The sequence below is a fragment of the Ammospiza caudacuta genome, chromosome Z, assembly GCF_027887145.1.
Source record: "Ammospiza caudacuta isolate bAmmCau1 chromosome Z, bAmmCau1.pri, whole genome shotgun sequence".
Taxonomy (NCBI): Eukaryota; Metazoa; Chordata; class Aves; order Passeriformes; family Passerellidae; genus Ammospiza; species Ammospiza caudacuta.
The window spans coordinates 56,212,029-56,356,207 of NC_080632.1; the positions used below are offsets into that span (position 1 = coordinate 56,212,029).

The 144,179-nt window shown below is 38.6% G+C and overlaps 1 protein-coding gene across 3 annotated transcripts; it reads right to left on the bottom strand.

The window, feature by feature from the left end:
- Window positions 1-34,045: 34,045 nt before the first annotated feature.
- On the bottom strand, window positions 34,046-84,303 carry ST8SIA4 (ST8 alpha-N-acetyl-neuraminide alpha-2,8-sialyltransferase 4). Of its 3 annotated transcripts, XM_058823515.1 has the most exons (6): window positions 83,992-84,303; window positions 79,392-79,523; window positions 77,199-77,231; window positions 70,228-70,485; window positions 57,762-58,055; window positions 34,046-38,736 (listed from the first exon to the last, which is right to left on the bottom strand). In XM_058823515.1, the coding sequence occupies exons 1-6, from the start codon at window positions 84,102-84,104 to the stop codon at window positions 38,454-38,456; spliced, it is 1,113 nt and encodes a 370-aa protein (XP_058679498.1). In that variant the 5' UTR covers window positions 84,105-84,303; the 3' UTR covers window positions 34,046-38,453. The 3 variants fall into 3 exon arrangements, with proteins under 3 accessions (XP_058679498.1, XP_058679499.1, XP_058679500.1); XM_058823516.1 differs by lacking the exon at window positions 77,199-77,231; XM_058823517.1 differs by lacking the exons at window positions 77,199-77,231; window positions 79,392-79,523.
- Window positions 84,304-144,179: the final 59,876 nt, after the last annotated feature.

A 144,179-nucleotide genomic window follows, 5' to 3' on the forward strand; every position in this document is an offset into this window, starting at 1 on the left:
GTGGAGATCAGTTGTTGCCATGCTGCACCCCCTAAGAAACAAGCTTGTCCATTCCCAACTGCCCCATGCAAGGAAAACATGTGCATGCCTTCTTTTTTACCTGTCCTAGACAGCCCTGGCTGTTTGATGGTCACAATACAGGGGGTAAAAGGGAACTCTGGGGAGAACAGAGAACATCTAAACTACAATAACACAACTATAAATCACTAAAGCTTTTCTTAATATTCACACAATACTCATCTTTTAATTGCGAGAGCAAATCCTCTTATTATCCATCTATAACACGTGGGTGAGTGTTGTTTCCATCTTAACCCAACAACCCATCTCTTCCCAACACCTGAGAGTAAAAGGAGGAAAGAACCAAAATTTCAAACTCACCGCACTGGGGTAAAAAAACCCCAAATTCTCAGGGTGGTCTAGTGCAGATGCTTTCCAGGTGAAGAGGTCCCTGTTCAGTGTGTCATTTGTTGCAGCCTGAATTGCCGCTAATAAAGTCCAGGGTAAGGAAGCAAAAAAGGCCTTTGCATAGTATCCACAGATGTTTAATTCAGCCATGTGGTAAAATGTTCAGGGTCCAAGGCACACTCATGGGGAGCCTCCTCATTTCTCTGTCCCTAGGGGAAGGGGATGTTCCCCTGGTCTCGGGGCAGTACAAAAATCAGGGCCAATCAGGGAATAGGGAGGGAGTGGCTCTGGCACATCGGAACAGGGGAAGGAGACAATGGGGTGTTAACAGCTTTTTAAGGGAAGCTTCTTGTGTCTCCCTAACCAGGGGATGCCTCTTAGGGTCCCCACAACGCGTCACCAGTCTAATGTCAACCCATTCACTGTCATCCTTTGTGCCTGACCCATAGCTCATCCATGAGATGATGTGTTTATCCACCTGTGTGCTGGACAATTTGTCCAGGTCACTGTGAGAGACAATATCAAAGACTTTACTGACATTCAGGAAGATTACATCAGCTGCTTTCCCTTGATCAACAAGATCAGACACATTGTCATGAAAGAAAATAAAATTTGTATAACCTTGTGAACTGGTGCTGGCTGTGACTGATGACAATGTAATATCACTTCTTTCAAAGCTATTAAGATTTATTCAGTGTGAGTGAGATCAAGAGTAAGATTTTAGTGAATTCCCAAAGGACTCCCTTGTGACAGTGGTGACAGGGCTTCTTGGATGATGGAAGAGACGAGAATGTTGACTCCATGTTTTAGAAGGCTTGATTTATTTTTTTATGATATATATATATATAACATTATAACTACACTAAAAGAATAGAAGGAAAGGTTCATCTCGGAAAGCTAGCTAAGATAAGAATAGAAAGGAGTAATAACAAAGGCAGCTGGCTCAGACAGAGAGTGAGAGCCAGCTCTGCCGTGACTGGTCACTAAATCCAAACATCCTCAAGAGACCAATCACGGATCCACCTGTTGCATTCCACAGCAGCAGATAACCATTGTTTACATTTTGTTTCTGAGGCCTCAGCTTCTCAGAAGGGAAAAAAATCCTAAGAAAGGATTTTCACAAAAAGATGTCTACAACACTCCCTTGCCAAAATTATTTTCTAATAATTTTAATGTTATTATTCTATATTATCTTGAAGCCTCTGGCAAAATCTAAACTAATGTCACTTCTTATATATCATAAGCACAGCCACAATGCATATCATGTGTAGACCTAAAAGTTAAAGATCATTAAAATAAAATAATGTAAGAGTCTGCCATGTTCTTAGGTTTACTTTGATCATTCCCAAAGGTATTAAGCATCTAAGATCTTTCCCCCATCTAAAATTGTTGAAGTATCACAGCCCACATGTTCTTTCCATCCTGATATGCAATGAAATTTCTGGTTTCACTGGATAGCAAGGGAATTTTGGAACTTCAATATAAAACACATATACATAAGAAGGCAGAATACATTTCAGCCTGTTAATGCAGAGGAGTCTTGCCCAAGAAATAACAGATTTCAATAACTGGCCTGATAAGAGTCAGGATTCTTCTACTTCCTGATGACCCATGTAGAAGTTACAATCCAAAAATCACATTTGGAGTTGATTATAGACTACCATATGGACCTATAAACAAACTTGCAAGAGCAAGCATTACTATGAATCCTATGGTAAAGGCAGCCAGGAAACTTCTGTCCCTCCTTCCACAACTCTTTTGTTCTACTATAGGAAGCATTTGCATAAAAAACCAGAAATAATCAGAATTAAACTAGGAGGTAAAGCAAATGTTAGTCTTTCTTTAGGGTAGCTTCACAACATTGTTAGAAATGCAAGTATTTCCATCAATTTTCTGTGGCATTTTTTCCTTCCATCAATTTTTGACAGCAGGTTGGTTTTTTTTTGAGAGTGGGTAACACTCACATCATTATAATAAGGACACAAAGGACACAATAGCCATAAAAAATAAAAGCAGTTCTGTGTTATTTTAGTTGCAAATACCACATCCTTGTATAATCAGTAGTTTTGCAAATAACATTGCAAGCAAGACTCATTCTGAATAACAAAGTATTGTGAGGGCTTAAAGAAGAATGGAACAGGAGTAAAGCTGGGTGTATTTGTGTTTGTTAAGAGCACTGATCAGGGTCTCCACTAAGTCCCACGAACTACATTATCTTCTTTTCTATTTCTACGATGTCTGTGATTTTCATTTTTCTAATTCAAAGAATATCCTAACAAAACCCTCTGTGCCTGAACTTGATGTTTAGAACTTTCCTGGTGTGCTTCAAAAGTGAAATTACTTGACAAAAGTGAAATCACATTTGACAAAAATGTCAAATACAAAATTAAATAATATACACTGGCATCCAAAACAATCCACTTTGTGTCTACAAATTTTAGGTTCTTGGCTACTGTGACAGCAGTGAAAATTGTAACATTTAGAACATATTTTCTCCACTATGGTCAGAATAAGTTATAAAACAATTTATCCAAGGAGTACTTCTAATCTTCATAGTTTTTCCTAGATGCAAATAGTATAAATGTGACCTAAGATTGATTTAGTCTTTGGTTATTACTATACTGTATCACTGCAGTCAGAAAGACACAGCTTTAAAACCAGAGGACCAACAGCAAAGCGAGTTTTACTTGAAAAGGCCCTTAAAAAGAATTGTGACTACTTGGGCTCATTAAATCTTCTTTTTTACTGTCTTTCTTTTACATGAAAGCTTTTAAGATCCATTTATCTGAAAAATGAATTTTAATGCAATTAAAATAACCACCAGATATCGGGTTAAAGGGTAGATATAGATCTAATTGTGTCAGGAACCCACGCATTACTGAGGAAACCATGAGCTGCTGTAACAACGTCTAAATGTGGACAACACTGGAACTAGACTAGTGAAGAGATTTTTGCTTTTTTTTCTAGCAAAAAAAAAAGCAATAAAAAGCTTTTTTTTTCTTTTTTCTCAAGAAATACAATGGAGACATGATGTTAGCAGCTCACTGATCTACACAAAATGTCTCTTGAGGGTGGGGTGATACAGAAAGACATAAAATCATCTCGGTTTAGATTTCAGCTAATCATACATAGAAAAACACATATTGACAAGCATTCTATCCAATCTTATAAAACACACGTAATGGTAGTTAAAACAAAGACTGGTTCATAAGAGACAAAGAACAGAGCTCTATTCATGCTAACCTTCTAAAGATATACATTAAATAACTTTGTTGCCATCTTAAAGCTAATTCTACAGAGGCTTATTGTTATTTGTCACGTATGCTCTACTGCTTGGGAAACTTTTCTGCTTGCTTGGGAGACTTTTCTGCTGTATCTGCAATGCTAACAGAACTTCAGTCTGAGGCTTACATACCTTTTTTAAACCATTTTAACCATTTCCCAAAAACCCTCTAACTTTATGGATTCCAACAACCAGAACTACCAGGAAGGAATCCTTTTAAGGAATCCTTTTATTGTTTAAATTTTTGTTTCTTTAGCTCAAATGGAACAGATCGTCAAAGTCAAGGGGCACATGTAATTTAACTTTTTCATTTAAATTAATTATTCTTATGAAGAATAGAGCTGTCTGCAAGGCCCATTTTTTGTGCATTGAGAAATGCAAAGAGAAACAACAATGATGCCTCTTCTGTAAAAAAGATAACTCAAATAGCAAGATGAAGCATTTTGCTAGTGTTCAAACTGTCATTGTTTCAAAAATAGTACTTCTTCTATTTAGAATCTTCTGCTCATTTTCACTTTTTTGCTATTATCATATTAAAACCCCCTGTTGAAAGCGAAGGCAGACGACCCATCCTTGTTGATTAGCATCGACTCCAAATTTATTGATCCAAAGGCACGTTTTTATAACCGTGTTAATTAAGATCATACATATTGCAAAACTCAAGCTCACGATAGGCTACCAAGCAAACATTAACGCCTCCCTTTGTTTTCAATGCCTGTGGTTTTTTTATTGAAACCAAGATTTGTGTTCTCACCCTGATATGGAAAAGTTCTCAAAACCTCCAAGTCTGTTCCCAGACCAGCCAAGGACAGAATGTTTACCTGTTATGAGAAGACTGTCTGAGAATCCTGCTGTTTATAAAATGTGCCTGAGAACCTAGTTATTTACAGAAACGGGCTTGAGAACTGCTGCTTTACAGCTGCCTTTTACTTTTCCATCAGCTGTATATTTTCATGGCCTCTTTCTTTAAGCCATGTCTGAGCAAAATTCTCCAACAACCCCCAATACATAGAATGCAGAAATCAGAATGAATTAACAATCAGGTTCTGCTTCTGAGAAATATCATTTAGTTTCTTCCAGAGTTTCAATGTGTAAGAAGCATTTTCTATTTTGATAGCAGAAGCATCAGCTGTACTTTCAGTCATTCACAGTTCTTGGTTTTTCTCTGAGCTGAAAAATTCATATCCCATATATATGTATATTACTGTAGATAGATAGATATAGATACATATCAATGTAGGTTGACTTCTCAACTCCTTTCTTTCTTGATTTTTGATATTCTACCAGCTCTGTCATCCACAAAAAGGAAGGAAGGAGAGAGGCAGGCTTAGTGAGAAGCATAAAGATGGCAGACTTCATTCTAGGAGAATGTGGTTTCCAGCCTGGTGTTCTGTTCTCTTTGTCTGATGTACAGCGCCATGAAATGTTCCCAACTCTATGCTTTTGTTGTCCAGACAAAGTTGGTCAGCAATGCCTACTTTGGAATGGTGAGGTAAGAATAGAGCCTGAGGGAGCCTACAGTATAGAGAAGTGGTGCACTTTTCTCTAGTTGAGTAGTTACCTTGAATCATGCAGCATCTTTGATGCTCAGTTCCCTTCCTGGGGAGTGGGTCTGTAGGACCCAGCACACTGGAGCCATATAGACCTACAAGCCCCTGAGAAGATACCTGGAAGCAGTATGGTCTTCTTTGTAAGCAGATCTGTCTCATGAGGTGAAACAGAAGTCTTCTAATGCCTTTCAAGGAGAGCACAGTGTGGTTCCCTCTAGCTGTACCTTTAATTGGCAGAATGTTAAGTTACGTGACATAACCTCATCTGCACAAACAGAGGAGCATGGAGAAACAAAGCAGGTACAGAAGCCCAAGAGCACATTGTCTTACCATTTCTAGGTGCATCATAGAACTCATTAACATATCATCTTCCTGAATCCAGAAGAGTTCAGGGGCACAAATACAAATGGGAATCTAAGAACACAGAAAGGTCTCCCTGTTTTGGTCTTTCCCAGAGCTGTTCCAGGAGAGACTCAGGTGCTTTGTCCAGACATTAAATTCTTTATTGTCCAGACATTAAATTCTCTATTGTCCAGACATGAAACCCTTCAAGATTAATCAATTCCAGAATACCTTTCAGACTGCATGGTCACTGCCAAAGGGAAAAAGGACATATTACAGAATGTAGAACAGCATTGTGGGAAAAGTCTATCTATGGGATATATAGTGCAGGAACCACAGGAAAGGAAAGGGAATGGGTTTTAAATATTTAGGAGAAACAAGAGTGGGAAAATAAAGGAATAAATTTATGAAAAAGGGTCAGTAAAGTGTAAACCCTTGGCTGGGAAAAGTGTACTAGGAAATCTACTGTATCACAAGCATTTACATGTTGTTACGTCAAAGGTTCAAAAAAGCTTCAAAAAAGGGTTCAAAATAAGATAAAAGAATTTACAATATGCAACAAGTCTAATACATTATAAAGGATAAGCTAAATATACATTTTCCTCTAAAATGAGGGACACAGACTGTTGGTCTTGTGAGTTACTCTATGTCTTACAGCAGACGCTGTTTCTGTAATCCACTTCTTCCATTCACCACCTTGTGTAAATATGTGTCTTTTCTTTACAGAGTTAACTAAGATGGTTAACTGGTTGCCCCTGTCAGCCACTTAACCTTTTGATAAACTCCATTTTATGGATTGAACTCTGCATTTTGCATGAATAATGCAAAAATAAAGTAATAATTTCTAGTGCCTTCACTAAATTCCCTCTGTGTTTTCAGAAGTGGCTGTTCTGTACAGAAGAGAAGTTCTGTACAGCCTACATGCAAGAGATCAGGAAAGCTGACTCTGCAGCCTAAGAAACCAAGAAATATATACTAAAGATTGCTTAATCTTTAGTATATAGCAATGGCAAATTACAATGCTTGAGCTCATCTAACAGATTGCTGTTTCATAAAGCAATTGGTTTTTTACCAATGGTTTGTTAACCAATTGTTATTGGTTTAACTAATCCATGTAGTGTAATTTTATCCCTGATGTAATACATATGCAGCAGCAATAAAACTCATTAAATGTCCTCAGTCAAATAAAGGCATGCAAATTTACAACAGAAATGCAAGTAAGGGTGAATGGCATTTTTAATAATTCATAGCTTGGCTTTGTTGAATTTTGTTCTAATATTTAAAAGATAGTGGCCCTGCCAGATTCAGCAGAGTTGTTAGGCATAAGAAAGACTGATACTTTTTTTTTTAATTTTAAGATGCTACTCCATTTCCTTTCATGAATAAAAATGTCTTACTGCCCCTTTATGGGTTGCAGACCAAGCTCTGAAGTACATTTCAGGAGATTTTTATCATTTTGCTCAATTCGTTAATTATTAAACCCATAAAGATAAATTCAAAAGCAAGAACAAAATGCTCATAGCACTTATTATAGCATACTGCTATTCAATTTTAGACAGCATAAAACTGTTCATATTAGGAATGTTTATTGAGGATTTTGCAAGCCCTGTAAGCCCCACCAATCCCTCCCCCTCCAATTCCTCACCCCCCCCCCCCCCCCCCCAAAAGACATTTAAAGACTGAGTTTTGTGGTAACATAACTACTACCCAAGAAGGTAAATTTAATATTCTTGGGCATATTCTATATCTAGTGCTTCTTCTCTCATTATTGCTATTATATTAACCTCAATATAATGTCTTGGAGACATTACTTTTGCACTTCCACATACACATCTGGTAAATTTCTAAGTATATGCACTTGTTAAATCATAACGATTTGGAGACTACCACAAATATCTGTAATATTACAGAATAATCACTTTCCTCATACAACCGTCCTTCTGTAATTTCTTACTCTCATGACGAGAATGGCTTAGTTGGAGTTAACTTAAATTGTTTAGTTAAAGAACTTCAAATTGGTAGAAGGTCCTCTGAAAAGGCCAGACTGCCAAATAAGAAACACTATAGTGAGGGATTTGGAAGGAATTTAAGCTACACATAACTTTTTAAAAACAGACTTAAGCTTTCAGATCCTTCAAGTTTCAACTCAGAAGCCTTCACTTAGATAATGAAGACATTGAAAATAAGCAACATCTTTTATTTATCTAAATTTATCTTCCTGGATCTTAAATGTGTTTTATTGACAACAGTGTACACTAAATGCACATTTACTGGAAGTTCACATTTTTCTCAGGAGATTCACTTTATGTCTTCTAGAATCCATACATTTCCATGTCTTGAATGGCTATGAATGAGCATGTTTAAGATAAAAACAAAAAAGTTTTGTTTCAGAGCTAAAGACTGAGTTTAATTACACTGTTATCTGAACTGTCAAGAGTACATACAGAACATGATAGATAACTTTCAAGCCTTCAACTTTTCATAAGCTTTTAGCTGACAAATTCATCTGGAAGCTATTTAAAATATATAAAATCACAAAGCACACTTTATAAGTAACTTGTGCAATCAAGGTGCAAATTAAAAAGAGAAAGAGAGCTATAATATTGAAGTATTGCAGTAAATTGAGAAAGACAACAATGTACATTTGGAATCCAGACCAGCTTTCCAATGTACATTTGGAATCCAAGTCTTAGAAATGGAAAAAATCATTTAATACTTGTAAATGTTACAGCCTTTGTTATATATAGTAATAAAGATAGATCTGTATTTTTGTTGTTGTTCTACAGAAAATTGAGTATATTTCTGTGCATATAGCCTGAAATTCTAGTGAACTAACCAATATAACTGAAATGAAAAATGCTGTCTTTTAATATTGAAATCAAATCAGTATATCAACATATGAATAACAAATTGGAATGAGTGAACTCAATCAAATCCTGGAAAATTACAGGTTATGATGTTATCTGAGTTAGTATGACCCCTCTGAAACAGAAGGATGGAGCTTGTCATCAACATGAGACTGCAAATGTATGATTTTAGGCTATTGTTTTCCAAGCAACAGGTACAACTAACTCTTATGCTAACTAAATATTCCTTTTTGACATGAAATGTCTTGCAATCACTTTGACTTGATGTGGAAAAGTAATTTACACTGAGCAAGCGTGGATTATGGCTGTGTTAGTCTTTGTCAGAGTTAGTATGATGTTCAATGCAGAACAAAAAAAGTAAATTCAGAATATAATTCAGAAATGCTCTACCCCAAAGCAACAAGGAAGATCAACAACTGCCTGCCACTGCAATTAGGAGGGATCAGAAGCTGTTCTTTTGCATGCCATATAACACCACTTTTAGTTAGAATCTTCAGCTGTGATTATCCTTTGGCTTTGGGCTTGGTACAAGGAGAATTTCCCACTTTTTTCCCCTTTTTAGACTGTCAGGACAGTAAAGGCCTCCATTATGATGTAGATGCTGAAGGAAAACACATATTTTTGGTATTTATGATTATCTAATTTAACAGGTTGCCATTTTTCCCCCTTGGATACTTCCAGAGAATTCTTCAAAACACAGTTGTTTGCTCTGGATCTTAAATCCTATATGCATAATTCAATGATCTTATTTCTACTGTTTATTCTGATTATCTCTTGTTTCTATAAGTAAAAATTATTTCAATGATACTATGAGCAACACCTGGAAAGGAGATGTCATCACAGGCACAGCATTAAAATCATTATCCAATTCCTCTTTGTGATCCTGAACCTGCCTAATTTTGTCTCTTTGTTTTTATTTTTTCACTGAAGAAACAACTGATATTTTCTCTACACACACAATTAACTTTCTTCACAGTTTCTTTACATTTCCATTACCTAAACAAATTTAAAAGCAATCATAATCTGTTTTGTTTATTTTGAAGAGGCAGAAGTAATTTTCTTTATTTGATCAAATAAAACTAATACTTGGGAATATACATCTTACTTGTGAATTTATATTCCTTGCGTATCTGTTAAGTAATAAATTAAGAAACAGTTTGCTGGTTTTATTCTACCCAGAGAAAGCGCTTCTGCTGTATGTCAGCATTGTTATTGTAACACAATTTGCAAAGTAATATTCAAATATCCATTTCTGTGGAATAATTAGATTTTATTTTGCAAAACCGAATATGTGAAAATAAAAATGGGGTATTTTTAGAAGTTTTTAATTTAACTAGTTTCTACCATTCTTCTATGCATTTTTTTGTACAAATAACAGTTTAATTTCACAGTTTTAGTTAATATTTCTGAGTGCAAAGTGTGCATTCTACTTCTGCCATGACTTCAAGACTAGACCATAAACTGTAGTAATTTTTCTTCATTCTGATTAGTCAACATAAAATATATATTTTTATTTATGAAGAAAGACAGAGTTTCTGTGCTGGACCTTCCACTACTGATCTGATTAACATTTAGCCTTCTTTTCAAAGTGAAGTCATCCATGCTTCATTTTTCCCTTCTATATTTAGGAAGTAAAATCAAGCAACATCAAATACTATACTACTTTCAAAGATGATGAAGAATTCTCAATTAACCCAGTTTGTTAAATCAGTTTTAAATTTAGATTTAAAGATCAGTCTTACAAAGCAGGCAAATTTTCGGGCATCTTTGCAAGTGCAGACATGAACCCTATGGGAATTATGCTTCTGCTGCTACAGCTCTGCATATTTTTAAAGTTTTCTCAAGTTAAATAAGAGCAACTTTCATAAACTCAAGCCAAAAATAAGTAATCTCGCTCTCAGATAAGATGTGTTTTCAATATCAGTTGGAACTTTCAAATGCAAACTGTTGCATCATATGAAACTTCTCTTCCCTCACACTGGTGTTTCCACATAATTCAGATAAACACTGGTGCAGGAAGTGAAAGAAGGAGCAAGACTTTCATTTCTCTTATAGATCATGTGGACCGTCATTTGCAGTCTGATCTGAAATTGTTGACTTCTCCCTTTCATTATTTTTTCCTTCTCTTGGAGGAGAATCAAACAACAAAGAAGTGAAATGAGGTGAAGTCTGTCTGTGGGAAAGTACATATGGAGATTTTACCACAGCTGGGTAAATCAGCCCTTTTTCCAGGAAATCTCACAGTGCTGTGGTAATATACTCAGGCTGAAGGACTGCTCTGTTTTGAATAAAAATGTAGAGAGAAGTAGGCACTTAGCTGGCAAAAGGACATGCCTGCTAAAGTTAAAATAACTGCTTTAGTCATGATGAATGGTGCTGTAGACAATACACCCCTAATGAAGTATCTACTAACAGACAATATAATAAAATACTTCCTTTTTCATCTCAGTCTACACATAAAGGGATTCTCTACCCTTGATGATGAAAGGAAGATAAAACTTAGAGGGAAAAAATAATTTGATTAATTATCTGAGAACATATCAACATATAAGACAAAATAAAAAACTGTCACTGATTTATAAGTAATTAAAAAATCCTGTGAGGAATATATATGCATTTCACTAGGTTTTATGTATAAATATTTAATATATACACATTTATCGTGAAAAGATTAGTGCTTTATATGAGTTTCTATTGATCTACATATGTGTATGTTCTAAACCTATGAAACACAGTATGTGCAACTGCACATTCACAGTCAGTGAAGCGAGAAACTTTCCATGTTGGTTGGGAATTAGCAAAATATAGAACCTCTGAGGTAAAAATAGAAAAATATTGAAAAAGTGCTTTATATTGTAGAGAACTTTATCTGAAACAGACTAGCATCAGCAGGAAGTCAGCAGTTTCCTAGTATGTCATAATCCTGAGGTTAAAGAACATTTTAAAATATTTGCTGCCCTGCATGTGTTGACAGGGAATCCTGTCAGTCCCTTGTAGTTGGGCAGGAGAAAAAGCAGACCTTAGATATGTAGTCAAGAGTCACAAATAAATTAAGAAAGAGTAGGCCATCAAAGCACACAGAACCCCACTTACTCCCATCACTATTTGCCATTAATCATTGAAAAATAAACAGTTTGCACTTACAGAGAATGATCATCTTACAGTTCCCCAGAACTCCCCTTTTTTCCTTGGGATAGCAATGCTCCAGAGATCTGTCAAGTTAGATTTTATCTTAGTCCAGCTTAACTCTTTTGGGATCTATCCATTCCCTTCATAACCAAAACCAAGCTCTTAGGCAAGAGGGAGGATTGTAGAATATCATAATTCCAGTCTAGAAAGCCATTTTTCCTTATCACATTCCATCTTTTAAATTGCTTTATATCTAGGTTTTGAGGGCCTTTAAATTTGGAGAAATGGAACAGTCTTAGTTTAAAAGCTAACCTTTTTTGTTCAGGTACCTGTAGAAGTATTTGTTACAGTCCTAAATTCAGGTATGTACAACCAACAGCTGAGCTAACAAAGAATGATTATAGTATCTGGCCACTGAAAACAAGGACTTTTGGAGTGAAAAGTAAACCCTACTGTGTTTAAGTTTTCATTTGTGCTATCTGTTTTTTAAACATATTTGCTGCCTATCCATGTGTGAATAAAATGCAAGAGTTTGTGAAGAAGACTTATATGTAATTTGGTAAAAGTTATGCAATTTTTTATCATATTTCTTTTGACACAAAGTGAGACCAAGGTGATAATGACCTCTTTCTGTTTAGCTGCAGATGGGTGAAAAGGCTTTGGAGACGTAAGAGATAGTGTTTAGAAAGGTTATTAGTCCTGTGAGAGTGAATGTATTTCCTCTCTCACATGCACAGTTTGCAATGCTGTCATTCAGCATTGCAAATGACATTTGCAATGTCATTCATATGAAGAAAAGTTCTTTCCCTTTCATCGGTTTTGGCTTTTGCATACACAAAATCCACACTAAGTCTGAAGGGAAGTGGAGAGATTCATTCTGTTGTTATTGTGTGGCATGACCCCTGCTGTGTTTTTTCCCCATCCTTGGCCTCCTAGAAACTCAGTTTCTTCTGACATTATAATCAAACATGTTCAGTCTTAGACAACAGCGCACATTTGTCACTGATGCCAAATAGCCACTTTCCTTTGGATTGCCTATCAGTGAGATGTAGGATCTCTTTTCTTCCCAAATAGCTTGTTCCCTTTAATCTCACTTCATCTTTTTTCTTGGATCCCATTTTTCATTAGAATTCCTCAGTGGAAGTTAAATGATCTCAAGAGAAATCTGTAAAAATCAGTTAAAGTGAAGAGGTAGGAGCAAACATCAAGATTACCAGATGCTCCAACAAAGCAACTTCATCTTAGTACTCAGCTGAGAAAGTAATATACTTGGTTGCAGAGCTAAACTGGTCATAGACAAGCAAAAGAGAAGTACAATTTCTTTCTATTTCAGACACAACAGGTATTTTAAAATATCATAATCTAGTAGAAATTACTGTTCAAGACTTACTTATATTACTATTACTTCTTTATTGTTGTAGCTGTTAAGTAAATTGGATTGAAGAATGATTTAAAATTTTTATATACTCTTAAGTAAAGAACAAAAAAACCTGAACACTCTCAGTCACCCCTCTAAACCACAGCTTCTTGCCAGTAAGTTTTATTTAAAGAAAAAACAGACATACAAAAATTAAAATAGGTTAACACTGAAAGAAAAATTAAGCTAAGGAGATAGATTTTTAAGGGAAATAATCACAAGAATTTTACACAAAAGTATGAAATAAAAAAATAGATAAACAATCACAGACTCTTGAATGACATCACCTATATATCTAACTAGACAAGAATCAGTTATAACTTCTTTAACCTGATCATCAGTTAAACAAAAAGCTTATCAACAAGAAAATAACTTTCTCTAAATATTGGCAGAGTATTCTTTTCCATTCATGGCATTACCTGGATAAGAATTGTAGCCAAAGACATAAAATTTTAGAAGAATATGGAGTTTTACTTTGTTTCTTGCTGCTCACACTATTATCTAAATACAGTCTTGTTTACAGTTATCCGACAGAAGCAGAATTATTTGTTCTGACAAAAAGGGACTCTAAATCCAAACTATTTATTTTGTAAATACTATTTTTCTTAAACTTAGGATAAAAACCCAACTTAACTAGGTGAATTTTCCATTTCTTTACTTTTGAGTGAACTAGAGAGAAAAGGAAGTGGCTCTTTCCTCTCTAGGGGGTGCGAAGAGAGGCAGAACATGAAGGAAAAGTGGCTGGATAGAGAGGGTGTGAGAGAGAGGGGGAAATAAATTGAGAGGCAGTGCTACAGGAGAAAAGAGTGAAAGAAAGAGGGAGAGATGGAGATATAAAAGAAAGAATGGGAGTGCATAGAGAAAAAATGTGCATGAGGAAGAGAGGAGCACAAGAAGCAGTAATTTTCAATTTACTAGTAAAACTAAGGAAGATCTATGACATCCAATGAATAATAAAAAAAAATTCTGAAAGAAATGAAACATTTTCTTGCCATATGTTTTCTTATGTTTGACTTGGATTTCATCTTCATTTTTAAATCTCACTCAAACCCAAAACTTTTCCCCCTTTTAACATCACTTTCAATATACTTTTATACTTTTTTATATAATTTTCCCAAACATTATCTTAGCTCCAAAGTGTTATTAAGAAACCTGGTCAGAGAATAATGGATTTATACTTACAGTAGGGCAAAGCTATGATATCAGATGACTTCCAAAAATGCATTCCTACCAACAAGCAGATCAGGGGGTCTCACTGTGACAGATAACCAGCTTAATCTCTCTACCACATCTTCTGCTATGAAACTGCATAAATATATTTGGGTTCTGTTACTTCAGGCCCTGTGATCTAAGCATGAAAGCAGTATCTCTATAAAATATGTGTACGTAAGAATCACAGTATTATGCTATGATAAGAAAACTCAGAAATGTTATTGTAATTTGGAATACTGAAGCAGAAAAAGCCCCCGGAGACTCATAGACAAACTTCCACACCAGCCTCCATATATCACCTTCCAAGATTCAGTCTGCAAGAAGTGGTTCATTATATGCACCATGTTCACTAAACAAAATAATGTCTTGTGATTAAAATGAAAATTGTGTTTCAACAAGGTGACTTCTGTTGCAGCACTTCAGCTGAGCTATAGCTGCTGTCTTTGAAAGACTTCATTTTGTCTCATCACAGATGTTTCTCTGGGATGTTAACTGCAGACTCCAAGCAGAAAAAAATTCATTCCTGATGGTATCTTGCTGCAAACAGTGTAGAACAATATGAATGGAGGCCTGAAAATTGTGACCAACGTGGAATTTAAAGCTTTTGTCAGAACAACTGGACATCCTGCAAGTGAGCAACTGAGATGTGAAGGGTTATTGAGCACTTTCTGATGAGCTGTCACTAGCTCTGATCAAGTGATCCTAAATTAAATGCTCATTCAATAATTTTCATTCATGTGTGATTCACATACACTTTTCTAAAGGATTTGTCTGATCTCATCTTAAAACATTTACTTAGTTGCAAGCAAAAAGACATGCAAAATATCCTGAAAATTATAAAGAGATCATATTCTGGTTTAATCCAATCCTATGTTCAAACATGGTTAGTGAAAAATGAAAGTGACACTATTTCTCTACCATGTTCACCATCTTTCATCTTTGTAAATGGATGCACAGTCTCTTCTGGGAAGAAATCTACCCAAATACTACTGTGCTGCTGCTCTTTGAGTTGATACTGCACAGTAGCCTCTGAAGAGACCAGTATGCCAGAGACACTTGATGCTCAGGCAGTAAAACTCATTTTTCTGCCTTTGATTTTTCAACATTGCTTGAACTTCCTCTAGTTCATCCTACTGGCAGAAGAAAAGGGTGTGGTCTTCCAATAACAGCTATGACAGCACTCTTATCACTTGGATCTTGCATCATGCTGACCCAAACAAATTTGAAACCCAAAATATTACCCACATCAGATTAACCTTCCAATTAAAAAAAGAAATTTAAAAAAAATCAGCCAAATTTTCAGTCAGGAGGAATGGAAACTTTTGAAAAACATTGCTTAAGTATTTTCATTCAAGCAGTTAGAAGCATCAAATCCAGATGCATTTCTTCTGAGAAAATAGGAGTATTTTAAAACCTACAAGAATGCCTGTATGAATAAAGCTATGACACACTCACCTGCCAAACACCCTATTAACCTGAGGGTATTTAATGCCATGAGTATTTCCATATCCAGCACTTTTCAGAAGCTGTTAGCTCTCTCAGGTTAATAGTGCCAAATCCTCTTCCGATAAGTACATCCATCCATTTAAAAAGTAATTCACACTGTGGGTAGAGGGATCAAGAATTTTGCAAGAATTTGCCCACATCTTTGCATGCAACTAGCTCTAAACATTTTTACTTACAGGTCTCTGTTATGTTTGGCTGCTATCAGAAAAAAACCCCAAAACCCAAACAAACCAGGTGTTGGGTTTTCTATAGTGATTCCCAGTCAGTTCCCTGCAGACTGAGTGTACAGATTGTGCAGATTGTACAGAGAGTGCAGATTAAAGGATTTAGTTCTTTGTAGCTGTTGAGTGACTGACAGGTCTCTGAAAGCCACTTCAGCTCAGCTTAACTGAGCTCAAAGATTACTCTAATATTGCTGAGTATGGCTGCTCCATGAATCAGAGAATGCAGAGATGGACAAATACAACTATGTAGTTTGTCCCTTTTATCACACAAACTAAAGATACTAGAGCTGCAACTGTTCCATTTAATTATGTATGTTTGAAATTCACCGCCTTCCGAGAAACTGCATAAACATTCCTGCATGTTTTATTGAAAAATTGATTAAACACTTTTATAGTCTTTAATAGCTGAATAGCTTGGTAGAAAAAAAGATATTACATATTGATATAAGATAATGAATTAAGAAAATGCTGATATGAATGTTATCTTCTTTTTAGGGACAAAGCTTCTGGAAATACAATTTAAAAAAATTTAAATGACAGACTCCTTAAGTAACTTTTTTCCCTTTTTAAAAGATCTTCAGAATAAGAAAGTTACAATTTTAGAATTTAAATACTCAGAAAAATAAGAAGGATATAAAGAACATGACATATTGCAGTTCTTAAAACGAAAGTTTATTTTAAGCAGCTCTTGAGTAAGGACCTCCCTTTCCATTGGACTTGAAACATTTAAACATTTTAGCCAATTGGTTTTTCAATTTGCCTTTCTGAAAATAAGATACATTTTTTCTGTTTTACTTAAAATATGCCTAAAAAGCTAGAATGTATGTCTAAAACCCTAAAGCAGGTTATTTCTACGGCTCTAGGAATTACTTGCTACAACAGGAGGAAGCATGTAACATTCAACTACCTGCAGATGTTTTACTCTAAATACTTCTACAATGAACACTTCTGTATCATCAAGTGGTTCATATATCTATTGACAAGATTACAACTGTCCTAGAAGTTGGGCAGAAATGCAGGACTTTCATTTAAATGTCTAAAAATCAAAATATTCTCTACCCAAAACCAACTAGTTGCACCTACCTTCTGACAGTTCGAATCTACCACTGCTTAACAAACACAACACACACTGCTTAAGCAGCTCTGGAGATGCTTTGTCCTGCAGCTGAGCACATACTGGAACAATGTGTTAATGACAGCTTAAAATATTCAGACTGGTAATTTTTGGTATCTTTCTGAATGCTGAAAAATAAGAATGGTAAAGGTCTAGGGCAAATGAGGGCTTAAAGGTCCTCATTTGGATGCAGCATGTGATTTTTAGACATTTCGGTACATAAATTAAGAGTTACTTAGGTTCTCAAGACTGCCTCGTATCATGTCACAGTCTCACTATTAAAAGTCTCCCTTCTCCAAAGTGGCATTTTTCTGCTGATGAAATGTAGAGTTGGTGGTTCATTCTGGGTCCTGTGCTGTGACAGTATTCTTGTTTCTTTCTGCTATCATTGTTAAAAACAATAATGCCACCATCCCTTGAGCACATCATTTCCAAATATCAACCATCTTTACCCAGAGTTAATATATTTTGTATTGATTGTGTGTCATATGTTTCTTCACAAGATAATGTAATTCCTTGTGGGCAATGGGATCTTAGCATATGTCAATTTTATCATCAAATAAATGAATGCACATAAAATAAACGAGCGTATCTATTTCACATAAAGTCCTCTTTTTGGAGAATCTATTCTTCATCTACAGTTGGTTTGTACTGAAACTTTCATCAGACTTCTTCTGTGACACATTGCCTGAGAACGCAGACCTATGAAAGATTGTCTTGCCCATATTTTGAGCTAAATAGGAGTTTGCAGAAGATCAAAATATGTTTCATGAGAAAAGACACTCACTTTTTAAAAATTTTAAAGGTTTATTAAAAACCTTGACAAAATACAACCATGACTGAATAAGGAAAAAGGACAGCATGCGCTGGGATTTGGTGACACAGCAGCCACAAGCTCATTTACTGAATGGCTGCTCGACCTTTTATACCCCTGAGGCTTGCCTCAGCCAACCCTGGCCCCTCCCAAAGTCTGCCAGACAGCTCTTCTTTGCTGTTTATTGGTGGAGGCTACTTTCTTGCAATCTGATTGGAGATCAGGTGTTGTCACGCCATGCCTCCTAGTAATAAGTCTTCCCTCCTTCCAGATGCCCCATGCAAGAAGCACAGGTACATCCTTCTACATGTCCTGACAACCAAGGCTGTCTCTTGGCAACCATATGAAGGAGCAGGGTGGGGGGAAGAGAACTACTGGGGAGAACAAACAACATCCAAACAAAAAATCACAATAGCATAGCCACATATCAATAAAACTTATCTTAACACACACATTATATTCATCCCTTAACTGTGCGAGCCAATCATCTCATTACTCATCTATAATATCTTTAGTTCTGTTAGCATGTCAATGCAAAGTTAATGAATTCTCCTAAGAGACAGAAGATATTGGTGTAGCAATGGATTTAAGCTGCAATAAAAGATGTAATAAAATACGTTTAGGCTGGAATTTGGCTTGGATTCTGGGTACACAGGAAGTGGGCTGCAATTATGACATGCTTCAAGTGTCCTGTATTTCCAGACTGTGTATTAGGGCAGTTCATTCCTGTCATGAACCTTTTCCATATTACAAATTTAACCCCCTTGGTGCTGAAAGTTTTTAAGCACTGTAGAAAATCTTGTAAAATATCAATTCAGGATACCTTGTAGAAGTGAGACCTACCCATCATCATTATCTCATGGTATACAGGATCTGCTTAGAAAGTACCTAGGGGAGTAAGACAGATTTTCTATCACATTTATTTCCAATCAAACTGCCACAGAAATACAAATTTTCCTCAAGAATAAGAGCTTCTTTTCAGCTCAAAGGTCTTGTCTGTATTCTGGTAATATAAAGAGCTCAGCACATCATCTCCTGTTCTTCAAGTCAGTGTACAAAGATCCCACGCAGATCCTGCCTGTGCTGGCAAGGGTGGGAGCAGTGCTGATGGCTTACCTGGTTCTTTTGCAAACAATAATCTCCCAAAGTTAATTCTTTCTTCATAATGCCTTTTTCTCCAGACTCAGCTATCTAAGGCATACCTTAATCAACTCACACATTCATACAGCACTCCAAGCAGAAACTTTTTACCTCTTTAAACTAAGGAAGAAGTGACTCATTTCTGTAAAAAGTATAAAAAAGTTAAGGCAAAGGCTTTTGGGCTTTCAGACTCTGCTTTCTTTTTTTCTTTCTACTATATTTGGGAGGGTACTTTCTCTAGAAAGGTTTTGTTTTCCCACCTACTACAATTATTAATTTGTACTGTATGTCAGACTACTTAACCAGCCTCACAGCTAAAATGGCATCACTAATTTCCTGCTAACATTTGTCAGTCTTCAGTTCTGGCCACTGGTTCCCTTCAAAGACTTTTTTGGCACCTTTAACTCCTGTCACTTTTCCCATGCATGTATATGTATGAGATGTTACCATCTCTTAATTATTTCTGCATCCTGCTGTCTTTTTTTATTGGTAGAAAGCAGAAGTGCTTCCACATTTTTTTTGCTGTTTAACCTACACAGCATAAGAATCCAATCTAACTATCAGCTATCTCTAAATTGTAATTTCTGGCCTGCTGCAGGAAAGCCTTTAAAGTAAGAGGAGAGTCTGATTAGCAATTAGCAATGACCCAGAGGTGTCTTCTCAAGAACTCAGTTTTAATTCCGGAGGTTGATTAAGCCTAAATGGTATATTACATGGAAAAAATGAAAAGAAAAAAAAAAAAGTAATGTCTGACAACATGTGACAATGTAAGAAATAGATTAAAGAATAATCCACGTACTTTGTCAATGTTAGACACAGCATAGTGAAAGAAAGTGTTTTTCTCACTCTTTCCTTTCAATAGATCTGTGTGATATTATGAGTTCTAACTGGCATAAGCTTTCAAGGATCAGTAAACTGAAGGTTAAATGCTTATAAATGCTTATAAAATACATGTTTACAAGGATTCAGAAGTGATGAATCTCATTCTAACATTTTAAGATTCAAACAACTTGAGTGGCTCCAATAAAGTTAATGGCTTTATTGTGCTGCTACTCTGAAACAAACTCACCCAGATGATATTTCCCCAGAACTACTTAAAAAAGCCAGTCCTCTTTCACTTTCCTCTGCCCCCCCAAATCTATTCAGACCAAAACTTACCACCAGCAGTTACAAAAGTGGTCCTTGTCTTATCAATGAAAGGAGACTCAAGGTGCAATAGCAATAGCACCTGTCCCAGGTGCTGAAAGGGGACATGGGCACAACTGAGTGTACTTTACTTAGATGGCAAGAGCAGCAGCATCACACCCTTAACATCAGCTCTCTAAACTTTTTCTTTTCCCTCTTGCTGTGTTTATGGTCCATGTAATTTGTCCATCACAACATTACCACTCATCACTCTCCTGGACTAAGTTTCCCTTCATAAACTTATTTCTACCAGTGGTTTCAGTCATTATTTCAGAATTCCTTTTCTAAGGAAACAGAGGCTTTATTCTTCTACTAAAAGTGTTGTAAATATGTATAGCTACTAATGTCCCATGTCAAATATCACTGCTTGGTCACCATTCTGAGAAAGTAAGCTGGTCTCGTGCATAGACAAAACTAAATACATTTACCCAATGAGGTTCTTGCTCTGTTGTCTGTATAATACTCACCTATTTTCTATCTGGAGTCCTTTTTGCTTTAAATTGTGTCTCCATCCTAAGAGAAGGAGAAGAAAAGGCATTCAGAAGAGTTTTTTGTCAGTTGCATCATCAGCCACAGCAGTGACATCAACCATAGGCAAGGGAAAAATCCTTTGTTCTGATATTTACCCACATTATTAATGAGCTTGGTCTGAAGTCACACGTATTATGGATCATTCCTAATTTATAAGTTATTCAACATTCAAAAATAAGAGTTTTTGCCATTGTCAAATTAGAAGCTTGCTTTAAAACCTTAATGATCAACTTCATTGCATGAAGTGCTTTAAGCTACTTTGGGCGGTCAGAAACTTAACTCTACTTAATAAATTAAGTAATTACCTATCTATATTATTTATTTGCTCTGTTCTGTAAAATATTTACTACTTTGTCAGGGCAGCTCGAGAAGAATTGGCTTCAATTGGAACCTGTATTCTTCTCTTCAACAGCCAAGCAGAACAATGCCACTGCATCAGAGACTGTGTTCAGATATTCCTGCTATACTGTGTTCAGCCAGAGAGTAATAGAACCTCCTGTGAAGTCCAAAGACTGTGACAAATATAGCTGAATCATTTTTTGTAGATCTTTTACTAGTTCTTCCACATTGCCTGCCTGTTTGACCGTTCTTTTCAGGATTTTGGCCTGCAAAAAGGAAACTGTATATAACTATAACTAATGATGCATTTCTTACAGTTACTGACTTCCTGCCCCCAGGTTACACAGTTTTATTTCTATGTTCTCCTGCCTAGTGAGGTGGATAAGTGACCTAGTGAGGATGGAATGATTGCCTTGTGACAGAAGGTTCGCTGAGCACAGCTGTTTTCCCAGCTTAGAAATTTTCTGGCAATTGTTGGTAGGTATGCATTGGATATAAATCTTGTTCTATAACAATTACCAAAGAATATAGTGTTAAAAACGAGAGCATACTCCCAGTACTAAAGTGATTTCAGCATTTATTATGAGAAAAAGGAAGGCCTAAAGCATGGGGGCCCGCGGGCTGAGCAGGAGCATTCCAGTCAAGGATGCTGCAATGCCGGTGCTGGGTCTCTAGGGCTGTGATGTAGCGATGTCCCTGATGTCCCAGATAGAACAGCACAGGTTCAGTGAGTCAGAAGTCCCCTTTTTATCCTGTTTTTTTGTCTGTTAGGATTGGTTTCTTTTTGGATCCTTCATTTGCATGAAGATTTAAGGCGCTTGATTGGCCCATTACAGTTCTGTCCAGGCTGGATCGTTTTGCTTTGGGGTGGTGCACTTTGCTTAGATGTAATATGGTACGTTGAGTAACATATTTCTTACAACTACCCTTTTAAACCCCTTTTACCATAACCAAACTAACAGTACATGATTAACAATTATCAGCTATTTTACAAGTTTCTAACCTATTTTTAACAGCTAGCAAACAAAGAGAACACCTTCATTAAAACAGTACTGTATTTTCTTAAAAAAGAACCAAACAACAAAACAACCTACATGATGAAATAAGAGCACCATTGATGAAGTGAGAGGAGACGACCATCCGATTGATGAGCATTGAACTCCGATTTATTGATCCACCAGGCACATTTTAAAACAGTGTTAATTAAGTTCATACATATTGCAAAACCCAAGCTCATCATAGGTTACAGATTACACATTAACCCCTCCTTTTGTTTTCAATACCTGTGGTTTGTTATTGAAACCAAGATTTATTTTCTCACCCTGTTATGAACGGTTCTCAAGGCCTCCATGTTTGTCAACTTTTGCTTTCCCATACCAGCCAAGGACAGAATGTTTACCTGTTATGAAAAAACAGCCTGAGAACTCTGCTGTTTACAGAAATGTGCCTGAGAACTTTATTGTTTACAGAAACAGGCTTGAGAATTGCTGCTTTCAGCTGCCTTTTTACTTTTCCATCAGCTGTATATTTTCATGGCCTCTTTCTATGAGCCATTTTTGAACAAAGCTCTCCACACACCATGAGTACCATCTTAAAAATTTCCATTATAAATTTAAATTAACTGTTACTGTTGTTATAGCAGATTAGATCCCCTGCTTAGTGATCACCTTTAGATGTGCACTATATAAAAACAGAAGGATGTTTGCATTAACTCTTTGATGACTTCCAGTAGACTTTCATTACAGCAGTACGTGAACTGAAACTGAAATTACCAAAAATGAAATCTACCAAAACTATGAGGTATTCTAGTGTTGGGGTTTAGGACTTTTTCCTTTTTATTGTTTCTCTTAGGGAATTTTTTTCCCATTTTGTTGCTAAGAGACAATAACAACTGGATACTTAAGAAAAACAAAAGATGTTGCCACAGGCAGGGTGCAGCTGGCTATTCTCTTAGCTAGGGCCATGCAGGATCATACATTGTTCCTGGGTAGGTGTGGTCAAGAGCTGTCTCCTCGTGGTCTGGGTGACCAGCTCCCCCAGCTCACCTTGCCCTCAGGGCCGGAAGACAAGACATACACACGACCAGACGATGGAGGAGGGCTCTGAACACAGCTATAGGTCCAACAGGGTTTATTGCAGGAAGGTGGGAGGCTTCAGGTAAGGTGAGGGCAAGGAGAGGTTGAGGAACACAACCACTGCCAAAGGGAAGCCTGTGGCAGAGCCCAGAACAAGGGCGGGGCCAGGGTTTATAACTGGAGGAGGTAGGCGGGGCCAGGATACATGTATCCAATGGTAAGGGAAGTAAGGGGAGGAGTTGAGGTGGGGTGACAAGGGGTACAGCAATGAGAGAGGGTGTCAAGGGTGGTCCTATGAGGAAACCAAACCGGGAAAGGAAGAGTGGAGAACCTTCTAGAATCGGGGAGGGGGCCACAGTTGATTGACAGTCAGGCTGAAGTCTCCTCCCAGGGCACCTCTGCCCCTTCCCCCCTGTGGTCCCCTCCTACAGGGCAGTTTCTTGTGGAGGGGCAGAGATAGTGGGCAGAGATATTGTGAAAACTGGGCTGGGGAAAAGGGCTGGGTGCAGCTCTTTGTTCTCTTGCACTCTTGGCACTCGGAGGGGGAAAGGGGCAGCAGGTGCTGTGGGAAGAATCCTTCACTACCGTGGGATTCTGTCTCCTGCTGCCTTTCTTCTACCATGAGTGAAGCTGTGTTCATAAGAGTTGTTATGAGTAGAAAAGTTGCCCATTTTTTAAAAGGTTGCAGAGTTCACAGGTTGAGCCAGTTGTGCCAGGGTGGAGTTCTAACTGTTGTTGTAATCACCTGTTGTTAATAGTTTTTTGTTAACTACCTGTTGTTGATAGTTAGGAATTCCCCTTTTTGTCGAGTAACACCCTGCTGCTTCCTGGAGGATGACACCCCGGATGGTGAAGAGGAGGAGACATTGGGGTTGGTATGCAAATGAAGAAACCCCTCACCAAACCTAGCAAAAACCCCTGAAAACAATGAGCCAATACAGAATTAAGACATCGAAGTAATGTCTAGACATGAGGAACAGAATCCAGTGTCCGCTGAGACCCTTTTTACCTTTCACAAAAGACATCAGCTAGAAAGATGACCTCGAATGTCAAACCGTAAAAGGGGGAATCTCCTGGTGCTCTCATGAGGATGGAAGCCCCAGCTCTGCCTGCAGACCAGCAGACAAAGCTGCACTTCTCCTCCGTGCCACTCCTGGAAGCAGCGGCAGTGTGAACACGACCCATTGGTTCTTCTCACCCAAGCTGATTTTTAATAAAGGCATTGAAAAGGAGAAAGATGTTGATGTGGTTTGAGAGGAAGTATGTTTTCTGGGATATGCTGTGGTCACACTAATGGGGTTCAGATTTGGATATTGGCACCTGGTGTGGCCACTGGGGGCATTGGATACCCCTCTGACAACACAGAGGTTAAAAAGAAGATCACTCCCCTGGGAAGCTCTCTTGAGTTTCAGGTGGGAAAAGAGTTCGGATTTCTCCCCCTGTCCCGATCTATCTGCCAGCTGGCTGGGGGAGGGGAAAGCCATGTGGCCATGAGGTAGGCTGGGCCTTGGACAAAGATGGGAGGTAGGCCTGGCCCAAGGGTGGAAGAGAGAGAGACATCGGGAGCCATCGGGCACCCCTCCCCCCCCCCCCCCCCCCCCCCCCGGAGAGAGAGAGAGAGAGAGAGAGAGACAGAGAGAGAGACAGAGAGAGATGGTGACCTTGAAATTTGAGATCATGTGTTGGCAGCACAGCCCAGCCTGTGGAGAAGGGGGGGAGGTTTTGCAGGGAGAAGGTGTCCAGCTGCTTGTGGGAGCTTTTAACCCCTTTTTGGACAATGAAAACTTTACAGAACATTAACCTTTCCTAGAAGAGAGATAGAGTGGAAGATGAAGAAGGAAATGGGCAAGTGTGATGAAGGTCTTGGCCAGTGAGAGATGTTGGAAGAATAGAGAAGAATTTTAGGTGGGAAGAGATGATGGAGTGGCTTGCTGGACTCTTCTTATATAGCCATGGACAGAACTGTAATGGGTTAAAACTTTAAATTTGTTCATCAAAGCTGACAAAGCTATTCCAATAACACTGTTGCACCACCTCCATTTGTTTGCCAAATAAATTTCCAGACTTAAAAGGATAAGGAAGGCGAAACCAAAGACAATGGGTTTCACAAACATTTGTTTATCTGCTTAGTAAACTGTTCACATGGGTGATGGGCTTGCCATGATTGATAGCACAGTATTAGCTTATCCGCTCAGTAAACCTAAGATTCCAGGAACTCAGCAGATTGAGCCTAAAATTCCAGGAATCCAACAAACCTATCAAATAAGGAAAATACCGGTCTTCATCTTCAGACCTCCGGGAGGCGGACTATGACCACCTAGCAGCAGGAGAAGAATACGCAGAGTACTACCCTGAAAAGACACTCCAACCCAGAAGCAGGACTGTATAAAAACTCCATGAAATATCAGAAGAGTGTGGGCCGTTGGTGGAGCGGTGACTCTGCGGCCACACCCAGCGCTCCCAGGTGGGTGCAAGCCTTTTGTTGGTTTCACCCAGCGCTGACTTTGCCTATTATCGCTTGCTCTAACAATTAATAAATTCATTTTAAATTGGACTCACTAGTCGGATTGATTCCCCACTGCAACTAACCTATAACAGAACCATGTTTCCTGTGATACAGAGACTGCATCCAGGCGGAGGTGATGGCTCAGAACTAAGAGGGCTCAGTGCTGGTACCCCTTAGTCCACGGGGGTGAAATCTGGGGGAGACAGGTGTCCCAAAGTTGAGACTGTGGTCTTTTTGGAAAAGACAAAGCATCCTTAAAAGATGACCCTAGAAGCAGCTCTGGTCCATGTTCAGTGGTGAGAGCACTGGACATGAAAGGAAGAGGTCACTATGGCACAAGAAGGACTCCTCTCCTCTTGACAAATTGAGAATTGATTATCTACAGAGTGGTGATGGACCAAGAGTCGTTGATTTGGAGGATAGACATCTTGGAAATTTGGTAAGGGGAGGAGGAAAATGTATTTGTAAGGTTTTCATTTTCCCTATGTGTTTCTTTTTACTTGTAGTGTAGCTAATAAAGTTTTCTTTTCTTTATTTCTAAGTGGGAGCCTGCTTTGCTTATTCTTGGTCATATCTCACAGCACAAACCAGGGAGAGTGGCACTGGCATTGTGCCAGTGTCAAACCATGACAGATGTCCTGCCCTATTTATTTCAAGAGTGGCCTTTGCACTGGGACCTTATTAACACCCTACCTCACCAAAGGACCCTTCACATTCTGCTCAGGTGCCTCAGGGGAAACCCCGGGCTCCCCCAGCCCTTTCCCCCTTCCAGGGAGCCTCTCCCTGTCGTGTGTAGGAGCCAGGCTGCTGCTGCTAGTCTGCCCTGTACTTCAGCCACTGCACCGGGGCTTTTTTGTTTCACTGTAGCCCTTCACCCCCTGCCTGCCTATCACGGCTCCAGCTACAGCTGCAGAGTTTCTGATATGGCTCATCTACCGCTTCGGGACTTTGCTCCTCCCTGACATTACAGCTTCCTGCTTCCCTGCTACAGCTCCTTTTGCTATCCAGACGGGTACCACGGTCAGCTGCCCCTTGGGGTTCGTAAAGGAAGCTCCTTCTCCATCCCTTCTGCCAGCTGTGTCAGCCATTACCATGTGAGAGACATTTGAAACTCGCAGTACAGCGCCACCTGCAGCAGTGGGGGAATCACTGCACCCGTCCGGCCTAGCTGGGGAGCCGCCAGCGCCCCTGCCGGCTGTGAGCGGAACTGCACCAAGGGGGAAATTGCCTGACAGTCGACAGAAGGCTGTTGTTGGGTCTCTGATTTTTCTGTTTGTTGTTGCTGCTGCTGTTGTTGTTTGTTTGCCTTGTATACACACATATATATTCTAGTAAAGAATGGTTATTTCCTTTTTTCATATCTTTGCCTGAAAGTCCCTTAATTTTAAAGTTATAAAAATTTGGAGGAAAGGGGGTCATATTCTCCATTCCAAGAGAGGTTTCCTGCCTTCCTTGGCAGACACCTCTTTCAAACCAAGACAAGTAGTTAAGATAAAGTCAAGCAACTAAAAATAAATATACCTCATAGCTATTTCTATGCAAAATAATTTCAGATGCATATGCAAGTTCTACATGCTACTCAGATAAAGAGAGTGTAGATTTTTTCTTACCAATATTTAGAGAATCACTGGTGTCCAAACCAAAAATTTATCTTCTCCATATAACTGGTTTCAACAGCACATTGAATAAAATTCAGATCATTATATTTTTTCAGTGTAAGCAATTGCCTTCAAGCCAGTTTCCAGACATATTAGTCTATTTAGCTCTAAAAATTAAGCTCAAAGACATATGGATGTATATTTTAAATATATTTTCCATTAATTGAAATCTTGTCCAAAGTATGAAAATAAACAATATGCAAGTGTATCTGGAATCACTTACTTCATCATAGTTACCTAGAGATCTGCTCAAGACAGAAGCCATGTTAAAGCTATAAAATATAATCTGACCCAAGTCAGTCACAAGAATTTAAGAAAAAAAAAAATTCCTGGTTCCATGGTAACTTTCTTATTGTTCCTGTGAAGCAAGTTACTTTCCCTATCAGAATTACACATTATCTTTCCAAATGTTCATTACATGCTCCAGCAAGAAGCTACTGAAAATGAAAGGGGGAGAATATGGTCTGGATTACTACTCATCTGCCTTTATATCTCAACCAATACACCAGTGAGGGTGTTCAAATACTAGCAAGACCAGGAAATAGGGTTTATCTTATTGACAACATAAACAATTCTGTCCAGGCATCTTTCTTTCTATTTACAGTCACATACTTTTGTCTTTAGGTACAGCTAACTTCATCTTTGTTTTCTAAGGCAATAAACTTTAAATTAAACTGTCAGTCCATCCTAATAACTTAGCAAATGAGTTCTGCACAGGTCCATGAAGAAATTTAAGGGTCCAAAGCATTTTTTTGCATGAGGAAAATTTAATACTTTTTTTGTGTGAAAGAACTGGAACTGTTCATTCTGCAGAAGGCTCCTCAGGGAGCCACATTCTTCTCAGTAGTACACTTTGACAATGCAAGAGGGAAAAGGTGCAGATTAAAAACTGGAAATACCATATAAACAGAAGATAATGTTTTGGGGGTTTTTTTTGTTTTGTTTTGTTTTGGGGTTTTTTTGTTTGGTTTGTTTGGTTGGTTTTTTTTTACTGTGAGAGTGGTGAATAAAGGACCAGGCTGTCCAGGGAGGTTGTGGCAACTTCATCATTGGAGGCTTTTAAAACATAAAATGGTCCTGGGCAAACCGCTCTATCTGAATCAGCTCAAGCAGCAGGAGATTGACTTGATGATGTCAAAAGACCCCTTCCAAGTTAAATTATTCTCTGATTCCATATCCATTGATCAAATTCAGCCTTATTTGTTAGAAGAGTAGCTGACTTAGACATTTTAAATTCTTAGGAGATTTTGGAAATAAGTAAGGTACAAGGAAGAGAGAAAGAGAGAACTCAATTTCTACTTCTGCAAAACAGACAATTAGCATTCTGCACTCCCTCAGCAGCAACAGTCCCCTAAATGGGATTTAGATTTATTAGCATGGGCATATTAGTGCTTGCATGGCTGCCTGGCTTATGAGCTTCTCCTATCTTTGTGGAACAGGTCCTTCTTTCCCTTTCTACAACAGTGGATGCAGCAGGGATATGGGATCATTAGAAGAGAAAGCAGCTCAGTGAGAGAGCTCTAGAAGACACTGGAAGTGTAAAGATGGAAGGTGGAAAAGCAGTGATACAGCTGGTATGAGAGGAGCTGAGGTTTCTTCAGAACATAACTGTAAAATCAGGCTTTACACATTGACTTGCTTGATAAACAGTTAGAGCCATTGAATGTTGCTTGCATCACACAACCTTTTCTGTGTGCTGTAGAAGCAGAGCAAAAAGCTTACCATAATCCATTTCCCAGACAACTCCTTCATTCTTCTTAAAGAAGCAATTCATCCATGTGGAGCACCTTTCCACAATATCTGTTCTTCCTCCAGGTTGGTGCATTCCTACATAACACTGCCTCAGGCTTCGAAGACTCCCTCCACACACAGATTTAGGACTCAGCTTGCATTTGCTAATGTTTCAGCAGAAGGAAGATCAGAGAGCTTTGAGAACAAGTGGGCAGCCCTGGAGAGGAAAGGGTGAAACTCATGCAGCTGGAGATTCAGGAGAGATATTTGAAAGCATCTGTTTTTATTTTGCTACTTTTTTTTCTTTTTCTTGCTATTTTTATACTCTTATAATGTCGTTAACTTTCACTTTGCTCTTCTGCAGTCAGAGGATTATATGGAAAAACATGTGAATGTGCTGCTCAGACACTGTTCTTGAACATATAAGACCTGAAGTATTTTCTTGTTAGTGCAACTGGAAAAAGGATCTGAATGACCCAGAACAGCTATTGAGTCATGAAAATAAACCTGAGAAATGTGATACTGACTGGAGGCAGGTAAGTTGCCTAATTACTTTCTTTAATAGCAGCTGTCAATCTCTAAAAGGAAAAGAAGCTACTGAGAATAATATCCATGAGCTAATAAAGAAGCAAAAGTTCTAGGAATACTACCTGAACAGCACAGCTAATTCATCAAAAAGTTTTTTTTTAGGATGTACTTTTTGAGAAAAGATGCTTGCATTTGACCATCTCCTGCCATCCAGGGAAGTAGCCCATTTCATCACTTCTGCATTAGCAAAACATTTTGTGAGCATGAATCCACTTTATCATAACTTCAGAAGTTGACTGATTGCTTACTAATTTGAGGCAAGAAGACCTACTACAAAAATCCTACATCTCCTAAAAGTATTTTGGAGATATATATCACATAAGGATGGTGACTATTTGGAAGGGTTTGTTTCATGTACAGAACATATTCTCAGGCAGCCTTGGCTGACTGTCCATGCCCATTCTGCCACTGGAACTAATAACTTCTCCTGCTGTACATATGTCTGGGTCCTCATTCCTTGATAGTATCCTTGTGAGTCAACAGGGGTTTTTTTTTTGGCAGGGGCATTCCAGGAATGTCTTTTATTGTCCCTTAGATGGAGACTGTGCCTAAAGTCAGGAGTTGAATTTTTACTTCAGTATACTCATGATTATTCACTGTATGTTATTTACAGATTACCATAATTGCCACAGTATGTTGTCAATGAGTGGATTACGTTGCCTAAAGAATCACCATCAAACTTATTAGCAAAAGCAGATTTGATGCAAATAGGCAGAAAAGAGAGTTGGATGGCAAGGCTCACTCTTTTGCTTACAACATAGATGAAACATACAGAGGAAAATCAAGTGAGAAGCACCAAAAGAAGAACCATGGAAATATCCATATTGGCTTCTGATCTTGCAGCTGTTTGCTCAAAAACAATATAAGAGCACTGAGACTCAAACAACATCTCCTTCTTGTTCCTTTTTGTCATTTTATGTTTCTCATTACACTTCCCTTGGAATATATTTTAGTTTCCAGGAAAGAAGTATTCTTTTTGTTTGGGACCAAAGCCTCTGCAAGGGGAAACAGAATAAACTTAAACACAGAAGTTCCATCTCAGTATGAGGAAAAGCTTTAACTTTGAGGTTGATAGAGCATTGGAATGAACTGCACAGAGAGGCTGCAGAGGATCCATCTCTGGAGATATTCCAAAGTCACCTGATCATTGGGTGAACCTGTTCTGGCAGTGGGGTTGGACTAAGGGATCTTCAGAGGTCTCCTTCCAACCAGTTGTTCAGTGCTACTCTGGCGACCAGCTACATGTGCATTTGGCTAGATCTGTTACCACCTGAGCACCATAATGGGACAACTTAACCAGAAGTGGAAATTACCGGCTTTTTCATTACTCCTTCCGGGAGGACTCCTCTGAAAAGCAGTTTTTCATCTTATCAATCAGGTTCCTTAATGCAGCACTTGAATCTCATAGAAAATCTTTAAAGTTTTGCAGTAAAAAAAAGGGTGAAAACATCTCATTGATTTATGTCTTTATTTGGGGATATAAGGAACAAGCAGGAGATAAGGCATAAAATGAATACAGAAAGGAGAGGTTCACAAAGCCACTTGCAAAGTGGCAGAAGAAAGTAGGACTGAACAGTGCCAGTGTGAGCAGGTCCTCATTACAGTGCAGTAATTTTTCATGAATGCAATTACTTACTATCAATTATATGTGAGGGCCGGAGAACTGGCAAGGGAAAGCCTGCTGCAGTCCCCTGGAGGGCCAACACCTGAGCTACAACCCTTTGGTTATGGAGAGCAAGAAAATTGCCCTCAGAGCCCTTTGCAACTGTATGTTGATTTCCTCTACCCCACTGGCACTTCCACCTCACTCCACCCCTGTGCCCTCATCCCACTGGCCCTGGTATTTTGTCCCGCCCCTTGAGATCCCTGTATAAACCCCTGCTTTCCTTGCTCTGACTGGCTCTTATGTCACTGGACTCTTCGAGGAAGGAGCTGAATAAAGGTTCTCCTTGGAACCCCACACACAGACCCTGTCTCTCCTTCTATGACACCCAGATCACAGAAGAGCTGAAATCACTTGATGTGAGCACAGACCTGCCTGTGCTCCCAAAGTGGCTTTTTCAAGATGCTTCTTCGGGAATGTTGTGGCACTCTGGGCAACCACCCGGCATAAAAATTATATGCTTGTATTTTTGCTGTAGTAAGCACCCAAAAGACCAGTAAGAATGGATAGCAATTTAAAATAATCTAATTAATATTACAGAACCTTAAGCATAATTCAGCAAAATTTGGCCTCTTTTATGCCCACGTAATGAAAAAGAACACAGTCATAGGATTTTCAAAGACACATAAGCTCCAACAGTGTATGAAAACAGAAACTGCAATTACAGCATAGAAATATCCAACTCATTACAGAAAAAATTGGGGATATTTTCTAGTATCTCTAACCAGAATGGAGGTGTGTATTTCCTTTTGCAACATGTCTGGTAAAGGTTTAGAAATCTGTTATTTGTAGGGATGGATTTAATAGGCTTTAAATATACTGTATTGTACTTGCAGCATTATCTATGATTTCTATGTTCCTTCATACAATCACTGAGCAAATTTTTTTCCATTTTTTCCACTTTATCTAAAAATCTAAAGTGCATACAGAGTTTAAATCTAGATCTCACTGATCCAGTTTTGCTCTCCTGTGAATTGCTTCCAACATTTTTTAATAGAGTCTATTAGTGGGGCATTTGGGCCAGGACCTCTCCTGCCTCACTGATATCCAGTGCCTGGGGGCGCAGAGTCTGTGCCCAGACTAAGGGCGGTGTTTTTTCCATTTTCAAGCACACACATAAGTGAAGCTGAGCACATATTCTCCTGACACACAGAGGACACTAACATAGCTGGTCACACACGCTGGCACTGCACAGTACCCCACAGCTTCCTGCTCTTCCTCCTGGGCTGGCAGGTAGAAGGTCCCAAGTGCAACACTCCGGGAACACTCTCCAGGCTCATAAGCATGCGCATGTTCATGGGGCCACCTCTGCTTGCCTGGTGCCCCTGCCCCAATCCCAGACCCCCTCATCACACCCATGTATCCACAACCTCCTGGCTGGTCCAGATGGAATTTGGCTGGTGATGGCCACATGCACCCCATCAACACCAGGTTTAGGGAGAACACAGATACTTCATCTCAGCAGCTGGCACCACACAGATAGAATGTGACCTGTGGTTCTATTGCAGCAACCAGCGCTGATCATTTGCCTCACTTAGGCAGAGCCTGCCCAGCAGCTGGTTTTGTTAACACCCAGCATTCCCTTCCCCCTAAAGGAGTTTAGTCAACACTACTTGCTACAGTGCTGACAGTGAGTCACAGAATCATTAAGGTTGGAAAAGATCTCTAAAATCATTGAAGAAAACTGTTAAAGCAGCACTGCCAAATCCACCACTACAGCACGTCCCTCAGGTCTGACTCCACCATATCCCTGGGCAGGCTGTTTAAATGCCTAGCTACCTTTTCAGTGAAGAAATTTTCCCTAATATCCAATGCAAACCCCCCTGGAATAAAGCCCTTCAATCCAGTAGTTGTAGAGAGTGACTGAGACTCCCACCACTCACTCCAGCAGCTAACACCACACGCCAGGGGCATCTACATCCCTCATCAGCACTCCAGCAGCTGGCACCCAATTCTCTCACAACAGTGCCCCACTATCTGGGACTGAGTCCTTCCAGCATGCACATGCATAGGACAGTGAGATGACACAGAGAAGGAGGTAAGAGAAGATTTAATGGACTTCAGATAGACTGGGGCAATCGGCCTTAGGAGTCTGCCAGACAAGCATACTGACCTGCCATGGTTTACAAGTGACTGTCCCCTTTTCTGTCTGTTCCTCTTTCTTTTCTTCCTCCCTTGAACACTGCCCAATTTAAAAAGACCGAGTAACTCCCCTACAACATTCTGAACCCCCAGGACTGCACTCTTATCAGTTGCAAAGTACCATTTGCCAACAGTTTATTGACAGCTGTTCAGTGTGACTGATGAGGTTGGCTTCTTCTTGTTGTCTCCATTATGATTTGCCTGTCAGGTTTGGGTCTCCATATACTTTGGTTCCCCCTTCTCCTTAGAATTCCATTTGACAAAGTCCTTGATCAGAAAATCATACTGGAATAAAAAAATCCTACACTTGACCCTTACTATTTTGTGTGGCTCAACAGTTTTAGTTCTCATCTCTGCCTCCTTGTTATTGGTCAGACAGGTTTGTGTCTCTCTGTTCCTGTTTATGGCTTCCTCCTTTTCTTAATATCCCCTTTTGTGTTGAGAAAGTCCCTGATCAGACATCTTAAGGAGCAGACATTCTTCTTCCACAGATTCTTACAATTAGCACAAGATTGATTAAATTACCATAACTGTGTTACAAAGAAATATGAAACAGAATATAGCAGAAAACATGAAAGGAAATTTTTTATTTTTCAGTTATACAAATAAGAAACAATCCCCATAGCTGTACTTGAAATAAGAACTAACAGTGTCAAACATGGCAATTCTGAAGGAATATGTATCAATACTTTTAACCACAGAAATTGTATGACATACACTCAGTAGCAATAGTACTCTCCTTTATCTACATTTATAACAATTGTGCTTTTCCTTGCACAAAGTAACAGTGCTCTTAAAAATAAATAATGTGCAATTTCAGAGTTCTATCCCGAAATATGCTAATCTAGATCCCCATGTAAATCCTGGACATGTTTCTCCCAGGAAAAGTCACTGCAAAGAGTGCTTAGCACTTTGCTAGATCAATCACTTAAAAAGGTACTGAACCTGCACCTGTTTTTCTTCAAATTGCAATTAGAGAACAAGTACTGACCTCAAACATGTTGCTTATATTGTCTAACAAAAGAATGATACAGTCATTACTACATCAGACTCAGATTTGAAAGGTTCAGTAGATCTTATATCTGGAGAGTGTCTCAGAGCTGTGGAAGAGAACTGTTCCAAAGCTGGAAAGTTAACAATCAAGCACCTACTTATTATTTGTATGAAATATGAAGGACTGTCACAGAAACATTAACATGTATCTAACAAACAATTTACAATCAATTTATCCTAACGAAATCAAGTTGTTTAATGCAAAGCTGCCATAACCTTTGGAAAAACAGATGCAGTCTGCTTCTTGATTTAATTTCCAGTTCTTGTTTTTAATGTACATTTAGGAACTACAGCAGGAAACTTATATAGCTGATGAGAGGATAAATTTGAGGAACACTCTGAACACAACTGATTGGCATTTCAATTGTTCCTCACCAGGGCAGATACATGAGGGATCTTTCTTTTTATCCTACTACTTTGTTTTAGTTGTTGATAGTATTGGATTATAAAAGTGGTAATTATAATATAAATTGATTATCTGCTCTGTGCTGCTGACAGCAGAGATGTGAATATAGATAAAACAACATAAATCACCCAAGGCAGCTATGAAGGCTTAAGCTGTTGACTGGTAACCAGTAAAGGACTGCAAAGTGAAATCTATTCCACCTCAAGTCTCTGAAGAGCAGTTAAGATTTTGCTGCAATGTCCTGGGTCACCTTTCGGGAAGTAATCTGTTTTTCCATTTAGGTTCTGGGGTGCCTTAACAGAAATGCTCCAAGAGCCCAAGAAGTATAAGGGAAAGATAAGAAGGGTGTCTGCAATGAATCCATTGCTACAGCTTCCCAGCTGTAGAATGCAAAGAACAAGGAAAGTCCTGGGCATGTCTCACCTCAGGTCACCTTAGACCAAACAGTAGCTGGTGGTCACAAACCATCTCAAAACAATTTGTTTTTGAAACATCAAACCACACACAAAAAGCCACCCAGAATCTTTGGGCTCCACATGGACATAGGTCTTATACAAGAACAAGCGTAAAATGACGCCTAGTTTTTGTAAAAACCAACACAGTCAGATGACAACTACCTCAGAGAATAGTTTGAGACCCACCCCTCAGTACATCACACCTCAGCTCAGGATAAAGTGAGGCAGGTGAGAGAAGAGGTGTACTGGTGTGGAGTACCACGGTTTTGGAAAGGAGACACACCTAGGTGCTGGTTTAAGGGGAGAGTGCTGTGAGAAGTATGAGTGTAGATGACAACTGAGTGCCCTAATCCTATGGCTCACAGTGTCCAAGAGTGCAGTACTGAAGGTAGAAAGCCTGCAGAACATGAGGTTAAGGCCCAGTTTTGAGGAGGTATGGGAAAACTCTGTTGTCTTTGAAGCAGGTACTACTGTCATATCTTGTGCCAAACCAAGTCAGAGAAATTTAGTGATAGGATAAAAATCTGGACTCCATGGCTTTTGTACTAAAGTTAACTTCGCTTGCAGAAAATCAAATGTGAAGCATGCAAAACCAAGGCTTAGGCCAAGATTTAATTTCTCTGCTGACTTTTAAATGCAAATTTTCTCACCTGTCTTTCTATTTACATGATACTCTTTTCATGTATTCATTTGCACAAATACTTTTTTTACTGCCAAGGAATGCGAGAGTACCCATTTTGCTGTCATAACGGGTACACATAATCAATTGGCACACTCAAACATTCCACAGGTGAACAAAATCACCTGTCAGTTAGCATTTTAGACTACTTGGGCATGAGGTCTGTCAATGGCCTGACACTAGAGAGAAGAAAATACACTCCCAGAAGATAAAGTTGAGCAGATGTTTCTCTAAGCTTCTGAGAGACTGGCAGTCTGTGAATTCTTTATTTCAATAGCAATGAAATAATTTTTTTGTCAATGTATATGAAATATGCATTAGAAGATCAACAGTAGCAAAACCCTAACAGCAAAAACAAGAATATGCTTACCCTTAACTGAAGAAATAACCTTGTATTAAAATGAAGGTGTACAATAGTGAACAAATAGCACCCTCTGGTTTATAAACATCAAATTAAACACATTGCAGTCTGCATGGCTGTTTACTTCCTCATGATGCCTTGGTTTCAGTGAGTTTCATGGCAGGACCACTTACTGCACATTAGCATGTAGCCAGAGTAAACTGTCCTAAGTACAAGAGTCTGATGAATAGGGAAAGATATTACGGTATGTTACATATAACAAAACTGACTTTCAACTTTCTGTAATATTTGACTGCAAGGCACTGATTTAGCTACCAATAATCCCAGATCTCCAATCATACATAAATACATGAACTTAAGAAAATGGGTAATAAAGAGCATTTACAGCTAATAAATATCTGTGAGAATGGTAAAACATATGAAATTGCTCAAACTAATTAAAAATTCAGTAGACATGCTGAATATCGTATCTGGAGATCAGGACCTAATGTAGCTCTGAAAATACAACAAGCAAATATCCATACATTATACCTGCAGGCCTACTCCTTAGCCAAGCATAACAGGAAAGATATGAAACCATGATGTTACCTATTTATGTGCTCCTTTAGCACTAAAATACATGATAGGATAACAAGTTTTGTTTCTTAATGTATGCCGTACTGACACTCCACCCTCTCCTATACTCCTGCAATTTCTTGTTTTCTTTTTTTGGAAAAAGGAAGTGAAAGAACTCTTGATTTTTTGGATAAACAAGACCGATGATCAAAAAACGAACTGTGAGATAATGTGTTATTTCAGTCAGTTACACATCAGAACATCTAAATTATCTTAAATAAAGAGATCATTTAACAGCATTAGAAGTTTAAAAGAACTGTATTATCTACATATTTTCCCATTAATTGGCTAGGTGTTTTTTTCCCTTTAGTTCCACTGTCACCTGAGTTTCTTTAGACTTTTTCTTTCCACCAAGAATAAAACTATATACATACATACATGTACATATATATATATACACACACACACACATAGGTATTTGAATACATGAAGTAATTTCTTTACTCCTGCAGATTTTTCTGAAGAATTCTATATGTGAAGTCTACAGAAAAGCTTTGATTTGAGATGCTTAAAAAATATAAATAACAAAGAATATGCTCCTTTAAGCAGCAAAGAAACATAAATCCACACCATTTCTCCACAATAAGGGAAAAAAGTGTATAAAAGTAATCTTTGGCACTGAAAACAAGGGCACCCTCTTGAATGTCTTCAAATCTGTACAGGAGAGAAAAACTTATAAGTCAGATCAAAATGGTATCTGTGTGGTTTCATGTAATGGGTACTGACAACAGTATCTAGAAGAACAATTGGGATGCTGAGGACTGTATCACAGCAGGATGCAACACAATAACACTTGGTAAAATATTTGATGTTCCACTCCACCCTCCTATGCTTACTAATCTTTTTTCCTTAAGACAATTCCATAAGATAAAAAATGTAATTACTCATAACATCCTTGAAATCTTGTAAGGGCTCCAAGACTTAAAAACAAAACCCAACCAACGGCAATAAAAACAGCAACAAAAGCTGAGGTTACAATACAGTATCAGAAACAGTTCTCTGATTGAAGGCATTTACTGATTTTTTTGATCTTACAGACTTCACTTTCTCTACTCAAATCCATCATGATATTTTCTCCCAATGCCTGATTTATTTACTCAAGTAAATATTCCATCCACTGGGTATTCTTGTGTGGGCTGTCTGACCACAGCTGCAAATTGGCAGGCTCTTTTTCTTCTTTAATTTAAGAATGTGTCACTGCATCCTGTAAACACTACTGAGCATACATTCAAGCTTTCTTTTTAGTGAAAGTGGCACTTGAACCCTTGCAGTCAGGATAGCTTAGTTATATAGCACTTTACAGGTATAATAGCTGGTTATGTACTTCTGATATAACACATTCTTCCAATGACCTAGTGGGTATTGAAACAAATCCCCACTGTGGTCCCATTGCCATTTCACATCATCTTTATGATCTTTATGATGAGGTGCGTATTCTGTATTTATTGTACAATACTAGTGCTTTATTGCTGTATGCATTTCCCTGTTGTTAATTTAAGTGCTCCTCTATTATGTAACACATACAATGTTTTAAACTCTAATGGCATCCTATGAGGACTGGCATTAGAAAAGTACCTATACTTCAGATCATCATAATAGTGATACTTGACTGGTTTTCCAAGTAAATCCTTTGGGAATGGCCAAAATCCGTACAGGTGAATTTCATCACAAAATCTGGTGGCAAGCGTATACATGAGAAGACCAGTGCTGGGTCGTTTAATGTGCACCTTGTTTGTCAACCAATACCTACAAAGAAAGAAAGAGTGCATTAACAAACTCATACAACTTCATGTGAATAAATTCTGTGAACTTATTTTATCTACTATGCATTCATTTTACACTATGAAAAGATGAAAGTCTCCTTTTCTCTAAACTGAGATCAGAATGACACTGTTCTGGTGCACCTTTATTCCTCCTAGAAGAGGTAAAGGGAAACCTTAGCACAGTGCTGGAAAAAAGCGACTTAGTTCAGGTTTTAATTCCAACACAACATCATGTCTGCAGAAGCTAGAAGACTATAGTTACCCTCCTCAGCCAGATCAGGGAACAGTCTCTTGGTATATAAAATCTGACCTGTTGTGGTATCCAGTTCATGAGATCAAGTGAGCCCTATGCTGAATATTTGATTGGTCTGGTGGTCACTTCATAGATTGCTTTTTCTGTCTAAACAGAAAGCAAATGGAAATGACACACCTAAGTTAAGAATGCAACTTTCAGCCATCAGTAAAAGAGAAGCTCGATTTACTTCCTTGTGATTAAACACATAAAACTACCTGTTGTTAAAGGCAGTCTCCAGATAAGCAAAACCTTAACACTACTGATTTTTAAAAGGTTTTGTTTTGTACTCAAACATTCAGTGGTCTGACTGAGGCTACAGGACAGTTTTCCTGAGCCAGTACCAAGAAGTCTGCTTATGGCTTTAAAAGCAGCAGAGCGTTTTCAGAGACACAAATGGAAACTTAGCTGGATTCCAGCATATAGCTCATGTTAGTACCCTCAAAGTCTGTCACCAACACTGTTCTACACCTCTAACCTTTAAAATTAGAACGTTATTAAAATAGTGCCAGCTAGTGCTGGCAAAACACTTCTCCCAGGTCTGATTCAACAGAAAGTACACTAGTACTTAATGAAAATGAAAAGGTCACTTAGATTTTTAAACCTGGTCATTCTTTTAACTCAGACAAACAGCAACGCACACAGCTGTACTGACTGGACTGTGGAATTGTGTGACTGCAAGTAAGGGAATTAAGTATGACTTAGCATTACCACACAAATGTAAAACCATTGCAGTGTGGCACTGTACTCTTAGTTATAGGCTGTGAATTGCTTCTACCACAGTCTAGGAAAAAGGTCAAGTGAGAAAAGCCTCATCAGACCAGAGTTAGCCTTGTTTTCAATGGGATTTCAATAAGCCTGAAACTTTAAATTATACATCCAGAGTGCTATAAAGGCATTAATGATGTAGTAGAAGGAATGTCCCACCCCACCAGTATGAGACAGGACAGCAAAACTATGTCATTAATCAAAGCTTAAACTATGTTAAAAGCAACAGTTAATATGCAACATTTAAATTAATCATCCCATTGAAACTGGCCTTTTCAGTTTCATTCTTTGCCAAAACCATAGCTTTGAATCATAGATAGGAATGCATGTGAAAGCTAGTTTAGTATTTTTGGTGGGTTCTTTGGTTTTCTTTGTTCTGTTGCTGTTGGCTTTTTAAAAATTTGGTTGGTTTGTTTGTTTGTTTGCATTATACTGAAGTTCATTTTTTGAAAGCTGAAGGACCCTGCAAGCAGAAAACAGTTCTGAGCTGAGTAACTGCTTCTCCAAAGCCACCATTGGGAGAATTTCACTTCGCTGTAAAAACAGGATGGTAAAAAGCATATTTAAGGGGTGAATGCAATTGGGAATGTGTACATCTACAAATGACACATGCATATATAATTTTTTATTGTCTTCATAAACGCCATTTTTTAGACATAACATGCTAAGCAGTTTTCACTCTAATAAACTGCAACTCTAAGACAAGAGAAATGAAAGGAGAGACTCCATTCTAGAAAATAAATGTTTATTTATGGAAAAGTTGCTGGAGAAAGAAATCGGAACATTTTTAGCACTTCATAGTGCTGAAAGTAGCTGTCTCCTGAGAAGTTGGTACTTTAGTCTCATGCAGTCATCCATCTAACATTAGTGTTTTTAGCCAAAGAGCAGTCAAAACTGATGCATCTGGTACTACACAGTACCACTATCTTTCCAGCTGAATTTGAACCTTCCAGGAATAGAATACTCATGGCAGAAAATTAAATTAGTAAACAGGAAAGGACATTATATCTTAATCATTTCTGTGCAGAATAAGTATGTAATGAAGGAATAAGATGCAATGAAGACCCTCTTACAATTTAAGAGTATAAAAACATATACTCTTCTGTTTCTTATATTCAGGTATTATACAAACCAGAAGTTTAACTATTTGGTCTTTCTTAAAATCTAAAAGGTACCCAAAATCTCTCTCTATGTATATACTGAAAATATGGTCCTTGATGTAATTACAATAACAATTTTGTAACTTGGGATCAATTATACTTCAGATTAAAAAAAAAAAAAAAAAAGAAATGCAACAAATGAAAGAGTTGGAGCACTCAGTGCTCTAGGCTGATGCTTCCTAAAGGTCATTTATCTCTGCAAATTCCTGGCTCCCAATGTCTCCTTGAATGCATAGAATTATCAAGTGGTGACACAAATCTCCAGCAGTCTTTTTGATCTGAAAGATATGTGCCAACCTTTCAGTCGCTCAGGTACCTATTCTAACCTCTGAGTTAAGGCTGATTAGGGGTGATTGATGTTACAGATGCTTTAAGCGATAAGCATCTTCGTACCTGTTTTTAGTTTCTGGAGTTTTATTATAGCTTTAGTTTAAAGCATAGAGATATTCTCCCCATATACTTTTCTCGGAGGCACTCATTTTCTGTTTAACTAAGATTACATCATGAAGGAAGCAACTAACTATACAATTGAATTGTTTCTCATATCTCTAGATTTTTAACCATGACCAATTCCTGATTTTTCAGGTGGATACATCATCAGCTTAACTGACAGGACTGGATGGACCTCACCATGTGAAAAAGCAGTCATCACTATGAAGTCTGTAAATGGCCACACAGTGCACCACTACTCATTTTCTTGATGCCTCATGCTAAAACAACTCTTTTGTGGGGCCTGAAGCCTGAATTTATTGAAGATTAGTGAATGTGCCAATGCATAAACACTCTTTAATCCTATAATTCCTGTGACTTGAAGTTGAGTAGCTTGAATTTAAAGAGATCTCACTTCAAATTACTTTAAAATATATGGCTGATAGTAATATAGTAAAGACACTGGCAAGATACCATGAATTTCAGTTTATGCTCAAAAGTTAAAAGAATCTCTAGGGTAAGTGAAAAACAGCACAAATAGAGAGTATGTTGAACCATCTGCAATGAAAGGAAGGTCAGATCTGTACTTAGGTCCATGTACTTGCATTTTATAAAATTGCTGTTAATAAATACCATGTTTGCAACAGGTAACTAAAAAGCCCCATAATACACTGTAACAGTAAGGGTTACCCTGCTGACAGCAGGGGACTACTAAAAATGCCTCTTCCATGAAAAGAAAGGGTATTTGAGCAGGTACTGGTTCCTGTAAAAAGTCCTTTTGCTCCTACTATCATTCTGTCTATTTTCACCTCAGCTCCTCATCCCAAATCTATGCATCTTTGCCTTCAAAGCTTCTTACCCACTTCAGACTTATTAGGTAGTGAGTCATGGCCACACATCCAAGAACACTTTCACACAGTCCAATATGGATCTGTCTTCTACAATCCATTCTTTTTACAGAGCATACACATTTCAAATACATTTCTTTGTATTTGAAAGACAGGACAACAAGGGAAAGTAAAGGCTACTTACTTATATTTCTATGAAACTTGCCAAGAATATCCATCACTATGTTTTAAAAATTATTTAAGCCCTCAGGAATCCATTTAGATGAAAAAGAGACCTGAACCTTTGCCAGTAAATATGGTTAGTTTTCTACTGCATAGAGACTGAAATGTCTACCCTTGCTTCAGAGTCATGAAAGTCATCAACTGACACTCTAGCACAGTACATACCTCTGCTAAGAAGTGTTGCTCACTCAACTCACACACAAAACCATTTTCAAGTGTGAAACATAGAAGAACTCATCTATAACTAATTTGAGATTACAGTTGCACTAGATGTGCACACAGACATATAACAAAGGTGCAGGCAAACAGACCTAGAGCATATTTTAGAATATACTCTAAGAGAGAAACTTCTGGAGAAAAGATTTTCCTTTCTGACCAATGAGCTCCTCACTGGAATATGATGGAAAGAGACAGATCTTCCAGTGAGGTGTTCCATGGCTATCTTATTTCTGTGACATACTTGGACAATAACATATGCCTACTGTGCAGATAATGGAGCAAAATACAGAATTCTATGAATTAGAGAATCACAGAATTGATTCAGTTGGGCGAGACCTTTAAAGATCAATTAGTCCTCTTCCCCTGTTCTGGGCATGGACATACTTCACTAGACCAGGTTGCTCAAAGCTCCATCCAACCTGGCCTTCAGCAATTACAGTGATGGAACAGCCACAACCTCCCTGAACAACATGTCTTAACACCCTCATGATAAAACATTTCTGCCTCCTGTCTAATCCAAACCTACCTTCTTTTAGCTCAAAACCACTGTTCTGTATGCTGTCTTGGAGAGATCGGTAAAAAGTCTCTCCCTTTCCAGCTTTCTTGTAGGCTCCCTTCAAGTACTGGAGGGCCAAAGTAAGGTGTCCCTGGAGTGTTCTCTTCTCGAGGCTCAGCAAGCCCATCCCTCTCTGCCCTTCCTCAGAGGAGGGATGCTCCAGCCCTATGATCATTTCTGTGTCCCTGCTTTGTACCCGCTGCAGCAGGTCCCTGTCTTCTTTCTGCTGAAGACTCCAGAGCTAAATGAAAGACTCCAGGTGGGGTTTCAGCAGAGCAAAATTGGACAGAATGAACTCCCTTGACTTGCTGGCCATGCTCCTTTTGAAGCAGCCAAGGATACAATTGGCTTTCTGGGCTGTGAGTGTTTATTCCCAGCTCATATACATATGAAGAAATGTTAATGTTTCCTTCAGGTTAAGAAATCCTAATCACTCAAAAAACATTTTCTAAAATTAATTTGTAGCCATAAAATAGAATCCAACAGTCATAAACTTGCAGTGTTGCAACAATTTTTTCTTTTACTCCCCACACAGACATTATAAATTAATGAATTACCTTCATAATTATAAAATGAAAGTCAATGTGCCAGTGTGTAATTTAAAATGAACCTGGTTTTGATTAATACAGACTGAACGGGCATCAAACAAACTACTTTTTGTTCCACATTTGTTAAAAACTGCTAGCACTTCTGGGCTTCTTAAAATTCCCTTTACAGTTCTAATAGTTTTAACAAGTATTTATTATTTTGTATATTTTTATCTTGTTCCATGGAACCATTTAAAATTATGGAAATATTAAGGACTAAGGTTTAAAAGGTTTTTAATGTTTTAAAACCTTAAAAATGTTGGAGAATATTTGAACAGTGTGACTGGTAGATGTAAAAATGGTGATCAAGAAGCATGCATGACTTTATGAGGACTTGAAATGTCAGGAGATGTTTTTAGATGGTACAGTCAAATCTAAGACAAACAGTCAAATCTAAGTGACATACAATATCTGTATGGAACATACACTAGCAATGATAAAACACAAAAGAGTATCTGATAAACTAGCAAGAAACAGAACCATTAGGTTGAATAGCGAATCTAAGCAGCTATTTGCCATAATTTTATAGTCCTCCTTTCTCCTTTGTTTCATTCCTTCTGCATGAAACATCAGAAGATAAACTATTTACCCATGTCTGTAAATATAAAGCTCAGCTACAAAAGAAAAAACCTTGTATGGAAAAGTTGTGTGGGATTGCCATTCTAGAGAGCACACTGAGCCCAATTCTTAGAATTGAAACCTAAGAAAATTCTAAGAAATGAATAGAACTGTGTTTTAAATAAATAGGGCTACAAATGGTTTCAGAGGGTGTCAGTGGCTTTTTTCTCTCTTGTATAGGTTGAAATATTTCTTTTCTTCTCTAGAAAGGGTACTGGTATTAGTTTGGATTAAACAGAAACAATGAAGCTAAGGGATGATTCATATTGAGACTGAAGATGGCACAACAGTATCTTTTTTACCTTAAAAACCTAATTTTCTACTCAGTAAAAAAGGATTACCTACCACCATTCCACCAACAGAAACTTATGAAAAGGTGGGAGGGATAAGCTTGAAAGTAGGAAAAAGTGTCAGGCAAAATCCCCCAAATGTGTACTGTACAGAAAAGCTCCAACATTTCCTAACAGCAACATGAGAAGGCAGTCACAGGAAAGAGATATTTTCAGGTTTTAGGAAATTTATAGTCTAAGCTTTTATTTCACTCGTGTTTGCGCTGGGTCTGTTTTAGAAGTGGACTCTTCCACTGAAGAAAAAGTTTGGCTGTGAGTGGTAACAACTGCTAGAAAGAATTACTTTGCACTCCACTCATTTTCTAGGGCTCCTTTTCACCTAAGTGCGGCACATGGTTGCTGTTCCCTACTAATGGCAAATTTTATGGACCTAGAGGTTGATCCAGAGCAGCTGTGATAGATGTGGCAGGGATTTTTTCTGTGGCATCAGGAAGGTTGTTATCAGCAGCCATCCTCAAGCTGAATGACAGTAACACAAGCCCACTCTGTGACCTCTTCTGGAGCTAAATTGAGAAATCTGAACCCAAGCGTATAACCCATCTGACCCACAGGGGCAATTCTAATAGGCAGAGATCAGGCAGTATGATAAACAAACAGCCTATTTTCTATTGGCCTCATTCCCTTCCTGAAAGCACCCTTATTATACTCAGAGTAGCTATTCAAGCCTCAAAAAGACTATTGAAGCAGTCCCTTGACAGGAAGGAAACCTTGATAATGGCTTTGGTCAGCAAAGGTACCAAGAAGTGAATTTGACTCATGTTTTGCACATTGACTTGGTTATGCAGAACCAGTGTTGCTGGGTATGTAAAACCAAATGTTCATACTAATCTTGAACTTCTGTGCTTTGTCAAAATGTGTCCTGCTGTTCTGACTTTTTCTGGGAGTTGGTGAGGGCATAACAAAAATTACGTTATATTCCATTAAAAATTACCACTAAAAATCTATCCCCCATGGCAAAGATAGGTAAATGGAATGAAAGATGAATTTGGTTTGTAAAAAGAATGCGTCTGTTTCTTGCACAGTTAAAATTCTTCAACTGTATTCATGAAAGCTTGTCTAGGTAAGCCATATCAAATTAAGAACATAGAAAAACCTTCAGTCGGAGCAAAGCTATTCAAAACAACAAATTCAGTTTAAGGATGGTAGACTAAAAAAGAACTATGCAACCTTAGTGCAAAGTTATAACAGCAATCTGTACGAGAGTGACTGGGGACATTGCTAGATGCTTTGAAACACACAGGTAACTTCGGACTAAATTAATAAAATACGGACTTCAAAAACTTACATTAATTTTTAACATTTTATGACATAAAATGAATCATATAAAGCATTAATCCTACATATTTTATGAAGACATTAGAACAAAAAATTGATTAGCATTTTTCCTATGAAAATATTAACAGAATATGACTGAGGACTGTAATTAAAATTAGTAAAATGCCTTAATTCTACCTTTCACCATTAGATCCAGTCTTTCTTAGTGAGTGAATATCTGTTCTTATGCTAATGGACAATTAATATATTTCTGTAACAGAAAAAATCTTATCTAACTAATTTTCTCTCTTTTCAAAACAATACAAATAGTTCTGAAAAGCCTGTTCAGACAAGACATGCATGACTAGTCACATTCAGAAGAAAAATCTAATATATGAAGAATAGGAATAAAATGCAGTATCCACAGTGCATAGTAGGGAATCAGGAAGATAATAAGGGAAGCACTCACTCAATTTGTTAAATTCTGCCTTTGATCGCTTCAGAATAATTTGTCTGTTGCCTAGAACATCCATTCCACAGGTCTGTATTTTTGAAAGCCCATTTTCTAAAAACATCATCACTTACATCACCTGTTAAATCTACCCTAAAACAAGAAAAAGCTTGTAGGAAAAAGAAAAGAAGGTAGGAAAAGTTGTGTTGAATTTCCATTCTGGGCCCAATCCTAACAAAACAGTTGTAAATGTAGGCAAAAGAAAACAACTCCACTTTAAGTAGGGTTACAAAAGAAAGATGATCCCAGGATAAGCACTCTGCCCTCATCTGAAAGCATTTCATTAATGGCACTGATACTGAAAGTAATGTTGATAAATGCAGCCTATAAATTTGAGAATATGTTCAGGATGCTCTTTGCTCACAGGACTAGGAACAGTTTTAAACTGCTTTCAGCTTGTGCCAAACTGCCTTTTAGAGATGAAGTCAATAATGTCTAACACCAGGTCTGGATACAGTAAAACCACACATTCATTGCTACGCTACTTGTTAGACATTTTGAAGTTCCTGAAGTTCTCTCTATATATAAATATATATCAAATATATTGAAGCTCTATATAACTTCAGTTATATAGAATAATTTTTTTTATTAAATAAAAATAATTTAATAATTATAATATTAGTTTAATTTAACGGAAGTCTCCTATTTAGAGATTATTACAGAAAATATGCATTACAGGACCTTAAATTTGATCAGTGAAATGAACCAGAAAAAAATAATCAGATATAAAAGCTACTGATTTTACTTTCTGTATTGGAGCAATTTACGATGATAGTCTATTCCATGATCCTCTGCTTTATGCCCAAAATTGATTGCTGTATCTTTAAGGCCTGGGACTGGGTATCTGCAGGGCTGGGGAGGGGGGAGCTTATGGGGGTTTTGGTGGGCAATTTCGAGGACTCATTGCACACATGTTCCATAGCTCTGTGAGGTTTGTTTCTGCTGGCTAGCTAGGTTTTGTTGGTGCAGGCAAAAGATTTTCCCTTTCCTGGCTTGAAGAAGCTGCAGTAGAAATCTTTCATCTGCCTTGAGGTGAACTCAACAGCTGCAGGTCTGAGAACAGAGTGGGACTGACAGGAGCAGTGCTGCCCTGTTCCAGCCGCATGCCTCAGTGATTCAAGGGAGAGAAAGCACACCAAGAGGCTCTAGACCAGTTTTTTTGCCTGCTCTGACTGCTGTGTAGAGGTCAATACCAGAGAGCCACCAGGTTTTTGCCTCCTGCTGAAACTCCTCATGGAAGCTCCACTTCCCTCAGAATGAAAGCTGGTGCTACCTGGAACCATGTGTAGGGAAGAGGTATTTGTCCAATATTTTCCCCATTTTTCAGGCATTTTTGGGTTTTTATTCCTCTGTGAGTGTGGGGCGGAACACGAGTTCTGATGGTTCAGTGTTGTTTTTCTTCCTTGCATTGGAGGCATTTTGTTATTAATACACCACTGTTTGTTTTCTTTTTCACTTTCCTCTAGTATTAATTTTATACTGGTGCAGGGGCATTGTTGAAACTCTTTAGAGGAGACAACTCATTACAGTGTGTCCTCTCTTAAATTTGTCTCAGAACTGAGACATCATCATAAGCCCCACGGTTCTCATTGAATTAACCAACTGATTGAGGCAGGCTTTGTATAAATAGAAGTATACTACTTCAGTAAATGAAGGAGGCAGAAGTTACTCCTTTACCTCCAAAGGTTAGACAAAACCTTTGACCAGTCAAAAACATTCACTGAACCATCCACAAGCATGTGTTGAAGAATGTGTTTGAACAGAAACAATTTGCTGCATCACAACTTATGTGGAACTCAAAGTGGCAGATTGCCTTACAAAATCCATTAAATACGAAAAGCACACCTGAACAATACAGGAGTCCACACACCAAAGGACCTCTGTCTTTAAAGAATGAAGGAATGCTCACTGTTCACATCCTTTTAAATTCTAGCTCATTGCAAACAATACCAACCAAAATGCCTGTTAAATAGCAATGGGATGTGACGGGAGTTCTGTCAAACCCATCAACTGGTTTCACAAGAACATGCAATATACAAAGGAAAAAATTGTTTTTAGTCACTTCTACAATCCATCAGAAACAAATATGACACCTATGTGTAAGGCTTCAGATCCCATTACTGATTTTACAAGCAGTAACTTCCAAGGAGAAATTTGAAAAGTAAGAAGATTAATGGATGTTTTTACTCCCCAAAGATTTTCTGTCTTTAGCTTGCTTTCTGATCTGACAGCCTTCTGCATCCTTTTCTCTTCCGACTATATACAAGAGGAGTAAAGAGAAAAATGACAAAAGACTTTGCATTATTGGCTAGTATTAAAAAAAAATAGAAACAAGTCCTCTGTATTGTACAACTTGCTTTATTTTCTTTATGTAGGTTTTATGCACTTCAAATCTGCACTGCATCAATAGAGGCACACTGTAGGTAGGTACCTAATATTTTGCACTTTATTACTGCTGTTATATATCAAATAAAGAAGAAAAGGAATCCTGAACCATATACTCACTTCACTAGACTGAAAGATTTAAAAAAAGCAAATTCAGAAAAAGGAAAAAAAAAAGTTGTGCAAATGTATTTAGAATGATTTTAAAAGGAAAAAGGTATCATTATGGATTAAAGCCTTTAAACAAAATCCTAGCTGTCTTACTACTACTTACAATGCTATCTTTGTATATTGTTAGTGGCTTTACTAAGTTACCATCAACCATGTAACCAACAGTCATTTGAAGTGAGATCTACTGAATTCAAGCTACTCAACTTCAAGCTAGTGAATTCAAGCTACTCAACTTTAAGTCATTAATGCTATAGAAATAAAATGTGTTTACACATTGGCACATTCCCCAGATATTCTGTGCCCGGAACTTGCTTTGCATATTATGAACAAATTTATAGAATTTGAAAACAAAACCAGAAAGACAGATTTCCTGTTCTCTTTCACCTTTGCTTCAGAGAATGATCATCATACCAAAATAGCAATGATGGCTTAGCAATCTCATGAGTTAAAACAAGGAGATCTGAGGCATAATTTTGTGTTCCTCACCGGTCTTTATGTATTATCCTTGCTTGTGAGAAGCCTACTGTTTTTTTAACAGATTCATTTGGAAAAGATGCTTGCTACTAACATCTTCAGAGAGCTGACATTAACACATGCATGAATCAAATCTTCCTCTATCCATATGTTCTCAAACCTGTTCTCTCTGTCCTGAATTTATTCAGTTCATTTTCTAATAGACTCCAGGTCCAGCAAGCATCATCCCTCTGGATCTGCTTCCACTATGAAACACCCCTGGGGGAAACCCACCAACTACAGCAAATAAACTCTTCTCTGGAAACTCTCGACAAACCCCTTGTAAGCAGCAGAAACCCCAGCTGCCACCAGTGATCTATGGGTCAAGCCTGTATTTTCTTTCCAGTACCAGCATGCAGCAATACTCCTGCACCAGGCAGAGCTGTCCTATCTGCTTGTTACTCATTTTTCAACAGCACAGCTGTGCCCCCAGGGTTTCACACACCCAACACAGCTTCCATTGGATGCCTTTTAGAGAGGAGAACATACTGCAGCATGGAGGGAGAGCTTCTCTCTTTGACATCGTCTTTATCAGACCTCAGGATTTCTCTGCAGTGATTTTTAAATGACCGCTAGCTTTCCAAAGGAAGATATCACTGAGATTATTTTCTGAAATTTTCTTGTCATTGAGAGCTCATGTAAACCACCTTTTTCCTATTGTGTTTCAATGCTCTGTCCATTATAGACTAAAAGGTGAAAAAGGCAAGGCCTCACCTGTAAAGTTCGTGCCACACACGAATCTTTCTATGGCCTCGTTAGCCCATCTGTATATAACATTTCATCTGAGACTAAATAATTTGATACAAGCATAAGCTGTGACACCTGTTGGTTTCAGTATGACTGTGAAACACCCATTTACTTCCCCTCTGCCAATTCTGCAAGTGAGTGTGCCCACATTTATACTAAAATGAAAAAAAAAAAAAAGGAAACAACCTTGTAAGCCTCCAAAATGTTCTGAAACCAGGGGCTGTACTTGTTTTCGGTACGGCCCTATCTCAGATTCTTTTATGGGTCTTCTTTTCTTGCAAAAGAAAATTATTACTCATTTTTTTGGAAAGTCCCCTGTATCCCAGAGGTAGACAATAAAGTACAAATAAATGTGAAATGAAAAACCAAGTTCTAGCAAGGACTTTTGCTAAGTCCATTTTCTTTGACTACTTCACTAAAGATATGATACAAAAATGCAAATTATGACACTTGCTTCCACTAAATATAGACCAGAAAACATCAATAAGCTGTTTCTGCAGTGCTCATGAAGTATAGAAATTATACTATTTCTATTAAAAATATTGCTTTAAAAAGTTAGAAATGAAAGTAATTCTCTTTTACACATTACAGAAGTAACTATTATTTTCCTAATTTTTCTTATGGCCTATTAATTCACCTGTTGAAGACAGAAGGACAGAGCTCAGAAAAGGACCTCAATACAGCAGTGTTATCGTATTGGATCCTAATGTGAATCCAAATAGCACTAACCTCCCACGCATGTATAGATAGGCCCTCATGGCTGCAAATGAGGATAAGAATAAGCATAATACCTAAGAACAGAATTCACAGGAGCAACTTCTGCTGAAAGAGACACACAAGACACAATAAAGAGGGACAGAGACTTTTGTCTAGAATGGGAAGGAAATGAGTACTGGTGAGAAACTTCAAATCTCATTCCATCCAAAACACATGCATTACTAGCATCTACCTCAACTACCATGAGCCTTCCAACAGCAAAGGAGCACAATCCAGACTTATCACCTAAAGAATCAGTTATTTTCTTGAAAACGTGTTCTGTTCTTAAAACATGCATGTCAGCACTGACCTAACCCTCACAAGGGTCTGAAATAGAAGCAATGCTCACCCTTCTTCTCATGTTCTAATTCTTTGATGTAAACTGAAACAGGCTGACAGGCTTCCCTTAGCTTCTGAAAAGCCTGTACATGACTTGTGTATCAAATAAAAAAATTCCTTCCCCCATATGGGGGCCTGACACTGCCCAGATGCTCTCACTCCCCTCCCCACTCCTCAGTGGGGTGGGAAAATAACAGGAACAGCAAAACCAAGTAAACTCAGGAATCAAGATAAAGACAACTTACTAGGTGAATGAAAGAACCACTTGTCACCTTCTTATTCTGCTACCACAGTTGGATTGCTTGCTGAGCATGATGCTGGACTGCATGGCATTTCCTTTGGTAACAGGGAAGTTTTGAGGCTGTGCAAGTGCCATTCAGGTACAGCCAAAACATTGGTGTGTTATTAACAACTTTTTACCCACAAATAGAACACACATCACCTACATTTTGGTACAAATGTTTGGGAAGAAGGTAGTAGCCATTAGTCTTCACACACGGTAATTCCAGACAAAACATCCTCACATACTTCTCAGTGCTTCTGATCTGAAACACTTAAAACTCTCCCTGTATACCATTAAGAATTTAGAGAATTCAAACAAATCCATTTAAACATTCTTGAAGGAACTTATATGCATTAAAAAGCAAGGCTACAGAAGACACTAAGCCAAACTGCTCATTCCTTTGCTGACACCACTGTTTACATTTGTGCCAGTGTATTATTTCATTGAAGCACTTCTCATGTTAACAGCCCAGTGACTTGAAGTGACAGAAGCAAAAGGCCAAATTATATAGTGTATATAGCTATAGCTTTGTTTGCTTATTTCCACATCACCTCAGTAGTTAACTAAACATTTGAAGAAATCTGTTACTGGCTGGATGCTTAATACAACCTCTCCTCATCACAGAAGATCAGTAAGGATAAAACTAAGTGCACACATCTTTAAAAACACTTGGAAGACATTACAATCAAAATAAAGCAGAATTTTTATAATTGTCTTATCTTGGAAACACCATTTAAAAAAAAGAAGGAAGGAAACCTAGTAATTTTCTTATGGATACATGTTCTAGCCAGAATTTACAGAAAATTCATCTCATGTGTCAAAAAAAATCCCAAGAGACGCTATTTTCAATTCTATTAATACTATATGGCCAACATCACTCTCTGTGGATTCTTGTCCTGTTACTGGTTCATCAAAAACAGACTATAAAAAATGTTTCTAGTTTGATTCTCCATTGCACAGCTACACGTTTTTTACAGGAGTATGACATGATCAAATGGGAGTTATAACACATTTTTAGTGTTTTCAGAGACACAAGTTTTATGTAAGGGAAAATAAATAAAAACAACCTAACACCAAAAAATAATATAGTAAGTACCAAAATAGTTTTCAAATAAATATAAATTTGCAGATACACTGTGTGAATAACAATTTGTTACTCCCTGCTTAGCTCCTGTGAGTCATTAGCATTAGTTAGAGTACTGTTGCTCATGGTAGATAACCTAAACAACAAAACTTGGAAACAGAAAATGTCATTCCTATTCCTTCCTATGACTAATTCTGTTGCTCTCTACTAGTTGAAATCTGAAATTCAATCTGGGAGGAGTAAGTTTTATAAGTGTTAGGTATATAAACATTGCTGATTAGGAACAAAACAGTTGCCTCAGTAAGAGATGAAACTGCACTCCCAAAACAAAAACTTACAGGAGTGTATTGTCAAAAGGTAAATAAGAATTTAAAAAATTGGATAGAAATACCCCTATTACCATGATAAACTTATCTTGGTTTATCTGGCAGAATGGACCAGGAAGTGAAAAATACAGAAAAATAGTTTAGTGTACTGTCAGTTCTGCTTTCATGTTCTCTACTTCAACTGTGCTTGCCTCCAATGAAAACTCTCAAAAAGTAAGATATTTACAGACCTTGCTAAATCTTTCAGAAATGTGATAAAATAGAAGAACTTGTGCAAAGGAAATAAAAGGCATCCTGTGAAACTTTAAAACAAGATTAGGGCATATCTTTGAGATGCAGGGTGTTGCTGCTCTGGAAAGCAGGCGCTAGACTGAAAAGTCAACCCTGGAATGTCGCCACTTCAAGAACAGGAACATCACTTCCTGCTCTCTGCATAGGACAGCATATTGGGATTACCAATATTATACAATAGATTAGGTTCTTAAAATCCAAACTAACTGGCTTCCTATTTGTTTGTATAATTTAAACAAAGCCAGCTGCAAGGATACCTTAGGCTAGGACACAAGGGCACTTAGAGTGTGAAACCCTTCTTTTTAACAACCACGTATATAAAAAATAGGATCATATTCCACTGAAGAGTAGCTAGTGTGAATTTTTTTCCCAGTATTTTGAATATTTATATACATTATGAAAAAGACACAGTCATTTTATATTTAGAATTCTGTTTTTAGTGTAAAGGCCATTTCTTTTCCTCAGGTGATTTATTCATCCATGTATTTCAAAACATCTTTTCTTAATAAATACATTTTAGCAGTTAACTGAAAAGGGAAGTCTGTTAGGAAGAAGAAAATAAACAGAAGTATTTATAGATTACTTACAGTAGTTGTTTCTCAGTACAGAGCTGCTGGAAAACTACTTGATTTCTGCACGTTTCAGTTTCTGAAAGTATTTTTTCTGTAACTCCCAGAGTAAAGAACTCTGAAGATGTGGTAATGATATGCAAAAGGTGACTACATGCAAAGAACAGCTGTTTGTTTTGACTAATAAGAAAAGGAGATCCTGCACTGTGAAGTGACCATAAATCGGTACAGCATACTCCTCATATAGACAAAACTCAGAGATTTCAGTGGGAGTTCTGCCATGTTTAATGCAGGATAATACTGCTCTTTCACAGGCAAAATCAAGGAGGAAATAAATAGAGCACAGGCAAATCCCACAGGATGTCCACACAATTGTTCCATACCCGAATGATGAGAAGGAATCTAATGTGAAGAAGTTTCAGTGATATTGCTGGTGAATGACTAATAGTTCAAAATATCCAGTTCCCTACTGGCTCCACTTGGAAGAGCAGCCAAGAAAACATTCTTACACATCAAGATGAGCGTGAGAACTTTTGTTTTGTGGATTTAGGAGAGGAAATACAAGAAAAAACTTCACAGAAAACTAGTGTATTTTGAATCTGTATTGCTTGTCAGGGCAAGGGGGTGGTGGTGTTCAGCCTCTTCAACAGACATCTTCAAATATTCACCAGTAGAAGCACAAAAAAAAAAAAAAAAAAAAAAGAGCTGTGCAAGGCTCTGGGAATTAACTGACCTCTGCTTAACATACCAACTACATGTTCAGTGTCAGGAATCCTTCTAATCCCTCCACACATCCATGAGGTGGGATCCATAGCAAAATGTCCTGCTGATCCTACTTTTGAGTTTGGTTGTCTGCCACCAGTAGAAGTATGATCTGGACTCTAACCCCAGCAGCCTCAGTTCCTATTTGCCTACTATTTAATCCACATTCAATTACAGCTCTGCTACTGAGACAAGCCTCTATACAGACACTTTCCACACCTCACAGAGTATAATTTAATTTGGAAAATATTACTACAAATAATCCTAATGAAACCGTTCAGCATTAAATCTCAGCCTTCTTAATAAAGTTTCCAAAATTAGTCATTGAAGTCAATAAAAAGAAGTTATGTGGTTTGTTCATTATAATTACTTTATAATTAAACTTCCTGGCAGTGACATTAGAGAGCAAGTAAATGTTTTTAATCAGTTAAGATGTTAGTTTAAAGATCTTAGTTTCATCTTGAACTCCATCACGTATTGACTGCCTCATTTATTTGGTCAATATGTGCACAGTGACATTAAAAGTTCTATAAACTAACTTTTAGAAACACTGCGGGAAAAAATCATGCAATGTCTCCCAGATCACTCTCAAAATCTCATATTCGAAACTTACTGATCAAAAAGTGAAAAAGCAAAATAGAGAGAAATGATCACAGGTAACCACTTGAACTAAATCTACTGAAGAAAAAAAATATCTGAATACAATGGCCATTTATGATACTACTTATTTCAAAAATAGTTATCGTGCTGACCCTTGCATGTATATAATCTGGTTTTAAAACCTAAAATCCTTCTCAGATTCTAGAGGAGCATCCATCACTCAAAGCAGCTTTATAAAGCATTAAATCAGCAAAACAGTAGCTTCTTTTTCCAATACTACACTACCTTCTTTTTAATACAAAAAGTGCATAATAGACAGAAAAAAGTTTTAAAAATTATCTCAGAATGCAGTCAACTGATCAGTAGAGACTACCCGATCAATAGCAACTATAGAACACTATGTACAGCTCATAACATTTCTTTGATTAAAAGAGAAGGAAGAACAGGAGCAAAAATTTCAGTGCAGGGCTGTGATTTTAGCCAAACTGACCTGTTACTAGACAAAACTCTAATATAACTTTATACTGCATTAGAAATAAAGAATTTGGCCTCATTAGATCAGAAGTCAAAGAAAATTTATCTTCTGCCCTCAGAAAGTGCCTAACACCATATGCTTTAAAGGTTAATGAAGGAAAAATTTGACAGTTTGATGCATATTAAAAGGAATACGGACAACACTTTTCAAACCTTGAGCCTGCACTGTTCAGCATAGGATGTTCTCTATTTCTATTTAACATGTCAGGTTGGAATCATGAATCTTATTGATTACTAGATATGAAACGATTTTGCCCAAAATTCACCATATCTCCATATTTTAATATAATTTTAGGTTCATTAAATCAAAAAAGCTCTTGATATCAATTTAAATTTACTATGGAGTGTAAACCGTAGATTCAACAATTGCACAAATCTATGTAGTCATATCAGATGACACTGCTAGGTATAAACTAAAATACACTTAATCCAAATTTTCAGCAATTCAGATGGCAAACCTTTTGTTGCCTCATTCAGAGAGACAATATAAAGGCCCCTAAAGGACCTTGAATTTGGCCAGTTAAAGACTGGACATTTTGAATTACCATTCACATTGGATAATTTTACCCAGATTTTAGCAGATGGAAATTAAAAATGTTGTTTATAAACTGGAAGCAATCTCAGACAGGTTTATATACACATACAAATGACCATAACTATGTAATACAGACACTTTGAATACTTGAAAATTCAACACAATCATGGCCCATAAATAGCTAAAGTCTAAATGTCTAATGAAATGGAGTAACTCAGTAATAATGTAACCGTTTTCTGAAGGATTCCTTAATTTCACAGGCAATAGATTTTTTTTCCAGTGCCAGAAGTGCATCACAGAGGGAATGCAGCAGTTAATTTATGAGACATAGCAAAATATCCTAAAGAATAATTTATGCCTAAGCTTTACACTCATACTACGCTGGGATAACAGTTCAAACATCCCTTCTAAATTTACCTCTGCTGCTGTAACAGTAAGAACAGCCACAAAATTAGTAACTGGTGTACAAGCCAATAGGCTTTACTTTATGTATACAAGTACTTACAAGTAGTTTAAGGCAAATTCCTACACCCCACAAACAGCACATTTCAAGGAACTCAAGTTGAATATTACCATACTGTCATATTTTGATGTACAAACACATTGCATTACCATCATATTTTGAATAATTTTCAGCCATAGAACTATATACTTTCAGGCACAGACCTACATACAGTAGTTACAAAGACATTGGAGACTTCATTTGACAGTTTTTTTAAATTATGGGGTTAAAAAGAAAAATATCCGCTTAAAGCATGGATACATCTTTTTTCTAATAAGTGGTTTCATTAGCATCTTCAGTGATTCTTATCAATGTTTTTGAATTGCCAAAGCATCTTGCCAAATTCAAAAGGAGAAAGATTGCTCCAAATCCTAGATACTTTATGAAGGAGCTCAGTACTTTCAAATCTGCCAAGCTTCATTATTTACAGGGTTGCTTCCTTACCCTGATGCTGTTTAGATTGTATTTTTTATCTTCACAATTGTTTCCCAAAGAAGACATGTAGCACTTTCATTATACACTGAATTCAGACTATTTTTAAGATTAGCTTGTCACAAAATGATGATACTTTGTGCAATTGGAAAAGTTATTGCGCAAATGCATTTCAGTTGTTTGCAGCAGAGCTGGCTAAACAAGTGGCCAGCATTTATTACCAACCAAACCTGCCATAAATGCAATCCATTACATCAATATGGGAAATACCATACTCCTTTTGACATTCATCTTTTTTTTCTGCCGCTAGGAATTCTAGTTATGATTTCATTGTGCTGAGGACAGACCAGTCTTTTCCATACACTTACCCTCTGACAGCATGAATAAGTCTCAGTGATGGATAGGCAGTTCGCACTTTCAATTTATTCTTAAGGATTAATGCATTAACCCATTCCACATGCTTCTCTCCACCTTTGACCATGAACGCTGGGATCCAAAGGACACTGTCATTCAGCATGGACAGTCTATGCACAAATTTTTCTCTGTCACTCTCATTCCGAAAGCTTCCAAAAGCTCTTTGTACAACTGATGGGTTCATGGTAATAAAATCAGATTTAGTTCCCACATCGGCAGCATACTCCACCACAGGAGCTAGATTGCACCTGAAGAGGAAGAAATTAATGGAAAAATGAAAACAAATATGAAATATTAACTCAGAAAAATATGTGCATGAAGGGAAACCTAAAAAGGAACATGAAAGCCCAATTCATTTCAATGTGAGAAACAAATACCAATATAGAAGGTGTGGTAATACATGGTATTTTATTCAAGTTGGACAAGGATCAGACAATTTTTTAAAAACATTAAGTGTACAGAATGCTGTGACAAAAAATACTCCTCTTTGGAATCATTTGGAAACCATATCATTATGCTCTAGAATGCATCAACATCTAAAGCAGCACTTGTGAGTAATATGCTTTCTTAAACCTATTATCTTTCATTATTTGTTTATCATCCTGTTGCCAACAGCTCTCACACAAAGAAAGCCATGCTAACATAATAAGGCATATTTAAAACAATTTAGTCCATGCATTTTTATTTTACTTTATTTACAACACACTATTTATATATTATTTACAAACGACCTTTACCCCATATTTAAATCTATTTTTGGTACTTTTGGTTTTGGTATTATCACTGCAGTTGGGAAGATGTTTAGAAATTTAGTATTTTTATTTGACTTAGAACTGCAATTTTTGGAATGAAGTATTGAACTGTCAGTTTTTCATTCATATCTCATTTTCAAATCTTCTTCAATTTTTCACTAGCATTGTGCCTTTTTCCTAGGGTTGAAAAGTTCTCATTATGCCTTTTTTCAGCAGATTTTTACCTCAATTATATAAATACATATATATGTAATCCCACATACATGTTGAATGCAGGTGACAAAATTCAGAAATTAGCTGTGACTTCAGCAACCAATATACTGTGTCAGATACAAATCATTTCCACAATACCCTCAATGAATTAGCCTGTAGCTGGTATGCCCCAAAAATATACCCTAACATAACAATATTTTAATAACTTAACAGACTACTCTGTTTGAGGCAAAGGATGGTAAGAAGCAATGTTGGAACAGGCTCCTCCAAAACATGTGCACATTATCACACTCCTAATATAAACAGTATTCCATTAATTTTGCAATTTTTTATAAACTAGTTTCTTTTAATGCCAGATGTCCAATGACACTAAAATAAGTCAGCATTACTTAACACCAACTGATAACCTAGTGCTGTCTGATAATATTAATTACCCAGCAAAAAAATTTTCATTATGTAATTATCAGGTTAATAAGTGGTCCTACATTCTTCAGAAAGATGTTCTGAAGACTATAAAGCAACTATATAAAGACTATTCCTAGGAGATAAAGAATTCAAGGTTTCTGAAAACATGTTGGCAGATGTAGGCTAAGGAAATAGATTTACATTCCTCATTATCTTTATACATCTATTCCATAAACCATCTGCATGCATTTCAGACTGCTAAGAGTTGTATTTTCTAGAAAATTGTTAGGGCATAAGAAAAACTCCCACTGAATTTAACACTGGCTTTCTAACTTTCTTCTGAAAACCTTAATAAATGAGCTTACAACCTGCTACTATTAAAAGTTTTTTAAAATCTAAAAATAAATGTGATAAAATAATCAAACCAAGTTCTTAAAACCAACCAATCAACTTGACTGAATTACCGCTGCTCTTGAAAATACCTCTTTTAAGGGCAGATTGCACAACAAATGAGGGATTTGTATAGTGGGTTTGTTTTAGTAGTCACATATAACACATGAAAAATGTAAGACAGATCTTGACATTGGAAATCCTGTTCTCTCTGAGTCCAACTTTAGGAAACAGACCATGTAGGTACCAACACCACCATGTCTAAAAAGCCATATGCATACACTGTATGTAATTACTGCTACATCAGTAACTCAAATGTGTATTTTAGAAAGGTATAGAGTGTAAATTTGTAACTTATCACATACTCACTTTTCAAGCATGACTTCAGAAAATATTGAGCAATCCAAATACACTCAGTAACAATAGAACTGCAATTCTTTACCATGCTTAGAGTAAAATTTCTTGCTTATAACTAGTCTGAATCTATGTTCCTTCACTTTAAAATTATTGTACCTTGTGCTGGTGCAACAGGCTGGGCTAAAAAGTTTATCCCTATACTTCTTATATGCTTTACGGTTAATAAAACTGGCTATTGTGTATTTGTATATAGACCTGAGTGTATGTATATAGCTTTTACCTGTTTTGGAACTTTTATCTTAACCTCTAATACATCTTTACACTATGCCATAGTTTCATACTGCTGTTGGAATTTTAAAATTTATTTTATTAGAAGATGTTAATGATCTCCCACGAATTCTCATGATTCTTTCAAGAAAACTTCACATTCAGAGGCAAACATACATATATTAATGTTTTTTAAATGAAATTAATATCTTTTAAGTGAAATTAAGAAACCTATTAACTGAACAACTTTTAAATAATCAAAGCAATATTCTTCCCTTGTTGTATTTTTTAATTCTAGCTAATTTGTCACAAGGCACACATGCTAAATATAATCACAACAGAGATGAGGTAGTGAAAGTGTTTCTGCACCAAAAGCATTACATGCCTAGGGATTTACTCACCATATATGAAATCATACTTTTACTGAGGTTTTTTAAGGAAGAATATATAAAAGATTGTAATTTACTGCATTTGCTCTTTCTCATATGCCACATTATTAGTACCATGTAACATATGAATGCATCTGCACAAACTCCTTGCAACATACCATCATTTTCCATTCATTCTAAAAACAATGTCTGTGCTGTCCTTATGTTAGCATGCAAGTAAGCAGGCAACAGGTGAAAGCTGAGCAAGACACACTTGCTATGTTACTTTTACTGAGAATAAAAGAACAGTAACAAAGAGTCAGATTCAGCACTGAAGATTGACTTAATTAAGCAAATAGCTAAAAATTTCAGTATTGATAATATATCACATTGTAAAAAGGTTTGTAAATCTCCTAGATCTCCTGACCGTTTTCAGACAAAAAAGGTGGGATGAGTATTCTGCCAGAAAAAATAAGCGTCTAAAATAATGGTTTTCATGGGTTCCTTTGCTAGTTTTTCCCATAAAAACAGTATAGTATTTGAAACAAAGAATCTCATGGGTATTTTTTTCAGTGTAAAGGCATTTAATCAGAAGCTCTACCTACTACTTCTTTCCCTTGCACAAAACCAGCAAATAATTAGTTATTATTTGTTCCCTTATGTCCCAGTTTAGGGCAAACTTGGAAGAAAATCTCCAAAGAGGGCCCATCCAGAAAACAAACCCACACAGCCCCTCCTCTCAGCCAGTTCCGGAAGGATTCCTCAGGGACAAGTGGAAAGAACCTGTTTATTTAACAGGCAAAACACCCCCCAGCACCCAAAAGGAACAACACCAGATGACAACACTCTCTCATCACTCTGAAAAAGATGACAAATTCAGAAAGTCTCCCCACAAATTCAGAAAGTCTCCCCTGGGAGTGGCTGCTCTGTTATCGGTCCCTCCAGCACTGGGGTGGCTGCTGCAGCCACAAAGTGCAAACTCTCAGTGTTTCCCAGGTCCCAGTCCGGAGCAAGCTTGAGTGGTTCCAAGAAAGGGAAAGAAAAACAGTCCAGAGAAAAATTTGGACTGCTTAGCTAAACTAACTAATGAGCAGAAGCAAAAGCAAGAGCAAAGCAGGAGCAAGAGCAAAGCGAAAGCAAAGCAATAAGCAAAAGCTGCCCTATGTATCGCCCCTGTCTCTATGTCCCGCCTACTGCTGGGGGAGTGAGCAGGCTGACAAAAAAACAAAACAAACCTTCACTCTTCAGAGCCAGTCTTGAAGGCACAGAACATAATATCCAGCATAAACAGAACACATGACTGGGGATACAAGCATCACCCTAGGACACCTTACGTCTTCTAAGCACTATCTATGGCAGAAGTATTTAGAAAATGGTCTAATGAGACAAAGATTGATACATTTTAGAGAGGGAGTTAGAAAAAGACCTAAATGTATGGGAAACATTCATAATTCATGTGATTGCTAGTATTATAGGCACTAATATCCATGGTACCTCAAATTAATGCTGCAGTGCCTGTTCTTCCCATGACATCAGACCAGACCATAGACAAAACCTCCGCACAGCTATTTCAACAAGGTGGCTATTCTAAGTGTAGTATTAAGCATCAATTATATTATTTAAGAAATTTCTAAGCTTACAGAGGCACCTAACTCACAAAAATACTATGTACAACCATACCACTAAAAGGCAAATACACCTATAAAGTATTCCCCGTGAAAATACAGGGGTTCCCACACATGAGCTTTCAGTGTGATAACAGAAGATTTTCAACTGAAAAAGGCACTGCAATGCTATCACTAAAAAGAGCTCTGGGATAAAAAAGAAAAATTAGATCATGTTTGAAATATTATGTAGTATTTGAGCATGCATAAAACAACTGAGATACTAAGACACACAGACCAAAAGTCTGTGATTGTATGCTTCTTCCACAAACACCTGCAGAATGTATTAGTTACAGTAGGATAAGTTAAGTAAAAAACGTGGAGAAAAAACTGCTAATGGCTGAATTTGTATGCCATGAAAAAAAAAGGAAGAAGGGAGTAGGTGCTCCTATACCACACTTTTACAAAAGTGGGTGATCGTCCCTGCGTTTACTGTGCCATCTTTATGGCCCATACATCCATAACATTACAGTCTTTTAGAAAGCAGAGCTCAAGAAAATAATGCAATCAAAATCATAAAAATATGCTCAAATGAGAAGTCAGTTATTCTTCAGAGATTCAGTTCAACTTGCTTTGTCATTAATAAGTATACAGATCATTTATATGAATACAAAGGTCCAGCACACAGTATTCATAGGCATATTTCAAGTTAGTTTCAAATAAAAGCCACTAAAATTTCATTGAATAAAATGGCTAACATTTCCATTTTATCTGACATTGAGAACCGCAAGAATACTTTACCTACAGTAGAATAATGCAAGAAATGGCCATGAATCTGTAGACTTCTTAATCCTCTAACAATTGGTGGACTTGAGGATTACAAGTTGAAACAAGTACTTTAAAACACTATAAAGCAATGGGGAAGAAGTGCTTTATACCAATGCTTTGTTTCATTAATATCATCTCTTTGTAGACCTAAGCCAAAAATATCCCTTGCACAGAAATAAACACATACATTCTGAGTAGACAAAAAATGAGAATCAGATTGTTGCTGGCAGATGTATTAAGCCTTTCTGAAACATAAGGCATTACACAAGACGAGTGTCAATAACATATACTCCTTCCTGAGTAGCCTGCAAGATTCATATCCAAATTCTTGTAAGAATCAAAATATAATCTTGAGTTCAGTGGTTCATGCCATTTTTGGGAAATAACTGGACATGAAAGAAAAATTAAGGGCTTGAGCAAGCAGAAGAGGAAAGAAAGAGTTCAAGACTGAAGAGAACCTCACAGCTGGACTACACTCAATCTACATGCAAGAAGCACACTGCCCTAATATTTGGGTGCATATAGCACATCTTTTGACACGGTTCTCTAAAAAAAGGTGTGCAGCAGTGCTGTGGTAACTTTCACACAAGCCCAAAAAAAGTGGAATTTACAAAAAACAACATGTACCAACTTCCTATTTCCCCCAACAAATACAATTATTAGTAAGTGTATGGATTCTCACATGTTCTGCATACTTCTGTGGCTACTGACAAAAACTAAAATTGCTTCAAATTAACCACAGGAATCTGAAATAATAGTGAATCCTCTAACATACCCATTTCATCTCTGTTCTTATCCATGGTATGACAGAGGATGTTTCATGAGAACTGCAAGGTTAGAGGCTAAGGTAAAGAAGTGCAGATTCTATTCACATACAACAATCATGAGGGGTTTATACTATGTGCCATGTAAAATATTAACCTGATACACCCTTTCACAACACAAGTTCACAAAAATATTTAATCTATGACTTCAGTATGAAGATGGTTTTTGTAACATCACCTGCAAAAAAACTTCATTAATTCCTGCTGCCCAGATTAGAACTTCAGCTGCTAATCAACAAATTCATTCTTCCAAGCATCTCCCTGAACATCAGTGACTGAAATCCAAGTTATCAACTGACACAGAAAGTGGAGTGTCAGAAGAAGTCTAAATGGCATTTTAGAAAGAGCTGCAAAACACATTATTTACATCTTTATTGTGTGTCCTGCTGCAAAATTACACATGGATTAGATTTGCTGTTCTTCCCAATACTATTCCTTTGACAAGAAAATAAAGCAATAAATTTCTATCACTGAAAGTTTTTTGCATATATAAAAAAATGATGAAAAAAACCTACAAAAACTACACCACTGAAATATTAAAAATTATATTTTACTACATGAAAAACTATGAAATGGAACTTAGCAGTATCCTGAACACCTGTGCCTTAGCCTTTTTATGTGAAAATGCCATTACACATTACTATCTACAAAGAGCATATTCTGTAGGGCAATTATGAAGATCCACATAATTGATAAAACTCTGATACAAAAAATTTAAAAAAAAAATTACAACATTATCAGGACAGAAAGGGTTAAAAATTATTACCCTTGCAATAAATTCAGAAAAAAACTATGATTTTCATTGTTTTGGATAAGCACTTTGGGGCTGTTAAAATAGAATATAGAAAGCAGCAGCAGTTTGAACTTTCCAAAATGGAGAACAGCTAAAAAGCCAGATATTTAGATTAAGACTCTTCTGAACCTTTTCACCTCTTAAAAAACAATCAATGGCGGGGAAAAAACCAGCACAGTGCTCCTGAGTTTCCAACCATTTAGAAAACCAATAAATTAAAGGCTATGTATTATCAACAATAGGAGTAGGTGACTTAAAAATAATAGTATCCTTTTTTCTCAGAATAGTTACAAGAAGATTCAAGGAAGATTCAGACTAATCCTATCTGCCTCTACATTTGGATGCTTATAGGATATGTAATTATTCAAGCAGCCTCTTTAGAACCCATGATCATTTGCATATAGGTGTAGAGAAGTCACTTTCTACTGGTATTTCTTGAGCATTCTAGACTTCTGTCCTTAAATATCCTCCTAAATCACCTACTTAAGGACTAACTTCTTTAAAAAAAAAAACACAATAATCCTAAAATGTGGCTACATGAGTTAAGCCTTCTCCAAGGCTCTCCTGAGGTGGAGACCACTCACACCTGGCTGACTGGAACAACTCCAACAGAGCTCCCCTTTTCTAAAATACTCAAATCCCTGAGCGAGAACATTGGAAGATGATGGCTTTCCTCTGCTTTAATTTAATTTTTCAATGTAGTGTGACAAGTTTAAGGAAGAAACAGAAGGCAAAAATAGAGCTGCCACATTTGAGTTCTGAAAAAGTTCTAATGATCTAGTCATGATGTATTCAGATGTTATTTTTAGAGGAAGACTCATGCTTTAAAATATATGTGTTAAATTGGCAACTTTGCTTTCAACAGATCTGCTGGGTCCAAGCTCTACTTGGAATGATGTCCATGGTCCAAGCAAGGTGTACTAAAAAAGAAATTGAAGATAAAAGCTGATATGAATTACAAAAACCAAGTTCCAGGATATAGGCAAATTAATATTCTTAATACCTTTATTCTGACAAATTTATGATGCTTTTTTCCTAGGGTCTGAAAGAACAACACACATTAATGAAGCTACTACTAATTTCTTATTATTAATTTAAATTGTTCTCCTGAAATAAGATACCGCACCTCCTCACTATGATTAGATCTGTCCTTTTCTTCTGCCAGACCATATCTGCTGTCTTCTGCTTGTACCATATACGATGCTTGCTTCTGCATATCACAGAAATATTCACCTACTGCCCACAAAAATCAATACACTAGGGAAAAAGTCTAATCAGATTATCCTCACCTATGTACAGGGCAAACCAAGACATCTGTTAAAGGATGTATTCTTTCCTCTCAAAAGGAAAAAAAAAATGGACTACAAGCTTTTTCATGTCAACTTCACTAATCACATGGATGGTAAAGTTAAAAAACAAAAGTCAAATTATTCTGGAAAAATAGAGCTGCATTTGCCCAGCAAAATTTTATCACTAGTGATGGCAAAAACATCCACTTGGTTCCTAAATGCTGGCAGAGCCACCAGGAAAAACTATGGTGAGAAAAGCAGAGTTGTAACATATAAACCAGGCAATCCATAGAAAGAAGGAACTAATATCTTCTCATGGCTGTTCCTTGTCAAAGCAGCGCTAACCTACAGAAAATGTTTCACTCAACAGGCCTCTTCTCCATACTGTCCAACTGAAATGAAAGGGACTTTTCTAGAAGTGGGGTTACCACAAAAAAAAAAACCACAATATATTTACTAGGGTTTGTTTGACTGGTTGGTTTTAACCAAATTACTCCAAAACTGAACTTGGCTGCTGCTTTTGTGTAGGTCTCATCACTAACGTCCAATTAAATTATTTTAAAAAAAAATATATATAACTACTTACTCTGATTTTTGATATTGTTCAAATTCTGAACCCAAAGCTGAACTGTTTGGTACATATTGGTTTCCAGAAATAATTCCAATTTATTACTTGGCAATGCTTGGCATTGTTATTTTCCACTGGCCCAAAATACAGCTGCATTTCTCAGAAACTCCTACATAACCACTGCATTTCAAAATATACCACTTATTATAAGAAGTTCATCTGCTCCGTAAGATGCAACAGTTAACTCACCCCTGGGCTGGTAATTTCAGCATGAGAAAGTGCATAAATATGGGAACAAGATGTACTTATTCAGGTAATCAGATATTTTGGAGTGCTTCAGACTGTGTCTGGTTATAGATCAAAATGCAAGACACTGAAGCTCAGCACTAGAAGAGAGTAGCAGGGACACACAGATCAATAGTTCCTTATGGAGTATAAAAACATGAGAGATAAAAAGGAAAGGTATATGGGAATCAGAAAACAGTTCACAGTCATCACAGTTTGGGATTCTTTTACAAACAGAGTGTCCTCTCTTCCCATTTTAATTAGACGGACCATATTTTCGACTGTCAAAATAGGCATGACTTCACTAAACTTGTGAAATTTCTACATGTTTGTCCATTATTATTAACACTTTCACTCCATGTATAGGATCTTGAGTTAATCAATAGTGCAAATATTGTTGGATATCTGTTGTGTCCTCTTCATTGTCACAGACTTTCACTCTCAGTTTGATCATTAAATTAATGGTAATGTTGGTGTTAACTCTAACCTAAGAACTGCTCCTCTAAGAAACAACTCTCAGAGACAAAATTTTCCTTCAGATTTCACCCCCCTTCCCCTTCCCCCCCAATAAAATACAATCAAAATCAATGGAATACATTTAACCAGAACAGTATGACATACTTGTCACAGCACATAGACATAATGCACTTAGTATCAGAAGATTCTACAAAACTGTCCTTCACCAGCCTATACATTTGGATCCATTCAGAAACTCCTTTCAAGTATACCATCAGGCAACACATAAGTGAGGACATTTTACTTCTAGAGAGATCAGATAAAAGTAAAAAGATTAACAGACTGTCATGGTACATTTTAATACCAGAATCCCAACAGCAATACTGGTAAGGGTTTATGAAGCACTCCAGAATTTCATAATTACACCATGTGATTACATATCAAGTGATGTACAATTTTTCTAAAGGGAAGATGAGGAATGCAGGAAACTAACTCTCATGACTGATTTGTTTTTTACTTTAACTTCAGTTACAAAGAAATTCCTTGCTATTTAAACAGATGCTATATAACTATACATGCATTGAGATGTAAATAAATAAATATCATACAGTTTAAATTATAATATGTAAATTCTAAAATATCTTAAATTTCATTTGTAAATTAAAAAAAAAAACAAAACACTGCATTTAAACTCCCTATAGGCAGGAGGGCCAAGCACATTATTCTCAAAACATTAGAGATTATTAATCAGAATATTGTCAGACTCACTAGTTGTTATACAGACCACTTAGTTGTCATACACCATATAAGAGATGTTTCATGGAATCATAGAATGGTTTAGGTTGAAAGGGGGCCTTAAAGATTATCTAGTTCTAAATCCTCCACCATGGTCAGGGAGAACTTTCACTGGACCAGGTTGCTCAGAGCCCCATATAAAATGGCCCTGAACACTCCCAGGAATGGGACATGCAGAGTTTCCCCAGGCAACCTGTTCCATTTCCTCATCATCTTTACAGAACATGCGCATCTCTCTCGCCAGTCTAAACTCCTGATTAGCAACAGTAACTTACTACTGATTTTATTAAGCTCCACCAAGTCTCTAGAATATTATCTTTCCTCCATGTAACTGAACTACTTAAAACCTCCTATCAGATATCATCACCCAGCTTCATGACTAGTTAAAATGTGCAGAAGAGCATGGGGATGACTGCAAAGAAATTCAGCACATGATTTAAAATGAAGTATGTACCTTGCCTTCCCTATGAAAATTTTAATCTAGAAAATTTAGCATCTAATTTTTTCTGTAGTCTTGTGTCCTGGCGTGATTTGTTCGCCTGCTTTGTGCCCAAAAATGCGTCCTATAGCTTTAAGCTAAACCCAGAGAGAGAGAAAGAGGAAAGAGAAGTGATAACATTTTTTTGCCACCTGTGTTTTAAAACACAGAGATAAGACTCTTGGTTTTTCCCAACTCGTTTTCTCTCTAGAAAAAACAGATGGAGCAGTTTCTTTGCTTTTTAAGTTAGCTTTTCATTTGTTAATTGAAGCAGAAGATTTTCCTGAACAGTAGCTTTGTCTTCTAGAACTATGCAGCTTTTCTCCAATCCAAAAACCAAAACATTGTCCAGGGTCCCCCCCACATTGCATGGTGGTCCAGAGACCAGCTCCAGACTCAGTAAAAGACTGAACCACACTACAGAAAAAATTCTGAATCTCTTCAAAGCAGCAAAAAGTTTTATTATTTAACATTATTCGTTCTTTTCATACCTGTAAACAACTTGCTTGTTAAATAAACAATTTTTTCACTTTCTCCAAGAAAAATACTTTCAAACCTGTAAGAACTCGTGAAAGAAAGTTGCTAAAACCTACTCTTCAGTATAAAGGATACAGAACATTTCCTTTCAGAGCACTTCCTCCTAAATTTGTCCAAAACCAGGACATCCTGTTAAATGAATCACATTTAATCTCAGAGAAAATACAAAAGCATGCCATAGGCTACATGCAGTTTAAAACTGTGGTAATTAATTTTAGATTTCCTCTGCAGTAAGTAAGGATGCTAATTTCAATAACTAGTGGTACAAGTATGACTAACAAGGAAAATGAAAGAGAAGTGTGTTATAACTTCAGTTGCAACTTGTTAAAATAACTTTCAAATGAAATATAAAACTCATGTATATTCTTTTATTTATGTACTGCAAAACCATTATTTTTCTTTTCCATGTCCTTTTACTATTTATTGTCCTCACTCTTAAAGGTGAAAAAAGGAAAAAGCAAATAACTTGTAATGACTAATATTTCTATATTGCTTTCTGTCACAGTCTTCCTCTTTTTTTTTTCTGTCCTTTCATCCTTCTCAAACCAAATCAATTGAAACTTCTGCTTCAAAAGCAGAAGTACCCATCTCTTGCTCAGCATTTTCTACATAATGCTAAGATGTCAAATGAGGCCAGCTTTGACATGATACATGAAATCCAAAGGCCCTCTACTCTGTGTGTCTGAAGAACAAATAAAAAGAGAAACATATCATTTTCCCCCAAACTGCAAGAATAGATTCTTAAACCAATGTGAAGGAATATATTAGGGTGACTTCCCACTACCTCAGGGGCATCCTCGTTTAACGTCAATATAATACACTGAAATTTTAGTACATGCTACACAAAAGTAATGTAGTAATTTACAGAAGGCCATCTATGCTGACCAAAAGCTAAAAAAGAGTATTCTTAAAAAGAAACCATTTTGCATTTCTTCAACCAAGATCTCTGTAAGAATCATTTTGTCTGGAATAAGCACAGCAAAAAGCAAAATTAAGTAATGCAAACCTGTCTCCCTTGTTTTATTTTCACAATAATCTTCTTATCAATAATACAAGCATGAATTTAAATTTGGGGAATCACATGTTGGTGGATAATGTTTCAGATTAATTTAGCTAATGCCTGTAATATGTATGTCAGATTAAAACATTTCTCCCAGATTTTCTGCAAGAAACATAGTACTCTGCATCTTCAACAGCAGATAAAAACTTACCTTATTACGAAGTCATGGCTGTCAATCTCTTTCCCACAACCACTCTTCAGAAGGACGCCAGAATTCCCAACAACTGCACAGGTTTTAAATCGGCGATTTTTCATTGGGGAAACTTCAGGGAGAAGGCTGTGCAAATCCTGAGAAATATTTAGAGTGCGACGTCTATCCAGTACATAATGAATTACATCTCCAGGCTTGAAGCTGCTTTTGACCACTGAGACATCTCTTTCGGCATCCAAGAACTGGAGAATATTCTTCCTGCATTGACAGAAAAACGTAGAGATAAAACCCAACACTCCCTGCTCAAATGGAATTTTATCTAGCAGCAGTATAGACTGCACAAACCATACATCATAAAGCAGAGGGCAAACAGTGTCAGTCCTGCCAGGGTAATTTCCCATGCTTTAGGATTGAGTTAGAGCAAAGCTTTTAGGATGGAGTTAACACTGTGGTTACAATGTAACACACAAATACTACAGAACGAGTGCTTAATGACTTCTAAGCACAAAGACACAGAGAGACGAAGGAAAGATAACTGAAAATTTGAAGGCATACTGTGTTTGACTATCTTCACAAAATTTCGGAATTAAGACATTTTTAAAAAGAACTGCGGCAGTTTGTTTTCATAAAAACAAATTTAAAATCACACCTTGACTCCTCTCTGAGAAGGGGTTTAACATGCAAGGGATTTAGAAAACAAGTTCTATACCTCGTAACTCAGTGGGAGGGATTGTCTAATAAACTGTCCAAAGCTTCCATTCTGCCCTCAACAGAACGGTAGAAACAAGGGTCCAAAAATTGGCACATGTTCAATACATAGATTCAAAATAGATACATAATGACTGCAGAGTTATGACTAATGTATGCAATGACTGACGTTTAACTGGCAGAGTAGAGCAGTCTTCAGTACGCCCTTGACATAAAAAGCTGAAAAAATCCCTAGGCCAGAGATGGAGGAGCCACTGATGGCTCAGGATTATAAATCAGCTGTCTTAGGTTGCAAATGCAAGATGTGGCCAGAGATGTGTTTTCGATTGCTATCTGTTAAAACCAGGTGGGATGGTTTTCTTTATCTCTTCCACAACCAATCCTCCCTCTGAGGAGATATCTTCTGTTAATGGGCCATTGAGTCTCACAGCATGACTGATAAAATTACATCATCCCACTGTGAGATGTTCCACCCAGGGGGAGGAGCCATTCCTACCGGGATATAATCTGCTATTTAGAACACCACAGGCAGCTTTTTCCCACTAGAATCCCAGAAGATCAGCCTTTTCCTACTAGATTCCCAGAAAAAGACCAGACCCATCTACAACACCACTGTACCTTCAGAGAAAACCTACACCATTTCTACAGAGTCATTGTTTCAACAGAAATACACCTGTCACTTGGGAGGACTGCAGCCACCATTTAATCAGACTGCTACCACCACCCTGACCCACAGGGTGTCAAGTTGTATTCTGACTCTGTCAGTGCTGTTTTTTATTACTGCATCTTTATTTTTATTTTTCCTAATAAAGAACTGTTATTCCTATTCCCATATCTTTGCCTAAGAGCTCCTTAATTTCAAAATTATAATAATTCAGAGGGAGGGGGTTTACATTTTGCGTTTCAAGAGAAGCTCCTGCCTTCCTTAACAGACACCTGTCTTTTCAAACTAAGACATGAGCGAAGCTTTACAAGCTTGTGTCCACCTGTGAAGCAGGTATGTTTGTGAAGAAAAATCACATCTGAACCAAGTACAACCCTCTTATGGAACAGACAGGGAGTGCTGAGCCAGGCCACGGTGTTTAGTACATAACAAATCTACTAGAAACCTCTGCATCTACGAAGAGAAGAAAAACAAAAACTTAGTATTTTTCACTGTTGTCAGTAGGTAAGGTGGAATTTTTAAAAAATTGATATTTTGTTAACTAAAAGAATGTTTTTTATATATTAAGCTTCTAAAGAAAGACTTCCATAGAGCACAACCAATCAGGAAAAGATAACTAGAAATGTTATGCTAGCAGTTGTAACACTTAGTCACAGCCATAAAGGTGAAACAATCCCCCACAAATTAAAAGAGATGAACAACAGAAACACCCATAGTCACTAGCCAGTTCTTGTGTTGCTGCCTCAAGAAAGAAGAGTATGTCTGAATCTTGCATGGATTCAGATCTTGAAAGCCATAGGAAAAGTGAAACATAATATAAAGGGTTTTTAAGTAATTCCTCTCATTTCCTAAACTTGACCAAAAAAAAAAAAAAAAAAAAGGAAAGAATATCTGGAATATGTTGGGCTATCTGTTACAGCTGTCACACATGAAGCAAGCAGCCTCACAGTAAAGGCAACTTATGCTGAGGCATATGAGGGACTCAGAAAAGCAGGACAAACAATCTTAAAATCCTTAGTTTAGCCTTTGCTAAGGCCAGGCAAGGTATTTCTGTAAAAAGGAAGATGAAGACTCCAATTTGGCCTTTAAATTGAATGGACTTTAAATCTCCTTGAGTTTGATAGCTTAACTTTGTGGGCGCTCTGCAACAGATAGATCAACTGACACAAAACAAAAAAGAAAAGGAAAGAAAGAATTGCCTAATCCAGAAGTATTAAAAATTACTGCAATTATTCATCACATAGGAAGAGGTCTACTTCAGCTGGAGCTGTAAAAGATAATATGAATCCATCAAAACCTACAAACATCATCGGCCAAGCTATCAAGAAACTCATTTAACATCAACTTTGATGTGAAAAGGGATAACCACTGATGAATGTCAAAACCTCAAAAAATTAATTGCAATTCACAGGAACTAGATTTCCAACTACAAAAAGTCACGTGATCACCAGAAGATTTGCTTTAGTTCCTGTTATCTATAAAAAATTGGCTTTAAACAGCCCATGCTAGCAAAAAAAAAAAAAAAAAACAACATTTGTACATGAATGCAGTATCTTCTGTATTATTTTTGAAAGAGGAAGGCAGTGAAGTTATGCAAACAGTGTCAAAAAAGTAAAAGCACATTGGCTTCCATTATTCATTTGGTTGCTTACATTCAAAACTCATTTATCTATATGCTTATAAAAGTCCTCCAAAGATTTTCATGTAGACCTGAATTAGAATCAGATAATCAACCACTCACTTAACACAGCCAAAATTTCCAAAATGTCTACAGAATTTATTTTTCAATAAAATGCTGAGATAGTCAGAAATGTCTAATCTTAGTATCTTCTCACATATTCAAAAATATTTTCTTATCAGAGGCTGTCATTATGTTAACATTAAATCATGTTAACATTAAAATATTTTTTCTTGATTCATCTGACTGTATCCAGGTATCTTCTGATACTGACAATAAATAATGATAAATAATGCAGAGTCCATGCTATTGTTTTAAGTTCCTCTGTGCTACTGACTCACTGATACCATGGCAATAACAGTACTCCACAAGTAAGCACTAATCTACTTCAAGCTGCATACTAAATTCAAAAGCTCAACTGTAAGGGAAAAAACAGCAGTGTTTTTAGCAAACCTTGAAGAAACAATGTTCTGCAGCCTTAAGCTAAACTGTGTAAACAGTTTCATTTAAGGTGGTTTTCAAGTTTTTTTATGACAAATAAAACTGTGTCAGGGTGTGACCTGAGCCATTTTGTGGTCAGGTGAGACTGATGTGACTCACCCTTAATTACAACAAAGCAGCTGCTTGGAACATGTTTACACGACTCAAAAAAAAACAGTGTCATAATCTGTGACTGACCTATGGTTCTTCTTTGATAAGCAGAAACAGATCTCCATAACATTTAAGTACCAACAGAAACTCCGGGTTGTCTGATGAGTTCATGCAACAGTAATGTCTCTGAACTGCTTCCCAAATGTTAAGACTATGTACTGCTCTGGGGCAGCACGATGGCATTTTTCTCATCACACATTTTTCTAGTTTCATTTTGTACTGTGGTCTTTTGTACCACAAAACTATTATACAATCTCAAACTGTTCTTCACCTGCCTCAGAACTGTGTGAATGAACAAAGAAAATAGACCACTAGACGATTTGAAGATTACAAAACCATGTATATTTTTAGACATTCTTAAGAAAACTGAAATATGACTGTCAGTGCTTTTTCTGGGGAAAGTCACTTTTGTAGAGGAAGGCAGTGCCATAATTCATTGCGGCTGGACTTGAGTAGACCCCTCCAGGTGTGAGGAGAAGCCTCTAGAGTGCATCCTAAGTGCCCAGGAAGTTTCACCAGCAATCACATTATGGAACAGAGATGGACTTGATCCTCTCTGTGCCCACTGAAGATATGCCTTTACCTACATGTAACCAAGCCCATGTTTATCTAATATGTTCCTAATAATCCCGTGTGGTGGGGACTTGACAACCTCCCCAGGCACCTCTGTCAGTGTTTCCCTGGCCTTACTGGAAGCATAGTATTCCTTAGATCTTTTCCACAGAAGCTGAGGCTGCTCTTGTTCCTTATGTCTTGCTTAGGCCTATACCTTATTCTTAGCAATATCCTTCATTTACCTGGGAATAAAAAAACACTCAACATTTTTTTAAAAACTTTTATGCTGTAGATTTCTAATCCCTCCTCTTGATTTCCTGCAGACTGTCTCTGACAGGCCTTCATAAACAACCCCACTTTTCAATCTATCAAGTCCTAACTCTGCTTTGCACTCCACAGCTGGAAAGTAGAAGGTGGCCCTCAGCCTTTACAATCACCAGGGATTGCAACCTAGATAAAACATGATTTTTCTTGCCAGCTAAATTATTTTAATTAAAAACAACATGAAAGAACAAACTCTATGGTTACAGAAGGTCACAGCTTGCTCTTTTACATGACTAGAGTTCCAGCTCCTGCTAGTTTCTTGAGGAAGCAGTGAGAACCACAGCACCTGTGCTAGGTTTTACTTGAGTCTGAAAGGGTTTCAAGAAAAGCTCTTCAAGAAAAGCAGTCTTTAGAATCATAGGATAGTTTGTGTTGGAAGAGGACTTGAAAGATCATCTAGTTCAACCACTAATTTGGATTTGTTAAAAACATACCTAGCTGCAAATAACCCTGGAAGGGCTTCAAGGAGTTCCCAGCTGATGGAGGTCCCACAAACAGAAACACTTTAATACAAGAGAGTGGGCATGCAAAAGGAAGGTCGTCCATATACCAGCTTTTGAAGAAGATAAGCAAGGTAGAGTAAGATAGATTGGCAAGCAAAAATCTCCTGAGGATTAATATGACTAAACCAGACCAGAGAACCCTGGATTCTATGTCTTGGACACAAAAACAATCAGAAAGAAACAGTGCAAATGGCTTTAGAACATTGCTCCAAAAGCTTCCGAGCAATTGTAGTGCTCCATTGCTGAGTTGCATTTACTACTTAGCAATTGTAGTGCTCCTTTGCTGGCTCTGTATTTACTGCTAGCACTTCAGGGACTTATCAGAGCTGTTTCACACTAACTTGTAAGACAAAAATTGATAATAATTGAAACCTTTTGAAGGAGGAAGATGCTTTTTTTTTTGTTAGATGCTGCTGACATCTTACAAATTCTCATACTTTTCTGACAGGAAATAGTCTCTGTTACATTGTAGAGATAAATACATTCCCAATGTAGCTATTTAAAAATTTGCCTTCCTGCAATTCATAACCTTATTTTGCTCCTTTCAGCATAAACTACCATATTTACTTAAAAGTAAGTAGAAAAAAGTCACAGACAGGAAATTGTAGTTCATTTCACACAGGTCATAGATGTGCTGTCATCAGTCCTGTGTGGAAGGCCTTCTCAAACAGGTTTGTACCATTGCAGACACATACCTACTTTCTGAAACTATAGCCTTCATTACAAATGAAGTCTCCTTATTTCTATAAGCATGAGGAAAACTTTCACATTGCTACAGAGAGTAGAAAGGACATAAGACATAAAACCTTAGCAGATGTTGGACTCCTCTTCATGACTGAAATAACACAGATAGAAAAGGGAGCTAAGAAAGCAGTCTTCTTCCCTTTCATCCCTTTGTCACAGGAATGATCAATTCTTCTTCAAAGAAGTTGCCAGCAATGAGAAAGTAACATCAGTTGTAAAAACCATTCTCCTACTAAATCAATCACTGCAAAGGCAGAACATTTCACGCAGCCCCAAGTAAATAGTAATACTAATTAGTAATACCCATAATTTTCACCTCAATCACAGAAAGTCTAGCACTTTCTTCTTAAGCCTGCTTAGTATCTCCAAAAGGCTGCTGCCTTCCCAAGAAGGCTGCTACACTCCACAGACTGCCTTTTCTGGCTGTAAAGTTCTAAAGCACCAGAAACCCACTGAAAGCTTTCCATCCTTCCATGGGGTCCTGATGAAGAAGATTTACCACTCACTGACTCCTATCTGAGCTTGGCTTTGCCAAGAATTCCTAAGGCCTTTGAGGCTGACAGACACATCAGTAACTTGAGCAAAAATAAAACAGTGAGAGACGATGACCACAAAGTCAAGAAAGCAATAGAAAAGTACAATATTCTAGATGCCAATCAACATGATTTGACACATCACTGACCAACTGTCCTTGAACAAAGCAAAAAAATACTTTCTACATTTGAAAATTGATAATGTGAGTGGAAAGCTAAAGGAAGACACAAAAACATCTGTCATTCATGGATGACTCTAAGTTTTATGAAATATCTTTATGATGGACACGAATGGCTTCACAAATTATTTCTACACTACTTAGAACTGATAACATTTTATACATTACTCAACAGGCACTAACTTGCTTTTTATTTATCTCTTACTGTTACTTCCTATGATCACACCACAAGACCACCAACCACTCATCATGTTAACAGCTGCAATTATAGACAATGAATCATCTTCATAGTCTACACAGTGCATGCAACATATTAGGGAGGGCTAAAGCAGTTAGTTAAACCACAAGAATACTGTACGACTTTGCCAGACACTTTTAAAGTTAGTCCTGAAAGGTGTGTAAGTGTAAAACTACAACTAAAATGCTTCTTACTGTAACATGGAAGAAAGGTGCATAGCAAACCACCTGAAAAAGTGAGAGAATGTACATAATTTAGTCGACATCAGTCTGAAATACATCACAAGGTGTTGCATGCAACTTCCTCAGTGAAAAGCATGCCTGATATCCCTTTTTCACTACTGAGAACCATAACTGAATGTGCTATACATGTCAGCAAAGAGGATTGCTGGAAAGATTATGCCTGGTGGGTAGCACTGACTCCTTTCATAGAGTTCATGTCAACTTTTAACCCTAAGTCACATTAATCTAAAATAATTTTCTGGTTCACACCTACCTACTCTGTCTGCCCCAGAGTTCGTTAAGGTAGCCATTTCCTCTGAAAACAAGACTGGCAATGTGGACTTCTAAATAATCTCAGCTTTATGCCCTCTATGGTACACTCTTACAATGGCAGAATTACAGTGGAACCTCTACTTCTAGTACTTAAGCCAGTGTACAAGATACACTGCTTTCTTCACTATATACTAATGAGACAAAAAAGACCCCCTTCCCTGCACGGTATTTTAAAACCCCATATATAAAAGTGGTTCTTAAGTACACAATAGTGATTTATTAAATAAGAGAGATTTCCCTCTCTGGAAACAATTAAGAAAAAATTAGAGATTTTGATTTGATTAAGGAGAGTTTGATTTGATTAAGAAAAAAATTAGATTTTGAATCTCATTAATCTAGTGGATTGAAATTATTACACATGAAATGATATATATGTATTAACAGGATGAAAACATACTAAAGCATTCTCCACTGTTTTACTTCATTGTCTGAATAACATATTTTGCATTTGGAACAGGTGGAAAATTGGCAAAACCCAAGCTTAATTTTGTCTCCTGATTTTAACCAAAAGGTTATTGTAATACCTTTTCTTGCTTTTCTGTTTGGCTTGAGCAGTAAAGCGTATCGGTTTTAAATGGTTCTGAAATATGATACTCAAATTTTCAGTAAAATGACTGAGAATAATTGTCTCTACTTATAGTCAATCATTTCCAAATCAGCGTACTTCACAAGTAGAAAAAACTGGTTTTCCCCAACTTTTGGACCCATAACTTATGATACATACATTTCTGAGCTACCTTTATCTTCTGCATGTTTTAGAATTAGGGACATAAAATAGCAGTCATTAAAAAAATTCTTATATTTCTCATTCAGAGAAGCCATGCTTTTATACATGAAAACAATGCATGATTTAGGGGTTTATAAATCGTCCTTTAATTTTAAAAAAATTAAAAAAAAAAAAAAGTAGAAAGGGAAATAGCAACTACATTTTAATTGGAACACATTACTATTTAAAATCTTAATATTCAGAAATCAAGTCTAATCTACTATGCAATTGTTGTTAAAAATAGTTACTTTCCCTCATTTTTCATAGCATGTGGCACTCCTAGAACTCCACAATGCCAATCCATGCTCCATGTGCTTCTCTCATGGGCCATCTTCCTGATGAAGATGGGGAAGATACAACACGACACACTCAGAGGCATCTTGCTACTCTCTGAGGCCCCAAGGTCCAGAGATCCACTGTAAAGACACATCAGAACTATCAAACAGTTCAACTCTGCTACTGGGCTGCCCCCTCAGCATAAGCCTAAGGCTCTTTTTGGCCTCATATCAATAAAGGAAATGGCTTAAGACACAGCTATTGTCAGTGTCTGACCCTGTGATGTGGACCAGCCACAGCCACAAGTGGACTCACAACACTTGATGGTCCAGCTACTGACTCCTGCACCCCAGCTGTTTGCCTAAGCTCCCTCTGTATTCAAGGGAGAAAAGCTGGTATGCTTAAGATACTTTCACCTGTTCTATATCAAACCTTTAGGATAAGAGAAAATCATGTCCTAAAAGCACCAGTTTCTCACCACTGACTGTGGAAGAGTTCTAGACAACCAGCTTAAATATGGACATGAATAATAGAGATTGATTACACAGGTCTTACAGTCACAGCCAGGTGAAAACATTTTATTAATTCTTATGAAGGATGACTTTACTTTGAAGCCTAATGTCATACAGTTGCATTTAACACTGAAACCTAAATAGATACACTTTAAAAACATCCACTTGCAAATGTAAATCAAATTACTGTTTTATAGACCAAAGGAATCATAAAGCAAAATAAATTAAAATAATCATAGGCAAGGTGAAATGAATTGCTTTTTTATTTAGGAAACTCACCTTATTTCCATTACCAAAGAAGAATTGATTTTCCAACCTTCTGCAGCATGTTGGAAAATTGAGGAGCCACCCTTTTGAATTATCTTATTGGAGCTATTGATGATTGATCTACTCACACTCAGTACACCATCTCTGCAATGCAATATAGAAAGCACACAATTACATCAAGGATAACTCCAGTTTAAGTAATTTACATCCCAAGCCCCAGTAATATATCCTTTTATTCACAAAAAAATAAGCAACTATCTCTTAGCTTTCTAAAGAAAATAAACTGTAACAGAAAAAATCTATGACACAGTTTCTGTAATAGTTGAATACATAAATTAGGAGCTTAAATTTGTTTATACTTGTAATGGAATAGCCATAACAAGACTACAATAAACTCCAAATTGTGAATCTGGACAAAACTTCATTATGATTGTAAGGCAGATTCTGCACTTCTAGGTTCCAAATTTCTAGTACTAAACTAAGAATCAAGTATTACATTTCAAGCCTTTGCCCAGCTCATAATCTGCAATACTGGTTTAACAGATATTTTTGGCCTTCTGCTTAAAAACGCTAAAGATTTTTAAGTATGGAATTCTGGAGCTTAAGGACATACAAAATACAAAATTTTCCTAACATTTCATGAAACTTTTGCTTGCACACATCCAAAACATTCCAATTGTCTTATCCTGTCCATCAGTCATATGATTGTAGTTTTTTGGCAAGGTAACCTTAAAAGAAATAAATATAGTAAGCTTTGAGTGATGACCACTGAACACCTGGTGAGCTAGAACAAGCTGCAGTGATATTAACCAACAGGATAACATAAATGAGGCAAAGAAGCCAAACACTACAAGCACAATTTAAGGTGTTACAACTAAAACTCATTTTTATCTCCACATCTTTCCATTATCATCTATAGTGTATCATCCACAGTGTTTTAGATGCCAGAGCAATGTTCAGTTGAGTTTAAACATGGCCGTTCACCACAAATATATCAAAGTTGTTGGAGGCAAAAGTCCACCACAAAAAAATGTTTTGTAACTCAGGTGTGCACAGGACAATGATATATAGAAATCTGTTTTTCTGTTAAATAAGCATGCTCTGAAATACTGCCAATAACAATAACTTGGAAACAGAATATCTGACCCAGTCCCATCAATGAACAAAATGGTAAAGATGTGAGCCTGAAAGCTTTCCAGAATTGCTGACACTTGTTTTTCTGCGGCTGTAAGCTTTGATAACAATGGTATCAGAGCCCTTAGTAAGAAACACAGCAACATTACTGGCTGTATATAAAGCACTAATACGTAGTAAAATACAGAACAGACTAAACACAAGCAATAGAAAATTAATTAAGGATAATAGGACATTAATTAAGCTCAATTAACAAAACTGGTAATATGCAGTAATTTCTAAAACGTGCTGTCATTGCAAAAGCCCCATTAACTAACAAACCATTACCATACTCCTCACCAAAACCATCCTGCATTACTTGCAGCTCCCTTTCTCCCTCACCCTCATGCCAACACCCTGCAGCCCAGACATCACACTGGTCCAGAGGTAAAGCTGCCATCTACCAAAAACCTACAACTTTAGGTTCATGACCTGTATGCAAATTACCCAAATCCTGCGAACCTGAATGCATGGGAAGATGCTGCAGAAGTCCCTAAATCCAATAGCCAGTATCCAATTAATACCTTTTGCTATATTAACATTTTTTATTCTCTAAAACTTTTCCAAAATCGTTGTAATAATATTAATTACATATATATTCCTGCATATATTTTCTACATGCATTGAGTGCATGCATCTAAAGTCAAATGACCAAATTACATCCAGGTAAAGCTCTCAGTCTAAGGATACTTCAGAGATGTCTCTAGTTTATTCTAGATTAAATATTATTTAGTACACACTTGAACAGTGAAACAAGTGACAAAACTTAGTAACAAAATGCACTGCCAACACTTAAACCATAGCACTCGATACGTGGCTGATTTCCATAGTCACAATTTACAACTGCAGTGAATTACACAGATTGTACACTCAAAAAATGTTAAATTATGTTCTTATGAAAGAAGATCCTAAGCACTTTGTGTTAAAGTTATTACTATGAATACAATTGGGCTCATTTAGATGCTCCTCTCCCCTTTATTAGATTAATTTTCACTTCAAGCAATATTAAATAAACTAATACATAAAAATCCAAACTTTCTCCAGGTAATTCTTCATTGTGTAAATAAATGAAAGAAATGTGGATTATTTTGTATCTTCTAGAATCATTGCAAATCCTCTCTGATATATTTGAAAGAACTGCCATACTGCAGCAGCAACTTACAACTGACAGTGTCAGCCTTCACTTTGGATTACCTTGCATTGGTGACCAATCAGACCTATATAACAAGACTCTCTTCTCATTAAGATAGTTCATCAAATAAAATAACTGACTTCAAGCATATTCCATTTCAGTAGAAGATGACACTGTCTAAGCAACACTACTCCGCGCATAGCATGCATGTTTCATTACTTGCTTAACCTTGAAAGGGACATTACTGTCTATTTGAAGTAGGGTGCACTTCACAGTAATTGTCCTAGCACACTTCCCTATGAAAGTGCACAGCTGGTTTAGAAGTTCTCATGTAACTTGGAATTGTATATAGCCAGTCTGTTGTCAAACTCAAACTGTATATAGCCAGTTTGAGTTGTCTACTGCCACTAATAACCATAAAATGGGCCACCTCGTTCATCCATAACTTCTGAAAGTAAAATAACCCATGGAAAACTGACTTTGCTTGCTCACATGACCAGTCAAAAATAACCCAACATCTCAAACCCCTAATTCAGGAGAAAGGAAAGTGTAACATCAATAGAGGCAGCAGTGATGAGCAATACATTTTTAGGCTATTTTTTTGCTTCATACAGTAATGAATGGGACAACGGGCTATGAAGAGAAAAAATATTGCAATAGTGAAAGTGAGTAGTACCATACAGCACAAGAAGTCTCCCTGATAAAGAAATAGAGATATCACAATGACTAGTCAGAAGTATATTATAGCTGTATTTTAAAGTGTTTGTTAGGAACATGTGTATTTATAACTAAACAGACTTGTTTCCTTCCATTTAATATTAAAACAACAGTTCATTTTAGTAAGGTTTTAAGTTGTGTCAAACAATGTGCAGTGAGCGGAAAGCAGATTTTTCATTGCGAACTTATATAAAGTGATTTCTGAACAATTTCATCAGTTCCTTCTAGTCTGAGAGGAAGGAGCACATACTAAGAAACACGGGTATCAATGACAATTCTACCTCACACGTTCATTTTCACATCTGTTTTCACATAGCTGTAACCCGAAATTTTAAACTTCTGTTCATCTTCTAAGAATAAAGATAGGTTTGTGGTAGAAACCGGCTTACACTCAGGCTGAACAAGAGGAAGAGATAACAGAAAGCTGTAAAAATCTTGAATAAAAAAGGAAGCAAATATTGCACACACAGGTGCGGACAGTCCCTGCCCTCAGCATGCGCCGGGGCGACAGCTGCCCAGCCGTGCTCAGCTGCCTGCGTCCCCCTCCCTCACCAGACTGCCTGAGAAAGAGGGATGTCCTTCGTCTTTAACTCCGGGGGCCAAGTAGGTTGTAATTGCCTCAGCTTCCCCCAAGCCTGTACGGGTACTTACAACCCCCTTATGCCTCCTCCTTAAATTAAGGCAAGGGCTTACACAAGAGGACAAAAATCTACTGTGAAAGAATTCGACCCACAGTCGACATGCACTAACAAACAGAAAGTGTGAGTTCCTACTTAGCTTTTATCGATTACATTGAACGACCAATAAATTCATGCATTGCTCCAGAGAAACCAAAATCTTATACATCACCATGGAAAAACCAACTTGGCTGAAAACCTAGCATCTCCAGAGAACAGCTGCAAGATGGGAGAAAAATGAGGAATACAGGATGAATTCACATACATAAAGAGAAAGCTGAGGTGCAAAGATAAAAATGACAAGGAACTCTTTGCTCTTCGTTTTGAGTCAACCACAGGCAGCAAAGGGAAAGAGTATGTAACAATTGGTCTCAGCGAGGGACCAGCCTTTCCAGTGGAGGAAGCTCGAGAGCTAAGAGAGCTACACTTTTCTCAGAGCAAGAATCCTTAAGAAAAAGCCACGTTAAGCAAAGCTTCCAGGCAAACACCAAAGACGGAAGCAGACCCGCACCCCACCACGCCTGGCTGCGAAAGGGAAGAAACCGAGGCACAACGAGCTCCAGCGACCGCCGCCGCCACCTCGGGCCGTCCCGGGGCAGCCGCGGATCGGTGAAACTTCCCAGGAGCGCCCCGTTACGGCGGCTGGGAGGCAACTTCCGAAGTAGGGCAGCTCCTGTCCTTTCCCGTGCACTCGCACCCACCCTCGGCCGCCGAGGCTCGGCAGCAAGCCCCACTCACCACTCGTCCCGTAGCGGCATCCGGGCCCTCCGGCAGCGCCCGTCAGCGAGAGCGCCGAGCTACGCTGGTATGGCAAGCTGCGGGTCACAGCCTGAGTAGCTCCGGAGCACCTGACAACCCACACGGCCCAGCCGCCCTCTCGGATCGCCCTCCCGTCACGGCGCCCCGCAGTTACCCGGCGAGAGCTGCCTCCTGGCGCTCCTCGGTCCGTGTTATTTCCTTCGTCTTATAGAAGATGAGGAGGAGACTTATGGTGCACACAGTCCACCTCTTCCTGACAGAACGCATGTCTTCTGCGAAACGTGGCCCCCTCCCCCTTTTCCTTTGTTTATCCTTTGTGCTGGAAACAGCTGCACACGCGGCACGAATTGTTAAAAACACGGCGATGTATTTTTTGGTTATTTTTTTCCGAAATAATTACAGGAGATAAAATAAAACCAGGCAGAAGCAGAGGCTGGAGGTTCTTTGGCGTTTAGTTTGTCTCTCTTTCGCCCTGCCAGGCAGCTGGGCTTGCAAGCTTGCCTCGGCCGGGGAGACGAGTCCGCGGCGTCCCTGGGCGTTGGAAGACCAGGGCCGAACCGAGGACCACGTCGCGGCTCCGCGGCCCACCCAGATCCGCTGCAGCGCCTCTCGGCCGAAGGCGCGGCTACGGCCGCCCTCGCCGGGGCGGGGTGGGGGCGGGCGAAGTGTGGCCAATGCGGACAGAGCGGGTGGGGCCTTGGCGCGGGGAGGAGAGCGGAGGACGCGGGCAGCGCCAGGTGGGGCGAGAGGAGGTGGGAGTGGTCCGCGGGCGGATCCACCGGGTTTGAGGAAGGCTTGCGCTCCTCGCCTGGGTCATGTCTATTGTGTCCGTGTTGCCAGCTGGGTGTCTGAAAGTCAGAGCGAAGGACTGCCCATTGCTGTGCAGCAGAAAAGGAACACACTTCAGAGAAAGATGAGGGATGTTCGTCAATGGTTATTTTTTTCCCCCCTCGCTCCCGATATGGTTGATTGTGGCTCGAACAAGGCCCTCGGGGTTTTTCCCGGTCTTGCTGTTCCAAAGCCGCAGGAGAAGGCGGGAATGCAGAAGGGAAGCGACGTGGCCCCTGCATAGACCCCCTGGAGTCCGGCCAAATCCACCGCCCATGCCGCGCTCTCCAGGGTCTTGTTTCATCCACACCGTCTCAACACGGCCGTTATTTTCCTAATTTCTGCTGTGGCAGTTTCTCTGAAATGCAGGAGGAAAAAGAAAAAAAACAAAAAAAACCCCAAAAAAAACCGAAAAAAAAAAAAAAAAAAAAACACACACACACACACACACAAAAAAACCCCCACACGCATAAAAAAAATAAATAAATAAAAAAAAAAAAAATAAAGCCACCCACGAAACCCGTAAACAAAATAAAAAACCCTAAACCTTTGAGATGGACAATCCCACATCACATAAAGATTAAATTATTGGCTAAATCAGCTTTCTCAGTATTGTTTTGCCTTTTTCAAAGTGAGTGAACTGGAACTATGCTGATTCTGTGTGACAGGGATCTGCCCACAGCCCTTAATTTGCTCTTATGGAACAAGTAAGGCCAATACGACACACCTCCCACAGGGATCCAGGAAGGCTTTGATGGTAAATTTAGTGTGACTTCTCTTTTCTAGCTTAAATTACAAGCAAGAGCTCATGGGATGACAGAACCTTCCCTGGGTCTATTTGGCCTGCTATCTTGTTTCCAGAACTGATCCGTAACAGACATTTCACAGGCGGATGCAAAGAAATTTGGAAGTACACATTTTTCCTTTCTAGGAGAGTACTCCCTCACAGGCATGAGGAGTGAGGAAATGTTAGAGAAGTCGTTGAAAATCTTAAGGCTACTAATAGCCTTTCAATTTCAATCAATTTCCAACTGATTTTTACATTGGAAAAATCAGTTGTGTGTAGTAAAAAAGTTTTAATTCAGTCTCAGTGCAATTGAATGGAAATTGCAGTTTCCTTCCACGCAAGCCAGATCAAGCTGCATTTTCTGTGCGCTTCTCTGCTGTCACTCTAATAACTTAGTCTCAGAAAGTGATCTCTAAGGCATCAGCAGCAAAGGGAGAAAAACCCATTCTATCTGTGAGAATGAATTTCAAATTTCCCATTGTATACCTGACAGTCTTTAAAAAAAACAAACCAGTTTATTCAATGCAAAACTCTACTTAATATCTTTGTAAAAACTACATCACATGTTTAGCCTAAAAGTAAGGACGTCAATTCTGTTGAATATCATTGATTTTTTTTATACCTTATATAATTTTTGTATATTAGATTATTTTTGTATTTAGATGGACTAATTAAAAATAGGCATTGAAAATGTATGTAGAGGATCCCGAATTCAGCCATCTTCAGGAGTTGATTTTACTTGATTCCATCCTCAACTGCCAAAGTCAGCTTAGGATACAGTTAGCCACAGCAGCTCCTTGGTTTCATGCCAGACCACATGTAGGTTCAAAAGAAAACAGTGTTGCCTCCATCACCTTCTTCTCCTCTACCTACTGCTGCACTTCTTCCTCCCTGAAGGTTAAAACCCAGCTCCCATGCTGCTTCATGAGAACTAATTCTCACTCAACACAAGAAATCCCTGCCTGCGTCTAAGACACTTGAGAATTGACAGTGATATTCCTGCCGTGCCCAGCAGTGCACTTTTCTTTCCCTGCCTGGTCTGGTTGCAACCAGTCTGACTGAAACTGATCAATAAAGTTCAAGCTCCTAACCATCAAGACTCAAAAGGATTTTTCCAAGTTACTACAATGAAAAAGTGTCAGTTCATACTTAAGTAAAACATGGAGGAAACCACTTCTCAAAAAAAAAGCACAATGCACATAACAACCTGTGGCATTTTCCTGAAAATTTCAGCTGTTCCCATGCCTGTGATTCTACTAACATGAAAACATACTTCTGGGTCAGAAAAGGACTGTGGTATCATGAGATGTAAACCAGCTCATCCCCTACAGTGATTCACTGTCTTCACCTTCTGTCCATGCCATTCAAAGCTCTGATTTTATCTATGTAACAGGGACCCTGAGTTTCAGAAGCTCCTTAGAAGTGGATCCAGAGCAAGTTCCCAATTTGTTCACTCCTCTTCCAAATCACTCCTGAGCTTTCATTCAGAAAAAGACTTACAGCTCTGACTACAATGAGGAGGACCCCTCTCAGCTCTTCTGCCATTTTTTGGGTTTCCCTCCTGGTATAGTTTTATTCTCTACTGAATTCTCTACTTAAAACTACTATAGTTTTATTCTCAAGTAACAGCAGACACAAATAATACATATATGTATAGCACATATGTAATATAATTCAGCCAGATGTTACATTTCATTTGCAGTGATATAATTAATTTTTTTACAGAAAATGAGTTTACAGTGCAGAGTTTAAATATTCATATTTAGTATTTCACCAATTCCTTTATCTTTGTGCCATCTACAGCAGTTCATACTTCTAAAAAGCTATCTAAATTATGCCTTGAAATTACTTCCTCTTTTTCATACATCCTAATGATATTTAAATCATCAATCTATTTAAATATTTGAATAGCATTTATATCAAATAGTATGATTTATTTTACATTAATTAGAGGCATGGTTTAGCTCTGTGAACCAGAAACATGTTCAATAAATCCTATTTTGTGGCATCTGGTGATAATAGTAGAATTTCTTTCACGAAGACTACTGGAGGAACAAAAATGTGAATACAAATAGTCTTGCATTTAAGCATTTCAAATTTCAGAGCGCTAATTAGTTTCTATGGCAAAGAGTTCTTGAAGAACTGCATTTCATGCTGAAGATGGTGCCTAGAAACATGAAACATTTATGTTTGTTAATGCATACTATCATATAAAGTCCCTTTTTCATTAAGAGTATTTCATGTTTTATATGGGTGGCCAGAAATCTCTTCTGAATTAGTTCAGGCTGTTTTATCACTGAGGATAAAGAAACACTAGAAGAGATTTCCTGGGGAAGCTGTAGCATTTCAAGCGCTTGTTGTCTTTAGGACCAAGTTACACAAATCTGGATTTTTAACTCAAGGTGGAAGGATGAATGAGGTAAGTTTGTCAGGTACCCTTAAACTATTTTTTTTACTATATAATTTTAATCAATCTATCAAATTACAGTGAATACAGATTTCTGATTCCTACATAGTAACTTTCAACAAAATACACAACATTATGTAAAGGTCATGTGTGTATGCTTTTATTTCAGGAGCAGGCAATGCTGTGCGGCATTCTTGCATTTGTTTAACAACATTGACTCTGATTTAATCCTATGGAATGTATTTAATAGTATTAACAATTAAAAAAAATTTTTTTGTAAAAAACCCAGCTAAAACAATGAATGGTCCTTTGTCAATTTATAAGTACTACTGCTACTTTAATCTTTTGTCATAGCTGACTTCAATATCCTTCAATATTTTCATTGATGGTTCAAGTAAAGGCACCAGACATCCTACTAGTTGCTTATGACTAATGTGCACAGAACACTTAAACTTACAGAATTGCTCATACAGCCTAAATTTGAATATTTTCTATGCTTCTGATTATCATCATCTATCATACTTTCATCAAAATTTACACCTCTTGAAATATTATCTCTTCCTCTTGTAGCAGAAGTCCAGTATTACATTTTTAGCATTACTGGCATTACAAGTAGTATCACATAAAATACTTCATAATTATATGCAACAGCTTTCCATAGGCAGCAGAATAAAAGATAATGCACTAAGCTGCATTTTTGCATAGTTATTCTACCATATAGGACTCCAGGTTTGGGTTGGTGGATGTTAAATTTGTCATGATATTCAGAGGCACAAAAACCAGGTCAGAATCCATATTCTCATTCACTTTCCCTGCAGCTTTTGTGACCAGCATGCAGTGGTGACTTAGTCTTTGTAATTGCTTTGCAGAACAATCACAGGATCAATAGTGAGGAGACAGAATAAACTTATCCAAAATTTTCAGCCATTTCTTTTGTGTGGGTGATAGGAAGAGAGTATACTTTTCTCTAGAAGACATTCCTTAAGAAGTGTTAGAACTAAATCCCAATGAAGCCGTACTCTGTATTTTACATTCTTTTCTGCAGTAGTGTATTTAGCCAGTGTAGAGATCCCCAGATAAAGCTGCAGTGCAACAGCAAAGAAGGATGTTTAATTTAGGGACATACACTATTGTGTTTATTGCATTGCATACTTCCCTGATCAGTGCATGCTTTTTTACAGTAGGAAAATACAAACCATGTCCATATTCCAAGCAGAATGATCATGCAGATAGGGACCACTTGGAAAGAAGATGTTGTCAGTTATTATGATCTCCTCCTTACTTTTGTGACATCGGATATTGCAGAAGTCCCACAAACATTGGTTATAAAAATGCTAATTCAAGATGGCTCTCAGTTAATATGCCTTGCAAGAGGGCTAAATCCTCACTACTTGTAATCAAAATGTCTATCACCTGCATAGGGACTGTATATCTGAAATTTAATAATGATGAGCTGCAGTATTTCCCATATTGTATTTGAGTGAGGCTCAAGACAGCCTATTTTTTTTGTAAGTGGGAGGAAGAAAAAAATTAGGGAACAGAGATAAGGGTTAGAGAACACTGGGAAACTAACAGAAGAGAAAGACAGAAGAAGTTGATATGGAAGAAAGGTGAAGATGAAAGGATTAAGGGGTTGGCAACTGGGAGAGAGGGCAACAACTATATCAGATCCAGTAAAAGGAATTAGAGGAAAAGTTCAGAGTTCAAAAAGGGCACAAGAACCTACTTAAATGGTGTCTTAGGTTAAAGTGTAAGATGTAACCAAAAGTTTGTATTCTATTACTGTCTTCGTAAGATGTTAAAACAGGTGAGGCAGCATTCTTTATCTCTACCACTAGACAGCCCTAATAACCCCCTTCAGAGGGTTATCTCTGCTAATGGGCCATCAAGGTCTCACAGAATGACTCACAAATGACACCATCCCATTCCAAGATGCTCTAAGGCGGGAGGAACCAAACAGTCCAAACTGTATATAATCTGAGGCTTGGAACACCAGAGCAGTACCACTGGGTTCCCACAGGAAAAAAGCATCATATCCACGACCAGAGTTCCAGAGAAGGACTAGACTTTTCAACAGGATCACTGCTTTGACAGAACCACATCCATCACTCCAACAGGACTACAACAACCATTTAATAGGACTGCTCCCACCACCCTCACCAACAGGGTGTCAGGTTGTATTCTGACTCTGTCAGGTTAAGCTAGTGTTTCTGTCCTATTGTCTTTATTTAAATTTTCCTATGAAACTGTAGTCCTGACTTGGAATCTCCCACTGCTTTGCCTTCAAACTAGTACAAATGGAGAAGTATGACTAATTCAGGCCTACTGAGTAAACAAGGCAAGAAATGCATATAGCTGTGTCTGTTTTTTGTCTTGATCTGTCCTTCTTGCAAGAACATGCCTCTTGTCTCCCTTACTTAAATGTGCCTGCACCTGTGGTCAAGACCTAAATTCACTTAATTGATCAGGTATAATTCAGTTTTGGAGTCCGAACGAAGAATTTCTATTTCTAGAAGATAAAATATGACTTAGCCAGGAGACTGCTTTTTACTTAGGTGTTTCTTTTAGGTCAAATGAAAGAAAGTAAAGTAAATTTCTGGCTATATTTCCATACTTGAAGTTTAACTTGTAAATTGCACACACATCTAAAATGTAACTGGATAAACATTTAGAGCTTCAGAAAGCAATTTGCTTTCTGATTACATCAAACCTCCAATCCTCTTTTCATTAGGGCAACAAGGGCAGCTTTTCCTTCAAATTTTGAAACTAGCAAAAATTATTTAAAGTATTTCCAAGTAAGACTTAGGGAATTATAACCTGCATTACTGTCCAGCCCTGCTGAGACATTCCTTATGAGTTAGGGGGTATTCATGAGAGTTGCAAAGGATTCTGTATGCCTCCTTATGCTATTAGTTGAACTGGATATATTGCTGAAGGAGAGAAGAAGAAAAATCACAGCTATGTTATCATTAGGTTAATCCTAATGTGTTTGTCCTTGGTCATGCCTGCAGTGAAATCTTGTCCAAAGTCTTTCCTCTTAGGTGTTAAGGTTAGGGTTTAGGTTTGGAGTGAGAGGTCAGGGTTGAGTTTGGGGTTAGAGTTATGGTGCCTAGAATTAGGATTATGGTCATTGCAGTGTAGGGTTATGATTAGGGTGGTAGGGTTAGGCGTTAGGGCCTAGGGCTTACAGGTTAAGGTGGAGGATTAAGGGTTATGTTTTGGATGAGGTTTAACTCAGCTGCATTGAGTCTATTCTGGCTTTAGGTGGTCTCAGATCAGTGAATCCTGCAGAGTCCCTTACTCCATCAAACAGTCAGGAAGGTCTGAAACTGTTTGCCCTGTGTACTGGTTCTGACTGTTAAGTAGTATCTGATAAGGTAATGTGTTTTGCATTTGTGTTGAATATAGGGTTGATAGTATAAAGATGTTTTTGTTATTGCATACTAAAGGCCTTTTCTCTTTTCCATACTGACACACTGACAAGGAAGTCAGACATACGTGGTAAGATGGGAGGAGATGTGACCAGGATGGGTGCCCATAACTTATCAAAAGTAAATGTGATATCATGCTCAGTATACAAAGTGGATGAAGAAGGAGGAGAAGGTGATGTGAGGGGATGTTTGGAGTGATGGTGTTTGATGTTTATCTTCCCAAGTTACCCTTATGCATTATGAGGCCCTGCTCTCCAGGATATATGGCTGAACATCTATCTGTCCACGGGAAGCAGTGAATTAAGCCCTTGTTTTGTTTTTGTGTGTGACTTTCAGCTTTCCTTATTAAACTGCCTTCATCTCAGCTCCTGAATTCTCTGGTTTTTACCCTTCCAACTATCTTCCCCAGTTCTACTGGTGGGGCAGTGAGTGAGCGGCTGGGCAGCTGGCTGGGGTTTAAGCACAACACCCTGTATTGGTCCTGTGGTGTTTCCAATGGCCCTTCTCAGCTAAGAAGTGAGATCAAATGTAAACAGGTTGTCATCAGCTTTTGCAAACTCTTTTATATGGCACAAAATGTCCAGGTTGATTTTTTTCTTCTAATATTTAGGCAAGGTTCTAGGGCTGAGAGGCCTGGAATCACAGGCAAGGTGAACTTAGGTTTCCACACAATCCCAAACCCCTGCACAGCAGTGTGATTAGTTGTAGGTAAGAAATGTTGTCACCACACCTGATAGCAATATTCTCTTCAGTTGTTACTGCAAAAATGAAGTTTAGGAATTATCTCATAAAGTCATAAAATAATGCTTGCTTTGCATCTGTTAATGTAGAGTTTGCATGTTGATTAATTTTCAGAGTGAGTAACCATGGTTATAAAAGCAAAGCTGACTTTTTCCTTCATTTGGAAGGCTATGCTTTAGTTTAATTTATTTCTATCTCTATGTAACCCATTAGTGCATGAAGTGAAAATATATTTCCTAAGAACATTTTTGTGCAATTATGAGAGATTACTTTATGAGTTCCCCATGACTGGTTTACAACATGACCTGGCACTAAAAACAAGAACTCCCAATTCATCTACTCCATTCCAAGAATAAGTAAGTAGTATCCTTTTCAGCTCTCATTGCTCTTAAATGCAAGGATGTCCATTTTTCCCCCCTCTATGTTTTATTTCTTTGAAAACTAGGATTTGGTGTTCCATTCACAGATAACTGGGGTTCTAGGTATTTAAATTCCCATGGGAAAACCTGCATCAAAATTTTCAGTCTGCAGAGAAGACTCTGGCACCAACCAGGGCAAGATAAATCCACAAGGAAATTACTTTTCCCATATGTCACCCAGGTCATTTGGAAGTCATGTGAAGGAGATCTAACATTGTATTGCTGATCTGCTGATGTTGGTGTTAAATTTTGATTGACTTCAGCAGTGTTAGGTTATCCCTTCAGCTAACTTCTAGTCATACAGCCAAGATAGCCACTGAATTTTAAAATTACACATCAAGAAAGATATTTCTTAGTGTTCTTTACTATTTTTCATTAAATTTCTTGGAGTAAAAAGTTTTAGAAATCAGAAATAATGCAACTTCATAGCATAAAAATGGAAGTAATAATCTAATCCTGTTACTTGTAGTCCCCTCAAAGACAGTATTGAGGGCAGTTATTTTTTCTGTGACAGTAATTTCGATGACTCAGGAAAAGCATACAAATTCTTAACTAGACACAGTTACAGAAATCCTTTAGAAGATCCTCAATGCTGAGACTGTTTCTTCTGAGGAAGTATAAGCATTGTATCAACTTCAGACCTACTCTTTTGACTTCTATAAATATGATTTGCATTAAATAAAAGGCCGAAGACTTTTTAGTTTGGCTTAGACAACTTTATATTTTAGTCCTCTTTAAAGAAAATTATGTCACAAAACCCAAACATAGCTATTTTTGATAGATACTAAGAACACTGTTATTTTTATAGTTCAGAGGAATGCTGTGGAAAGTAAATATCACAGACTGTGAACTTTAACATTAGAGCAAAACAAATATTTGGTTTTGAAATCATTGGTTTAGCCTAAATGAAAGAAAGTAATATGTGAAAGGAAGAAAAAGTATATGTGGAAACAAACATTTGTAAAGTACTGTAAGTCACAAAATGTAAATATTCTCTAATTACAGAATTACAGAGGAAGAGACAAATCTGAGTCTGAAGTGTTTGAACAGGGAATCACCACTTAGCTTGGCAGAATTTTGGGATATTTTCCATATGTTCACATACCTATTTTTTCTTACTGGAAAGTGAGAAAATGTGCGTTGGTCTTAGGCTAAAGAAAGATATGATGAACCTAGGTTTGTGTCCAGAAACAAGTACTTAGAAATTCTTTTTCTCAGCTGCTGCAAAATGCTGCAGTCTTGTTTTTGCTCTCAGTGGAGAATTTCCACAATGCAAAACACAGATGTGCCACATCTAGGTCTGTTCTCATTCCATGTCCTTTCCTCAAAATAAAAAAATGCCAAGCAGAGGGAAGAACAGACAGAAATGTAGTGTACAATGACAATATTCTCTGGCAGTGACTGGAAATTGCTTTGTAGTGAGGCAAGTCCTACCAGCTCAAGCTGTTGGCGTTCAAAAACACATAATCACGGAGGGATTATATGCGGTGCTTTTTATTAAAGACCTCTGGGTGCCAGGGGTACATTCAACCCAAATCTGACTCCGAGCATACATCCAAAATGACCATGTTTTTATACTCTATTGTTATATAACTTTCATGTTAATTATTAAACTTATGTTGTTCTATTGCATACATAGATTTAGCCCCCCTCTGAATTTCCAACATAGTTTCTCATTATTCTTCTTATGGTTATATAATAATTATATTTAATTACTAAACAATTATCACATCTAACAATTATATAATTTATCGTACTGCTTACGCAGGTGCAGTTGATCTGGGAAAGCACAAAGCTTAACATTTTAGATTCTATCTTTAACTTTTTCCAGGGCTGCACTATCAAAGCTGGCACAGAGCACAAAAACATTCTGTTCTCTCAGAATATGAGCTTAGGAAGCCCTTTTTTCCACAGCAGTGTAATATTTATAATGAGTTCCAGGTGACATTTGCTTCCTCCAAATCAATGGCTTTCAGATTTTATAGTATATTATAGGAGTATCACTTAGCAGTTACAGGTGCATTGACATTCAGCTTTCAAAAGCACCTGTGATACCTTAGCCTTGGACCACAACACTGCAAATGGGATTTAGCAGCATCTTTCCCTGAATCTTGAGCTGGACAAATTAATCCTGGACATGTCCCACATCCATTAGTCCTAGCATTTCTGTCAGCATCTCAGATTGTCAAGATTTGAGCTGTGCATCCTGCAAAGCAGCATTGTTAGGGCAATAGTTTTAGAATGCAGGTTGATGTTTTTGCAAGAAAAACTCACTTATTTGGAAGGAACTTAGTACATTTTCAGTCTGGGGAAGAAAGCAAGTTGCTAATGAATGAGCTCAGGCTTGCTACCAAAAAATCCTTGTTCTTTGCTAGGTTAACTCTTATCACATGACATTCTGTGCTCTTCCTCTGTGAAATTCTTTCAAGAGGGTAAACCAGAAAGCAATTTGATAACATGGACCCTCTTCAGATGAAACGTTCACAGACCTCCTTCTCCACTGGCAGATCCTACACCATACAAATGCTCCTTGATTTTTATCCTCAATAGATAACACCTTTTCTGACAGGCTCCCAGCTCTTTGGGTTTGTGAACACAATGTTTTTTTCCTTTGTCTTGACTCCCCATATCTATTCAATTAGCCACAGCATCATATTGGTTTTGCTCTGTCTCCTCTACTGCATAGGGTGTTTTTAAACTGAATTGTATGTCATTTGCTCAGTTTCATCTTTAGATTTGGCTTAGCTATTGCTTCCTAAAGGCTGGAAGATATACCCAAATTCTGACAAAACTAATTTGATCCTTTACCAATGAAGTGAAAGTAGTTGGTTATAAGTAATCATTTTCATAAGGTGAAACTTTATAACCACGGTGAATAATATTTTCTAACAGTAGAGTCCTGTATTTGACCGTAGGTCATTCTTATATTCCACCAGGGCGATGAAAGTATAACTGAAAACACTACATTAGCATTCTCTGCAGGCCCTTTTCTCAACCCATCCTCTGCATGCTCAGCAGTACTGACCAATCCATGCAAACTCTGACACATGGCTGGCACCATTGTTTCCATGCACCATGTAATACCCCGGCGTCCTGCCTCTCACAGCCTGTATCTCATCATCTCCTTGATACTGATATTTACATTTCAAGACCAGAATTTTATTTTTTGAGCCAATTTGAACTCATAGTTGTTGCATCAAAGTACTGTTAATTCTCAAGTTTCTTCTCAGCTTAGTGAGTTTTAGCAAGTTTTAGCTATCTCTCTGTTTTAGTTGCATCTCTGTGTTCCAACTTCTATCATTGCTCTCAAGAAGGATTTCTTTAAATCAATTAAGACTGCAAGACTTACTCCTTTGTTATTTTAGTAATTTTTACTTTTCAGTTGAAAACCAGTATGTTCCCTTTCCATATTAAGTAAAGCAGACCTTCAGTTTCTGTCTCAGGTCTCAAGTGAATATTAACTGAAGCTACCATTTCAGTCAGCCCCTCATTACTACCACATTTTAATTCTGCTGCAGCTCTTACCTGTCCTTTTCTTCCAGCCACCACATTTTTATGAGTCCTGTGGGAAGGCTCTTCTGTGGGTAGTCAGTCCATAGCTGCTCTGCCCTTTTTCAGGCACAAGTGAAAGAACTCTGCGAGTCTCCCTGTAACTTGCCCGTGTGTTAATGATATCCTTTCTTAGAGTTTCTCTATCTGAGAAGTGAAACACTTTAAAACCAGAGGTCCTGATTGAAACAGTACCTACTTTTGCAGTTGGTTTTCTCAGCTGTTCAAATGAGGTTCAAACAGAAGGGAAGGTCTCTCAGCAAAAGCCAAAGTGAATACCTGGGCTTTTCCTTCATTCCTCTAGAAGGAAATGAAAGGTGGGAAAGAAAATTTAGCTCTGTTGATCTTTTGAACTTGTTTTAATTCTTGGTGATCTCCTTCAGTGCCAAAACAATGCAATCTTTTGGATGCTTTTTTCACCAAGTTTCTGGACCATGTGACTAAGGAGATCTGTAGGAGTAGGTGTTTAATTCAGCAGTTTCCAGCAACAGAGACTCCTTATGCTGTGAAACATTTAACCAGGCCCAGATAATTAAATTTTTTCCTCTCACTATCACTTCTCTATGCCATATTTCCATTACATGGTTTGAGAAATTAAACAAACACTTAGCAAAAGTGAAATAAAACCTCCACATTCCCTCCTATATCTGTCAGTCTGACCCTCTGTAAAGTCTGGGGGTTTTTTCCTATTTAAAGCAAATTGCAATGTAAAGAAATTGCATGTGTGAAATCCTACATGTCTAAAAATTCAGGAACCTATGAAGTATTCACCAGATATGGGGAAAAATTGCTAGATTAAGTTACTCAAAATTTAAAGAATTCTTTGATCTGTACATAAGAGGTTGTTTTGAGGGGGAAATGCAAAGTAGACTGTGAAACTGCAGACACTTCTTTCTAAAAACCTGCAATATAACTGTCATACATATTTGAATATCCCAGGCAGAATTTATTCAGTGACCACATCTAGCATGACATGAAAGGCAAGGTATGAAGTTAGTGTCAGAAAAGAGGCTTGATCTGCAAATTTTGACAAATACCTCCAAGGCTAGTGAAAACTGTGCTTCATAAATGCTCTTGTTAGGAAGCAAAAGAAGAAAGAAACTGTAGATAATTAAACACAGGTATTATAACTAGAGTCACAGAAGGGTAAATCAATAACTAGAACAAGGTGTCTCTGCAATAAATGGATCAGTTCTCAAAGAAAAATGCTGAGCAATGCAGGATAAAAGGAAATAAATCACACAGTCCATAACAGCAGCAATAACAAGATAGGCTATCTAAAATTAAAAAAAAAAGGCAAAAACAAAAACAAAAAAACCCGTGCTGATGAAAAATGCAAAGAATTTGAAGTTGATAGTGATGCCAAAGTATATGTTGGTTAGGATTCATTGTAGATATATAAGGAGATAACCTGCAATTAACTGATTTATTACAGGAGCACAATATAAGTATGAATTAAAGTTATTACAGAGCATCCTTGGTTGGCTATGGAGATGTTGAAGGGCCTCGAGAAGAAGATCTATAAGCATTGGCTGAGGTCGCTTGGCCTGTTCAGCCTGGAGAAGAGGAGACTCTTCAATGAGGGGAGACCTCACTGCAGTCTACAACTGCCTTGTGAAGGAAGAGGAGGGGCAGACACTGATCTCTTCTCTGTGATGCCCAGTGACAGGACTCTAGTAAATGGCATGAAGTTAAGTCAGGAGAGGTTTAGGTTGGATATCAGGAAAAAGTTTTTGACTGCCAGGGTAGTTTGGCACTGGAACAGATTCCCTAGGGAAGTGCTCCAAAGCTGACAGAGTTCAAGAAGTGCTTGGGCAATGCTCTCAGGGCCATGGTGTGATTCTTGGGGATGGCTCTTTGCAGGCCTAGGAGTTGGACATTGATGATCGCGATGGGTCCTTTCTAACTTTGAGTATTTTGTGATTCTATATAGACTTAAAGTTCTCTTTGTCCTGGATGCATTTTGCTTTTTCATGAGATGAACTATTTTATCACTCAGGGCTTCAAAATGTTTTCAAATTTTAGACAAAACAGTAGTTCGCTAGAAGACAGCAAAATAATTTTTACTCTTGTAGACCTAAATCACTTTGCCACAAAAAAGATTGAGGACAACACACCATTTAAAGAGAACTTCTATTTATAGGAAAGGGTCCATACTAAGTTATCTTTCATGTATAGAGGTTAACTTATGTGGAAGAATGGCAGGAGGAAAAGGGCCATGGATCCGTGGAAATGTTGTACAAAAAAACTTCATGTTAACTTAGCATACATGTTAACTTAGCATACATGTTAGCTTAGCATAAGTAACTTAGCATAACCAGGCTGCATGCCATGATAGGAACATTGCAAAATATGCTGCATCCTGCCTGCTGATAAGGTTGAAAGGGCAAGGACAGCGATGAGAATAGAAACCACAAAGTAGGAAACCACAAAGTAGGAGGAATATGTAAATGTAATCTCTTGCTTTAAACCACTGAACTCACGACATGTATGGACAATTAAACCAATGAACTAATGACAAGTATGCATAATTACTGGAAACAATATAAAAGTACCGGTGTACTCAAAATAAATAGAAGCTTGCTTTACCAATCATATTGATTGATTGCTTGTCTTCCCTTGCCGCCCTCAAACTTTGGCTCATTTAAGAAAAATAAATCTGTTTAGTAAGTTTTTAATATATATTTAAGCATTGATTTACTTACGTTGTAACATTTTTATTTGAGCAGTAATTGAATCTCTCAAAGCTGGTATGGTTGAAATATTACCCACATCATCTCTGTTTTCTCCATGTGCATTTTAGGACTTTCAGTTCAGCCTAAAATCAATTACATTCACTTATATAAACAATATGGGGAAAATACATAACACTGCTCCTCTGCATACATGCAAGGGCTATTAAAGAGTTTTTTAGAAGTAATTTCCTAAAGACAGGCTTTGTGGATAATCTTCTGTATCTCTAAGCATTACATTAACAGCATATTTATGGACATGTGCATATATATCAAGCACTACAGTTGGATTTTATATACTGGCCAGTGCCTGTAAGTGTGTAATATGTAATATGAAGCCATTTATGAGTCAATATCAAGAGTGTTCTTTACTGCTGTTTGTAGTGGGCCTATGAACATCAGCTTCTGTGTTCTCTTCGAACTCAAAAGTGGGGTGACAGGTACTTCAGAAAAGATTCTATCACACTTTACAGGCAGCAGAGAAAATCAGACAGGTTTAATCTTCAGTGTTCTTAGTACTTTTTAGTCCTAACAGATAATATTTTCTTTATATTCATTCTCAGGGTTTTTTGGGTTTTGGTTTTTAGTGATTTTTTTGAATGAATTCACTTAAGAACATAAAACAGAGATACTTTTAAAACGGCATAATTCTAGTTACAATTCAAAATTACTAACAGGGTGCATATGTGGCCCAATATTTAGAGAAATAAATATAGATTAAGAAGATATGTCAAATGTAGGAAGAGTTTTGTGCATTAAAATCCATATTCAATTTCTATGCTTCAAGAAAATCTTATCAAATGCATGAACTGGAACAAGTTGGAGACTACAGCTATCACATTATTTTTAACAGCTGCACTTTGGAAGACTCTCATAGTGCAGCTATTTAATCAACATTTTACATTATTTATATGGAGAAATTCAACAAGCTGTTGAATTAATCGTTAAGAACTCGAACGTCAGAAGCGGAGCAGCACTCAGCCAATGTTACAGAAGCTAGCTCAGTTTACACCTGTTCTTACCACATGAACTGAAAACGGCAGAATCAAGTCATATCTCACTTGGATTTTACCTTTGTGCCATCCTAAGCATCTACTCATCAGTCCTGGTCAATTGACTGTGGACATGTGTCAGTCAACCTAGGACAACATGCTTTCCACTCTGGGGCCTGGATTAAAGACTGAAAGACGGATAATAATTTAAAGATGAAGTACTTACTTCTTAATTAATTCCTGCTAAACAGGAAATATTGGTGTTAATCCCACCATCTAAATATAGATTAAAAATGTAAAAATACAAAAGTAGACACGGATATTGACAGTATTGCAACAGGATTCTTTTTAAATGTAACACTCTATTCTATTTGAACAGTTTCCAAAAAAGCATACTTTAAGAATATTTCTTATGTCAAATCCTAAAAATAAAGATGGGAATGAACTACAGCCCTGCTAGTTAAATATTCATAAGGTCTGAATAATAACTCAAAAAACATATAGATTTTTAAGTAGTGTCTAAACATACTGTTTTAACATTGAAGTGTTTGAACTCTTCTGCCCAACCCCAACCTCGCCAGCTAAGTAATTTAATATATTTGCCTCATACTTTTTTTTTCAAACTATTGCTAAAGCATTTTAGCTTTTGTTAAATTTATTATTGTCATTATTTTATTTTTAATGTGTAAGAATTAAAAATTGCACAACTGTTTTGCTTTTTTCCCGTAGATCTAATTCAGAGAATCATTCACATAACAATTTTCTGAACAGGAATGATTTTTTCCAGTCAAGACAAAAAAAAAAAAAACATGTAAAAAACATTAATGTGAAAAAAATGTATTTCTTGAACTGCTGAATCTCTTTTTGTTTTCAAAATACCTCCCATATGTATATTAATAATTCTTAGACTCAGGGTGAGTAAGTGCAATGTGAGTAAATTGCAACCTTATAGTAATATACAGAAAGATAATGTATGACTGCCAATGATCTTGCTCTTTGAAGTAGCATAACATGGAATAGAGGAAGGTCTCTTCATTTGTCAGGTTCAGCTGTCTAATAACTGCTACAAAGAAATTCCATTCTGTTTTTCAAACACAGACTCATAGGACTGATTAGACTTCTGGTGGATCATATCATCCAGATAGTATTTAACTTTTGATGTTCAAGTAGAAAACAGATGAAAAATTTTTTAAAAACCTAATAAATGCATCTCTTCAAGTTCACTAATAAACTTCTGTTTAAATTCCGAATTACAGGCAATTTCTAATTTTTTTCCTAAGCTATCTGTAATGTCATATGACCTGTACAGCTCTCCTTCTTTTCTCTGCTATAAGTGTGGTAAATTGCCTTTTCAGTTAAATGTGAAACCACATCTGTACGCACATTGACAAATGAAATGGGAGTTTTTTTAAACCTTAACTGGGAGTCAGAAATTAAGTCAGCACATCAAAAAGTCTATTTTTCATGAGGAAAAAAAACAGAGTAAGTTTTTATTTTAGTAAAATTAAAAGACTATAATTTTGCCAGGAACATGAGTTCAACAGGCAGATGATTTTCAAATTTGTCAGGGCTTCAATTAGTCCTAACTGTTACAGTAATAAATTCTCAAGGGGCTAAAGATGAAATGAGATTTCTGAGTTGTATTTTGCCTTTCACTTATGTGGAAATAATTCCAGCTTTTCTGTATTTATTTATGTAAACTTGACAATTTTAAACATTCACTCTCAGGATCAGAAGAAAACGTACACTGTGAATTGGACAGTCTATTGCAGTTAGATAGACTCAGCCTCTAGAGCCCTCTAAATGGCCTACACTGACTATAAGGTGACAACAGATTTTAAATACCCAGCCCAGGCAATCAGAATAAATCTCATTTATGCAAAGTAACCTCTAGTATTTCCTTTTTACAATTGCAGCAGGGATCTCACTCCTTTGCCTCCCATGCTATTTAGGCTAGTCAAAAGCACCCATGAAATGGAAAGTCAGTTAGCACACAAAAACCTCTAGCTGGAGGTATGAAAAACTGGAGTGTATGAAAAACGAAAACTAAATCCAACCCCCTTTTGGTGTTCTGCTGCATGTAACTAGCTCCTTTTGAAATAAAGCAGATAGTTACCAGACTGAGGTTATTTTCCAATCTACTGAGAAATCTGTGTTTGGTGAGAATGATGTGATCAATGAACACACTGAAAAAAATCATCACTATTACTTACCAAGATAACTGTCTAAAATGCGGTACTTTAAACTTCATCGTAATCCTTTTCATTTATGTTTCTCAACTGTCATTTTAAAAGCTGCATTTACTTCCATGTCAAGGAAGTATAAGGGGAGTAAGTGCAGTAGAGCATCTGTTTAAGAATTGCAATTTGAGAGAATACATTCCTGACACAATTAAATGCTTTACTTTCAAATAAAAACCATGTGTTTCAGTTGATGTTTTCCTTACATTTCTATTAAAAGTTACTACCATAGGAGTACAGCATGAATATTGAACATTAAAGATATTAATGTCTGGAGCGGAGAGCCAGATGAGTGCTAAGTGCTGGAGCTAATGAATATATATTTTAGGGCAAAGTTGTGTTCTATGCACTTCCCGCCTTTTTTTTTTCTTTTGTAGAGAAAAACCGATATTTTCAGTCTTTTTTAGAAAATGTTTGCAAATGTTGCTGTATTTTCTGATGACAGTCTTTATTTGTCACTGTTCACTGCATTGTTGTCCCATTTAGTCAAAATTTGCTGACTTAGACAGTGCCTTATATATAATATCATGCTCTATCTTCCTTAATTAATGTGTAATGAGGCTTTTCCCCAGCCATCATCTCAGTACCAATAAGTAAGTAAGTATGTAAATAAGTCACTCACTCACTCACTCACTCACTCACTCACTCACTCACTCACAAAAAAAAAAAAAACAACCAAGAAAAAAATAACCTGACACAAAACCATACCAAAAGAAAACAAAAAAACCCCACATGGGTTGACATCAAAGCAGTTTGATAACTGGGTGGATATAATTGGGATTTATTAGGAATAAAGTATGAGTGTTTGGAGTGAAGCTATGTGAATGGAGAGCACTGAAAAACTTATGCTGAGTAATATTTACAGAGATAAAACCTATGAAATCAACAAAGAAGTCCAAAGTAAATAGGCTGAGATAAGTCCTATTTTTGAGATAAATGAAAAAATAAATTAGGAGAAAAGACTGTAATTTCTTTTATTTATTTTTTCATCACACTGTATACTGAAAAATAAGCTGAAACTTGGTGTTGCAGTCAATACTGTACCTACAAAACCACCCAAACTGGAACTAAAATGTTCCATGAAAGATCCTTTGCAGAGAAGCAAACAGAAGATTTGAAATATTTTTCAGGTATGGTTGGGGGTCCTCAGCAGTGCAGAGAGAGCTAAGACAGAGTTGAGCTACAGGCTGTGGAAAGTGCCTGCAGAATGCCATGCCAGCATAGAAAAGCTTTTCTTCTCCTGACCTTGGGGGAAGGAGATGCGATGTGGCAGATGTCCTGCGCAGACAGGAGCCTGCTGGAAGCTGCCAGACACCTGAACAGTGCGTGATCACCGAATATAAGGACATTAAGAAAGTGTGTTGCTGACATGGCAATGTGTGATAGGTCACTTAGTGAAAGATACCATATAAGGAAATACTGTGTCTTGAAGAAGTGGATGAAACCATTTTTTCGTTTGTCTGAAAAAATGTCTCAGTATCCCTGCTGGTCTGAGTCCCTGCCTTGGTCGTTACACAGCATAGTTATAATAACTGTGTTATTTCAAAAGAAAATGTGCTGATTTGTAGTTGTACCACAGTCCAATACTCTCTGACTGGGTCCTTTTAGATATTCCACAGAGGGAAGGCTGTATTTAATGTAAAATTTATTTATTTGAAGATAATGTTACATGGGATTTCTGTTTTACTAGATAAATTAAATGAAACAAAGTGATGAAACAATGAAATAAAATGTACTGAAAACACAATAAAAATGTTGGTTAATAACTCCATACATTATTCCATGCTGCATTGTGGTACATTTGTGGGTACAATTGCCTTTTCCCATCTCCTGTGAGCCTTCTTCCATATTAGGCTTTTATTTGTCAGTAACAGGTAACTGTACAGCTGGTACTGCAATTTTATTTTCCTACTGCCCTCTCTCATATTTTCTGGGAGGAAAAAAGGTAATGAGAATAGAATGCACAACTCAGGCCTGCAACTTACCAACAGGAGAAAGAGAGAGAAAAGGAGGTAAAATGGAAAGACTATATTCTTTAGTAATATGTATTTCAGTGGAATTTAGTTTAAGTAAGGCTGTTCCCCATGTTTTGTGTTCAAGGATTGTTGTGTTGGTTCAGATCATTGGCCAAAGACTTGCCTTGAGTAGTGTCCTGAAAAGACTGCTCTCTAAGGCTTGCTACAAGGTAATGCATCTGCTGGTATTCCTTCTCAGGAATCAGTAATTTTATGACATCTCAAGCCAAGTGATCACATTCATTAGTCCCCATGGACTTTTGTTCCACTAATTCACCTAATCATTTTTTTTTCAGATTAATTTGTACTTTTGGTGTTAATGACCTCCTGTGGAAATTAATTTCCCAGTCTGATGTTAAGCACACTGTGAAAAAGCATTTCCCCTTCAAAAAAAGGCCAGGAAAATGTTGCCTGCTCATTTCAGTGGGAGCCTGCCAGGTTGTTTTGGTGCTAAAATGAGTAATGAATAGTCTGTAGTTGCCTTTTCTGTACCATACCTGATTTTGCAGGGATGTAAACAGTATTGCTCTTATCCTTCCTTCATTTTTCAGGTTTTACAGTTCCTTTTCCTCTAAAAATAATGGTATAACTTCAGCCATAATTGTTAATCTTCTCTGCATTTTTGTGCTTCAGTATTTTGAAAAAGGCTTACAATGCACCTAGTGTTCAAGATGTGACAGTACAATAGTGATATTTTCTGGTCTATTCTTCCCTAATATTTCCTAGATTTTTGGACTGAACCGCTCACCATTCCTGACAAAATTGTGCTATAACGAGTAGTTCTCAGCTGACAAACCAGAGTCCCAGGTACTTTTCCTTTTGTTCATCATTGTGCATTTTTCATTTTGGCATGTCCTCTATCCCGCTGTCTCCTCACAAGCTAATTTCTAGAAACATTTGCAGGGATCTTAGTTTTGTCTTTGGAAAATTTTCAAGCAGCAGCCACCTTAATCCCTGTACTGGGTGCAAGTGCCCAGGTGCTGGTGGCGAGTGGCTTCAGAGCCACCTCTGAAAGGGGAGAGTGAGACTGCTGTGTGCTGTTTCAGTTGGCACCAGTGTGTTGCAGCTTGAATTGCTGCTAGTAAAGTCCAGGGTAAAGAAACAAAAAGGGCCTTTGCATAATATTCACAGATGTTTAATTCAGCTGTGGTGAGATCTTCAGGTCCCAGACATCCACACATTCGGAGTGCAGCTACTCGGAGGGTCCAGCTCTCTCCCTGCAGGAGCCCCCGGGGCTGACCTTGGTCCTCGGGCGGTACAAAGGTGAGGCCCAATCAGGGAAAAGGGAGGGAGTGGCTTAGGAGCACCAATGTTCAGGCATAGGAACAGGGAAAGGAGCAAATGGAGTGTAACTTAGGCGAAGCCCCTCCAGGGCCTCCACACCAGTGGATCCCTTTTTAAGCCATGACTGAATCCTTCAGCCAGAGCAGTCATGCCTTTGTGCAAAAATATTTAAGGACGTGAAAGGAACAGTGGGGAAATAGAGGAGGAGGAAAGAAAGCAGGAGTGAGAAACAATGGTGGGATCACTGTGTTAACAGAAGAAGGAGGTGCTTCCCCAAAGAGACTGTAGCTTCCAGAGGACCCACAACAGCATGGAGAAAAACTATGAAAATAAGGAGCAGCAGTGAAGACAATCCTGACCTCAAACACTGTGCCACTCAACAGCCTCATTGTAGGGAAAATGTGTAGCCTGTGATGCTATCAGGAGCCAGGAATCTGCAGTGAAAGTGAGTGTGGGAGTTTGGGGGAGCTGTTTTTCTCCATATGTGTTTTTGGCTTTGTTTTTTTTTCCCTAAATGATCTTACTCACTTTTGAGAGAGGATTTTGAAATACCAGAGACAGGTGGCTTAGCAACCAGGAAACACCCTGTTGTGAAAAATTACATTTTCAGCTTTATTATGACTCCTAATCTGTTGTTAATAAGAGAATTATTTATCCATCTTTTTATCCTAAGAAAGTGTGCTGGGGTGACTTTATGCTGATATTCCCATCATCTGTCTTTTTGCTCAGAAATGGGTCCTGCGGCTTTAAGCTTGGCCCAAAAAGAGAGAGACAGGGGAGCGGTGGAATATTTTCGTAGTTTGTGTTCAAGACACAGAGAGATAAAGAGTGCAGTGCTCTCCAAGTTCTCGGCTTTTGCAGTGGGAGAGACAGGGAGATTTTCTTGGCTTTTTTTCACTGGTTTTCTGTTATGAACAAAAATTCAGTTAATATTTTTTTTGTGAGAAAAAGTTACAAAGAGGAAGCCAGATCACTGGCCCTGCCCAAGTTCTGCACGTTTTGTTATTGTAATCACGGGTCGTTGTCGTTAATGGTTGTTTTTGTATTAGTAAAAGCCCTGGCTGGGACGAGTTAATGGCCCTTCTCCTGGGTGGGGACCTTCCCGAGGCTAAGTTGTACCTTTCCCAGAATAGTGAAGACACCTGAGAGGGTGGGGGGGGGTTATGCAAAGTGACTCCCAAGACCAGAATGCTTTGTGGGACCCCCGACTCCAAACTCACAGAGAAACCCCAAAAACAACGAGCCACCTAAGAGTTGAGAGACTGGAATGATGTCTGGACATGTGGAGCCGAGTGTTGAGCCTGCAGAGACGCGGAACACCTTCGGACCCTCTTGCCCTGACCATGGGAGTCGACCCTGGCAGTGAGACCAGGCTGACTGAGTGGGAGGGTCAACAATTGACGGGGACATAACGCCCTAAAGGCGCCCACAAGGACTGGGTTCTCCCATCTCTGCCCCTGGTGGACTGAGCTGTGCATATTCTCCTCCTCTGGGTCGCCCTGGGAGATGACGGCACGCTGCAGCCCCATCGAGCTGCCCAATTCTGACCTGATCACTTTTAATAAAGGCATTAAAAAGGAGAAGTCTCCTGGCCCTGTTTATTTCATTTTCCTCATTAGCTATGGTGAGGAAGGTTTTCCCAGGACTGTGTCTTTTTTTCTGGAAGTGTTCGGCTTCTCTCCAGTGCGGAACACCAGGACAATTGCGTGGGGGTGTCCTCCAAGATGCCCTGTGGCCTGGACACTGGGTCCAAACCTGGGGGGATTGAGAGAGGCTGAAGAGACTGACACATACTCACAGAGGACTCTCAGAACTACAGGACTCTCTCTGAATTTGCCATCTCTTCAGAGCAATGGTCTTATGCCATCTGTTTCATTGTTTACTATGATTAATTTTTTTTTCATGCTTGTGAATACTTTGCTTGTTAAATAAACCGGTTTTTTACACTTTACTCCAAGGAGATTTTTCTCCCAACTGATTGGGAGAGGAGCTGCTGGAATTCATTTTTTAGAGACCCCTTAAGGAAATTTCCTCCTAAATTTTGTCCCGAAGCAGGACAGAAAGGTAAGTTTTTCTTAACTGTCTTTAGTGATGGATATGTTAAAATTGGCTTTAATATGGGAATAGCACATTATTTTGCTTTTGCTTTATTGCAACCATTTATCCTTTTTTGTTATAATTTCAAACCATTTCCCTAGTAAATAAACCAGAGTCAACAATTCTCTACAATACTCTGAAAGGCCTTTTTAAGTTTGGTGAAATATTGCTTTGTTTCTGATCTGATGCTGAGGCTTCAGGAAACTAGAAATTATGGCTAATAATTTTGCAGTTCCACATTTGAGTTTCTTTCTTACTTTTGACTCTTCCACTTTGGATGCTGAGAATTTTTTACTGTGTATTTCATTGAATATATTGATTTCATTAATTTCATTAATTTGATGGCACTGATTAGATGTTCTTTTTAGGATAATGTATTAGAGTCTTTCCTCAGAAAAATGGTTCCAAGGTGAGAACTTGTGAGGCAGCTCTCTAGATGATTCTCATGCAGAAGAGATTTTAGATATCCTATCCCTTCATTCTGATGCCAGTGCATTTTGTCCATTTAGCAATCCCTTCTCTAATGCAGTATAATGTCAGTGTGAGAAACACGAAGTTAGTCCACATACCATGAAACATCCAAGAATGCAAAAATGTCTGTCAGCAGCACACTTTGCAGGTCACAGCCATCCTTGGTTATGTCGCTGATCAGTTATTTTTTTCACTATAAGGCTGGGGGAACATGTTCTGCACTCCTGATTTCCACAGTTTTTAGCTTTCAAGAAAAGAAATGTAGTCCTGCATTCTTCGAAGGACAGAGATGAAAAATCCTACTCTTCCTCCATGGAGAAATAATAGTGATGTTTTCAAAAACGGACAAGCACAGAGCTTGCTAGATGACGCACTACACAAAGATAACAGGTAAGCCTAAAAGAAAATGATCCCATGGTCTGGGCTCAAATTACTGACTCAAGTGTTGGAGTACACCTGATATTTTAAAGTGGACCTAAACTTGCTGACTGATTTATCAAATCTGCCTAAATCTAATCAGACAGGCCTAAAGAGAGTGGTAAGGACCATTCCCAGTAAATCTATGTTTATCAAAAAGAAGTGTAGCAGTCTTACAGCCAGCCCAGCCTTCTGTAGGCATGCAGAGTTGGTAAGGCAGGTAAACCCAAAAATATTAAATGAGAAAGGGGCAACTAAAACAATCTGGCATGAATAAACCTGCTCTAGAACTTTTTATTAAATTCACAAGGCAGGCTTACAGAGAAGTGTATATACTAAATTGTCATTTACTACATTCAGATCAGGTCCTTTACCATCTAAATAGGAGATGGAGACTGTTATGAACAAAAATTCGGTTAATATTTTTTTGTGAGAAAAGGTTACAAAAAGGCAGCCAGATCACTGTCGCTGCCAAAGTTCTGCGTGTTTTGTTATTGTAATCACGGGTCGTTGTCGTTGATGGTTGTTTTTGTATTAGTAAAAGCCCTGGCTGGGGCGAATTAATGGCCCTTCTCCTGAGACTGTAACGGGTGGGGACCTTCCCAAGGCTAAGTTGTACCTTTCCCAGAATAGTGAAGACACCTGAGAGGGCGGGGGGGGGTTATGCAAAGTGACTCCCAAGACCAGAATGCTTTGTGGAACCCCTGACTCCAAACCCACGTAGAAACCCCAAAAACAACGAGCCACCTAAGAGTTGAGAGACTGGAGTGATGTCTGGATGTAAGGAGCCGAGTGCTGAGCCTGCAGAGACGCGGAACACCTTCGGACCCTCTTGCCCTGACTGGGAGTTGACCCCGGCGGTGAGACCAAGCTGACGGAATGGGAGGGGTACCATCTGACGGGATCAGCAGGCCCTAAAGGCTCCCAAGAGGATCTGATTCCCCAGCTCTGCCCCTGGTGGACAGAGCTGTGCATATCCTCCTCCTCTGAGTCGCCCTGGGAGAGACGACGGGAGACTGCAGCCCCGCCGAGCTACCCAATCCTGAGCTGATCGCTTTTAATAAAGGTATTAAACAGGAGAAGAAGTCTCCTGGCCCTTGTTTATTTCAGCTGGGAGCTCTCGTCCGGGATAGCCACGCCACAAGAGGACTCAGGACTGGCCATCTTGGATCTTCAGAGGACAGCTGGCTACCAGGACCAGGGACCGGCTCAGGACAGCGATGCAGAGGAGCACCGGACTGGTGAGAAATCCGGTGGCGGGAGTGGGAGACGTGCGCATGTGTGTGAGTGAGACGAGGGCCGGTAGCCGGACCTTCGAAGTGAGAGGCACCCCTCAGTACTGCGGTTCCGGCTTTTTGCGAGAAAAGCGGCCAGGAACAGGGGGAAGCAAGTGGAATTAGCATGAGTGAAGTCGTCTCCCAAGGGGGAATAAAGGGCCCCCCCACTCCGGGCGTGCGGAGTGAATTACTGTGTATGAGTGGCACGCACCCCAAAGTCCTGACAAAGGGAGGTCAGGCACTTTTGTAAGTCTCGAGAAGGATTCGAGTAAGATTTGTCAGTCCCGAGAAGGATTTGGGTGTTTCACAAGCCCTGCAGGCAAAGTAAGTCCTGACAGAGGGAGTCAGGCACAAACCCCAGCGAAGGAGGCTGTGGTTTGCTTTTAAGTCCTGATACAGTGAAGCCTAATAATTGGCGGGTTAGGCAAACTAAAAAATCAGGCAGTTGTTTTCCTGACGGAGGGAGTCAGGCACGACCCGGATTCTTGGCCAAGGCTTCGTGTGTTTAAGTCCCGATAGATGTAAGACCTGACGTTGGGAAGTTGGGCAATCAAGAGATTGGGCAGTTGTTTCAGTATAAAGTCCTGAGCATCAGGCAGAAATTTGAAGTTCAGTGGAGGAGGCTGAAGCTCCTCAAACAAGGTTTTTTCTGAAATTCCCGGTCAGTAGAGGCACCTTTGGGACTTTTTTTACTGAGACCTGAAAAATGGGATGTTGTAATAGTAAAAAGACTGGCAAGAGACTGAGGTATATACATCCCAATAGTCCCTTAGGAGAACTGTTAGTAAAATGGGATTCTATAGAGGCCACGGAGGGATTAGATAAAGTGAAAAAGATCCATTATTGTATGGAAGTGTGGCCAGAATTAGAGTTGCAAAGAGGATGGCCTTGGTGTGGGACAAAGGATAAGTGGATGATCCAACAATTAAATAATTATCTGACAGCTTGAAGAGATACTGATCCTGAGCAATTATTGTATGTGGCTTGCTGGTTAAAGAGTGCTGTTGAGGATGAAGGGGTGCAAATTTGTAAGGTACAGAGGAAGAAAGAGGGGAATGAAGGAGGGGATGATAGAACTAGTAAAAGATGGGACTCCCTGGATTATTTGCCTCCTTCTGCCCCTCCACCTTTTAAATCCTCTTCTTCAAGCACCTCAAATGGCAGGTCCGGTTCCTCTCCCGGCTGCCATCTCATTACCACCTGCTCAAACTCCTCCTTCTACCTCTTCAGCTTCCGCTATGATGAACCCAGTATCTCCTCCAGTTCCTTCTGCATCACCACAAGTGCCTACTCCACCTGCTGCATTCTCCACCCCTTCTCCAGCTCCGCTTAATATCTACTCAGGCTCTTCTCCCCCTCCTATTGCTGTCCCTTTACCTCCTCCTAGTTGGGACACAAATGCCTCCTCGCCCGATAAACAGCTATCAGCAAATACACCTGCTGATGGGCAGAACGTTCAGGGTAACCCAGATATCCCTCAAAGTAGTTTGGCATCTGAAGATGGGCCTTACTGTAGCACCAGATCCAAGATGTCCAAGACAGAGAGACTCTTTCCCCTCAGAGAGGTTTCTATGGGAGGAGTGGCGGGAGGTGTTGGCTTTGTGAATGCTCCCCTAACTGCTTCTGAGGTGAGAGGATTCAAGAAAGAGTTGGGGCATTTGGTTGAGGACCCAGTGGGCATAGCCAACCAAGTGGATCAATTTCTAGGTCCAAATATCTACACTTGGGGGGAGATGAATTCCATCCTGAGTATATTATTTTCCCCAGAAGAGGTCCAGATGATAAGGGCGGCTGGCATAAGAATATGGGAGAAAGATAACAGTCCAGGACCCCAGGTGCCAACAGGTGAACAGAAATTGCCATTAACGGAGTCCAGCTGGAACCCTAACCGGAAGGAGGGGAGGAAGGCCATGAGGGAATATAGGTCTTTGATAATACGGGGGATCAAAGAGTCAGTTCCCAAAGGAACTAATACCCAATTGGTATTTGAGGGTACACAGGAGAAAGATGAAGCTCCTGCTGCCTGGCTTAATCGCCTAAGGCGGAATTTCCAGTTGTACTCTAGAATAGACCCAGACACCCCAGAAGGTCAAATGCTGCTAAAAGTCCAATTTGTTACCAAATCTTGGCCTGATATAAGGAGAAAACTGGAAAAGATGGAAGATTGGCAAGAGAAGGACATTAATGAGTTATTAAAGGAGGCATTGAAGGTGTATTTAAGGAGGGAGGAAGATAAAGCAAAGGCCAAGGCTAAGATCATGGTTGCTGTAGCTAGAGAAAGTGCAGGGTGGGCGGGTCCACCACCAGGAGGAGGCAGAGGAAGGCCAGTACTGACCGGTGCACGAAGGATGGAGAGACCTCAAGAAGTTCCTTTGAGAGGATGACAGTGTTATTACTGTGGGGAGGCAGGACACATCAGGAGGTTTTGTAAAAAGCTCAGTCTCGATGAGGCAATAGCCAAGGAACAGGACAATTTAGGAAGGATTCTTAAGGGGGAGGACTAGGGGTGTCAAGGGCTTTTTACTATAGGGGACCCGATGAAACATCTAGAAGAGCCCTTGGTAAACTTTGAAGTGGGACCCCTAAATGAGGAATTTGAATTTTTGGTTGATACAGGGGCAGATAAGTCCTGTCTCAACAAAATACCACAAGGAAATTGGGAGACAATTTTGTGAAGTATTGGGTGCAGAGGGGAGACCATTTAGAGCATCGGTGATTAAAGTAGTGAAAATAATTGGAAACTCAAGGCAATGTAAAGCTAATTTTCTTTATCTGCCTAAAATTAGAAAAAGTTTGTTAGGAAGGGACCTGCAAGTCCATTTGGGGGTTGGGATTGTTCCCAGGGAAGGGAGGATGGTAGTACAAGTGATGAAGCTGTCTCAAGGAGATGTTACAGAGATAAATCCTGAGGTATGGGCTGAGGGGGGAAAGAGAGGCTTATTAGACATTCCACCGATAACAATAAAAATGCAGGATGATACCTCACCCATACGAGTTAAACAGTATCCGATTTCCCTAGAAGGAAAGAAGGGGCTTGCTATAGTCATTGAGCAACTGTTGCAGGAGGGAATTTTAGAACCCTGCATGTTACCACATAATACCCCTATACTGGCAGTTAAAAAGGCTGAAGGGAAATATAGGCTGGTACAAGATTTGAGGGAAGTCAACAAAAGAACCATTGCCAGACATCCAGTTGTGCCCAACCCATATAGTCTCCTAAGCAGAATTCCAAGGGAACATGCTTGGTTCACTGTCATAGATTTGAAGGATGCTTTCTGGGCGTGTCCTCTGGCAACAGAATGCAGGGATTGGTTTGCCTTTGAATGGGAGGACCTGAGTACGAAAAGGAGACAACAGATAAGGTGGACCCGATTACCACAGGGGTTCACTGAATCCCCCAATCTCTTTGGACAAGCTTTAGAGAGTTTGTTGGAACAATTTGTCCCTGAACAAGAAGTGCAGATCTTGCAGTATGTTGATGACCTGATGGTATCAGGAAAGGAAAAAGATCAGGTCAGACAAACTAGTATTAAACTTTTGAATTTTCTGGGGGAGAAAGGACTAAAAGTGTCCCAAGGGAAACTACAATTTGTGCAATCAGAAGTAACATACTTGGGGCACATAATAGGGGGAGGGTATAAGAAACTAAGCCCTGACAGGATTTCAGGTATTTTAGCTCTCCCGGCCCCAAAAACGAAAAGAGATGTGAGAAAACTCCTGGGCTTGTTTGGATATTGTAAGTTATGGTTGGATCAATACACACAGAGTGTGAAATTTCTGTACAATAAACTAGTGGATCCAGAACCCCTAATTTGGACAGCTGAAGATGATCAACAATTGGAAAACTTAAAAAACAAATTGTCCTCTGCCCTGGTCCTACGCTTACCAGACCTCAGGAAGGGCTTTGACCTGTTTGTGAGTGCAGAAGGAGGTATAGCCTATGGAGTATTAACTCAGGAGTGGGGAGGGTGCAGGAAACCCGTGGCATACATCTCCAAATTGTTAGATCCAGTGGCTAGAGGCTGGCCAGTTTGTATACAGGCAGTAGCAGCAACTGCAATCCTGATAGAGGAGACTCAAAAATTGACCTTACAGGGAAAAATTAAAGTGCATACTCCTCATGATCTTAAGGCAGTACTGAGACAGAGAGCTCCGCAGTGGTTAACCGATGCTAGAATATTAAAATATGAGATAATACTAATGAATACAGAGGACTTAGAATTTATCACATCAAATGCCCTCAATCCAGCACAATTCCTAATGGGAGAGCCTATAGAGAATTTAGAACATGATTGTCTAGAATTGGTTTATCTCCAAACAAAAGTAAGAGAAGTTTTGGAAGATCAGCCTCTAGCAACTGGAAGAAGCTTATTCATAGATGGCTCTTCGAGAATAGTAAATGGATAAAGAGCTTCAGGTTATGCAATTATAGATGGAGAAACATTACAAATTGCAGAAAAAGGGAAACTATCCCCAAGCTGGTCAGCCCAAAGTTGTGAAGTATATGCCCTGAAAAGGGGACTGGACTTACTGGAGGGGGACCGGGGAACCATTTATACGGACTCCCAATATGCGTATGGGACAGTTCACACATTTGGGAAAATATGGGAGGAACGTGGGTATTTAAGTTCAAAGGGAAAGAGCTTAGCCCATGAGAACCTAGTCCGATCAATACTAGAAGCCCTACAAAAACCTACAGAAAACCTACAGTGGTCCATATAAAGGGGCACCAAAGAGGAGACAGTTTAGAAGTTAAAGGAAACCGACTGGCTGATCAGATAGCCAAAGAAGCAGCTCTAGAACCAGGGGATCCAGTAAAAATTTTGAAGACAAAAATGACACCTGAAAAAGGGGAAGAACCTATATTTAGTGAAGAAGAATTAGAAGCAATAAAAGATTTAAAGTTACATCAAGGACAACAGGGAGAGTGGTTAACCTCAGATGGACGGGTGTTTTTGAATAAAGCACTGGCTCGGACAGTGCTAACAGAACTACATAAATTAACTCACTGGGGAGTCCGAGGACTATGTGATCATTTCCTAAGAAATAACCTATGCATCGGGGTATATAGCCTGGCTAAAGCTGTTACTAGAGGGTGTATCATTTGTCAAAAAGTGAACCAGAAAGTTATGAGAAAAGTAGCACCTGGAGGAAGGGAATTAGCCTTGAGACCCTTCCAAAGCATACAGATAGATTTCACTGAAATGCCCCCCAGTGCAAGGATACAGATATTTACTGGTTATAGTTGATCATCTCACACACTGGGTAGAAGCCTTCCCGACCAGGAGGGAAACAGCTCAAGTCGTGGCAAAAGCAATCCTAGAGAATATTATCCCCAGATATGGTATTGACACCATAGACTCAGACCGAGGTCCACATTTTGTGTCCCAAACATTACAAAATATAATTGAGGCTTTAGGAATGAAATGGAGGTTGCATACTCCGTGGCACCCCCAGAGTTCTGGGAGGGTGGAGCGAATGAACAAAACTCTCAAAAATGTATTAACTAAATTGATTGAAGAAACAAAGATGAATTGGCTGAAGTGTTTGCCCCTAGCGCTATTGCACATCAGAACGAGACCTCGGGCTGACATAAGAATTTCACCTTATGAAATGATGTTTGGGCTGCCATTCTTGTTAACACCTTATAGCACAGGAGACTATCTGGAAGGGGAAGAAGCTACCAGAAAGTAGTTAGAAATAATTGGAAGAACTCTGGAGGGACTTAGAAAGAAAGGATACCTTCCTCAAACTTCCCCTCTCGACACAAAAGTTCACAACATTAGTCCAGGAGATTGGGTTTTGATAAAATCATGGACTACGGGAACATTAATGCCTAAATTTGAAGGCCCCTTCCAGGTGCTCCTGATCACAAATTCAGCTGTGCGGACCAAAGAAAAAGGTTGGACTCATCACAAGAATAAAAGGGCCAGTCTCACCCCCAGGTATTGGACCGGATCCAACATCAGCTTCCCCCTCTGGCATTGGACCAGAGTCCACACCACTCTCACCCCCCGGCGCTGGACAAGATTCATCTGCTTCACAAGCTAAATCACCTGAGTACACTGTGGTAAAAGGACCAAAAGATTTAAAGTTGACTCTCAGAAGGAAGAGTCAAAAAGACTGAACTGTGTGGGAAAAAATTGTTTGTTAAGAGTTCTAATATTGCTTAAAATGTTTTAAGACTGTTCTGTGTAAACTATGTTGGTAAAAAGTTTAAGACTGTAAATAAGTAATTCTGGTTATGTTCCTCAATTTATTTCTAAAGACTCCAGGTTAATCCTCTACAGAACACTCCCCTGGGAGGGGAAACCAAAATTGGTATGGAACAGACCAAGAGAGGTTTAACCAGACAAACGGGTGGAAGCTTTTCCTCAGTAAAAATTCCCCAAGAGGCAAGGCCGGGTGGGCAGGCTGTGTGAGATGACCCATACCGGACTCTTGGGAAGGGTAGTACTGATGGCTCTGATTGCTGGTGGTGCTCAGGGGAGCCCAGCTGAGCCGTGCAATGAATGCTACCAACTCCTCTATGAGGAGGAAGTGAGCTCCTTGTCGAGAGTCCACATCAGTTCTAACCCTCATTGTGTTAACCTCTCCCAATTGGTCCTTTATCAGAAAACTAGAAGAGTGTATTGGAGAGCATACAATACTGCCACTTTTAGGCAGCCACTCCTAGGAGAGTGCCCTATAGGGGAAGCCTGGTTGTGCTTTGAATGTGATGCTGCTGAAACAAGCTCAGCAGATCTAGTGAAAAGCAAAGAAATGGTGAAAATGGTAAGAAAAATTGTTTGTTACAAGTATTTATATGAGTGTACTGGAAAAGAGATAAACCCCTTTTGGAACACATTTCAGGGGAGCCTTAAACCCCTAGATTTGATCTCATCTGGCAGCTGCACCGCTAGAGTGATAAAACCAATTTTCTTATTACGCAAAGAAACTGGATCAAGTTTGGGAGTTCCTATATATAATGATTTGGGAGAAATTAAACAGAACAAGCAAAGTAGAATAGAAATTGAGAAAATCCAAAATTGTAAAAGCCAAATTCGGATCCCAATATCTATGTTAAACAAAGTTATCCGGCTCCAGGCAGTATTAAAATAAAGAATTCAATTATTAGGAACATTTCAAATGAAATAAAAAGGTTAGCATGTGTAAATAATGAGGAACAAACTCCTACACTTGATCCCAGTGGGTGGGAGAACCTGGAGATTTTCAAAAAGGATGTATGGGAAAAGGTAGTTTTTCTCACTGTGTGTGTACTTGGAGGATTGCTCTTTTTACTATGCTTGTTTATCTGTTTTAGTAGAATAGTACTTGCCGTGCAGACCAACCTGAAGAAACCAAGGAAAGTAACAAGGTTAAGTAACCATGATTACCAAAGTGCCCAAGAGATTTATAGTAGATTCAAGACAAAAATTGGGAGTTGATGCGAGCTTAGAATTTAAGCTCGATCAAAGAAAAACAGGGGGGACTGTTATGAACAAAAATTCGGTTAATATTTTTTTCTGTGAGAAAAAGTTACCACTGCTGCTGGGCTGCTGCCTTTGTTATTGTAATCACGGGTCGTTGTCGTTGATGGTTGTTTTTGTATTAGTAAAAGCCCTGGCTGGGGCGAGTTAATGGCCCTTCTCCTGAGACTGTAACGGGTGGGGACCTTCCCAAGGCTAAGTTGTACCTTTCCCAGAATAGTGAAGACACCTGAGAGGGTGGGGGGGGTTATGCAAAGTGACTCCCAAGACCAGAATGCTTTGTGGAACCCCTGACTCCAAACCCACGGAGAAACCCCAAAAACAACGAGCCACCTAAGAGTTGAGAGACTGGAGTGATGTCTGGACGTGAGGAGCCGAGTGCTGAGCCTGCAGAGATGCGGAACACCTTCGGACCCTCTTGCCCTGACTGGGAGTTGACCCCGGCGGTGAGACCAAGCTGACGGAATGGGAGGGGCACGATCTGATGGGAATACCACGCCCCAAAGGCTCCCAGCGAGGACTGGATTCCCCCCGCTCTGCCCCTTGCAGACAGAGCTGTGCATATCCTTCTCCTCTGAGTCGCCCTGGGAGAGATGACGGGAGACTGCAGCCCCGAGCTACCCAATCCTGAGCTGATCACTTTTAATAAAGGCATTAAACAGGAGAAGAAGTCTCCTGGCCCTTTGTTTATTTCATCCATGATATTAAATAAAGGATTATCCTTATTTGTGAGGAATCAGAGAAAAGTATTTACAGTGTTAACATTTAAGATAGTCATAAAATAATATTTGGTACACTAGTGCTTCAAAAAACATAAGCAAATCTCTTGTCCATATATAAGGTCACAACTGGTCTGTTTCTAGCTTGAAAGATATGTGACTTGGTGATTATCTGAATATGTATATACAAAATTACATATTCATTTATATGTGTATAGATACACATTGCTTCTTCATTCCACCCCCCCCCTCCCAAAAAAAAAAAAAAGGTACTGGATCCAAAATGAAAAAAGACACCTCATGACTATGACTCCTTGTAGTCATTTAAAGAGAGGAGAAATGGCTATCTTTTTATGGATCTGCAATTTTGGACAAATGCTTTCTTTTTTCAGTTTGAATTTAGGCATACTAATTTAACACATAAATTACAAGGGAAAACATTCTTCTTTCAGTGAAAGTTTTGAGTGATTATCTTAAACCCAGCTAGCTTTGGGTTGCTTCATATTAAGGAATCTTACTTTTGAAGCTGTCACCATGCTTTCAGATTCCAAAAACAAGGCAGGTAATACCATCATTTCTTGCAGAATTATGATATATGCAGGAATTTTTTAAAGTAAGTTTAAACATTCCCCCTGGTTAAAAAGCTGACATCATTCTCCAATACTACCCATTTTTAGTATTAAATAATGTTTTAATTTTTTTTTTAAAGCTCATTACAATCTCCCAGGCTATGCTCAAACTTGATTCCATTCTTCTCCTAAAAGGAGGACAATTTTACCATTTTCTATTTTATTACTTCCTTGCTGATTTTCACATCTTCACAAGTTAAATTTTAAAGCAGTGATTCCAAAGCTTACAGAATGCAATGCACTTACCTTGAGGTAAAGACAAGAAAATAACAGATACAGCCACTATGAAAGTGAGCCCCTGCAGTGATGATGTACTATGTGTATGAGAAGAGCTTAAAAAATATTTCTTAGGGACATTTAATTTAATTTTTCATTTAGTCCAAATTCTTCTGAAATTGTTTTTCAATCTGTAAATCCGAGTCCACAACATTATGTTACCAGGCAAATATTTTTTAATAAAAGCTTCTTCAAGAATTTCAGTTTACTAGTGAGAAATTTGAAAGGACTGATGATTCATTTTATTTTATGACATTTAACATTGCATTAAAATATTATTTCATTGCCTTCATACTTTATTTTATGTATGTACATATAAGTTGCATTTGTCCAAAATAATGTCAAATGTCTTCTGGAATGCTTTTTATGTAATTGCCTGGGTTTTGGTATTTTATGAAGGTGGGTTTTTTGTTTGATTAGGTATGTTTTTTTGCTTGTTTGGTGTGGTTTTTGTCTGTTTTAATTGGTTGGTTTTTTTTTTTTTTTTTAGGGATGAGTGAGTGGGTGGGTGGGCTTTTGTGTAGCTTTCTCTTACCCAGTTACAATATAGAAATAATTTTGTTTTTTGCAGAAGTCCATCAGAATATAAATACATTCCTAAAAATGAAAGAAAATTAATTGAAAGATCACACTACCTATGCTCATGATACTTTGAAGTACAGTGAACCAGCAGTTAAGTTAGGGTCAAAACATCATCAGGTGGAGAAACAGCTTTCAGCAGTTGTTTCACTGTCTTTTTCACCTCACAGTCATCACATATGCAATTTGTGTCACCACAGCAAAATACTGAAATAATGTTATCATTAGCAAGACAATGTAACTGTTTCTGCCGAGGCAAGCACTCTAGAGCTAGGAAATACTACTATCAAGGTGGTCACACCTGATTTAGTTCCCATCTTTCCTAGGGAAAACATGGTACTTATTACCTTACTCTTCCTTCTACTTAATTCAGTGTGTTTTGATCTCATAGTGGACTGGAATAAATTTTAATATTTTATGTGAGAATGAAGCAAGAGAAAGGCTCTGGAAAGTTAGATCCCTCTTCATTTGGCCCTAGGGGTCCTTCCAGTAAGCACCACCTTATTTACTGGGAAATACAGTAGAGATCCTGTGGTTATGCTGATACAAAACATATCCCAGTTCTCAGAGCTATAGCATAAAGCTCCAGTGTTGTCATGTGTTAAAAGATTTCTTTTAAACCTTGTAGAGTTTGGCAATGGATGACTAAGATTTGTCAGTCAGGTATCATTCACAGACGGTGCTGGGGATGGGGACCTGGGCCACTCTAGGTATCTTTGAAAGAGGAGAAGAAGAGAAAGGGGATTGGAGGGCTCTTGAACCAGGATTGCAAACCAAATAAATAGAGACTCTGATTTGCAGTAGCAAACACTTCTTTACTGAAGTCACCAGAGGTGTACTTCTGCACAATGAAAAGGGAAGTCTCTGATCCTAGCACTTCAGTGTAGGTAGCCAAATGTTTTGGCCAATTCTGATAGCTCTGCATTTGGGATTAGTGTCTCTCCCTCACCTCAAAGCTATGCTGTGAAAATAATTCATTAATATTGTAATCCTAATGATAAAGATCAGATAATTCCTGAAAGTAGGTTATTAACATTGTCCACAGAGCATAGTTTGAAAGGGGGAACATTCAATTGAACAGTATCTGCTACTAACACTGAAGGAAATGGGAGACTCGTGCAAAATGTGCACTCAGTCAGATGAACTACATTTACATAGGAAATACTCATTCTGCTATTTTCTAATTGTCAAGTAATTAATTTTGAAATCTATTTTATTTTAACAATTTTGTGGTTATTTAATAAGCAAGCACACTACAATTAATATACAAATTTCAGCAGAGACATACCAGTTTGAGAAAAGGCATTTGATCAACACTGGCATTCCACAATTGTGAACCAGATTACCCAATTTACTGAGTACCTAGTTCCAGTAAAAATGCTAGATTCTTTTATTTGTCTTGAGACATGAGAATGTGCAAGTAACAGAACTCATGCCTTATATATAAACCTATACCTATCCAGCCAAAGAAATCTGAAGAAATTAAGCCTTACTCAGAGCTGAAAAAAAAATCAGTTTACTTAAAGACGAGAATTTACTGACCAATTTAGTTAAAGACAGATAAAGATATTTAGTTAAAATTATTTAAAAGTACAAGAAGAAAAGGAAAGTAGCAATTCATCTAAAATTACAATAGATCCTTTTTGGAAAAAAAATATGCAAAGTAACAAAATTTAATACAAAAAGGCTTTTAATAATATTTTTTAATAAAATATTTTCAAAGTAAAACATAGTAACTTCTTTCTTACTAAATCAGCCATTCTTTCAATATCTGAAGCCTAAGCAAATTAAAACATTGGATTGTATTGTTCCACTAAATATAAAGCAATGCTTTACACTGATGAATTTGCTTAAGTGTGATGGCATATTTCTCTGTCTATTTTAAAAGTAGATTAAAGCCATTTTCAGTGTTCCAGTGCTGAATCATAGACCACTTCAAGAAGGTAATGATGTATATAAAATAAATGCACTGTTATATGGCTATTAATGTATTATCATACATTAATCCAAGTAGGCTATTATGTCCATCTTAGTTTTAATGTGTGACCCACTAAACTTCTTTTTCAGAACTATACCACCTATTTTGATGTAAGCTGTCAATGTAATGTTAATAGAAAAACACCTTAAAATAAGTTGAAAACAAAACCCAAATACAATTACAATGCATTTCAAGTCTCCTGTAAATGTTACAAGGAGAGTTTTGGAATCTGTCTTCTTGGAAAGTTTTAAATTTAAATAGAGATAAATTCAGAGAATTATCATGGAGCAGATTCCTTGAGGGAAAGCATTGTTTTGGGCAGCATTTTCTAGATAACATTGCATAGTGTAGGGTAAACTATGGCAGTAATCCATTGAAAGGTGTCTTTCATGCTTAATTTGACATTTGAAAAATTGTCCTCTGCTGATCAATTGTTAACTGAGATCTATAGGTCTAGCAGACAGAAACATTTTTCCACTGAGCATCCTTTCCTGGTGTAATCCTTCCTGAGAAGCATCTAAAGAAGCTGCAATTACAGGAAAAGTATTCATTTAAATAACTGTCAAAAATGATGATTCTGTGCCTGGTCTCTTGATCATTCTTGGACAGGCTTTGCCTCCTTCAGTGAAGCCTCTGATAGCCTCTGGGCTGGGAAAACTGAGCTTTGCTTGAAAACAACCTCATCCAACAATGGCTGAATTTATTTGAAGTAGATCAGTTTCAGGAACAGAAATCCCACAAGAGCCACCCAAGAGGGGTGACCAATATGTTAATCAGAAGTTATTTGTGATTCATATACCATAAATATATCTTCAGCCATTCTTTCATAGAACAGAGGGAGAACTGTAATTTTATGTAGTGCTTTGTAGTCTGATTTTGGTAGTGAAGTACCAACTTTCACACAACACTTCCTATTAAAGACCTCACTCTGATAGTGACATCTGGACTGAATTTCCTCCTTCCCTTGAGGAGATGAAAAGGAAAATCCCGGTATTTGCAACAATGCTCTGACAGTGTTACTGTGAAAAAAAATCTTTGAAACTGTCATCACACAGAAATTTTTATACCAAAGTGAAGAGGATGTGCCCAAAAGCCTCAAAGAAGCTCAGTATTGTCTGGGCCGCACATAAGTTTTTACTTTGATACCTTCACTTTGCCTAAAATTTCCACTTCTGCAAATTTTCCTGGATTTGGTTGTATTGTTGGTGATTTGAACTGAACATTTCACATAGTGATGAGTAGGTTTCTTATGTATGAAGCATTCTGGGTACATTTTAGTTCGCTTCTGACCCTGAACAGGTTTTGTCTCACTGGAGTCTATGAAATGCACCAGACTTAAAAGTGGCAAGTATTAGGCAGATTTTGATGCTCAGTTGTCAATAAATTGTAAATAAGAGAATTTCTGCTGCTCAGTCTGGAAATAGAGACCACAGACATGAATGACCTTTGGTTGTAGAACAGCTTCTGAAGTTGTTCTTATGGAAGAGCTTAATACATTTAAATTGAACTTAAAGTTCTACATTAAAATATTTGGTTATCAAGCTTGATAATACTGCAGTTCCACAAGGTAGGCAAACTGCTCTTGGAATGTTTTTTCAAGGTCCAAAGTTAATTTTAAAAAAAGATGAATGGGCAGACTTTATCTTATTTTATATTGAAGATTCACACTGTATTCCATCTGGTTCATGGTTTCCACTAAGGAAAAAATCTCTAGTAAGCCAAACACACAATGAATGACAAACGAATAACTAAGGTAAGTAGTTTATCAATTATATTACCTTTTGTTTGGCTTTTTTTTCCTTTTATAAAAAGGTTCAACTCAAGTTCATATTTTCAAACTTTCAAACTTCAAATGCTTTTAAACTAATGTTTGATTTAACCCCAGTCAGCAATCAAGTACCACACAGCTACTCATCTGCTTGCCCTCAGTGAGGAGGGGAGTCAGAAGATGAAAAGCATGATAATAAAAGAAATAAAATTAATAACAACAACAGCAACAATTGAAACAACAATAATAACAATTGTAATGATAAGAAATGAGGAGAGGGAGGAATAAAACCCAAGAGAAAGAAGTGATGCACAATACAGTTGCTCAACATGCACTCAATTACGCCCAGCCCAACCCTGGGCAGTGCTCGCCCTCTCTCAGCCAACTGCCCCTAGTTTATGTGCTGGGCATCATGTTAGGAATAACCCTTTCCAATGACCCATTCAGGTCAACCGATCTGGCCATGCTCCCTCCCAGCTTCTTGTGTAGCTCCTTATTGGCAGAGCATGAGACACTGATAAGTCCTTAACTTAGGGTAAGCATTGCTTAGCAAGAGCCAAAACATCAGTTCATTATCAACATCACCTCACACTGAATCCAAAGAACAACACCTCACCAGCTACTGGGAAGAAAATTTACTCTCTCCCAGATGAGACCCGAACAAGCAACATCCAAGAATTTCTTCCTTGTTAAAATTTTTCCAAGTATTATTTAAATTATAGTAAGTTACATTTTATTCCTTGTAGAGCTACACAGATGTGTAATTTATTTTTACTCTAATACATCTGTTCAGGTATTCTTAATTTATTTTTTTTCATAGACTTTCAAGTAGAAAGTCTTTTAATTTCTCTGATTGTTTATTTTCCAAAAATTACTACTTGTATAGAATCTATCAGATAATGATACACTAAAAATGTTAATTTAAAAGTTCTCAAGGCTTTAATTCTCAGGCTTTCTCTAGTAACTCTGCTACTTTGTAAATGCAAAGACTTAAATCTGGTATACAAAGAGTATCAGCAGTGCCATGTGGCTGTAAGATCTTTTACTTGTCAGTTGAAACCATAGCTACAGAGTGTAGCTAGAAAAAAATTGTCCTAGCAATTTCCCTTAGTCTAGTGCTTGCTTAGTTTATAGAGTAGTGAATATATTTATCTAATAAAATTCCTTCTGATTAATGCAGAACTTACCAAGATAATTTTTAATGAAAATTATCGCAGGATGAGGACATACTTTTTTTCTTTTTTTTTTTTTTAATTGATATTTTACCCTAAGTTTTATTATCTTAAAGGAGTATCTTAACTATCACATTTCTCACTGTATTACTTGAGAGCAGTGGAGGATGTCAGTATTTTGTGTTTAAAATCCAATTAATTCAGCAACTACTCTTTAATACCTGAAGAATTCTCTGGAAGTGGAAAGCTATTCCTACTTGCAATTTTCCAAGCCAACATCCTCTTTAACAAATTTCCCTCTAATGAGATTTAAATTTTTTAATTTTTTTTTTCTTTTCATGTTTCTTTATGGTATTAGAAGCAGATTTTTATTTCACAAGGGCAAGATTTTCTATATGCATTAAAACTATACATGCATGGAGAGTGAGAAGTGCTTAGCCACTTATAGTCTTTCATTATTTCTTTTCTAGTTTTAAGCCCATTGACCAATCAGCAAGTGTATATTGTCTTGGTAACACAATACTACTAACTGAAGAGACCACCACTTAGAAAACAGCTAGGGCCCAAACTTCATTGTTGGAAGATTTAAGCAGCTGAATGAAAAGCTTATGCTAGGATTAAATCGATGAAGACCAAAAATGTAAATAAGAACCAATCAGGTTTCCTCTCACCATTACCTCTTCATAAATATAAAGAAATTATCTAGTTATTTAGCACTATTGGTTTAGGAAGGCTAAATGCAAACTTATACATTTGGGTCTTGGGCAGAATCTTGGAATGCTTGTTTCCTTGCTCTGTCACAGACTTTTGCAGAAGTCCGTTCCTCCAAAGACAATTTATTTGGCTGTCACTGACCACAATATCAAACATCAGTTTCATAGAAGCAGCGATGAATTGAAAAACACCATGATGGTGCATAGTGGTGTTAAATCTGCCACAGATTGGCTGGTGCATGAATGGCGGGGGTGGGGGGGGGGCAGTGGAACACTGGTGAAGCATGTATAAATGTTAGGAAAAAAGGATTTTTTGGTTTTACACCTCAAATTGATCAGAACATATGAACTATACATGTCCACACTCCTGAATTAAACTTTAAGATCAGGAAAGAAGGCAAAGTAATTGTATTCAACATCACAACACAGCATGATTTTCCATTTTTAGGAACATGCAACTGGGGAACATATTTAGAAACATACCCCCCCCCCCCCCCCCCCCAAAAAAAAAGAAAGCTCTGTGTAAAATTGCATCTATGAAACTAGTGAATTAACCTCATGTCTAAAAAGGCAACACACAAGATTTAGCATGCATTTTCAAGCAGGGACTGCCAGGAGTCCTAAACACAGCACTGTTTATTTTTGTTCAGTTAAAAGGCTAGTAACAAAAGTCACCTGCAGCTGAAGCAATTGTACTGTACCAGCTGTGGTGTCTCTGGGAACTGTGACAATCCATCCACCCTGCCTCAGTTTCCCTGTGTGATAGCCCAGATCTTCTGGGAAGATTGTCAGATTCTCAAAACAAAATGCTGCAAGGAGCTAACTGATTCTCCTGAGAGGAAAAGTGAATAATCATTTGTTATAGTAACTTATCTCTTTTATCAAATTATAATATTTATAATTAAAATAAACATTTATTCCATCTTGGCTCTACTTTCAGCAACCTCCTTATTGGTCTGTCCTTAGCTGCAACAGACTAACTCAAAATGTCCATCTTCCTCTTATCAAAAAATAAATCTTTAACCAAATCTGGCTAGGACTGTTGTCTCATATGAAATCTCAAGAACTGAATATTTGGTTCAATTAATTGGAAAACAATGGTGTCGTTTCCTTTCTATGATTATAGATGTTTCTGTAATTCCAGGGACAATTCTCTGTGGGGGTGGAAATTTTGCACCATTGTGTTCTGTTAAAAAAGGTGACTAATAACAGTAGTGTTCCCATAAGTGTTCTGCTCCTATATATTTAAGGATATGCTGGAAGCTGACTTGCTACAGTTGTTAACTAGTTACCAGATGACCATTACTGAGGCCAGTTGCCACAGAGCAACCTCTGTCCACACTGTTAAACTCTAAAAAACTGCCACAGCTGCCCCCTAGACTTGTTGTCCTACCCCACACTAACTTCTAATGCATACACTTAAAGATGAGAGAAAGCCCTAATTGACACAGACCCCCAAAAACCAAAAAAAGAAATATAAACTAAAAGAAATAATGGCAGTGTTTTTCTAATTACTTAGTAGTAGATAGGATTGAATTCAATTGCCGAGGAGTTTACCTTCTCCGTATTGTACAATACAATATAACTGTATTGTCTTCTGTATTTTAAACCCTGCTACATCTCCCCAAGAAGATCTGCCTGCTTTGGAGAGAATACATTTTCAAATTTTATGGCTCTAAATTGTAATGCATGAGCATTTCTTCGTGTACATCAGACCCTTTAATGCACACATGGCAGCACCTAAATTAGATTTGTTCTCTGAAAGGTAATGCCTGAAGGTTTTTCCTTTGAGAGGTAATGCCTTAAATACCTTTATGATATCCTTCACATTCTCAATGACTAATTAAATCCTTTATGTTTTGCAATGTCAGAGATTACAGACCCTCTAAGAAATGATTTAACAGCATCTTCTAGGATAAAGAAGCTGTCACTAATGATTGTTGTCTCAGTAAGCAGTCCAAAATAACTTTTTAAACAAATAATGAAATAGTAGTTATTTTTGTTCTTCAGAACTTCTCTCTCTTCTGCTTCAACAGAAGCAACTGGAGCTGTAGTACAACAGGAAATGAAAAAACTGCCAGTATCAGCACAGCAGCTGCTGGCATTCTACAAGTTTTCTAGGAGTACCTGTTAGAAGAAAATATTCTGAAGGCAATAAAAGAGAAGAACAGAATTTACTGCTACTCTTAGGACTGAAAGAAGAACTTGGGTATACTTTAAATGAGGATTTCTACATTGAATTGACTGGTGGTAGTTCACTGCAAATGCACTCTGTAGGTACCAGAAGCAATGATAAACTGTAACCAGGATAAACTAGACCAAGTAACTAGTATGGGCAACTGAGTAGCTGCTGAAAAATGTACCCGTCTTTTTATACCTCTCATCAGACTGAAGAACAGACTTCAAGTTTGTACTACATACTTGCAGAATTCAGGTTTTTAACCCAAGTAATTGCCTACCTATAAGAAGGCAAAGTGCTTAGCTGTGACAGTTTCCTACCATCTATAAGATTATAGACTTATCTTTGCCCCTGGAACATGGGAATGACCTTGGTCCATGTGTATTCTGAAAGACAATGCTGCAACTGGGTTATGGTTACCAGATGCATCAACATTTCTTGGGAAATAACAGTGAGCAGCTTTAAGTAAAGGGTTTGATTTTTGTGTTAGTACCAAGTCAAAGCTAACATTGTACATATGATGATCTCTGCTCTAGTATTAGCTACAACCCATATCTCATACAATAGTGGAAAAGGAGTTTTACATTTTACATTCATATTGTTGCAAAATTGAGTGGATATTTAATATATTACACAAAAATATATTAAAACTACTTTTGGCAGCTATGCCCTATGATAAAGATAATTTGAATTCCAGAAGGGAAACAAACTCCTCTGTGGGAACAGATATATAGTAATTCATGAAATATGTTCAGGGTTCATGTCGAGTAACAGAAATTGCTAACAGATGAATAGAGAAATTTTATCTTAAAATTAAAATGTGTAATCCTAACTGCCATCTAATAGGACTGTGTTCATAACCAGAAGTCTACATATTCCAGCAATCAGAAGACCAGATTAATAATCCTAAAACTTGTTCTTTGGCTTCCAGGCAGGTGTCACACTGCAGTCTATCAGAGAAAAACACTAATAAGCTCTGAATAAGTCAATAAATACAGAACCAGATTGGCAAGAGTATACTAATTCTCACTTCACCATCCTTCATATGTACTTCATTCAAAATTATTTGTGTAAATGGTGTAAAAAAGCTGTAAAGTATTTACGTAAGTGCTGTAAAAAAGTTGTAAAAAAGGCTCTAAAAAGAATTCTTGAAATCATACTGAAAGAATTGAAGTGGGCTATATTTTGTGTTGCCCTCTTATTCATAAGCCATATCAACCATCTGTCACAAATGCAATACTGAGCAAGCCAATACCATCCTAAAGTCACAAGAACTGATTTTCAATATCTAAGAAAAGAAACAGAATAGCAAAAACAATCATAACTTGTCACTGAGTACAAAATATCCCATCCATGTTAACAAGCAGCTCTGAGTTGGATGTAGGAACTGATGATGTAATGATTATAGTATCAACAACAACTGTAACTTAAACTGAGTATCCCTTGACAAAGAATCTAAAAATAATAAAGAAATTATATGGGAGAAAGAAAGCTAAAAATCTACACTAGTCTATGGGATAAATTTACTTACATAATTTGCTGCTTTAAAGCTAAACAGAGCACATTTCTTTAATATAAAACCTAAAATTAGTCCCTTCTGCCTTTTCTCTACTTTTTAGAGTAAATTGCAGATAAATATATGTATATACATCTCCTTTTCATCGTCAACACCAGACATGGGGTACACAAGACATATGCCTAATTTTATGAATTTTTAAGAACTGAAGATTGAATGAAAACATTCCTAAATATTTGCATCTCAGAGAATTCTTGTCGTCAGAATACCATTCAAATGTATTTATTTATTTATTTTAGATTTATTTATTTTAGATTCTTTCACATTGTTCTGCTCTAAAGTGACATGTCTATTTCTTCTGTCATATTGGAATTTATGCGCTTCAAGCTTAGTCTTAATTGGTTTTATTTTGGTTGTGGTTATACTGTGAACCCAGTTCCTCTTCCTGGTTGCTAGCACCACTATGTAGATATCCAGATATTGAATTTAATAAGACCAAATGTGGGAGGAGGGGACAGGGAAGATGGGGCAGGAGCGCCCTGGGATGATTCTAACATCAATCATCTGTAGCCCACTCCTTCCCTTCTGGAAAATTCCCCGTTCCCCACTGCCCCATTGGACCTCACCCCAAGACCACTCTCTCCCCACATTCCTATAGAAACACCCCCTGATCACCCTACCTTGTCTCCTCCTCTGCGCCCTTTCCCCAGTGGTTGAATTGTAGCCGTGACCCCACCTACCCTCTTCCCTTTATAAACCCCGGTCCCACCCGGTTTGGGCCTCAAGTTCACCCAACACCGGCTCCCTTCAACTGCGGTTGCACCCCTGCTTTCCTTCCCTCCTTAAACCCTCAGACCATCCGCTAATAAACCCAGATGGATCTGCATTGGTGCCTCGAGTCCTTCTTCTCCCTGGCTGTGCCGTTTGATATACATCCGGGACTGTGCGCGTGGTGGAAGAGGTGGATCTGCTCCTACGGGACCCACAAAGGAGTGATTTGCCCACACCCACACAGGACATTCCCTTGCAAGGGGGACACTCCCGCACCTGGCACCCCAATGAGGGGCTTGGGCAGTTCTTCTCGCCCGTGTCCCAAAGAGCATCTTGGCGCTGCAGCTCCATGAGCGGCAACGGGGGGACAAAAGCACCATTCAGCTCCAGCACCAGGAAAAGCCGCACGTTGATTGTGTGAGGACTGCTTTCTCCTGACCTGCCAACACCCATTCCATGCTACGCTCCTGACCAGCCTGCATCTCCAGGGATGCGACTGCGAAGCCAAGGGACTGGCAGGAGCTGACCAGCTGCTCCAAGGCATTTTCCTTTCACCTGGGACTTCTTCAAATATTTGGTGAGTGAAACGGTGCCAAGCAGTGCCCCCACCTGGGCTCATCTGTTTTATTTTATCCTGTTTGCCTCATGAGTGGATTTAGTGGCAATGGGAAGCAATCTCTCCCATGCCCAGAAGGAGTTCTATCTCCATGTTCAGAGCCTCCTTGTTTCAGGGAACATTTAATTTTTAAAAAGGGTTGTTAAAGCTTTTGTTCGTTTTCTGCTCGAACATTTTCCCGAGATTTCTCGGGAAGATGCCTTTTTTGTTTTGGGGGAAAGTGGGGAAATGTATTTATTTGGAACAAGTTAAGGGGAATTTTAGGGTATGAAGATTCAGTGCTTTATTTGATCCAATTTTTATTTGATCCAATAAAGGAAAGGGAAAATGTTGGGGTCCCCAGTTCTCCTTCCCCATGTTCCTCCTCACCCATTCCTAAACCTTCTTTCCCTATGAATGGGACAGGACATAGATCCTGCCCAAGGGTACAAGGTTGCTACTGTCTCCCTCCTGCCCCCTGTCCCACCCAGTGCCTCTCCCAGCCTGGGACCGACCACCCCAGTCTGGACCCTGCCCTCACCCTTGGTTCTAAAACTCCTGCTCCCAGTTCAGGTCCTGGTTTACTCCCCGGTTAGTGTTTGCAAAATGGCAGTGGCCACGTGGCGCCCCAAGATGGCAGCCTCCTCCCTCTCCCAAGTCCTTCCACCTCTCCACTGGCAACTCCCCCCACATCGAGTTCCGCCCCTGTGTCAGGTCCTGCTCTCTTCCAAGCGTTGACATCACTGCGTCGGGCCTGGGGTGGGTCTTGCTCCTCCCTGGGGTGGGTCTTTGGTGGGTGGTCCTACTCCCCCCGGAGGGCCCCGCCCAGGAGCATGACAGCGGCCCATCAGGCGACGCCCCCCTGTCTCCTGTCCCTTCCGGTTCCCACGGTACCGGGACTGTGAGTGGGCATGGCTTAGACCGGAGGGCGGCTATCTTGGCCTGCTGGGACCCCAGTCACCGGGTCCCACTGGTCAGCCAGAGACCCTGCATACTAGCCTGCGCAGTCACATCCTCTGAGGAGGATGGGACTTGCTGCATTCCCGGCCACAACATCAGGCCGGGCAGCAGCTGGGTGCGAATCCAGGAGGAGGCAGTAAGGGACAGGGATCTCCAGCTGGCTAGGGACCTTGACCGGGTGGTTGCTCCTGTCATTCTGAATCAGAATGGGAACGCACGGTGGGAGCAAATCCCTTACCCCGAGATCAAAGAGCTGCGAAAGGCAGCCAAAGACTATGGGAGAGGTTCCCTCTATTTAAAAAACTTACCAGAACTCACTTTTACTGGACATACTCTAATACCACATGATTTAAGGTACATAATGATAGCCTTGTTGTCCCCCACTTTGTTCCTCCTCTAGGAAGCTCATTGGAAAAAACTGTTAAAAACTCTGGTTGAGGAACATCAAATAGAAGGACTGGGTGAGGACGCAATGGATGCCTTTTCAGGTGAGGGGGTTTTCAACAGGCCTGAGGATCAGGCAGCATTGTCAGTCAATGTACTAACTGAAATTAAATTAGCTGCCAAAACAGCACTTTTAAAGATCTCGGACAGCTCTACCCCTTCGCAAAGCTTCTCAGCCATCCACCAGGGAGTCGATGAGCCCTTCATTAAGTTCGTGGACCACCTCTGAGAGGCCATCGAGAGACAAATTGACAACATGGAGGCTAGGGACAAGTTGCTGCGAAAGATGGCAATGACCAACGCCAACCCAGACACCAAGAAGGTACTCAGGGCTCTTCCCCAGGACCCTGAGCCTTCCATCACCCAGATGGTCACCACCTGCACCAAAGCCACTTCCATCGAGCAGACACTGTTGCAGTTGCGGTAAGCAAGGGTGTCGGGGAGGCAGTGGTCACACTAAATAACATCCAGTGTTTTAATTGCAAGCAATTTGGCCACATCTATGCCAACTGCCCCTACCCTCTGTCCGATGGACGCATCACATCCTTCACACCCGTGCCTTCTGCGAGAGTGCCCGCCTCCGCTGCTCATCATCCACCACAGTTCCAGCAATCTCCTCGGCGTCCAGGAAACAGTTTGCTGAGCATGCCCCGGCCCCGCATGATGACACCAAATGGCAGGCTGCAGCATCTCCAGACCATCAACGAGGACCAGTTCCCGATGGGTCATTTCTGAGGCTTAGAGCCCCTAGAGCAGCTTCAGGTACTTTCACAGGACAGGACAATTAGATCCAAGCCTTTGCCGAGTCCTCCACAGCTCCGTCACCATCATGCTTTCAGACAAAGACTTTGTCAGGGTTCCGGCAGGCTACTTGGAGCCTCCTTTCCATGACAGGGCCATCGAGGTACTCCTTGTCGGAGACAACAAACACACACCCTTTGAAACCACTGTCATTTCAGAAGTTGTCACCATCCATCCTTTCAATGAGATAACTGTTTCTGCTTCTTGTACCACACCCCCGTACACTTTGTGCAAGCACAGCCCATTTGCACAGATGTACATGCTACTGGGACAGGACTGTGATTCACCTAATTATGACATTTATTTCACACAGACTTTGTCCAGGGGAAGACCTAACATTTCAGCCACCATCTCCTACAAGGAGAAGAGTTTCCACTTTTCGATGATGGCAGACACAGGAGTGGATGTCACCATCATCCCGAGAGCTAAATGGCCCCGCGACTGGGAGTTGGTGTCCTCTTGTGGCACAGTCTCCAGCATCGGAGTAGCTGTCAACTCTCTCAGGAGCAAAAATCTTATCACCTTAGAGGGGCCTGAGAGTCAAGTTGCCACGGTAAGGCCATTTGTCACATCATGTGACATCGCTCTGCTAGGCAGAGATGTGCTCTCACAATGGGGGATCCGCCTAGACATCCCTGATGCTAAATGGGAGTTTTAGCTTGGGCCACTGCTGAGCACACCACCCCACCCCTCACCTGGAAATCACATGATCCGGTGTGCGTAGAGCAGTGGCCCCTCCCAGAAGAAAAACTAAAAGTGCTCAATGACTTAGTTGAGGAGCAGTTGCATTTGAGGCACATTGTACCATCTTACAGCCACTGGAACACCCCAGTTTTTGTCGTCAAAAAGCCTGGCAAAGACAAGCGGTGGCTGCTCCAAGATTTAGGTAGAGTCAATGAAGTCATCCAGGACCTGGGCCCCCTCCAACCTGGCCTCCCCTCCCCCTCTGTTCTCCCGACAGACTGGCTGCTTTCAGTCCTTGACATCAAGGACTGCTTTTTTAACATCCTGCTGCATCCCGCAGACGCTCCCAGGTTCGCCTTTTCGGTACCATCTATCAACTGGAAAGAGCCGTACAAACGGTACCATTGGGTCAGTTTGCCTCAGGGAATGAAAAACAGCCCTGTGCTCTGCCAAACTTTCATGGCACAAGTGCTTTCCCCAATCAGAAAGCTCTTCCCTGAGGCAATCATATACCATTACAAGGACAACATTTTGGTGTTTGCACCCACTGAGACCTACCTGAAGACTGCACTGGAGAAGACCATGGCCGCCGTCGAATGTGCAGGCCTCCAAATTGTAGCAGACAAAATCCAGATGTCCAGCCCATGGAAGTACCTTGGCTTCCTCATCCCCGGAAGGACCGTCACTTCTCAGAGCCTTACCATCCGAAACGATCCATGCACCCCACATGACCTGCAGCAGATCTGCAGCATCATCACCTGGATTCGGCCCTTCCTGGGTCTCACCACCGAGGAGTTGGCATCCCTCTTCAGTCTTCTGTGAGGTGAGTAAGACCTTGTCTCTCCTCATGCTCTGACCCCAGAAGCCCAGAAGGCCATGGAGACAGTCGCAGCTGCTGTAGCATCCTGTCAGGCCCACCGCATGGACTGGTCCCTTCCCCTGGAGGTTGCAGTCTTAGGTAAGGCACCATATTTCCATACAATAATTTTACAGTGGGACAGTGGCTCTAAAGAGTCACTAATTGTCATAGAGTAGCTGTTCCTTCTCCACCAGGCACAGAAAATCATAACGCTCCCACAAGAGCTGGTGGCACAATTAATCATAAAAGCTAGAGATCGCCTCCGAACACTTGCAGGGCATGAACCGGCATGCTTTTACCTACATTTTACCTTAGATTATTTGGATGCACTTCTAAAAACCAATGAACACCTCCAATTCGCTCTAGATAGCCACCCCAGCCAAATTTCCACCCATTACCCAAAACACAAATTCTTTAAAGATTCATTATATTAGACTCCAAAAACATACAAAAGTAATACACCTATCAAGGATGCTCTCACAGTGTTCACTGATGAGTCTGGGAAGTCCCACAAGTCAATGATCACTTGGAGAAATAAGGACACTGTTGAGTGGGAATCCAATGTCCAAATTGTTGAAGGATCTCCCCAGATCGCAGAATTTGCTGTGGTTGTGAGAACATTCCGTTAATTCCAACAACCTTTAAATGTGGTGACCAATTTGGCTTATGCTGCTGGGATAGCTGAGCAGGCAGAACATGCCCTGCTCAAAGATGTCCAAAATGAGAAATTATTTAGCTTGCTCTCAGAACTGATTTGGCTACTTTCCCACTGAGAGCAGCCTTATCATATCATGCATGTCCAGTCTCACACAGACCTGCCTGGACCAATCACTGAGGGCAACTGGAGGCCAGATCTTCTAGCAATGGCAGCACACTCTAACCCTACACTGCACACCACCCCTGACATATTTTAACAGGCTCAGTTGAGCCATCGCTTTTACCATCAAAATGCACCTGCTTTACGTAGACAATTTGTCAGTGGAACAAGTCAGAGCCATTGTGGCAACTTGCCCCAACTGCCAAACCTTTTCCCTACCTTCCATGCCAGCTGGGGTCAACCTGAGAGGCCTAGGAGCCCTTGAACTCTGGCAAACAGACATAACTCATAATGCCCCCTTCGGAAGGCTCAAATATGTGTCTATTGACACGTTTTGAGGGGTAGTATTTGCATCGGCACACGCAGGTGAGAAAACAAAGGATGTAATCAAACATTTTTATATGGCTTTCGCGACGTTCGAGGTCCCCAAAGGTATTAAAACAGATAATGGTCCGGCATTTACATCCAAACATTTCAGAGATTTTACACAGCAAGGGGGAATTGCCCACACCACCAGCATTCTTCACAATCCCACAGGGCAGTCCATCATGGAGCAAGTACACAAAGAGATAAAAAAGCTGCTGGAAAAGCAGCATGATACAATTACTTCCTTCCCTATCCACAGACTCTACAAGGCCTTATATGTTACAAATTTTATGAATTGCTCCCAGAAGGAGCCCAATCCCCCATCATTAAACGTTTCCACAACAATACGCATGCACATCTCAAACAGAGATCACCTCTGCTCGTCCGTGACCCAGAGTCTAAAGTCATAGAAGGGCCCTACCCACTCATTACGTGGGGGAGAGGATTTGCTTGTGTCTCTACAGGCACTGAACCCAAATGGATCCCAGGGAAATACATCAAGCCATACCTCAATTGTGTGCCAGAAGACCTACCAGCTGACAAACAAGTCCATCATATCACCCCTCCTGCCCCTGAATCAGTCTTCTCATGGAGAAGAAGAAAGAGGAAGGGGACATATCCAAACCTGGTCGCAAGAGTGTTGATAACGCAACAATATGTCCCTTCAACCAACCAGACAACCATTTCAAATAACAGCATACCCCCACCATTCCCTAAATACTGCTATTAACAAGACACCCCACCTTCCCTTGTCCCCCGAGCACCAATATCACGCGCATCGGGTCCCGCCCCTCGCCCCATGCCCCCTTGTTCCTCCCCTGTTCCTCCCCACCCTCCCTCTTTTCAACATAAAAAGAAGGGGTAGGCTTCAGAGGAAGTTTGAGATAAGGTTGACATCAAAGGGGAAAACCATCTTTTTGTAATGAATGTGTATTTCCCACAAGTGTAAGCTTGAGGTCACAGGAAGAAATCAGGGAAAGTCCGAGATAGATTGAGATTGTTCGGGTCCGTGCTCTTGAGGTTGCAGGGAGAAATCAGGGGAAGTTTGAGATAGGTTGAGGTTGCACAGGTTCATGCTCAGATGAAGAAGTACCTTCTGAGGTCCATGCTCCTAATGGTGTCTTTATACTGGTCCAGTGAACATGAGACGTCACCAATTGAGGTTTTACATGTGCCTATCAAGCATGAAGGAGCTCCAATATGAGCGCAGTATAGTAAGGGATTTGGATTCGCTGGGAAGCACAGAGATTTCATGCAGTTCCTGTGTGTCTCTAGGAGTGGTGGCGGGGAGGAATGGACTTGTTTTGGAATGAGTGAGCATTTCCTGAAAGAAGGGATGGTAAAGAATGGTCTTTGTTTTCCTAAAAGGACAGGTACACCTTGTACGGATGAAGAGAGGAGAGGAAAATGACCATCATTGCAACAATCCTGGTAATCCCCTCAGTGCAACCAGTGTTGCCGCCTTTGCCTGTGTGTTCGTATCCATCCAGGTGACCTCAGGCTGGATTGTCCCTCAGCTCAAGCAAAACGTCTGGGTCACCTTGGCAAAGTCCCTACAGCAGGACAGCTTCTGCATGACCATGAAAAGTGTGGAATGTGTCTGGTGGGAATCCCCCTATCTGAAAATGACTACCTTTTTATAGGTAAGAAACACAACTCTGTGGACACCTGGGACAAATGGACAAGGATTCTCCCACATGCCTCACAAGAGCCCCAAGAATTAGATCTACTGGACTCCACTAGGGTAAAGTACTGTGTTAACTTAGAGCATAAGGCAAGACCCAATTGGCAATCCACCACAAAACCACAAAGCAAAATTTTCTCGCCAAATGACAAGAGGTACAATACAGCTGAATGGTGCCTCTTATTAGACTAGCACCACACCATCCGAGTCTATGCCATACCCCAGAGTGCTCCCACGGGGAGTGTTTCTTATCTGCGGTGACAGGGCGTGGGCAGGAATCCCCTCCAGCATCAAAGGGGGTCCCTGCAGCCTTGGCCAGTGGACTACCCTCACCCCAAATACTACACTATTACACAATTGGAAGCTGAATGACAAATTGGCACGCCAAAAGAGATCCTTTGAAGAATTCGATCCAAATTGCAATAGCCAAATTTTTAATTGGGGAATGACAAAGAGGGTTGCGGTATCCATTTTTCTGCCTTGGGTTGCCGCTGCAAAGGCCCTTCAGTGAGCTTTCTCACCTGGGATGTTGGCCTAGTAAGCAGAACAACGTGATGTCCACTGCACTATCCAATCTACTAGCAGATGAGAACACCAACACACATGCCACACTGCAGAACAGGGCTGCTATCGACTTTCTGCTGCTCTCCCATGGCCATGGGTGCGAGGACTTTGAGGGACTTTGCTGCTTCAACCTGTCTTCACACAGCAGGTCGATCCAGGCGAACATAAAAGGACTACTGGACCAAGTAGAGGACATTAAAACTGAGAAAAATGCGGCTGACTGGCTGGACAAACTGTTCGGACAATGGGGGATTCCTCTCTATTTTAAGAGGCCTGCTGTGGATTTTCATCATAGTAGGGATTGTTGTGATTGCCATCTCATGCCTCAAGAAAGCCGTCTTAAAGACAGTAGGCGAGGCCTTTTTAATAAACAGAAAAGGGGGAGATGTGGGAGGAGGGGACAGGGAAGATGGGGCGGGAGTGCCCTGGGATGATTCTAACATCAATCATCTGTAGCCCACTCCTTCCCTTCTGGAAAATTCCCCATTCCCCACTGCCCCATTGGACCTCACCCCAAGACCACTCTCTCCCCACATTCCTATAGAAACACCCCCTGATCACCCTACCTTGTCTCCTCCTCTGCGCCCTTTCCCCAGTGGTTGAATTGTAGCCGTGACCCCACCTACCCTCTTCCCTTTATAAACCCTGGTCCCACGCCCGGTTTGGCCTCGAGCTCACCCCAACACTGGCTCCCTTCAACTGCGGTTGCATCCCTGCTTTCCTTTCCTCCTTAAACCCTCAGACCATCTGCTAATAAACCCAGATGTATCTGCACCAATGCCTTCAGTCCTCCTTCTCCCTGGTTGTGCTGTTTGATATATATCTCAGGACTGTGCGTGTGGTGGAAGAGGTGGATCTGCTCCTACAGGACCCACGAATGAGTGATTTGCCCACACCCACTCAGGACGTTCCTCCGCGAGGGGGACACTCCCACAACCAAAGCCTGCTTCCATTCAGTTGCATCATTGGTACTCTAGATGGAAACTCTAGTTCTTGTGACAGTCAGCAATACAGAAGTGGCCTGTCCATCACAATATTTCTCCACAACTGCCAAGTGTTTGCAAGCTTCTAGGAATCTGGTATAAATTTTGTATCTTAAGGGATAAAAGAAAAACAATGAAAGGAAACAGATGAAATCTTAGCAAAATGGTTTCTAACCCAAATATACTTAATTGATAGAGCACAAAATAATACCTATTCTTTTGAGATCAAATGCATTAATTAACATATTTACAGCTCTGTCTGGCCCTGGCATAGCAGATCAATTTCCAATGACCTGTATCTGTGCAGTCCCCGATTTGGCAACTGAAGCCAATGGTCCAGGCATCCTTATTGGGGGGTAACATTTCTTATAATAGACCATATTTGTTAGATACACAGCTGCCTTAATGAAGGATGATTGTTTTATTAGAGGAGGGCAGAAAGGTTCAGCAAAATAATAGCATGAGATGGTGAAGTTGATGTCAGTTTAATTTAGATATTATTTGTGATATCAAAATAATGTTGAGTAGTAATTTAAATCAATGACTAACAAAATGAGGGTTTTTTTCTGCACTGTAGTGGATAGACATACTCAGTCTAGTCTATAACTTAACATATTAGGTACCACACACTGCTCTCTTAGATGGCTCATCTGTTTCTGAGATAGGGATGTTCCATTTCCAGCTCTACAGTGTAACATTATAATAACACCACTGAGAATTAAGTTTGCTTTTTGACTGTTGCAACTTCAACTGTTGAAGGTCCTAAATTACACTAAAATATAATAATTTAATTGGTATTTTGTCTTCGAGTAAGATTCCAGTATAGCATTTTCCAGAAAAAGCACAAATGTTTGCTGAAAATTAAGTTTGGGAACTCTGCCAGGGTTGGATATTAAAGCAGCTGTGCTGGCAAAGTAAGTCTTCAATGATCACCTAGACCTAAGCTTTCTAACATCTCTCTGGAAAAAGTTGTTGTCTGAAAGGTTCTTTTATCTCATACACTTTGATTTAGAACACTTATACATTATTGAAATCAGTGACCAGTTTAATTTCAAGGAGTGTTTAACAAAATCCATCAATATTCCTGTTTTATTATATAGCAATTAATTTCATTTATCTTTCCAGATAACTTGAAAATCAAGGAAAATTTTGTTTGGTTTGCACACTTCTTTTTCTTTTTGGATCAGGGTGGGGGACAATAAAAAAATTTCGTTGAAAATCTGTGTTAGCTACTGGAAGCTAAGGTGATTAGTTCTTACATGCATATGAATGTCATAGTTAGTGATATATTCCTTAAATATTGGTATTCCTACCTTTCTACAGGAAAGATATCTTTTTAGAGAGGAAAAAAAAAAGAAGTCTTTATTAGAACTGCATCTATGTTTTTTCAATTTCTATATGTCCTGGTTCTAAACAAAATTGAAAAGTCTTATTTCATCAGGAGAAAAATATCAGACAATCTAAAAATTACCCAACCTTTTAAAATTGCCTTTCTATTCTTTTGTTATAAAAGAAAAAATATTAAATAACTGGCAAATATGTCAGTTAACCTTTGACAAGTAAGTCTGCTTTTTCACAGAGAAAGCAAAATTGGTACACAGGACTTCCGCTAATAGACTGTGTTCTCCAGTATTTACTTCTGTACCAAAAAAATGCTTCTATCAATATAATGTTGATTGAGTGAGTGGCCAGTACAAGCAGATGTAGCAAACTTCATCACAAAAAAGTTTGAGCTGTCTGGTTATGCCAAGATAAATCTGCTAAACAAGCAAGGAAACCCACCACAACAACACAGGAGTCACAGAACATGTGAGACCCTACAGAGCCATTGCTCCTTTGCTGGAAAAGCAATGAGTGTGGTGTGGCCTCCCTCACCAATAAAGAGCTATTGCTCATCAACCACAAGGCCAGCTTTAATACCATGAGAGTCTAATTTGCTCTAGCTCTCATATTATTTTTTATAGCACCCCAATTTAATCACATCATCAGCTCATTAAACATCCAAAGACTTCTGAAAATTTGTGTGCAAGAGGCTTTGAAGCCTCAGTCTTGTTCTCAAAACTAATTAATTTATTTGAAATATAAGTTCATTTGCCATGAAATAAGGTAGAAAGACGGACATGAACTAGTGAGAGGAAAATTAGAACGATTGTCTGAAAGTTTGGTGTCATATTTCATCATGCTTTTTTAAAAATAAGTGGATACCTGTATAAATGATAGGATTTGTGACTTTAAAGAGGGAATGAATCCTCAAAATTCATGATACTCCTTGTTTCTACTTGTTGGACTGCAAGCCTCTCTGAGTTCCTCAGAGACAGAGATGAATGCAGGGGTTGAATTAAAGCCTTTAGAGAAATTGAAGGCTTTACAGAGATATGAAGTAGAAATGTAGGTTTAAATTTTAAGTAAGTGGAAGTGGTAGAAGTGGAAGTTATACAGTAAGTTAGTTCCAGACATAACAAAAATCCAACAGAACTTTGCTTGAGCCTCTGGAACAGATAGAACTACATGCGTAAATAGATAGACCTATTCACATAAATAGATAAACATATATATGTAAATTTTAAGTATTAAAACAGATCGTATATTTGCGTAAATAGATAATAATATGAACATGTTTTTTTAGGTAAAAATTGACATTACTTTCATACTACTTAAACACATTAGAATCAAGTTTAGATTGGTTTAAAAACAATGGTTTTAGAATCATGTTTTTAGCTGATTGGATGTTTCATGAATAAAATGCCCTGTAATGGAGTGCAAGAAATAACAAGCATAACAACAAGAAGAAGAGGAAGAAAGAACAAGAAGAAGAAGAAAAGGCTATGGTCCCTGCTGTTGCTGCTCAGAACATTGGACTCTACGCCAGGGAACAATTGTAGCTGCTGCTGCTGCTGTTTCATGCATGGAACCTGGGACTCTATACCAGAAAGCAGCCTTGCAGCAGCAACTTCTGTTTGGGATTCTGTGCCAGAAATCTTTTAGCATGGACTTTAATAACTTGAACTCCTTGCCTTCGAGACTGATGTATTCATGCACTAAACAACTTTACTACAACCAACAATGGCTCATATCTCTTTGAAGACCGAAGGCCCAAAACAAGCTTGACCCTACTCATGCAGGTTCCCCGAGTTCCTGTCAAAACATTTTGTTTTTCTCTCCCAAATGGAATATGCAGGTATTTTACATTTTAAAAGCTACAATTAGATTAACCTCTGATTCTCTCAGTTTGAAATGTTAATATGTATATTTCTCAGGTATGACACCTCTTTACCCTATTTAAAAAGCTTATGTTTTTGCACACATATAAAAGACTGAAACAATTAAAACTAAAATAAAAAATATCTACCTGCAATCTGTGTCCTTAAATACGCCCACAACTGTTACCCAATCACACTCTGCATAGTGCTTGGTACTACTCCTCCATCTCGCTTACTGCTGTACATTGCAATAAATGCAAAGATAATGGTCTATCACAGCAGAAAATTATGAGTACATAAGAATTACTTTGAGGCAATGGTGGGATAAATCATCCATGAGGTTTAGTTGTGTAAGTGATTTTTGTTGTGCCTTATATCTTGCCCAGACTGTCTAAATAGATACACAAAGATACAGACTTTACAAAATTAGGTAGAAACATGAATGTATAATGATTGGCACATACTTATTTTAAAATCTGCATGTTTTCAATCCTCATTATGCTAATGAGATTTTTTAGGCTGAGAAACCAAGTAAAAATGAGAAATTAACTGGTCCAAATTTGATGTTGCTTGCTCTGATGACATTGCCTTGGCCTCCCATCGAGTTGCTCTTTTATTCTTCCTTCTTAACAGAACGGGGGTTGAAAATAAGATGGAAAAAAGTTCATGGGTTATTATAAAGAAATGGAGATCCCTTACCAATTGCCATCTTGGGCAAAACAGTCTCAACTTAGGGAGTATTAATTTACAAATATTGATATTTAAAATTTATGTTAATGGCTAGAAACAAAGACAAAAGCTAAAACTCCTTTCATCACTCTTTCACTTTTCCCCAAACCTAACTCCTTCTCTCTGTTTTTTTCTATTGAAGAACACAGATGGGTGGGTAGTCAGGGTTGAGGTCAGTCCGTAACAATTCTTCCCTGCTACTCCTTCCCCCTCATACTTTTTCCCTGTTCCTGAGTGGGTTGCACCATAAGCTGCAGTTTCTTTCATTAAATACTCACCTTCTGCTCCAGTGTAGTCCTCCATGGGCTGTAGATGACAAATTGCTTTAACATGATCCTCTCAAACTGCACGAGAATCTGTGCCCCAGGGTCTGGAGCACCTTCACCTTGGTGAAGACAAGGCTATTTCTCATAGAAGCCTTTCTCACTCCTTTCACTCTTATGCAGTGTTTTACCATCTCTTTAATGTGTTTTCCAAGAGGCATCAGCATCTTGGCAGAGGGGCTTAGCTGTGCCTGGTAGTCCTGGAGAAGGCTCAACCAGATGTATCCGGTTCTGGACAGCCCCAGTTCCTGCCACTACATGGGCACCTACATCAGGAACAGGAACATAATTCCACTATTCCTGTCTTTACAATAGGGAAGCAAAATGATGAAAATCTGTAGCAGGAGAAAGAATTTTGAAAGAACATCTTACTGCTGCTGCCAACAACTCACAAGACAGGATAAATTCACAAAACTTCTTTCTCTACGAAAGCTTGTAAAGATAGTAACTCTTACTCTTTAAGTCAAAAATTATTACTCTTAACAAGCGCAAATGTGAAGGATCATATATAATCTTTCCCCCTAAATTTCTTAACCTTAAATTTATTAACCCTGATAACATAGCATTGCCATATGTGAATATCAATCACTCCTCCTTTGGCTAACTGGAGGTTCCCCAGCTTCATCTGGCTTCCAAACACCATTATTAGATGATTAGGTGTTCTAGAACAAATACAACATGCATGTAAATGAGTTCCTAGGTAAATTTCCAAAACTTAGGGTATGTTTCCAAATTTTCTCTGATGTCAAGCTGCACTATTAAAGTCCTAAGAGGTCTCTCCTAAAAATCCTTCCAGAAAGGAAGGATTTTTTTCCTTCCAGAAAGGAAAAAAAATATAAAGAAATTAACAAGAGAAAATGTGATGGAATAGGGTGCTCCTGTAGATCCTCATTCAAAGCATGAAATTTCTATGTCATTCAATTAGGAATTAGTATTTACTGGTCAGTACCTGCACATATGAATGTGAAGACATACTTACTCATGAGATACAAACAAATGATAGCCAGAGAGATGTAATTTCCAAAGTAGGAGACAAAAAAACCAAATCTTGCAGATTGTCAAAAGTCCTTCATTGTATAGCACATCATGATTTTTTATGGGCAATATTATAATCTGAAGTATGCAAAATTTCATTGAAAGGGAGGCTACTTCACCATATAACAAAAAGATATGTAAGTATCAGTATAAATTATACAAGAAAAAGAGTCCTTTTACCTCTTGTAACCAAGAAATAATTAATTCAAAACTGTTTGAGTGATTATTTATCTCTTATTTTTTGGACATGCCACCGTCTCAAGAGTACACTATCAACTGTTATCAATGTATTTTGAGCAGTTTATATGTACAAAGTACAGATTTCTTTGGTTCTAATTTTCTTCTTAAAACAGTGTTGTCAACCCAGGACACTGTCTTTCATATTTCAGTGAATGAAAGTATTTAATCCATTGATACAAGTATAGTCTGCTATTTTTCCACTGTTAAAAAGCAGACAACTTAATACACATATTCAGTTTGATATTCTCAAATAAAAGGTACTCCTTAGAGTCACTGGTTGCTGTAAAATGCCTGAGTCTGAATGAGATGAGGAAGAAAAACACAAAGAAAAAGACATAATAGTGAAGTATCCTCAGAAGCATATTTCATCAGTCAAGAAAGGAAGACAAGCAAGCAGAGGGAATCTGACAACAATCTGACACTACAGTGACTCATCCAGTTCTGCCTCTTTCTTTTGGACGTATGAAAAGTTCAACTATAAATCATCTTTCAAAGCTTGTTTTGAATAGCGCACAACTGTTACCACTGCAATATAGAAATCTATGCATGGAAAAAAAACTCAGGGAAATATAAGAAAAAGGAGCTCCAACTACAGAATTCAT

Excerpts from the sequence above, each read along its gene's own strand:
- ST8SIA4 (XM_058823515.1), bottom strand. The coding sequence starts at position 84,104 with ATGCGTTCTGTCAGGAAGAGGTGGACTGTGTGCACCATAAGTCTCCTC. Across the intron at positions 79,524-83,991 it reads CAGGAGGCAGCTCTCGCCGG|AGATGGTGTACTGAGTGTGA; the intron begins GTAACTGCGGGG and ends ATTGCATTGCAG. Across the intron at positions 70,486-77,198 it reads CACCTTTCTTCCATGTTACA|GAAGAATATTCTCCAGTTCT; the intron begins GTAAGAAGCATT and ends CTGTCAATGCAG.